The 144179-nt window shown below is 35.9% G+C and overlaps 3 protein-coding genes across 9 annotated transcripts in view; 2 read left to right on the forward strand and 1 right to left on the reverse strand.

Annotated features, from left to right (window-relative positions):
- The first annotated feature begins 40626 nt into the window (after nucleotides 1-40626).
- Nucleotides 40627-106454, forward strand: LOC106065768 (uncharacterized). 7 transcript variants are annotated; one of them, XR_008776030.1, is made up of 11 exons: nucleotides 40627-40739; nucleotides 52348-52642; nucleotides 52888-52950; nucleotides 55104-55166; nucleotides 62864-62926; nucleotides 63320-63361; nucleotides 73384-73427; nucleotides 85478-85504; nucleotides 85903-85929; nucleotides 98848-99582; nucleotides 104134-104264. XR_008776030.1 is itself a non-coding variant. In XM_056017931.1 (11 exons), the coding sequence occupies exons 2-11, from the start codon at nucleotides 52363-52365 to the stop codon at nucleotides 86804-86806; spliced, it is 693 nt and encodes a 230-aa protein (XP_055873906.1). In that variant the 5' UTR covers nucleotides 40627-40739; nucleotides 52348-52362; the 3' UTR covers nucleotides 86807-86884. The 7 variants fall into 7 exon arrangements, 6 of the variants coding, with proteins under 6 accessions (XP_055873906.1, XP_055873901.1, XP_055873904.1 ...); XM_056017931.1 differs by lacking the exons at nucleotides 98848-99582; nucleotides 104134-104264 and adding exons at nucleotides 86329-86355; nucleotides 86750-86884; XM_056017926.1 differs by lacking the exon at nucleotides 98848-99582 and having other exon boundaries at nucleotides 104134-106454.
- Nucleotides 106455-117184: 10730 nt separating this feature from the next.
- The window catches only part of LOC106062552 (uncharacterized), a gene marked incomplete at its 3' end in the record, with an annotated part of 113096 nt that continues 86101 nt past the window's right edge, over nucleotides 117185-144179 (forward strand). The window contains exons 1-6 of the mRNA XM_056017935.1: nucleotides 117185-117203; nucleotides 131735-131818; nucleotides 133425-133768; nucleotides 139723-139888; nucleotides 140528-140562; nucleotides 143535-143556. Of these exons, the coding sequence (XP_055873910.1) occupies nucleotides 131803-131818; nucleotides 133425-133768; nucleotides 139723-139888; nucleotides 140528-140562; nucleotides 143535-143556 (583 nt within the window). The remainder of the gene's footprint in view (nucleotides 117204-131734; nucleotides 131819-133424; nucleotides 133769-139722; nucleotides 139889-140527; nucleotides 140563-143534; nucleotides 143557-144179) is intronic.
- On the reverse strand, nucleotides 125704-128982 carry LOC129924117 (uncharacterized). The gene has a single exon (XM_056017934.1). It carries the CDS (start codon nucleotides 128980-128982, stop codon nucleotides 125704-125706), a length of 3279 nt encoding a protein of 1092 aa, XP_055873909.1.

Raw genomic sequence — 144179 nt, forward strand, 5'->3', positions numbered from 1 at the left:
TCACTTTGTCCTCTGACTTAGCTGGTTGTCCTGTTGATGTCGCAGCTGGCTGTGTCCTGGCTTGAGGTTCTGCAGCTGTAGGTGGCGCTCTAGCGGATAGAGGGACGCCGGCGATATAGTTCTTGCGGAGTCTCAGTCCCAAGTTCTAGTATCTGTAGTGGGCACAGTAGGGCGGGTGGCCGGATACCGTGGGCACAAGGTTACTGCGGGCAGAGCTGATCTGCCGTGGGCAGTGTAGGTAACAGGATATGTCCAGTTAGTTGCAGAGGGTTGGCGTAGCTATGACGTCTCACACAGATCTGAATCTACGGGAAGTCGCGCCTAATAGCTTGACAGGTGGGCTGTCGAATAGGCGGGCAATGCCGATAGCGCCAAGTGGTAGAGTTGAGTAGATCTCAATAGGCAAGTGCAGCGCTGAATAGCACTAAGCACAACTGCAGGTAAATGGATCGTTGATCCAGTAACTAGGCAATAGGTGATTCTTGATAGCAACTAGGCAAGTGCAGCGCTGATTAGCACTAAACACATAGATAGGCCAGTAGGCAAATAGGCAGGTAAGTGATCCGATAAATAGGCAGGTAAATGATCCGATAAATAGGCAGACACCTGAGGGAGGCACCAGGTATTCCTCTAGGAGGGAGAAAGAATAAGTGATATAGTCCAGACTCGATAGCTCAGCTCGAATGAGAAAGAGAGGGTGATTTGAGTTGGTTTACTATATATATATGCCTGAAAAGTGTGGGCGGACACCGGAAATGTCCTAGGCTTAGCATTATCTTACACGTGGGTGAAGTAGACTTGAGCCGCACCTTGGAATATCACGCGGTGTGTTGACCAGGGTAATCCCTTAGATCAAAGAGAGACGTGAGAGAAGGGGGGGGGGAGAAGGATTAGCTTGCATTCAAACCAAGGCGGTGTCAACCGCGACCGTCAGTCAGACATCCGGCGGATAAGACAAAGGAGATAGTGTGATTATCTTTCCCCGATCAAGGGCAGATAAATGACTGGACGCGCCTTAGCTATCTCCAAGGTGGTCAACTAAGTCTAGCCTGGAGGAGAAAAGGTGGCGCGGGTGGAGAATTCAGGGGTAGGATGGGGAAATAATTAAAATAAAATAAATAAATAATGAAAAATAATAATTAATGCTGTGATAATTTAGAGTGACTCTGACAGCGAGTTTTTGACTTGTCACATACGCCGCCGCCAAGATGGATCTATCGCAGAAAGATCCATAAAGTGCGAGCAGACTGATGTCACTCTAACTTTAAGATCAGTTGTTATCACAGCATTAGAAAAAAAATCTGGAAAAATAAGGGGTAGCCATGCCAGGAGGAGAGTCTGTCCAAGTCTGTCCGTGGTCTACTTCCCGTCCCTGATTATGTAGTCACCTGGGTGAAACATTTGGGGTTGCTCGGGAGAGTAGATTGGGCGATTGGGTGAGTAATAATTCCTTCCTGGGGCGGATTGGGGAGGGTGATTGGGGCTTAGGCGGGGTGCCCAAGGCACGTGTGCTCGTTGGGGCTTACCTCCGAAGCCGCTGTGAGGCGCTTCTTTACGAGAGTAAGTAGTCAGCTTACCTCGGTATCGTCTGACACGATCAAGGTCAGGGAAGAGTGGCCTGATAAAGAATGTGGAGTTCTGCCGGAGAACGTCCCCACGAGTGCAATAATGTGGCTTACATCGTGGCTTCCTGACATTGTCAATGCCAGGGGAAGGTCGATATTGAATGGTGGCTGAGGAGCCATGGTGAGAAGTGTTTTCACGAGCGCGAGGGTTCGGCTTATCTCGTGACTTCCTGACACTATCAATGCCAGGGGGAGGTTGATTTGGAATGGTGGCTGAGGAGCCATAGGGAGAAGTGTTTTCACGGGCGCGAGGGTTCGGCTTACCTCGTGACTTCCTGACACTATCAATGCCAGGGAGAGGTTGATTCGGAGTAGTGGCTGATGAGCCATGAAAAGGAGTGAGTCCACGAGAGCAAGGGTTCATATTACCTCGGGGCATCCTGACACTGTCAATGTCAGGGGAGGGACGCAGGATTTTGGCTGAGTAGCCTGGGTCAGGTTGATCCTCACGAGCGCGGGTGTACGACTTAACTCGTGACTTCCTAGCAGTGTCAATGCCAGGGCAAAGTGGTTTGAGCTTCGCTGATGAGTCGGGACTAGGCGTGTTAGTGTGGCGACCAGGGCTTCCAACCTGCTGGTTGCTGCCACCTTTCTGCTTCGTCGATCTACCGACGGGCAGAGAGAAGTGTGGCTTGCTGACTACTCCAAGAGGGACATATTTGGAGCCTAGAATGAAATCATATACTGGCGTGTCCATGACGGCGGCATCAATGGTGCCATGTACGTATCTGCACTCCACGTGTACCCTCGCGACAGGTAGAACCTGCGGAGGAGTGCCACGGTCTATGGACTGGATTGTCACTGTTCCACCAGTGAGATCCGATGGGTCAATCAGCGTTCTATTTATAACCGCGCCGAACGAACAGCCTGAGTCGTAAAGGCCCAAGACTTCAACACCGTTGGCCAGAATGTTCTCTACTCCCGGAGGAGAAGAGGTGGGGTGAGGTAGCACTGGTGGGAGTTCTGGTTGGCCGAGATCAATGGCAGTGGGTTGAGGAACCACGGCCATCGTGGAGACGAAGTATGTGTCCTCCTCCGGTTGGTCAGAAGGATCGATCGCGGAGGGTTGAGAGACTGGCGTCACCGTAGATAGGGTCCGTGGGGCCTGCTGCTGCCGTTGTGGAGTGGGTCTACTGTCACGCGCGCTATGACGTGAGTCACGCTGAGAGTAGTTGGTCTGGTTATAGCGAGACTGGTGGTTGGGGCGGTTATTGTGGCTATGAGGGGCTGATTGCCGACCTGGTGCCAGGTTGTGCTGAGGAGTTTTAGGAGCAAGGTTGGACTGAGCAGGAGAAGTTGGTTGGTCTGTTTGCTGGTCTGTCGCGGTAGCCTTGCCTTTTAAGTCCTTTCGGGCGTTCAAGTACCGGTCAGCGGCGGAAGCTATGTCAGCGGGTGCAGTTGCTTGTTGCTCCTTGACATAAACTCTGACCTCTGGGGACATGCACTCCAACAGTTGCTCAGAGAGGACGAGGCATGCTAGGCCATCAAAAGTCTCTGGCAACCGGCTGAGGGCGTGCCACCTGACAAGGTACTTGTCCAGCCTTTCGCAGAGGTTGCCGTAGGTCTCTCTGCGTTCGAGGCGGGAACTTCTGAACTTTTTGTGGTAGGCCTCGGCGGTCAGCTCGAACTGGACGAGTAGCGCCTGTTTGAGGGCTGTGTAGTCCTCTCTCTGGCCGGAGGGAAGTTTAGAGTAGACTTCGTAGGCTTTGCCTCGGAGGCATTGGGATAGCCGGAAGCACCATTTCTCCTCTGGCAGACCGTAAAAGCGTGCTACTTCCTCAAAACGGACAAGATAAACTTCGATGTTCTCTGTCTTGTCGTCGAAGTGCTCCATTGGCATGTGGGGCAGACCGTTCAAGGAACTTTGAAAGGATGCTGGGCTAGCCGGGCGAGACTCAGAAGAAGCCTGGCGGGCGGCCTCGTTCTCTTTGTCCGCGGCTATCTTCTCTCTCGCTGTTATTTCTTTCTCCTTCTCCCTCAGAGTTATTTCCTTTTCCCGCTCGGTGACTTCTCTTTCTTTAGCAATAGCTATTTCAGCTTCCTTTCTCGCTTCCCTTTCCTTCAATGCTGTTTCAGTTTCCCTTCTCTCCCTTTCCATAGCTATTTCATGCTTCCTTGCTAATCTCCTTTCTTCCTTTTCGTCTTCCTTTCTTTTTTCTTCCTTTTCGTCTTCCTTCTCCTTTCTTTTTTCTTCCTCCCTTTCAAACGCCTCAAATCGTGCTCTCACAAATTCTTTCCGTTCTGCCTCATCGTCAAATAAGGTGGCCGCAAACTCCTTCAATTCAGCCATTTTCTGCTTCATGTCAGAGTCCGCTTTCGAGCGTGTGCCGCTGGCCATAATGATGAGGGGTGGGTAATGAGGGGGATAAAGCAGAAGTAGAGTAAGAGGTGGAGACGAGGAAGGAGCTGCTGAAAGCAATTACTTGGAAGTTATAGGGAAGAGTGCAAAAGGAATGTGGTGTCTGCCTATGTTAATCACAAGGTTCCTGCAAGAAAATATTACACATGAAATGCAATAATAATAATAAATAAAATATGACAGAAGTGACACTCTTGATAATGCGAAGTGATGATACTTTGGGAAAAAAAAAATATTGATAGGAAATTTAGTTATTGCTGCTTGTTCGTGCCTGCTGTACTATGGGTTAAATCCACGGACGGGCTCGCCAAAATGTGACAGGTGGGGAAATGTGACGTGTGTTTGGCACGTTTTATGTCTAGGGGATGATTATTTTTAAATGCTATCACACCCCCACTTATCAGCATATGAATCGGGAGCAGACACGCAACGAGACAAAGCAATGAAAGATAGATACAAAAGTTAAAATAAAAGAATATTTATTTACATAAATATACATATAAGAATAAAAGGGGGAGGGTTTGCATCTATCTCTAATTAGTAAGGTATTTTGATCATCACTGTAGCACCTAATAAGAGAGTATGTCACTTTGTCCTCTGACTTAGCTGGTTGTCCTGTTGATGTCGCAGCTGGCTGTGTCCTGGCTTGAGGTTCTGCAGCTGTAGGTGGCGCTCTAGCGGATAGAGGGACGCCGGCGATATAGTTCTTGCGGAGTCTCAGTCCCAAGTTCTAGTATCTGTAGTGGGCACAGTAGGGCGGGTGGCCGGATACCGTGGGCACAAGGTTACTGCGGGCAGAGCTGATCTGCCGTGGGCAGTGTAGGTAACAGGATATGTCCAGTTAGTTGCAGAGGGTTGGCGTAGCTATGACGTCTCACACAGATCTGAATCTACGGGAAGTCGCGCCTAATAGCTTGACAGGTGGGCTGTCGAATAGGCGGGCAATGCCGATAGCGCCAAGTGGTAGAGTTGAGTAGATCTCAATAGGCAAGTGCAGCGCTGAATAGCACTAAGCACAACTGCAGGTAAATGGATCGTTGATCCAGTAACTAGGCAATAGGTGATTCTTGATAGCAACTAGGCAAGTGCAGCGCTGATTAGCACTAAACACATAGATAGGCCAGTAGGCAAATAGGCAGGTAAGTGATCCGATAAATAGGCAGGTAAATGATCCGATAAATAGGCAGACACCTGAGGGAGGCACCAGGTATTCCTCTAGGAGGGAGAAAGAATAAGTGATATAGTCCAGACTCGATAGCTCAGCTCGAATGAGAAAGAGAGGGTGATTTGAGTTGGTTTACTATATATATATGCCTGAAAAGTGTGGGCGGACACCGGAAATGTCCTAGGCTTAGCATTATCTTACACGTGGGTGAAGTAGACTTGAGCCGCACCTTGGAATATCACGCGGTGTGTTGACCAGGGTAATCCCTTAGATCAAAGAGAGACGTGAGAGAAGGGGGGGGGGAGAAGGATTAGCTTGCATTCAAACCAAGGCGGTGTCAACCGCGACCGTCAGTCAGACATCCGGCGGATAAGACAAAGGAGATAGTGTGATTATCTTTCCCCGATCAAGGGCAGATAAATGACTGGACGCGCCTTAGCTATCTCCAAGGTGGTCAACTAAGTCTAGCCTGGAGGAGAAAAGGTGGCGCGGGTGGAGAATTCAGGGGTAGGATGGGGAAATAATTAAAATAAAATAAATAAATAATGAAAAATAATAATTAATGCTGTGATAATTTAGAGTGACTCTGACAGCGAGTTTTTGACTTGTCACAGGAGCCACAGACGGCATGGAACGTGTTTCCACGAAGTCATCTGCACTGTTTTCTGCGTCTATCACACTCTCTTCCTCCAGTTGGTCAGTCTGTTTTTGAGAGGATGTCGTGATTGTTGCCTTAACAGCCACTTGACACATACAGAGTTTATGGCGGTCATTGTTGCAGTTTCCATGGCCGTTATTCCAAGACGCTGCATCAGCAGACTCCTTCGATGGTTGTCAAGAATTCGTTGTCCAATAGGAAGCCATTGATGCAATTTGCTTTTAGCTCCTCTGCCATACATTTTACACGAATCTGCTCTTCCACGCTGTTTTCAGGTATTTTCTCAGCCACTAATTTGTAGGTATATTCTCTGCCACACATTCACAAGTATCTCCATTTGAGACACGAGTGTGTAATTATCAAGATTTGAGTTTCCATCGAAGGTACTGGTAGATAGACTGAGGTCTTTAATATCTATAGCAACAGGCTTGAACACAGAAACTACATTGTCTTGATCTGTCTGAGTCATTGAGGTATTCGTTGCAAGTATATCAGGAACAAAACTTACATAACAAACGTCTCTTATTTCTACATTTGTCTCTTTTCTTTTAATTCGGTATATCGCCATGAAATCGTTGCAGCAATCGTTGTCTCTTTTCTCGTCTTGAATGTCACAACTGCAAGAATTGCCTACAACATAGTCATAGACAATGCTCCAATTCACAGCGTCTACGTTACCACTGTTTGTGCAGATGAATTCCTGACCATGCAAATGCTACTTCATCAACGATTCTATTTCTCCTTTCGCTTGTCACACCCTTTTATTGATTTAGTTTATTTGTCATTCAACTTGTAATAAAATTTTATCTAACTTTTCTTCATCCTGTTAATTTATTTACGCATTGCAATAAAGTCTGACTCAGCAATCTCCGGCTCAATTTCAAATACATAGGTCTCCTGATTTTCTTCATCAGGGCTAGCTGGAAACGAGCTGTAAGCGCCTCCTTGCTACCATCAAGATTCAGATGTCGGTAACAAGGTTCCTGCTTAAGCTCTTTAATTAAGAGATAGTCTACTTGTTTCAAGGATGCCATTAAGATCGAGTCCTAACTTCTCTTGTTGATTGACCTATAATCCCACCTCCAGAGACCAATTTAATAACTTGAGAGGAGAAGACTCATCGATATAGATGTTTATTTACATAAGAACATTACAAATACATAGAACAACGCCTGCCTTGAGCACAGCATCTTCATCAGCTCTAGACTTATGTTCTTCCAAATGTCAACATCGTTTTTAGTCTAGTCTGTAATAGTATGCACCTTTTGCACTAGCTTGGATGGCTGTGTGCATGGTAAACTTATATGTATATATATATAACATTAAAAAATCATTATTGATAGGTTTACTTCTTTTTTTTTACAGGGTATCGCAATATGTTTTAGAGTTTGATAAAGAGTATTATGAAAATCCACTATGCCTTGATAATTTGATAATTTGACAGTTATGGTAGCTTTTCTAATTCTGACACTAAACATATTATCAGCATTGTTCTAATTAAAGTGTAAAATAAGGAAATTATCATGTCTTTGGCGGATGCTTGTAATGCTAAACCTGTTTAAATAAGTTTATTAAAGCAACAATCACTAAAAATTAGTTAAGTGGATATTAGAAATATTTGGACACAAGATGTTATGTGAACATAGTCACCTAACTATTAGGCATAGCTAACATTTGAAAAATATTTGGCTGTTTTTCAAATGAAAGTTCAGAAACAGTAGAACAAACACATGAATTATTGATTTCAGACATTTATATTTTTTCTTCCTTTCTTATTCATAATTACAATCGTCTAGTGTCTAGTTGAAAAATTTTATGTAGATTTTTATTGAAACTAATGTTTTATTACATTTGCTATTAATTGAATGAATATTATTAAAATCTTCTATTTTCAGTTATCCAATATATGCCACAACTTACTCGTAAGTTTTATTATTCTAGTACAATTACATTTTGTAAATATTTTTTTCTGTATTATTATTATAAAATTCTATAATTCTGGAACACATTGTTAAATGAGATAAAGAATAAACAATGTTATAAATCTGGTGGTGACACAGATGGGGTTAGTGGTGTGTGCCTTATCATCCCTGATCAGCGCTAGTCGAGCGGTCAACCGTGACAAGTTGCAAGGTCAGCCACGACGGTTAGGGAAGGGTCGGTGTTGTGAATAGTACTCAGGCCGGTCATGTTGCATATAGTCATGTGATCAACCGGAATGGTCGGAATCTAGAAGGCCAAATGGGACCCCGTATATAGAGTTGTAACAGTCAGACTGCTCAGTACAGTCCGGTTCACAACTGACGACTTGGTTCAGCGGTTTGGTTCTGCACAATACGCAGATTTGATACGAAGGTACGGCTGTTTACGGTGAGATATTTGTACAGTCTGTGTTATGTGTAACCAATTGTAAATTATTGGCTGTGATTTATCGCAAATTAAATTATCACATTCTTTAAGTTGGTGGTTTCGTGTTGTGCAATTTGCAGAAAGCCTGAATAGTGAGAAACGTTACAATACTTTAAAAAATGGAATATAATAAGTTTAATTGCATCAATTACTTTGGATTGGTCATGTAAAAAAAGTAATAATAGATCTAGATTAACAAGTATGAATCTCTGTGGTTAGAAATATTTTACCAATTTTTTTTCACTCTATTTTATGCTTTAGACTTTCTAAATATCTATGGTCCTATCGCTTATCTGGACCAGTTGGAAAAGAAGAAAAAAATGTTTATCTATTTTGTAATAGCTTTTTAAATGTATACAAAAAAGTTGTAAGACTTGAATTCGAACTCGAATGCTTAAGGCTCCTCAAGCCAATACAATTATCAATGTGCCAGGGAATTTATTAAAATAGTAGGTTGTAAAGTTTTCTGTTGTTAGATTCAAACTAACTACCCATTTCTCTCAACTAGTAAAAAAAAGGGGGGGGCTTATTCAACGTATACCGCCAGTTCATTCAAGTTCAATTTCTTTTCCATGTTTGATACAAAAAAATAAAAATATTGAGAAAAAGATCAAAGGTCAACATAGAAGTTTAAGAAGGAAAAAGAGATGACTAACATTAGTAAACCATATAGAAAGGTCTTTGTACGACAACATAAAAGGGACATACAGCTAGCTAATAAGGAAATGGTAGTACAGATCAATACAATTTAGTAAATAATTCTCTTAGTACAAGTCCATCCATCCCAGTGGCGCTACAGCCCATGGAGGCCCTGGCCTATTTTAGCCTTCTGATTCATCCATTTCTTACATCTCCATGCCCGGACTTTTATCTGTTGTAGATCTGCCTCTACGTCATAATGCCACCGTACTCGTGATCTGCATTTGGGGCGCCTGCCTTTTGGTTTTAGCCGGTGAATAATATGTGCTCCTCTTTTTTTTTTGTCATTCTTTCTGACCTTCCCAACGTAATCAGTTCTTTTTTATATCGGACACTATGAAGGGGTCTTCACATAGTTGGTACATTTTTTGGTTGTTGCATTTCCTCCATCCTATTTCCTCATGTATGGCACCATACTTTTTCTAAGGATTTTCTTTCCAAATTGTTTAGCAGATTTCATGGGGATTTTCTTGTCATAGTCCAGGTTTCGCTTGCATATGTGACTACAGGTCTTATGATGGTTTTGTAAATTGTTTTCTTGTCTTCTTAGATATAAATTTGAATTCGCATTTAAGTTTGTGTGTGTTTATTTTTTAGAAAGCTCTTTTGCTTGCCACTAGTCGTTCCTTTACTTCGGACAAATCGTCGTTGTTGGAATGTGTGATGCCTTCTAAATATTTAAACCTTTCTACGTTTTCAAACGTGCTGTAATTAATTTTAATATATTTTTCTTCTGACGTATTTTCTTTTGTCATTATAACATACTTGGTTTTGTTGTTATTTATTTTAAGACCTACTGCTGGTCAAGATGATTCTTCCTGTTTTGTAAAAGCTCTATCAATGTCGGAGGTTTCTTTAGCCAATAAGGCAATGTCATCTGCATATGCAAGATAATTTAGAGGTTGGCTGTATATTGTAGAGGTTAGCTGTATATTGTTCCTGTTAGTTGGTGACATATGTTTACTGTTCTGAAGTAGTAAAAAATTCTTACCCTTGTGTTTATCTGTATAGTATTTATTACTTTTTCTAGAGTCAGATTGAAAAGCGTGAAAGTGAGTCTCCTTGTCTTAGTCTTCTTTTTATTCTAAATTTCTTTGAATGTTGTCCCTCTATTATGTTGTAGTATTTGATAAAAATATTTCTTTTTCATACTGTCATAGGCTTTTTACAAAATGATTGGTTTGACTATAAATCAGCCATTTTAATACCTGTTATCAGAGCAAAGAAAAATGCCTTCGCTATATGCAAGGCGAAACCTACCCAACACAATCTGTTAAATCTGTAAGAAGCTAGAGCCACTGTACAGAGGACAGCAAGGATCTGTGCCAATGAATACTGGGTAAAGCTCAGTGAGAATATTCAGCTCGCAGCCAAAGTGGGCAACATAAGAGGGATGTATAAAGGAATCAAAAAGGCTCTCGGCCCTTCCAAAACATGTCTGCAACTCTTAAAACAACCACTGGGAAATTATCACATACAAGTGCCAACAAATGCACAGATGGGTTGAAGATTAATCTGAACTCTATGCCACAACAAGCTCAGTCTCTGCCTCAGCCTTTAAGGCCATCATACAATTACCCACAATGAACGATCTAGACGAAATACCCACCCTGTTAGAGCTCAACAAAGCCATAGACAACATGGCTGCCCGCAAAGCACCCGGATGCGATGATATCCCCCCAGATCTTCTAAAACAATTGAAAACTACATTAATTTAATTTCTACACCAACTGCTTTGCAAATGTTGGCAGGACGGTGTTGTGCCAAAGACCTGTGGGATGCTAAAATCGTTAGACTGTTTAAAAATAGAGGTGACAGAAGCGACTGCAATAATTACAGGGAAAACTCCCTCCTAAGTATTTTAGGCAAAGTCTTTTCTCGAGTGATACTTCCCAGGCTACTAAAACTCACTGATAGGGTCTATCCAGAATCACAATGCGGCTTTCGCTCAGGGAGATACACGATTGACATAATTTTCTCATCCCCCAACGTCAGAAAAAAATATAGGACAAATGATGCCTATGTATATTGCGTTCATTGACCTGGCAAAGGCCTTCGATCTAGTCAGCAGTGATGGCTTCTTTTAAATTTTACAGATAATAAGCTTTTCACCCAAGCTACTAAATGTAATTGTCTTCTTTCACCCAAATATGATGGGTACAGTGTAATTCAATGGTGCCAGCTCCGAAAGTTTCAGTATAAAAAGCGGAGTTAAACAAGGCTGTGTCCTGGCCCCAACCCTTTTTGGAATACTATTTTCAATGCTAATAAACAACGCGTTTAACCAATTCCCTGAAAGCATCTATCTCCATTCTAGATTTGATGGCAAATTTCTAAATATTGCTAGACTGAGGGCCAAAACTAAAATCAGAACCACCCTCGTAAGAGATATGCATTTCGCAGATGATGCAGCGGTAGTCACACACTCACAAGAGGAACTTCAGTCACTAATGAATTTCTTCTCTCAGGCCTGTAAAAAAATATGGCTAAACTATTAGCACAGAGAAAACAAATGTTATAGGACCACCTGCTACGGCACCACCCTCATCCTCATAGACGATAACAAGCTGGATGCATTAAACTAATTCTACTATCTGGAATCCACAATTCAAGATGACCTGTCTCTAGAAGAGGAGATTTTAAAAAAAAGCATAAGTAAGGCTGCCTCGACCATCGCTAGACTCTGGTCAAGAGATTGGTAAAACCAGAAGCTCACTACAGTGATCAAAATGGAAGTCTACAAGGCATGCGTTATAAGTACGCTAACGTATGGCAGTGAATCATAGACCACCTACGCAAATAAAATGAGAAAACAGAAGTCATTCCATTTGCGATGTCTTCATAATATCTTGAAAATCAAATAAGAGAAAGAGTGTGCAATACTGAGATCCTTGCGCGAACAAGTATTCCCAGAATCTTTACAGTCCTTAGACATGTTCGCCAGATGGAGAACAAACACATCCCGAAAGTCATTCTCTACGGACAACTCGCGACAGCCTCAAGAAAATCTGGTCACCCTCACCTCCTTTACATAGATATAATAAAACGGGACCTCAAATCAGTGAACATCAATACTGACCATTGGGAAGACATAGCTCTAGACCTACCAGATGAGGAGAGAGTGACCAAGAAAGCTATGGATAATGAAAAAACCTGGGCCTCAGCCCTGGAAGAAAAACGTACAAAGAGAGAAAATTAGCCAGCTCCTCTACCACCGAATCGAAAACCTCCTTAACCTGTGGTATTTGTGGACGGGAGTGTCTCTCCACATCCACAGGAAAAAGTGTACAAAATGAAACATATTCGTTCCACGACTGAAGGAGGCCAACAGTTCATAAGCCTTTTTATAGTCCATGTAGAGTTGGTGTACTGATATACTGTATTCATAGCATTTCTCGAGTATTTATCTTAGGGTGAAAATGTGACTGGTTGTGAATCTATAAGGTCTGAAACCAAGTTGGTAATACAGGATTTCTTCTGCGTACTTAGTCTTTTAGTTACAAGCTTAGTTAGTTTTTGTACGTTACATTCAAGAGAGAAATCCTCGGTAATTACAACACTTTAGTGTGGATTTCTTTTTGTGTATTTAGATTTAAGCGTTGTTACCAATTCGGTTATTCTTTCTTAACTCCAAATATCAGTCGTTTATTTTGGTATTATATATATATATATATATATATATATATATATATATATATATATATATATATATATATATAAATATATAAAAGAAGTTTTGTGAAAATGGGTTTACCCGTTAAGTCGATAAATTCACATTTATTAAAAAATGAAAGAAGCGCGAGATGAATGAGGTATAAACAACAATTAAAACGGGCTTACCCGATTTGTTAAATGAATGGTTTTATAAAGTACGTCAGGACATAGAAATTCGAAGATATAAGGAACAAATTTATGTAAAAATGCTTTAGAAATACAAATTTTAAGAAAGGGCCGTGCTTTTGGCATTTCCAATAGAACCTAGGCAGATGGTCAACTGCACAGTACCTGGAAACGTGCCACCATTAAAAAAAAAGGGAACAGATGCTTCCACTGCTGAGGGCTACAGGCCCATCTCACTCATATCTTATGTGGGAAAGATGGCTGAAAAAATTGTAAATTAGCGTCTGGTTTGTTACCTTGAGAGTGTCCGTCTTATAGCTCCAGAACAGGCTGGTTTCAGGATTGAAATGTCCGCTATCGACCAAGTTTACATCTTTTTGCAGAGCGTAGCAAATGGATTCCAAAGGACCGAAAACACATACGCAGTCTTCATTGACTTTAACAGGCATATGTTAAAATATTGCTGCCTAGTTTGATTCATACGATAAAGGCCGCGGGGACGCGGGGACGGATATATTACTGGGTTAGAGACTTCCTACGAGCGTACAATAAGAACAAGAATGTAAGGAGAAGTCTCAGGGGAAATGACCCTCGAGCACGTCCTCCCCCAGAGCTCCATCCTGTCATGCGTCCTATTCACGGCCTTTATATATAAACTACAGGGTCAGCTAATGTGTGAGCACATCCAGAAGTTGCAAGAAAGGCCTCAGGGAATTTTTGTATTGTGCGGAAGCTGGCATCCACGAAGTGGGGAGTCCACACAGACATGCTCCGATCACTGTATTTAGGAGCAGTCCGATCACAGATAGACTACAGCCTACTTGTGAAAATTTATGGCTCTAAGACAACTCTTGAATAACGTGTTAAAATACAGTCATAAGAACTAAGATTTGTCTGTGGAACCTTTAGTACAAGCCCAGTAAATGCGGCTGAAATAATGGCTAATGTAGGTCCACTAAACCTTAGGAGGGAAAGGTCAGTACTGACCTTCTTAGAGCAATATAAAAGGCCTGATGAAAACCTCTCAGCTAGAAAACTAGTGAATGGTTCGAAATGCAGAAGACGTGTCTAGATGCAGTCTTTTATACATCATGCTACTAGACTATCTGATAAAGCTGGTCTCTCCACCAACTGACAAAACATTCAACATTTTCATCCATTCCCCCTTAGTGTCGTCCAAAGACCCCAGACATACGCTTGAAACTAGTAGACCCTAATGCCACAAAGCTAAGTAGTTCTTCTTTACGACCTTCATATTCTAGCACTGAAGACCAATAATGCCTTCAAACCCAGTGCTATTTTTAAATATACTGATAAGTCGGCATCGATCAATTCTGGAAGAGCAGGTAATGGAGCCTACATAAACTTTCTTGGCTCTTACTCAGTAAAAATCTTTGGACCATGTGGTAGTGTTTGTAGTTTTGATGCAAAGACCATGGCAGTCTGTGAAACCTTAAAGGTCATTGACTATCAACTCGGAGATGGACATTTGAGAGCGACACAGATTGTTGTGGTCACTGACTCAAAATATGTACTACAGGCGTTGCAAAGCCCTTGTCCATGGCCCCCAATATCGACACGGTCATCATGGCTTCATACAACAAGAAGCAACTCTATTGCATTCCTGTAATAATGCAGTGGGTACCGAGTCACTGTGACTTGCAACACTATTGCAGATTCCTTGGCTCAATAGGGAGTGCTATTTCCACCGACTGAAAAGGCTGTAAGTTTTCATCATGCTCAGGCTGAAATTTAAAACAAAAACAGAAATGGAAAAGTGGTTTGAGTGCTGGGACAAGTCAAAAAAAAAAACGTGGAGTCTAGGACCCTGACCGCGCGTCCCCGTGTTGGAGGTTGCTCAGGCCTGAGCAAGCTATTATAGAACAGTGCAGGAAGGGCCATTGCTCTGTTGGCTCATATTACTCACGGCTATGGCCACATTTCGCGGTGCCCCTCGTTTCGGGGAAGAAATGGAAACCGTGCCTCTAATTCTGTTTGACTGCCCCAGACTCCGTCTCGACAGGTTTGTGAAACCAAAAATTCTCGACCTGTTTGGTGACATGTAAGCACTACGCAAAAAGTAGGATTTCTGTCCAGGGATTTTGCCAAAGAGGATTAAAACCTCTCAAGCCCTCACTCAAATGGAGTTTGTTGATGATAATGATGACGAAGGAACGTATTTATGTAAAAATGCGTTTCCATCACAAATTTGAAATTCAATTTTTAGCGTCTCCCGAAAGGGGAAAAAGACGCTACTAGTTTTTGTGCGAAATGTCTGTCCGTTTGTTCGTCCGTCCCGTTTAGATCTCGTAAACTAGAAAAGATATTGAAAATCCGACATCAGAATATTTTAGACCATTCAAAGTTCTGATGCAACGGCTACTTTTTTTTTCTGAAAGCGAAAAATCTAATTTTTAAAATCAGTTATGCAAACAGCTAATTAGTATGCATTATAAGTTAGACCTAATTTAAAACGAATAGTAATCTTGTAAATATCATCTACTTGAACTTTTTATTTTGCGGATAATTTTTTTTTTTTTTTGTTTTTTTGAGTATTTGAATAAGAGATTGAAAATTTTTCAAAACAATTAGATCAGGGGTTCTCAACCAGTGGGTCGCGACCCATTTGGGGGTCGCCTAAGACTGTTGGAAAAATATATTTTTTGTTTAAGAAAGAGTGACGTTGTACACAATTTTCATGCTTAGATACTATTTCATTTTAACTATAATTGTTATTTGATAGATATTGCAAACAACTAAATCAGAATCATTCCAAACTTTTAATTGCCACAGCATTCGTATTTGTAACAGTTTAAATTATTGTATATCAAACAGTATTGGAAATGTGAACTTGGTCAAGTAAGTACAAACTTGACTGCTGGCCAATACAATAAACGAAATATAGCGTTCATCGAATGGTTGAAACTTCTGATTTGGTAGCCCTCAGAATGGCTAGAGCTATAACACCTCATATCAAAACTGAGGACTTGCTGTTGCCAGCGGTCAAATACATTGTTTTAATAATGATTGGAGCCGAAGTTGTTGGATCTACTAAATTTAGCTCAATCTCAGTATCGAATTACTATCGAATGACATAATATCTGACAAGTTTGAGATTTGGGGCATAGGGGCTAGCAACTACCTTCGGGCGTATTCGTTCAGATCTTGAATAATTGCTCTAAACTTTCTGATCCGATGAAACAGAAGTAACATTAACCTTTACAATCACATTGATATTTGTCCCTGGCGCAACAATTTTGTACCGATGTAGTATACAGTTGGCTTAACCGTTTGTTAACTATCACCGTAATGCTTTCAAATTGCCACATGTATAAAAGATGAATATGGTGATCACGTGATATAAAAGTAAATAAATGCAGGTAATAAATGTAACATTTATGTTTGTAGTTTTGTTACAATCTAAAATATGTAGTGTTTTGTGATAAAACATACTGCTTTGGCAAGTTATATCAGCTATTTACATTATGAATAGGATTTTAAAACATAGGCGAAAATATGATTTTACGGTTGGGGGTCTCCGCATAGTGGCCAATGGTAAAAAGGGGTCGCGGAACCAAAAAGGTTGAGGACCGCTGAATTAGATCGATTATAATACATCAGTTAGACCAGGGGAGGCGTGGTGGCTGAGCGGTAAAGCGTTTGGCTTCCGAATCGGGGGTCCCGGGTTCGAATCCAGGTGAAGACTGGGGTTTTCAACTTTGGAATCTTTGGGCGCTTCTGAGTCCACTCAGCTCTAATGGGTACCTGACATTAGTTGGGAAAAAGTAAAGGCGGTTGGTTGTTGTGCTGGCTACATGACTCCCTCGTTAGCCGTAGGCCACAAAAACAGATGAACTTTACATCATCTGCCCTATAGACTACAAGGTAACTTTACATTCACTTTCACCTATCCTTTGATCTGCTGGAAAGTTGGGGCACTACACAAGATCTGTTAACCTTCTTTCAACATTCTTATCTCTCATTTGTCTGATATAATTTCATTCGGATGTTCTTTCTGAAAATATTGAAGCCTGCCTGGGTGGACCACTTTGGGGGCCGATTTTGAGTTTGTGTTTCCACACAAACTGTCTTTTGTAACCTTGTTATTTAATAATTAAATCAATATATATATATATATATATATATATATATATATATATATATATATATATATATATATATATATATATATATATATATATATAATTCTCTTTGGACGAGAAGCAAGCAAGAAGTAAAGGGAAAATCACTCTTATTTTTGCATATAGTCACCTCACGAAAAGACAAGAGGGGGGAGAACAAGTGGTATTCACAGTCGTTACGGATGGCTGCCTGGTCGTGTGGTTTGCGCGCTGGACTTTCAAACCCTGCCTGTTCCGATCGTCATGGAAAGAGAAGAAGTAATCTACTATGTATATTTACAGGTTACTAAATAGCAGGGCCGGACTTAACCATTATGGGACCCTATGCGAAACGGATTTCGCGAGGCAAAGTTTGGGTAGGGAAGCGGGTAATAAGTGAAATTCGGACTGTCGTTTGGATTTTTCAATTTCTGCCCGCTCCCAGCTTCCTTTGTTCTGCGAGAGGTTTGGACTAGGAAGTAAATTATCGTCAACTCAGAAGAAACATCCAAAAACATGTAAAACATTTTACAAGCAAACATTTTACAAACACTAAATAACTGCGCCGGAATTAACCATTGTGACCAAGAAGCCATGGAAAGAGAAGAAGTAATCTACTATGTATATTTACAGGTCACTAAATAGCAGGGCCTGACTTAACCATTGTGGGCCCTATGCGAAACGGATTTAGCGGGGCCATGTTTGTGTAGAGAAGCCGATAATAAGTGAATTTTAAGAATTTGTATTAGAAAATAAATTCATGTATGCATTTTATTTATTCTTAACTACGTACAGAATAACTTTACGAGCCTTGCTTGTAACAAAGTCATACAGTTTATCATAATAATTATGTTTCCTACATAGATCAGGCTCAATAGCAAGAATTACCAAATGTTTCATTCTATCTTTGAGAATTGTTGACCTCAAGTAATTCTTCATTAGTTTGATTTGCGAGAAGCTTCATTGACAAGATTACACTATTTCTGCTAATGCATAATGCCATTTTTATTTATCGCGCGTAGAATTGGTGTTTTCAATTTTAAATGACACCCAAAAATTTTTTTTTCTATATATTACCGTATATTTTAAGGACCTTTTAGTATATTTTGCACTTTCGGAAGATTTCCAGGATTTAGAGAAATCTCTTTTAAGTTATAAAATAGTTTAATGTAATAATTTATACACCTTGAATTAGCGCGGGTCTTTTGAAGTGTGTGACCCACTGCGGTCATATAGGTTGCAGTGGCCTAAGGCCGCCCCTTCAAAATAGCGGTGTATGGTCGACTAGTAAACTTAAATCAGAATACCTCTTCTGTTGCTCTTTTAATAGTGTGTTTTATGTTCCTTCGTTGGTCATTTATGTTGTTTTTTTTTGTGTGTAAATTTTTGACAATAATATTGTTGTGTTCTTTCTCTTATTCTTTGCCTAAATTTTCCTTGTACTAGTAGGTAGTCTGAGTCAGCATCTGATCTTTGAAACTTCTTACGTCTAGTATATTAGATCCATGTCTCTTAAGTATGAGTAAATGATCTATTCGATGTAGGGTTTTTCCATCAGATTACATCCGGTTGCTTAATAAATATTCTCATGTTGGAATTAAATGCTGCTGGTAGACATTACTTTTTTTTAAGGCAAATCCACTAATCTTAGACCATTATTGTTGGTCCCTTTATGTAAGCTTTCTTTACCGATTGTGGGGCTAAATGTTCTTCTTTTGCAATTTCGGCATTGAAATCACCAAGTACTATTTTAATGTAATAAATACATTGGTGCCTCATCATTATATTTTTTTTCAAATCCATCGTAGAAGTTTCTTTAGTATTATCGTTTAAATCTTTAATAGTGGCATGAGCATTTATAAATGTTGTTAACGAATCTTCCTCTAACATAGTAGGCAGAGTCTATCATTTATAGGTTCAAATTCGATTACATTTCCTACCATTTCATTTTAACAGCGAATCAGCTTAAGTTGTCGGTGCTGCCACTACTATAAAATATTTTGTATTCCTTCGTTCTAAGAATTTCAGAGTCTTTTCAACCTGATTAGCTGTAATGCTACAAGAGGTATATTGGGATAGCGTACCTTCTCTAAAAAGGCTTAACGCGTTCCATGAACCCCCCCCCCACACACACACACAAATGTCGTCCATTTCCAGGCATATGTCCTTTTCTGTTGTGATTAGTCCTGTTTTTTTTAATGTGTTTTAGCTTTCGCAAAAATATTTTTATATGATTGGATTGTTAGCCCTGTGCATAACCATTTGGTGGATACTCCTTTCAGCTCTCAGCTTTCAGCCTTTACTTTTGGGTAAGGTGCCCAAGACGTTGTGAATTCCTCTCCTTTATGCAAGGTATTTATTTCCCCGGTACCCACCATATCTGGAAGGCTTTCCTATATCCGCCACCTAGGGAGGCGATCCATGTGAGATCAAAAGCTCCACACCAGTCTTAGTACTACAGATTTTTGTTTTATGTTTGTTTGAAAATTATCAATAGTTGCAATTTTGTTGTTTCAATATTAAAGTTCTTCCTTAAAGTAAAAAAAGAACATAATTTTAGTATACTTACGTTTGACCAGAGGTGGGCAAATTTGACCTGTAGGCCACATAGGACTCGCGATGTATTGTCAGAAATCAGGTATGCCCTCAGATTACACATATAAAAATGCAACTAATAAAGTAAATATCTATATAAATTATTGAAACATCTTATTTCTATCACTTATGATGACGAGGGTAAAGAAACTTTGTCTATACATATCATTCTAAAAAGTTTAAGTTAATGATAATTATTCTTATTGGCATTATTCCGAAAAGTTCAATCAAAGATACAAACTCGGGCTAGAATTTATTCAATCCTATGAAAAACTGTGTTGAAACTATTGTGTTGGCTTGGAACACGCTGCCACATGTAACAATTGATGGAGTCAGTGCTTTAACTGATATTTTTTTAAAATAATTTCTTTTAATGCGACCCTCGATAGAGAAAGGTTGCCCGTCCCTGCCTTAGGTCATAACTGTCATTTAAGATGAATAATAAAGTTCTATGTGAGATAGGGATGGACTTTAACATGTTGACGTATATTATAGATTTTTTTTCTTTTGATTGGTGTCTACAACTTGTTTCACTCTTAGAATGTTTAAAATAAATATGAAAAAATCTTCCTTTAAAAATTTTTAATGCATTTTTTCCCCACAGAAACAAAAGAACAAGAGAGTAAAATCATCTAGAAAAATGTGTTCAGTAAATTTATTAAAGAGATATACACTATTAATTAGAATCTGTTTCCTATAATGAATATATTTTTTCACGCTGTATGAAAATCATCATGATTAAGACAATTATATACTTACAATTTAAAGGATATATAAATGAATTAAAATATATATTTTACATAAAAAGTCCTTCAATTTCTACAAATACTTATATTTAAATGTTCATATGATTAAATTCGTTGAAATAAAAATAAATAAATATATTTTAAACTAACTAATGTTTTTTTTTTAAAGTAGTCTTTCTAATCTTTATGCTCTGTAAACACACCACATCCGAGGCAGGACGTTTTGGTGCAACTATTTTATGGGCATCAGTTTTGGTACGATGGTACGTTTTGGTAATAACATTCAGCTATACGCCTTTTCCCAACTAAAGTCTTTGCAACATTATACATGTTCAGCTTAGAATGCCTTTTATCTTTAAAAATGTATGATACATAACTATGTAATGAATATATGTTTGATAACGAACAACAGTTTGTTTGTTTTTTCAATTAGATTTCAGATTTCAGTTTTAGTATATTTTTTTCATGTCACTTGTATTATAATGTGTGTGTTTGAGTGTTTAAATATTGTCGTAGACAAAATAAAACATGATTGAAAATATTGATGCAACTTTTTTTTCATACAAAATATTTGTTTAAATGCAGTTTATTGTAACATTTTTGTGAAATAGAAATTGTACTCAGAGTAGAACCTGTCCGCGTTAAAACTGTACTCGCCAAACGGTTGCGCCAAAAGGTCGTGTGCCAAAAAAACAAGTTCCAAAGCTCTATCCTTTGTGAATTTAAAGCTTCTATTTGTACATCTTTTTTCTACACAAGATCCAGTTTGTAGTAATGGTATAAAGGTTTGGAACTCGCTCCTTAGTCAAACCAAGTGATTCACTACCTTTATGAAAAGCATTAAAACATATCTGTTACAAACGCATTTATTAAAATCGCCTTCAATTTTAAGTTTTCATTGTACTTGTATTTTCATAGTACTACAATTTAATTAATAACAGTGCTATATAAATTACTTAATTATATTCAATTTTATCGTTGTTCATAATTTTGTATTGTAAATAACATTTTATAAAATTATGTTCTTGTTTTGTCAATGAAAGATAATATTCATTGATGTATCTGTTTTCTCATGAAGACTAGTTATTATTTTTAGAAGATCACCTCAAGGAGATTATTTTAATAAAACAATTTTTTTTATCAATACTTCAGTTACTTAAGCATTTATTCGAAAAACATTTTCTTGTGACAATGAAAAAATATAACCATCTCTGTTTCTCCTTTCGAAAAATTTGTTCTTTCATGACCAGTTTTGTTTTTATTTTCTATTAAATTCAAATTAATGTTTATTTAAATACAATATAGATATTCTCATACATGTCTTCAATAAATAATGATATTTTTTTTCTATTTAAAGAATTTTTTCACCCTTTTCTTCAATAGAATTTTTATTTTATTTCAATTAAGACAATTTTTTTTATATAAATAATAAATAACTAAACATTGAATTGTTTTATTGTTATTATTATTATTATAATTATGTTATAAACAAACGAGTATTCATTCTCTGGCAATGCCAATGTTAAAGAGAAACACAATTTATCGTAGTCCCTTTTTTTGTTTCCATTGGTGATGTGGCAAGTCTGCAGCACTGACGGATCTAGGGGGGAATGTTAAGGGCCTTAAAGATATCTATGAGGTCAGTTGTTATTATCCCCTCGGTATATATAACAGTGGAGTATATTGTTATTTTGGACGACTTCCATAAACACTTAATCTCCAAGCCTAGGGTCCCACATTTTCGTAGTTTTATGCAACTCAGTTGTTCTTAAATAATGAGATTGTGGTACGTCGATGTCAATAATGGTAGCGGATTTTTTTTTTTATCAAGGTGCAGCAGTACATGGTGATAAAATCTATCTTTTTGTTGGTCGAAATAGGCCTATCCCAATACAGCTAATGCTCAGTAGACTCGAGAACATCTTGTGGTGAGCATTTGTAATAAGGAGGCGTATCCGACTATGTGTGAATGCCTTTGAATAACTTTGCACCTTGGTCACGGCGACCTAGTTAGACAGAGTCTGATAGGATTGAACATACTGTGTTCAATTGCCCACCCGCTTTTCAAAATTTTCAGCAACTAAATCTTCTATTTCAGGGTACAGATGATCTGTTTGAGCCACGCTAAAGAAGCAGCCAATGTTGTCCCCATCTAATAAAGCCGGGAATTTTTCGTAATGTTTTTTTTTCTTTTTATTAGTGAATTTTATGCCCTATGTCGTCCAAACCGACATAACACCAGCATTGTTTTGGTTCAGAGTGGTTGTTTCGGAGTCGCATTTGCGTAAATATTATTTCCACTATATTGTAAAATAAACACATTTGAAAACCATGATTCTACCAAATTACGGCTAAACCGAACACAAAGTAACTAACTAAACCTTGAGTTAAATATTCTTAGGTGGTTTCATATTACATCTCCATAATTACATATTATTGTGTATTAATATTATTTATATAAAACCTATACACATCGTTGGTATTAACTCAACATTTACCTATTGTTTAGAGCAAATTTAGACTGTAGACTGAGCTATAATTGTTTTGTTTTTTTTACACAAAGAAAAAAAAAATTAAATAACTTCTATAAAAATAATAAAAATAAGGCTTGTCTTCGACTCCGAACATTAGGGACGAATGCAGTGTTTTCCGTGGCTGCGCAGCCCCAGCTGTGACCAACATATTTTGCAACATACAGAGCCAGCATAACCATTGTCCGCAGGTGGTCGATTTAGATTTTCATTTCGCCGTCTGAGTTTGTCCTCAGCAGCGGATTCTCTTTTGTTCTCAAATGTGTATCCCGCGGCCTTTGTGAGTGACCTCCAGCAGTCTCGTTCTGAGGCCGCATGAAACCAGGTGCTTTCTTCTATTTCAGCTAAGGAAAGTTGAAGCCTAAGCTGGTTTCCGTGTGGCGCCTCCGTTACGTCGACCACCTTTTAGCTCAACAAAAACGACTGCATTTGGCATACGTTCATTCCATATGGGATACGTGCCCTACCCAGCGTAACTGTCGGACCATAAGAAGTCCCTCTATACTGTCCTTACCGGCGTTCGCAATTTTGACAGTGAAAATGAGACATACGCGGTGTCGCTAAAAAATGCGCTAAAGGATCCCAACTTAGACCAACTGATAAATGTTCCGACACACGTCAAATGCCATACTCTTGACTGGATTGTTACAAATGCAAGTGAGCTTATAGCCAAACTCAAATGTCTCAGACCGCCGCTTGTCAGATCATTTTCTTGTACACTTTGAAATGCGCCTATCAAAAGCAAAAAGGCCAAAAAAAACGTGACTTCCCGTAAACTTAAAGCCATAGATATTGCCTCCTTCAAAATGGACGTGACCTTTGCTGTTGCAGCAGAGCAACACAGACGTTCTCAGCAATTACAATTCTTGCTTGAAAAAGTTGCTGGATAGCCATGCACCTCTTGTCACTCGTACAGTCGCAGTTAGGCCATCTGCACCCTGGAGGACGGAAGACATAAAGACTGCAAAACTTATTCGCCGATGTGAGAAATGTACATTTCAAAAGACAGGTCTGACGATACATAGACAAATATACATCATAGAAAAAAAACAGGGTTAACCGTATGACTAGAGATGCAAAATATAATCCTATCCGACAAAATATCGAAACTTCTGATTCTTGAAAGGAGCTATTTAGGATCACCGCTGAAATGTTAGGGGGAGCAAATAACGAACGTTTGCCGTCATCTATCCCAGTATCTAAACTCCCTGATTCCTTCAATAGATTCTTCATTGGGAAGATTGAGCAGATTAGAAATGACATGTCATCCCTCTCATCACAGCTTGACCCTCTCCAATTTTTTTTAAATACTCCTTTTTGCGAGTTTCAGCGTGTATCTCAGGATTATGTCATATGTACTATTTTAAAAATGCCAAATAAGCCATTCCAACCTTATTGCTCCTTGAATGTTTAGATGATCTTGTACCCACAATTACTAACGTTGTGAATTCTTCATTGACTTCAGGCATTGTATCACAGCAATTTAAGCATGCACTTGCCAGTCCCTTATTAAAGAAATCCAGTCTTGACCCGGAATTGTCTAAAAAACTATCGCCTGGTATCAAATCTTGCCTTCCTGTCAGGCTTCTGGAGCACATCGTGTTAGCACTAATTCTTTCTCGTCTTGAACAGTAATGTCTCTTGGGAAATGCCGTAGCACAGAGACTGCAGTGGTCAGGGTACTAAACTACTTACTTCAATATTGCGATATAGGTCACATATCAATTCTTTCCATGCTGGACTTGTCCGCAGCCTTTGATACGCTAGATTATGAAATTATAACAGATTCTCCGCCACTTTTGGTTTAGCAGGAATCGTCTTAAAGTAGCTTGGATCCTAACTGACTGAACGCACTGAATTTGTCGTTGTTAACGGGACAGAATCAAAAAGCTTACTCTTGAAGTACAGAGTACCCCAAGGGAATTTAAGAAATTTAGGCACCGTATATTTAGGCACCTAATATTTACGGATATTTAGGCCCCCAGGAGTTTAGGGACGAGGATATTTAGGCACCCGGAAATTTAGGCATCGGATAATTAGACACTTTTTTTTAAAAATTAGGCACCGGAAAGTTAGGCACTCCTTAATAAGGGAACCTAATTTTGAAAATCATTTTAAAATGTTAACGTATTTTTTATCCTTAGGTTATGGGCTATCGGTGACGTTATAATAAATAGCAAATATAACTATTATAACTAAAGAAAATCTAATAAAATGGAAAAAAATGACAATCATGAGAATGTGTGGAAAAATGACTCCTGAATCATTATATAATATAGACATCACAGGATTCAGAGGAGGGGAGGTAGAGGTTGCTTCCCTCCATCACCAACCCATAAGGTTGAATGGTGAGTTTTTTTTAATTGATGATTCTGCAATTTGTATAAATATTTAGTTACTAATGTCTCGTCTCTCCGGTTGACAAAACATACCTTTCACATTTCTTATTAAAACATCAGCTACCTGCTCAGGAAACGGTACAAAAACAATTTGTCCTTTAAAGGTATGATGTATCAAGCATTGCCTTTGCGGTTTTGTATCTGAATAATTGCCCATCTGCTAAGCACAAGGAGCATTTCTCTGGCAAAATATCATCTTCATTGACAAGTGAATCTCTTACGGTGATAACGCTACAGCCGCTATCTCTCAGACGACTTTCTTCCATTCAGCTTTCCTTCTTCTATGTTTAGTGATCCAATGGACTTGTCGTTCAAAAAGAAGTTAGCCACACTTTCTGGATTGTGATGAATCAGATTGCAAGTCCCTTGTCTTTCAGGCAGTAGCACCACGGCACATTCGGCTTGATTGGAGTAGTTCCTTCTTGTATCACTTCTATACCTTCCTTGGTTGTTCGGGTACACTTCATTACCATAGTTGTTTCTTCTGATTTCGTTACCTCGGTTGCTAAATGTGTAATTTGGCCTATTCCATCTTTCTCTGGCTCTGTTGTATGAATTGTTATAACGTGGTCTGATGAAATGTCTTCTGGGCTCATTGTATTGAATGTTTGGCCTAATGTAATTTGCTCTGCTGGGACTGGTTTGGTAATTTTGACTATTAAAATGTATTCTGTCACTCACAGCGTTGGCCTGATAAATTCTCGATTTCTTGAAAATGCTTTACTCGAGAAGATTATCTTTCTATTCTCCAACAGATCTACTAGCTTTTCCAACGACTCAGGTTCTTTATCTAGGATCTCCTCTCGTACTTCCTCGACTAGGGTACTAAGTACATAGTCTTTCAATATTAGATCCTCCAGCTGATCATCTTCAATTGTGACAGTCTCATGCCATCTTTTCCTGCAGGCTTCCTCCGTCATTCCAACATAGTCTAGGAGCTCTTTTTTTATCTTCTCGTAGTCAGTGCAGTCCACTAATCTTCTCTGTGTCAGGAATTGCCTTAGTTTAGGTGTTATTTTCTCCTGCAACTGTGCCACCCAGTCTTCTTCTAAAACCTTGTCTCTCCTAGATGACATCTCGAACATGTCGAGGTAACAGGGTAGATCTTCAGTTGTTATGGCAGGGAATCCTTTGCTCAGTCTTGGTCTCTGTGTGTGATTCCGGTTGTCGCGCTTGGCGTTTTATTTTTTTCTTTGGCAATTTGTAAATCAATGGTTTCATTTTTTCTTCATGTTCCCTCTGTTTGCCCTTTTTCTGTCTATCTTTCTCTTTTTCCTCCAATTCCAGTTCTTTTAATATTATCTTCTGTTGTAGCTTGGACATTTCTCTTTCTTCCACCCTCTCCAACCTTTCTCTTCTTTGTTTCTCTGCCTCACTTTCTTTTTCCATGTTTTACTTTCTAATCCTTATAATACACAGCACTCAGTACGTTTGCTACACTAAGTTACAGAAAATTTTAAAATAACAGTCCTACTATTTAAATTACTACCTTAAGAATAATTATAGTGTTCTATTGTAAATACAATAAGAAAATAAAATCAATCCTAATTTTTTGAATAGATTTGTAGTAATATATCTAGTAATATCTTATAATAGATCAACAAAAATAAGTAGTCAAATAAAGGATCACAAGTGTCAAATACAAATTGAAATAATACAGATTATTAGCTCAAGCTAGAAAGATAGAATACTTTAGCAACAATTGGAAGAGAAAAACAGGATGAAATGATTGAAGCCTAGACATTGATAGGCTAATATGAATGAAGAAAAGACAGACAATTTATGACGGTCAAATAGAAAAATAATAACAGAGGCAAGAAAGTAGAGGATTCAATTGCAAGAGAGGTAACCAGTCACTTCCTGTACGTGATCCAACCTGTCCTCGTGATACAACTTCGGGTTGTCGCTGTCCTCTCTGTACTGGTACTTCAAACCACCTCGTTCCTCAGGCCAAATCAAGGGGCATAACACATGAGAAAAAATGTTTTATAATAGAATGAGTGTCAAATTAACAACAATATAACATGTAAAACAATATTTGTGAGTTTAAGTACATCAATAACAATTTATACCTGCTCTACTTATAACATTTCTGCGACGAGAGGACCTGGTTTTCTTTCACAAGAGCCCCCAAATGTAAGGAACTCCAAGGTTATTCACAGTCCCCAATACAGGTATAGCTCGTGTAGGGGTATGATTCTCACATGCAGACCTTTACATGTATAGACATTATAAAGTACCACTCAACGAAGGAGTATACATAGCAAGAATTTAATATAACCTCTCCTTACACTAGACATAAAAACTGATAAGCATCACAAGCACCCTGACCAGGTCAGCTCTCCAACTGCTAGACTGACCACTAGAAACCTTATTGTCCCCCCTTCAAAATCCCGTGATAAAAACAATTCACAAACCACCTAATAAAATAAACTATGAAATATAACTAGTGTAGATCTACGTCTGACTGGAAGTAATGCTGAACTCAACTACTTCAGTAACACCGGCGAAAGGCCGAAACAATCAAATATGTAGTCGACGCTGATGTTGTTCTACAAATATATTTAATAATCAAGAAGGGAATCGTCCGATGTCAGCTATATCCGTAAATCCGTATATCTATTGTACTCAAGTCTACTACTCTACAAGAAGCGTCTTCTTTTTAGCGTCACTTAGAGCGTTCTTGTTTTTAAACCCACTTTACGTCATCGTCGCTAAGTAAAACTTTACCCTATTCCCGAAACAAATAACTAATTCCTAATCATGTCATAACAATAGGAACCTCATCTTGACGGGTATTTATGTTCACATAAATATAGGCCCACCAGTTTTGATATCTAAAATGAATATCAATAAACTTAATACATACTTACATATACATGTAGAAATTGAAATATCGATAGAAATAAAGTCCTATAACACAATTTGTAGCTTTAATGTTTGAAAAGAAGTCCGCCTTTGTTAGAAAAAAATAAAACATTGTTTTTGAAGACTAAAAATGACTCGCCCATTTTCAAGAAAGAACAATTGGAAAATAAAAAAAAAAATGAAACATGGTCGTACTTTCACCACAGCTTGGCCTTTGATGATAAGTTATCAGCGGCACGGTCATAATTATTCTAATTACACTTCTATCTCTCAAAAGATTCCCACTACGTGCACCACACCTTGGCCTTTGATCATTACGCTATAGATAAGTACACATCCAGATTTACTATATAATCTTAGATTTCTCATTAAGAATACAGAGTGGAAGAGGAAACACCATAAACGCATTAGTAATATGTCATAAAATGTAAAAAAAAAATCTATATAATCATACTTATATATATATATATATATTTAATTGGGGATGAAATGTTTGGGGGATGAAGTGACCGGGTGTCGAAGTGACCAGGGGATGAAATAACCTGGGGATGAAATGACCGGAGGTGAAGTTACCGGGGATGAAGTGATCGGGGATGAAATGACCGGGGAGTGACCGGGAACCAATTAATAAATAGACGATATTTTGTCCGAATTCGCTTTCTCGCGCTTCTTTATAAGTGTTTTTCTTAGAGGAGGCGCTGGCGGATCTGTTAAAAGAAAAAATACGAAAAGGGGGTGGTAGGTAAAAAAAAAGTTGAAGACCACTAACACTGATGTCAGAAGTGGGATCGGATCTGCTATGGCTACTACGAAAACGCTAGACCAACTCCTTGTGAAGGAACTGAAGGAAGAGCTCCGTGGTCGAGACCTGAAGACAAGCGGCAACAAAGAAACCTTACAAGCACGCCTTCGGGAAGAACTGGTAAAGGAAAAAGAAGATCCGGACACATATCTTTTTGAAGTCGAACCGGACTTGCTGGAACAGATCACCAGTAGCATGCAGCAACAGATCACCAGTACCAGTATCATGCAGGAACAGATGGCAGCTATGCTGGGACAGATCGCCAGTAGCAAACAGGAGCAGATGGCAGCTGTTCTTGAGGAGATCGATTCTATGCGAGAACAGATAAACTCGGGGCTAGAAAATACCAATAACAAGATAGATGCCATGGACACCAAGATAGACACGATGGACTCGGGAATCAAAACGGAGTTATTGGCAATGAACCAACGCATACATGCTGTGGAGGAGAGAATCACCAACATTGACGAGCAGATGAATCAGAGGGTCTACGCAGTGGAGAAGGCCATCGACGAAATGAAGATACAAGTCTAACGCAAGCACAAAAATGCACCAGAAGCAGATATGACGTCATTTGTACCTGAAGTCTCTGGGAAAATGAAGCCCCCCGTATTTGATGGTTCCGTATCCTGGTCAGTATACAAGAAGTAATTTGACGTAGCAGCCAAAGTTAACAAATGGAACAGTGAGGAGGAGAAAGCAACAGCCCTTGTGTTATCCCTAAGAGGAAAAGCCTCTGAATTGCTACAGTCTCTACCGACCAGCTAGACTTTGTCGCCCCAGTCCAGCGCAGGACGAGCGGTCAACTGTAACCAGTGACAGTACATGCCATTTCGGCAACGACCTGTGTGTAAATATTACGCACGCAAGTCACGGCGATTGTGATCATTCTGAGTGGTCAAGAACGTTCCATCCTATTCTAGAAGGCCAGTAGAGACAGTATATAAGAGCGAGTGTGTCAGAAAGACTGGACTTCACGTTACCTCGCAATGTGACCAGTACGAGACGAAGTTAGAAACAGTACGGTGTGTGAAGTAAGGCGGAGCAAGGCTAGGTTTTTGGACAGTTTGTGTAATATTGTTGCCAACTGTACAGTGTTGTATTGTATTTGAAATTAAATTGCTACTGTTACTTTGCAGCCCTGAGTTGTGAGGTTCTTTAAGTTCGTTGTGTCGTATGGTGCAGTTTGAAGAGAGCCTGGATAGCGTGATTCGTAACAATATATATATTTAATTGGGGATGAAATGTTTGGGGGATGAAGTGACCGAGTGTCGAAGTGACCAGGGGATGAAATAACCTGGGGATGAAATGACCGGAGGTGAAGTGACCGGGAACCAATTAATAAATAGATGATATTTTGTCCGAATTCGCTTTCTCGCGCTTCTTTATAAGTGTTTTTCTTAGAGGAGGCGCTGGCGGATCTTTTAAAAGAAAAAATACGAAAAGGGGGTGGTAGGTAAAAAAAAGGTTGAAGACCACTGGCTATTCTATAACACCTTCTGCACTAAGATTAGATGGCGGTGCGCATTGCTGGGTTATAACCATATGATTCAAAAAAGAAAAAAACAACTGAAAAGCAAAAAATACTTAAACAAAAAACAATACCTTATTTATACAACTTATAAAAAGGTTTGTCTTTAAGTCAAAAAAATTTAACGACGAGTGCATCTTATAGGGCGATTTAATACAATATGATTATTATATTTTTAAAACTGAAATTTGTTTACCCAGCCCTATTCTCAATTCACCCGAGAAAACGTTTGGTTAAGTGAATTAGAACATCTTCTACAGTTTAGAATATTCTTATAAATGATTTCTAGGTCTAGACATAGAAGACTGTGCTCAAAATGTTTATGAACATTAATATATTAAACTTTTAATGAAAAATATCTAATGACGTACAGTTTGTTCAAGATAAATATTTTGTAGTTCACAAGTAAAATGTGAAGTTATTCCTTTTTATAATTAAAAAAAATTATAAATATAACTGTTCAATTTTCCTAGTGTGGCAAACAAATTACGAGACAAGTAGCCACCTCTCTCACTTCACCACACCGCCTTTACTATTGATAGAACAAGAAGTTCTGAGCTCCTTTCATCTCTCCTTGTCTCAAGACTATACCCTCCCTCTTTGTTTAGACCTTGAGCGCACGTCACGCTTAACATCTGGAAAGGTATTCTTAATACCTTATTTGCGAAGGCGCTAATCTTGATATCACGTTGCTTTTTTTGATCTCTTACGTGATCTATCACATGCCTTCCTACCCAAACCCTATTCCCATATATATCTTCAGAAGTTTTAGGTATTCCGATACCTCTATTGTTTTGTAACACTCTGTCTGTCTGTCTGTCTGTCTGTCTGTCTGTCTGTCTGTCTGTCTGTCTGTCTGTCTGTCTGTCTGTCTGTCTGTCTGTCTATCTATCTATCTATCTATCTATCTATACTAAATTGAGCATTTTACCTACGTAATATTTACCTTAACGGCTTTTGTGTCAAGTTGATAGTAATGTTTTCAGTGTACTGCCCCTTACATACGCCGCTCTACCTATAACACACATTTTGACCCTTATATATTTTAAATGAAAAGCTGCCCTTTTATTTCAAAAGGGCATAAGATAACGCAATTCTGCTTACTTTGACATGAATCTAAACTCAAGCTTTCCAAAAAATTCCCATTGAATGCCCTCATTCACAACAACGAACAAATGAGGCGACTATTTTTAGTTTTTGCATTCTTTTATTCGAAATTAAGTTTCTAATTTCACATGACTTAAAACTTTATTTGTTCATAGACGTCGACTTTAAATCTAACTGGTATTTTGAGACGCACCTAATATAGAGATAGCATATCACCACAAGTAATATTTTGCATCCCCTAAAATAAATACATACAATTTTATTAGGCTGTTTTAGATCATGGTATGTTCTTGGACTTTTAATTTTAGATTAAATGAGAATGGAGCAGGCATGTCAAACTCATGGGCTGCATAAAAAATCAGTTAGAAAACATTGCCTACTGGTTGTATGTAAATTAGAAACAATACAATAGAATACGCAAAAATTAGTGGAATACCTGTCATTTAGTTAACTAAAGTGTAGTGCTTCTGTATTAATAAAAAAACAACAACTATGGTTCGGCATTATATTCGCTGTCCTGATGCTTGACATCTTTTCTGAGATACAAGTTTATTAATGTTAGGTTGAAGTTTGTCACTGACTCTTTCATCACTGATGACCAATTTCGATCAGATAATCTTGAAAAATGAGGTGTTTTGTAGCTTTCATAGTGGAAAAAAAAAATTAAAATCGTGTCCAATGTCATCCAGAAACATTGAAAATTGGCGATAATTAAAGCCACGGTCACGAATAAAATTGAGAGAGATTGGAACTGGTCTTAGTACATGTTGGAACTGTAATTACTTTGCGCATATGCTTATTGGTGAATGATGCACTGAAAATGATCAAAGTTAAAATTAACATCAGCATCACTTATTTTTGCAAGCTGCATTGCACCAACATTTCTAACCCTACTTCATGGTTGGTGCGCACCTTGCGCTATTTGTTGCTAGACTAGCTATTTTTAGCAAATGAAAATTTTACTGCAGTATCATTTCCTGTAATTTCTCAAAAATATCCTCGCTTGTTGTTATGTATAGAACAGAGCTCAAGTAGGTCCTCGTGTATCTCAAAATTCCTGTCACAGGTCCTTATGAATATAGCCAACTGTGCTAGACCCGTTACTTCAGTTGACTCATCGAGAGCCAATGAAAATAATTCAAAATCAGCTATTTTGTTTTCTAAATGTTTATGCGAGCTGATTGACATGTCATTTATTCTGTCACAGTGTTCCTAGTTAACGCTATTTCTTTGAATGATTTCACCTTTTTCTGGACTTCCGCAGCTTTAACGAATCACTCCTTCATAAAATCATCTTCACTAAATGATTTGCTGTAGCTTTCAATAGTTCGACAAAATGTAGCAGGCTTTCGCTACAGACTCACTCTTGTTTTTCAGTTTAACAACTATTATATGTTGCCTTTTAAAACTATTTTTCTATTCAAGTAGCTTGTCATCTCTCATTTTTCTGGTGTAAGCATCATACGCCTTTTTGTGATGAGCGTAATGTTGTTTGACATTGTACTCTTTGAGCACACTAATGCAGGAATCGCATATTAAGCAGTGAATCTTATTTGATACTGATGTGTAGAAATAATTTAACTCCAACTTTCTTTAAACGATCTATTTTCGTCCTTAATTTTTCATTTAATAGCAGTTGCTGTTGTAGTTACTGATTCTGCATCAGTCTAAAATCCATTATTCTGGGAAATTATAAATTGTCAGTAAACTAATGTAAATTGTCTTCTGACCGCAGACTGTTATGAATAAACTGAATATATAGGGTGCCAAGTAGTCAATGAAACAGTGGCGTAGCTAGAGTAAATGATGCTTGGTGCGGTACCTCATCTTGATGCCCCCCCCCCCAAAAAAAAAAAAAAAAAAAAAAAAAAAAAAAAAAACTAACTAATTTATAACGTTGCAAAACCTTACTTTTTTGTTCAAAATAATATGTATTCATTAATCAAATATTTTTAATTATTTCATGGCCTTAATGATCTTTCATGACCACAACATTATCATAGCCTTGACCCCTGCAGTCCATTATGTCTAAGCCACCCGAACGCAATTTCTCTAGAATCATCTCAGTGATTCCAGCAGCAGGCTTGTCCTTTGTGTCGATGAAGTCAATAAAAGACTCACGAACCTGCACCCGTCATTATCCATGACAACATACAGTAAAATTTGGGAAATTTTATCCAGCTTTGAGATGTCAGGTGTACAGTCAAAAATAATAGAGAAATATTTGGCTTGTTTTACTTGCTGTATGATTTGTTTTTTAGCGTGATTCCCCCAATATTGTAATAAAGTCATTTTGTGATTGTGGAGACAATATATGTATTCGGTCTGGAACAAATGTTAGTTCGAAGCAAATGCTCCCTCAAGAGTGGATCGTACTTTGATAGTAATTTTACTATCAAATCTTGGGCCTTGTTGTCAATATTGTTCCCTACTCTCAGGCGAACTTCAAGTTCCCTACAAGCAAGTGATGACTAAATGTGAGCTCTGCTGGTCTCATGTTTTTCTATTTTCGGGGATAACCTCCACCACTCATTGAATCCATCTTTGGATTTAAATGAAGATTTGGTACTTGCTCTTGTTGAGAAGAGTATGCAGGGGAAGCAAAATAAGGATTCTTTTTTTTTTTTTTGGCGAATAACACATCCACTTTCAAAGAACTTTCTCGCCGTTTGACATTTGCCGAAAAAAAAGCATTTGAAAGCTTTCTAGCCTTTCCTTTTGCTGATTCTTGATTTCTGAATTGACTGTCCATACGCTGAACTGTTTCAGATCCTTGAGTGAAAGGTGTATGCTAATATTATTTGTGACATCAGGCAAATCTCCAATGTCGTTCAGTCTAGAGTTTATTATCCTGCTTTCTGTATTGTTTACACTGTCTGGTGGTTCAGCTTCTTCAGTATGAATTTTTGAGGAGTGTACTAAAGACATGCTAGTGTGCTGTCCTTTAGTCTCTAGAACCTGCGATATTGAAGTATTTTCTTCTTTTCAGGATGTTGGCTTCATCATTTTTTTCTGAATTCAATGATAACCGTCTCATCTTGCTTTGTTGCTTTTAATTGTTCAGTTAATTCATACCCAATAACAGCTCGCCTATAGTCGGTGGACTCTAGCAATGGTGTGACTTCAAATTGTCTCAATGCTTCTTTAGACTTAAGAAATTTAAGAAACGCACCTCACTGCGGTCAAAGAAACTGCTTTATGCGGATGACATTGTCCTCTGGTCAACCGGCAAGAAAGTCTTCCAAATACTGGCGGTATTACAAGCAGACCTCCAAACCATCTCCTCGTATTGCGACAAATGACAGATTCAGATAAACGTTGCCAAAACGATCTGGTCCCTGTTCAGCCTAGGGATCGACATTCTTAAGGCTCCATTCGAGCTTCAACTCGGTGGGCTGCGACTCCAACGTGAAAACACGCCAAAATATCTAGGGGTGACCCTGGATAGAAAACTAACAATGCTCCAGCAAGTCCAGGAAGTTGAAAAAAAAAGCCTCGGAGAAGTTAGCGTTACTAAGAAAGCTGGCCAGCACAAAGTGGGGTGCCAAAGCTTACATGCTACGCACATTGTACTAAGGGGTAGGCAGTTCACAAATTGAGTCCAGCTATACAGTTCAAGTATATATGTTAGTAAAACTGCCCTCGAATCACTTGACCGATTACAATCACAGGCACTAAGGTTCATTTGTGGCACCTTTCGGACAAGCCCAACAAACGCTGCTGAAATCTTAACAAACGTGGCCCCTTTACATTTAAGGAGGGAGAGGGCGGTACTTATAGCCTATGAGCGCTATAAAAGGGGCGACTCTAGTCAACCCACCTCAATATTAGTGCGACAGTGGAGAGAGAGGAACCGCATAAAAATGCGATCGTTCCTCCTCATTGCGGCCAATTTGTCAAAATCAGCTGGACTCTCCACTGACAGAATCCCAATTAGAAGAATTAGTACTTGCCCTCCGTGGAGGAGAATGCCGGCCCGACAAATAAGCATGTCCCTTATAGGGCAAGAGGGAGCCACCTAGAGGCGATTAACACCTGCCATACTCCAAAACTTGGCATCAGCTACACTAAAGTCCTACCCATCAGATGCCATTTTCTGTTATACCGATGGGTCGGTAATGAGGGATTCCGATAGATCTGGGTATGGGGCCCATCTTAAATAAGCAATATGTTAGACTTACAGAAAATTATCAGTGGTTAATATTGTCATTCTATGTTATTTCATCTGACACACCGGGTAAAGCAAAGGTGGAAGAATTTAAAATAAAACTGCTGGATACTAAGCCTATAGCATTAAAGCCATATACTGTACCAATGAATATGAAAGATAAATTACAAGAGGAAATTGACAATATGCTGAAGTTGGGTATCATAGGACCCACAGACTCATCATACGCTGCTCCGGTTGTGATTATTAAGAAACGTGATGGTACCTTACGCCCATGTGTTGATTACCGCAAATTAAACAATATTACACAAATACCAGCTGAATTGATTCCAGATCAGGAAGAGTTATTTAATCAACCTTTAAATAAGGCTAAGTATTTTACTTTAGTTGATTTAACTAAAGGGTATTGGCAAATACCTATAAGTGAAGAATGTAAGGAGTATACAGCTTTTAGAGTCCTAGGGGAACATTATATGTTTCATTACCTTCCATTTGGTTTAAGTGGTGCTCCTAATCATTTCAATAGAGTATTGAAAAGTATTTTAAGAGATATTGAGAATGTCCTATTCTATTTTGACGATATTTGTATATTTAGTGAGAGTTGGGATACTCATGTTAATGATGTACACAATGTTTTCAGTGTATTAAAAAGTCATGGATTTACTTTAACACCATCCACTTACGGATCCAGAACTTTGGAGTGGGGGGGGGGGCGATTTTTTTCCAAACCCTAACCCTAACGCCCAGTAAACCCTAACCCTATGCATAAACGTGCGTACAGTATATATATATATATATATATTCGATGAATGAGAATAAAATAAGACTGTTTCTCAATCTTCGGCGAAAAAAACAGAAAAAAACCAGTCTTTCTCTTGCAAACTTGGGGGTTTGGGAGAGCGCTGTAAACTTTTTCAGTGGGGTTCGGGGCGAAGCCCCGACGCCCAAAAGCGTTTTCTTGCATTTTTCTCTGCAGAAACGCATTCTTCTGACATCTACAGCTCATTATTTATCAGTACGCCAAAAGCGTTTTCTTGAATTTTTCACGACTGAAACGCATTCTCCTGACATCAACAGCTCATTACTTATTAGTGGTGTTCGGGGCGAAGCCCCGACGCCCAAAAGCGTTTTCTTGCATTTTTCACGACTGAAACGCCTTCTCCTGACATCTACAGCTCATTATTAATCAGTGGGGTTCGGGGCGAAGCCCTGACGCCAAAAACGTTTTCTTGAATTTTTCACGGCTGAAACGCATTCTCCTGACATCTACAGCTCATTACTTATTAGTGGTGTTCGGGGCGAAGGCCCGACGCCAAAAGCGTTTTCTGGCATTTTTCACTGCAGAAACGCATTCTTCTGACATCTACAGCTCATTATTTATCAGTGGGGTTCGGGGAGAAGCCCCGACGCCAAAAGCGTTTTCTTGAATTTTTCACGGTTGAAACACATTCTCCTGACATCTACAGCTCATTACTTATTAGTGGTGTTCGGGGCGAAGCCCCGACGCCAAAAGCGTTTTCTTGCATTTCTCAATGCAGAAACGCATTCTCCTGACATCTACAGCTTATTATTCATCAGTGAGGTTCGGGGCGAAGCCTCGACGCTAAAAGCGTTTTCTGGCATTCTTCACTGCAGTAACGCATTCTCGTGCCCTACAGCTCATTATTCATTCTATTATAAAGTGCCTTTTGAATAATGATAAAAAATATTCTAATATGAATTTATAGTCCCTTAATACATTGCAAATAAAACCGATTTGTTCTTTGAAAAGATTAGATACCCCACATATTCAGATTAAGGTTTTTAGGATCGCGGCCGAAAAAAAAATATTCGATTAATAATATTCAATAAAATTCTAGTACACATTACGAATTATAGTCCTAAATTTATTTAACTAGAAAAATATGAGATAGAGTAAAGGTTGGAAAAAGTTGACTAGGAAAAGGTTATCTGGCTTTTGAACTCATCTCAACCGTGACTGTTATATTGAAAAATTTCGTTTGAATTATAACTTTTCCAAAGCAAAGTCTTTCTTAAAATTGTTATGATAAATTCATGTCAAATTACACAAACTCTGTCTGGAAAGGGCAAGGGCGGTAAAATGAAAACTATTAATTCTCGCTCCTTTTTATAATTTCTGCTATTGATAGCATTCTGCATTAAAGAATAGGGGTTGGGCGACTCGATAGAAGAATTTACTTTATAGCATATATAAATTATATTAGTGACAGATTTTTTAAATTTTGTAATTTCTTACTATAATATAATACAAAAAGAAAAAGTATTGATTTGTCCGATATTCGACTAATTTTGTTCACATACTATGATTTCTCCATAAAAGCAGCACCGCCCCCCCCCACTCAAAGGGTTTAGATAGGAAGGGCGGTGGAGGTATTCGCTCTTTCCCTTCCAATCGGCCAACAGGTGAACGAAATTATATAAAGACCGGTTAAAATACCAATAACAAGTTTTAATCATATAGATATTTAATTGATTCTGTTAGCAAGCTGCGATTTCTATAAATAAATAGGACCGCCCCCCCCACTCGAAAGTTTATGGTGGGGGGGGCGGATTGATGCCATCGCCCCTCCCGACCCTACCAAATCGGCCAAAATACTAGAAGGGGGGGCGAAATAATCTAAAAATAGGTTGAAATATAAATAATTAGTATATATTATTAACATAAGTAATAAATTCGCATACAAATTGTCTTAATTCTATAGTAAAATTCGTCCGTTCGGGGGGGGGGGTCGGCCGAGTGGGGGGGGGGGGGGCGATCGCCCCTACCGCCCCCCCCCCCTGGATCCACCAGTGACACCATCTAAATTAGAAGTTGGGTTTTCAAATATTAAATTCCTGTGACATAATGTGGGTCATGGAGAAGTTAAACCAGATAGTAGAAATGTACAGAAGATCTTAGAGTTTAAACCACCCAGTACAAAGAAAGAAGTGAGGTCCTTAATTGGGTTGGTCAATTACTACTCTAAATTTATACCTAGTTATTCAGACTTGGTATTTCCATTCACAGAGTTATTGAAAAAAGGGAAATCTGTAAGAATTGATTGGAGTAACGAGTGTGTTGTGGCACTGAGGAGAATACAAACTTATTTGTGTGATTATCCTATTATAAGATTACCTGATCCTTCTCTTCCATTCTTTTTACAGACAGATGCGTCAGATAAGGGCATTTCAGGTATACTTAGTCAGATGAGAGATGGTGTACTGCATCCAGCAAAATTTGTGAGTCTGAAATTGTTGCCACGTGAACAGAAATACTCTATCGTTGAAAGGGAAGGCTTGGTCATTGTATGGTCAATCAAAAAGCTAGATCGGTATTTGGCAGGAGTGAAGTTTCATCTCCAGACAGATAATAAGGCATTATCATTCATAAGAAATACTACATATTCTAATAAAAGAATAACTAGATGGTGTTTAGCACTTCAAAACTATTGTTTTGATTCTCTATATTTGAAAGGAGAACAAAATGTTTTTGCTGATGTATGTTCAAGACTTGTGTAATTTTAATAGGAGCAACCATGTACTAATGTTATATTAATTTTGATATTGATCAATTTGGATAATGTAACTATGTAACATGATGAAAACAGTTGTAACTTAAACTGTTAAATTTTTTAGACAAACAATTTTTTTTTGTCTATTGAAGTGTATATTGGAGAATTTTTGTTGTTATTGAGATGATCATTGGTGATTAGTTTGTGATGATTTCAGAGTTATACTTTCAGAGTTATACTTTATCAGTGGGAGTTTGAGGCTCCTTACTGTATATATTGGCATCATTTTTTGCAGTTCTCTTAATCTTGGTGAAGTTTGACTTTCAGGAGAATTGTCGTACAGTTTTCGAGATAACTGGAATTTTTGTTCAAAATCGCCAGCTCGTCGAGGAGGGGAAATGTCGCAATTACTAAAGTAACTGCATACGGTAGTCAGGACAATCAAATGTAAATAATGCCGAGTTCAACACGTTTGATGACGTCATTGTGTTTATTTTCCTCCAAGTATTTTGTTTAGCAGGTTGTGTCCCTTGGTTTCTGGTCATCAATTTTTTGACTAATACTCACTCGCTACTAGTGACGTAGCGGACGGTCTGTCGACCTCTTTCCCATCTTGTAATCTAGAGACAAGACGTTTTCTTGAGGGAGCTCTGATGTTCGCCTTGTACTTCACTACTGGATAGCCTTAGTCTTGTGTCTTGGTGGATATTCAGATTATTCTTGAAGTGGATTATCTTGACCCCTGTTTAGGGTGAGTTAATTTTCCCATTGAATAATTATTCTATTTGATTCGATCGTATTTGTTATTCTATTGGTAGACTAGAAAATTAGAAGACTCCGTTCTTTTATCTTTCTACATGGTCTTATTTTAGGTTTTAGTTTCAGGCGTCAGATTGGTTCTAGCCTTGGACTATTGAATTAAGTTTTCATCTTGGAGTTCTCTGTCTGATGTGTGGTGGTAAGGCGGAGGGTACCGTTCCAGACTTCGGGTGACTGTATTCAGACCGGTTGTTGGATTATGACATTCAAAAATAAAAATTCCACGTATCTTATTCAAGGTAAACCAGTAAAACATAATACAAACGCAAAATACCTAGGTGTTATAATAAATAAAATACTGTCATATACTCCTCATATTGATAAAGTTATCAAAAAATCAAACAAAGCAATAGGGTTTATTAAAAGCAATTTATATGAATAAAAAAACAACAACATAAAACTGAATAAAATTTAACCTTAGTTAGGCCAATAATAGAATATTGATACTCTGTTTGGGACCCCTCAACTCAAGAAAATATTAAGAAACTGGAACAGACACAAAATATAACAGTGATATTCATAACTAAAGAATATTTACATTTAACTAGAGTAACATTTTTAGTAAAATCACTAAATTTACACCGCAACTAAAAGGTCATAAAATATTCCCGTTTGTCATATGTATACACACAAAAATTGCTCGTGGAACTGTATAGGATAAGTACATATATAATCGGGAATTTCCTAAATGATTGTTATGTCAGACATTTTGTTTAACTGTATACAATTTACAAGTACGTTTGTTGTTGTTTTTTTTGTTTTTTTTTTTGCATTCAAATGAAAATGTGAGTACAGGCAATTTTATATCCTTTAAAACGTCTATCTCTTTTTCTATATATTTCTTATAGTTATAATGTTTTTTGTTTGGTGTAATGCACAAATTGTAAGACAAATTTCCTTACGGATAATAAAGATTATTATTATTATTATTATTATTATAGGTTATACTGTAAAAAAAATGTAATACAATTAAATTAATGTGATAGACTTATTATCCGTTTTTTTTGCAATGTAAAACTATTGCATGTTTATATAGTAATAAGTATATTAGATAAAAATAATCTTGTCGTCGAGTCAGAAGATAAGTAAGGAATGCAGAAGTAAATAGTAATAACACGATAAAATCAATAACTTATTGGAACGTCACTCTCCATTGACGACACTTCAAATAAGTTAAATACAAATAGACATTTATATTTAGAGCATAGAATATCTCTCAAAAATATATTTGTGGTTTGAAAGTGGAAAAGATTACTAGAACATAAGTTTCTGAAGTATTAAACAGGAACAATTAAACTCCAATGTACATAAATATTGAGTCTAGATTTACAAATACAAAAATAGTAACTCTCACAGTGAATGGAGGGTCTATTAAAAGTGTGTGTGTGAGTGCTTTTAATTACTTAGTTATTTTTATTTAATTAATAGATTATTAAATTCAATAAAGTGTTTTTGTTGTTGTTAATAATAATAATAATAATTCGAGCTAGGCCCAATTAATCAGAGACCAAAACAACATGTGCCAGCATGGAAAAGGCGCCTTGAAGACAATATTAATCAACTGAGGAGCCAAACGGATACAATTAGACAATATCTGGGAAACAACCATTCCGCGAAAATACTTAACAAAATGAAGACAATACTAAGAACAACTGGAATCAAATTGACGGACTGTGATAGCCACGCACGACTCTTATGTTTGAAAGATACTCTGAGACAGAAAGCTAAACTAAAGGGAGCTAGGTTAAAGCGCTACAACGAAACCACCAAAAGAAAGGAGCATAACGCTTTATTTCAGCACATGAGAAAACAGTTCTTCCGTAAACTAGCTGATAATGGTGCTGACAAAATTCAAACCATTGATAGCACTAAACACGGCTCCTTTACCGACTACTGGGCGGCGCTTTGGTCCGACCCGCTACATTACAATGTGCAGGCTGACTGGATTGAGGAAATCCAAACTAAAAACAACCTAATACCAGAAATGCCTGATGAGGATTTCACAGCTGAGGAAGTCTCAGCAGCTATATCACAAACCCACAACTGGACTGCTCCTCGACCGGACAATATACACAACTTTTGGCTGAAAAAACTTACAGCCGTACATGCACCACTAACATCAAGTTTTAACGAGCTAATATCAGAACCGTCTTCAATGCTGTTAGAACTCACTGAAGGGAGAACATCTCTCCTCCCCAAAAAAGGGGATCCGAACCAACCATCAAACTATCGCCCTATCACTTGTCTGTCAGTGGTGTATAAACTATTAACTTCACTTTTAAAAAGTAAAATGTATAAATTTTGTTCTGCCCATAAGCTACTAGCAGAGGAACAACAAGGTTGCATTGAAGAGTCGATGGGCTGTAAAGTACAGCTAACTATAGATGGTATTATATTGCATCAAGCTAATAGAAGAAAGAGAAATTTACACATGTGTTACATCTACTACAAAAAAGCTTTCGATTCAGTTCCGCATGATTGGCTATTAAAAACCCTGGATATTCATAGAATCAACCCAAGAATAAAACAACTATTGAAAGTCTGTATGAATAATTGGAAGATAAACCTACACCTTAATCGTGATAAACTAGGTTCTGTGCACATAAGAAGAGGTATATACCAGGGTGACTCACTATCTCCACTCTGGTTCTGCCTAGCAATTAATCCTCTATCTACATTACTCCAAGACTCTACAAACGGTTTTAGGGTTGACACTAAATGTACAAAATGTGTGTCCCACTTATTCACTGGCGGATCCAGAACTTTTGAGTGGGGGGGCGATTTTTTTCCAAACCCTAACCCTAATGCCCAGTAAACCCTAACCCTATGCATAAACGTGCATATATATATATATATGAAAATTTTTAAAAGCAGCATTTCTCAACCTTTGGTGAAAAACAAAACAACTGGGGCATCGCTATAAGCTTTTCAAGTGGGGTTCGGGGCAAAAGCGTTTTCTTGCTTTTTTTCACTGCAGAAAAGTATTCTCCTGACATTTACAGCTCAATATTCATCAATGGAGTTCGGGGCGAAGCCCCGCCGCCAAAAGCGTTTTCTTGCATTCTTCACTGTAGAAACGCATTATCCTGACATCTACAACTCATTATTTATCAATGGAGTTCGGGGCGAAGCCCCGACGACAAAAGTGTTTTCTTGCTTTTTTCGCTGCAGAAAAGTATTCTCCTGACATTTACAGCTCATTATCCATCAGTGGAGTTCGGGGCGAAGCCCCGCCGGCAAAAGCGTTTTCTTGCATTCTTCACTGTAGAAACGCATTCTCCTGACATCTACAACTCATTATTTATCAATGGAGTTTGAGGCGAAGCCCCTCCGCCAAAGAGTTTTCTTTCTTGCATACTTCACAGAAGAAAGGTATTCTCCTGACCTAAAACTCATTATTCATACTATTAAAAAAGGACCTTTTGAATAATGTTGTACTTATAATATTCTAATATGAATTTATAGGCCCTTAATACATTGCAAAAAATCCGATTTGTTCCTTGAAAAGATAATATACCCCACATAGCCTATTTAGATTTTGGCTTTGAGGATCTCCGCCGAAAAAAAATTATTCGATAAATAATATTCAATAAAATCAAAGTATAAATTGTGAGTTATAGTCCCAAATTTATTTAACTAGAAAAATATCAGATTGAGTAAAGGTTAGAAAAAGGCGACAATGAAAAAATGATTTGGGTTTAGAACTTATCTCAATCGTGACTCTTATACTGAAAAATTTCGTTTGAATTCTAATTTTTTGAATGCAAAGTCTTTCTTAAAATAGTTATGATAAATTCATGTGAAATTACATAAACTCTGTCTGGAAATGGGAGGGGCGGTAGAGTGAAAACGATTAATCCTCGCTCCTTTAATAATTTCTGCTAAAGATTGCATTTGGCATTAAAGAATAGGGGTTTGGCGACTCGATGTAAGAATTTAATTTATAGTATATATAAATTATATTAGTGACAGATGTTTTTGTTTTGTAATTTCCTAACTGTAATACAAAAAGAAAAAGTATTGGTTTGTCCGATGGGGGAAAGGCGATTGCATGAATCGCCCCTCCCACCTGGTACAACCCTTTGTCATTTAAATTTTACAAATGATAAAATTTGAGATTAGAGTGTGGTACGACATAATATACAATGAGTTGAAATATCAATATGTAGTTTATATTATATAGATATTCAACTAATTTTGTTCACAAACTATGATTCTCCACAAAAATAGGACCGCCCCCCCCCCACTCAGAGGCCTAGAGTGAGGAAGGCAGTACATGCTATTTCCCCCTCCCCCAACCTCACCGAAACGGCCAAGATACAAGAAGGCGAGCGACATAATATAAATCTATATATTAATTCAACTAGTTTTGTTCACAAACTAGGATTTCTCCATTAAAGTAGGACCGCCCCCCCCTCAAAAGGTTTAGGTGGGAAGGGCAGTAGAGATAAATTGGCAAACAGGGAACGACATAATACAAAGATCGGTTAAAATATCAATAACAAGTTTTAATCACATAGATATGTAATTGATTCTGTTAGCAAGCTGTGATTTCTACATAGAAATTGGACCGCCCCCCCCACTCGAAAGTTTATAGGGGGGGGGGCGGGATTGGTACCATCGCCCCCTCCCGACCCCACCAAATCGGCCAACATACTAGAGGGGGGGGGCGAAATAATCTAAAAATAGGTTGAAATATAAATAATTAGTATATATTATTAACATAAGTAATGAATTCGTATACAAATTGTGTGAATTCTATACTAAAATTCGATCGCCCCTACCGCCCCCCCCCCTGGATCCGCCAGTGCACTTATTATACATGGATGATCTAAAGCTATATGCAGAAACCGAGCAAAAATTACACACCTTAATCAAAACGGTAAAATGCTTTAGTGACGATATCTGTATGTCTTTTGGCCTGGATAAGTGTGGCATCATAAGCATCAAAAAGGGCAAGGCAACGAACACCAACATTGAATTTGAAGGCATCGAGGAATTGAACTCCGCCTCTATTTATAAATATCTTGGAATAAACCAGAATGCCAAGATAAACCATAAGAAATTAAAAGAGGACTTTCTTGGCAAATATAGGCAAAGAGTTAATAAAATCCTCAACACCCAATTGTCTGGCAGTAATTTCATCACTGCAATAAACAGCTGGGCCGTCCCAGTGCTCCTTTACACGTTCGGTGTGATCAAATGGACTGACACCGACCTACATGACATTGACAGACTCACTAGAAAATTACTAACCAAGTTTCGATGCCTACACCCCAAGTCCTCCACCATAAGGTTATACCTGCCCAGGAAGGATGGGGGTCGTGGATTGCAGAATATCAAAACTGCTCGCCTTCAACAACAAATTAGTTTCCTTCCTACGGAAATACGACACCGATGCAACCCCTCTGAACCTACACAATGCTGATGTCAATGTCGGTTTGGACGACGTAGGGCATGAGATCCGCCAATGGGAGGAAAAAACACTCCACGGAAAATTTCCGGCTTCATTACATGGGGACAACATCGACAAGGCTGCTTCCTTAACATGGCTCAAAGCAGGTCATCTCTACCCTGAAACAGAAGGCTTTGTTACAGCAATACAGGACAGAGTAATCAGGACAAAAAATTACGAGAAGCATATCCTGAAACTCAATGTTGTCGACAAATGCCGAAAATGTGGAAATGTGGGCGAGTCGATTGAACACATTATGGCAAGATGTCCAGCCCTATCAGAATCAGCCTACCTAGGTCGCCATAACCAAGTTGCAAGGTTAATACACCAACACCTAGCTTTGACGTACAAATTGATCGGTAAGGACACTCCCCCTTATTATAAATACTCTCCGCAAGAGGTTCTCGAGTCTACTGAACATCTGCTGTACTGGGATAGGCCTATTCTGACCGACAAAACGGTAGATTTCAATCGCCCGGATCTGCTGTTCATCGATAAAAAAGAAAAAACCGCTACCATTATCGATATCGCCGTACCACTGTCTCATAATTTAAGAAAAACTGAGATAGAAAAATAAAGAAAATATGGGAACCTAGGCTTGGAGATTAAGCGTCTATGGAAATTGTCCAAAATAACAATATACCCCATTGTTATATCAACCGAGGGGATAATAACAACTGACCTCACAGACACCTTCAAGGCCCTTAACATTCCTAGGAACATCTTCGTTGCCTGTCAGAGGGCGGTACTGCTGCAGACCTGCCACATCACCAGAAAATTCCTCAGTGGAAACTGTTAAAGGGACTACGATGAATCTTGTTTCTCTTTAGCGAAACTCGACCCTGGCAGCGCCAGAGAATGACTTTGCGTTCATTTCTAACATAATAATAATAATAATAATAATAATCTTTATTTTCCGTAAGGAAATTGTTTTACCGGTCTACTTGTAGCTACTTGTAGTCAATTAAATCATTGTATGTGTATTATATCTTAAATTATTAAGCTTGAAAAATATTGTTTTGAACAAATCTAAATATAATTTTGATTACAATATAAGCAAACTCAACTTGAGATGAAATGCAATACATGTAGCAGACTTTAGTAATACTATTTAAAAAACGCGTCTGTCCAGTCTGGCGTTCTGTGGTTGTCTGTCCTAGACAAGATAGTTTAGAAAATTCTGGCATCATTCACACTGCATAACTAACTTTTTCTTACCAACACCATAAACACACACATACACACACTCATACAATTTGTTTTCTCTACGAGCTATAAATAATAAGAACAAACAAGTTTAAATGTGTGAGGATGTTATCTCTAGATAAAGACTCGATTTACATTTTTGGTCTGTAATTAAATGATTTTGAGAAATAAATAGTTGTACCCCTTTTGAAGTGAAAGGAAATTGCCTAAATGAGAATGCAACGGTGAGAGGTCTATGTGCAGATATTTTAAAAGAGTCATGTTGTGTATGAAGTTTTAAAATATTTTAAAATTTAGGGAAGGTTAACCCGATTTTTCTTTGGTTAAGTTAAAATTAGCTGCAATTAAGATCGATAATAAGAGAACTAGCATCCTTTTTATTTCTTACCTTTATATAGTAGAGACACTAGAAGCATCGGAAGAAGAATCGGAAAAAGTTAATTAATTAAGATCTTGCGATCCTGTTTAATTATCAGGATAACGTTTGCAGTCAGCAAAATCAGTTGAATTATTCTCTATTTTTTCATTACAGTTAAGATTTAAAATACATGTTGGAAGCATGGTCGAGAGTACGCTTGAACTTGGCTTCATAGGTAGCTTGGATTGGCTACCTATGAAATCGAGGATCGACACCCGACAACAGCAGTGGTGTGCTTACTGAGTGCATTATTCTTTTAAAAAATATAGATGAGAATTAGATTTACTTCCTAACTGCCCCCGAAAGGGGAATAGACGTTAATAGATATGTGTGGTCTGTCTTTCCGTCCGTTCGTTCCGTTTAGATCTCAGAAAATAGAAGAGAAAATGGAAATTAAATATCATGATATTTTAGATCATTCAAAGTTCTGATGAATGCATCACGTATGAACTCGTCACGATATTGCTTAGCTGTCACGGCTTTAAAGTTGCAGTTATTGGTTACGATGCGGAGTTTTTGGAGAAAGGCGTCAATAACTTGACCCTGTTCCTGTCTACACATGGCTAATTTGTGCCTTGCCGAATACTTTATTCTTAGGCTGAATGTAGATGTTATTTTTGACTGAAAGGCCTCTTCATACGTTTCTTTCTGGTACACCGATGACGAAATGTAGTTTATTAATAGTTTCTTGTTATTAATGTTTTCTATGGTAAAAACAGACAAAAGTTATTAAAGGTTTCATACCAGTGTAGCCACTATTGTAATGCTTGTGGTGCGGTAGATTTAACATCAAACCTTTTCATTCAAAACATGTTTAGAGTCAATACCAAACCTCATAAATTCAGTGTAACAAATTGTCGTGCTTTAACATAACAAAAACCATGTTACATCTAAAGAGTTATTACACTGAATGACAAAAAACTACACACACATAGTAGAGATCACAACACAAAATATGGTCAGTACTCAGTCTAACAAACACTAGGGGCGACAATCGAATTAACAAATTCACGACACTGATTAAGAAATTTATAGACCAGTATTACTCACCAGCAGGACATAAAAATTTCTAGATCACACAAGATAGTATGTTGATATCCAATCAATTAAATTGCTATGACTTATTAATGCAAGTGTTGATTCTTCACTAATGTTATTTCAGAATTGAAAAGATTGCTTTAAAATGCATGACTAGATTGACACATTTAAAAGCGGTTATTTACCTCTTGTTTTTCTTGAGCCTAAGTAACTGAGGCTCGAAGATCAGCCAACTTGGCAGCGACAGGATTAGCAGAGTGTTTTCTTTCTTACTAATATTCTTTTGTAAAATATTTAATTTCTCTAATATACAAGATAATATAAGCTTATTTAAATATGCTGAAATGGCGAATAGCTATCAACAATGGGAAGACTGTAATTAGAGTTTAGACTAAAAGAGGCGACAAGATAAATCTAGATAATTGCACTACTGGGGAATATTGTCACTTACGAAAACTTTTTTTTTTAAGTGTCTTTTATAGTTTGTGAATTATACGAAGGCACTTTGGACGTCTTTTAGTCTGTTAATGTAGGGGGCAAGTAGTCATCATCTAAATATGCTTCCGTTGCAGAACACTTTGTGGGAGGACATAGCCCGAAATAGGAAGTAGCATCTGTAAGCTCTCCCTGGGATTTTGAAATCACTAAATTTGCTTAGTAACAATTGGAGTTTGTGCCAACTATTTGCAGTTGTCCCCAGCTTGAACGGCTGGGCGGTTATAATGATCATTTTAGGGACCCAAGGAAATAACATTTTTAGAAGTTGACACTATTACTTGTGTAATACTATGTAGAACTGACAAATTTAAAAAAAACATAGTCACTTTCTGTATTGAAGTAAAGACATTTTTTCTATTATATTTCTTCTAGTCATGTTGTAACTTATATACAGTAGGCTTAAATTTTAAGTGTTAAAAACTTTATATATTTATTTATTTGATTGAAAAAATTAATTCAAAAGAAATTAGTTTATATAAATCAATCGTAAAATTAACGATAAAAGACTAAGATTGCTTTATTGAACCTTATTTACATTTGTTCTGATAATAAAGGAATTATAATTGATTTCTAATTATTATTTTAATATTTTCTAAGTCTGAAAAAATATATTAAATCATTGTTCTCAACTGCTAACCAAGAAATGTAAATATAAAATGAAGTGGGTAAAAACTTCTTAGGCAAAAATTGAATAATAATGAATGATGTAATAAATAAAATAAAACAAAAACATGATAAAAATTATATTTGACATAAATATTTATTACTTGAACAAATCTCCGAGCAACATAGAAAACGCAGAAAATGTATGTAAGGCATTGTAAGCTATTTCCTTCATTTCTTTTGTATTTGAATGCGTAAATGCACAACATGCAGTATTGTGTGATTCAGTGGCGTAGCTAGAGTATATGTTGCCTGAGTCGGTACCTCATCTTGATGCCCCCCCCAAAAAAAAAAAAAAAAAAATTAATAATATTGCAAAACCTGTTCAAAATAATTTGTATTCATAAATCAAATGTTGTAAATTCAAAAAAAAAAATTTTTACTTAAACATACTGCAAATGAATTTTACGCGCTTTCTTGCTGGCAAAAGTATCAATAATTTTATCGAAATCAATTTTTTTCCACCAGCTCTTGTTCAATGGACAAAATGGCCAAATTAGTGAGTCGTAAATTTGTCATCGTTGATCGCAAGTAATTCTTGAACATTTTAAGTTTGGAAAAACTTCTCTCGCATGTAGCGACGTTTACCGCAAGAGTCAAAACTATGCGAATCCTGATGACGAAATTCGGGACTGAATCATCTAGCTAATATTTTTTATAAATTTCAAGAGCTCAACAGGTTTTGGAAGTTCGGAGGCTTCTGATGAAACTGTGACAAACCGTTGAAGCCTCTTTCGCTCCAGCAGAAATTCGTTTTTATCAATGTCGCTAGGAGGATTTAATAGCTGGGAAGGCGAGAAAAATTCATATCTATCTGCTACATCATGAAGTTGCTCAAATCGGGTGATTATTTCTTGAACAATCCTGTCCAAGATGGAATAAATTTCCATTCGTAGCTCTTCTTTGTGCGTAAGTACAGAGTCGTCACTTTTCTCACCAGGCATCTTTTTCTTATGGCCAATACGTTTTTGAGGTTCTGTACTGATTCTCAGATCTGAACACACGCTTTCGGCAAAGGTAATGCTGGCTTCAGCGATGTCCTCTCGATTACTACTTAAAAATGTCTCTAATGTTTTTAGTTTAAGTGAGCAGTCTCGAATAGACAATCCTTTTGCTTTGAAGGTAGAATTGCACTTCATTAATTTCAGTTAATACAGGAGCCCAAAATCCAAGATAGGTGAGAAAACTAAAAGACTGAACAGCAACCAATAATCCACCTGCTTCAGATTTAGTCTATGAATTTTCATCTCTGTTAGTTAATGTCTCCAGAGTTTGAGCAGGCAATGAATAGTGACTTCTAGAGTACGTTTTTGGACACCGTAGTTTTGACCTTTCATGACCGCAGCATTATCATAGCCTTGACCCCTGCAGTCCATTATGTCTAAGCCCTCCAAACGCAGTTTCTCTAGAATCATCTCAGCGATTCCAGCAGCATGCTTGTCCTTTGTGTCGATGAAGTCAATAAAAGAATCACGAACCTGAACCCCGTCATTATCCATGACAACGTACCGTAAAGTTTGATCCAGCTTTAAGATGTCAGGTGTACTGTCAAAAATAATAGAGAAATATTTGGCTTGTTTTACTTGCTGTATGATTTGTTTTTTAGCGTGATCCCCCAATATTGTAATAAATTCATTTTGTATTTGTGGAGACATGTATGTATTCGGTCTGGAACAAATGTTAGTTCGAAGCACATGCTACCTCAAGAGTGGATCGTATTTTGATAGCAAATTTACTAACTCTCCAGGTTTTCGTCTCTTGTATAATCAAATCTTGGACCTTTTTTGTCCATATTTATCCTACGCTCAGGCAAACTTCAAGTTCCGTCCAAGCAAGCGATGACTGAATGTGAGCTCTGCTGGTCTCATGTTTTTCTATTTTCGGGGATAACCTCCACCACTCACTGAATCCATCTTTGGATTTAAATGAAGATGATGAAATCTTAACCAACGTGGCCCCTTTACATTTAAGGAGGGAGAGAGCGGTACTTACGGCCTACGAGCGCTACAAAAGGGGCGACTCTAGGCTACCCACCACAATCTTAGTGCAACAGTGGAGAGAGAGGAACCGCATAAAAATGCGATTGTTCTTCCACATAGCGGCCAATTTGTCAAAATCATCTGGGCTCTCCACTGATAGAATTCCTATTAGAAGAATTAATACTTGCCCTCCGTGAAGGACATTGCCAGCCCCACAAATAAGCATGTCCCTTATAGGGCAAGAGGGAGCCACCAAGAGGCGATTAACACCTGCCATACTCCAAAACTTGGCATCAGCTACACTAAAGTCCTACCCATCAGATGCCATTTTCTGCTACACCGATGGGTCGGTAATGAGGGAGCCCTATAGATCTGGGTATGGGGCCGTTATAGACTACACAGACTGGACAGAACCAGAGATGCCGATTTCTCCGTCTGAGCTTTAAAAAGTTTTGAGTCGCCAGCCAGACTAGTCAGTCTTGAGCACTGTTCATCATTTTGTTTACGTTACAGTATTACAATTAACTAGTTAGTTAAAAAAAATCGTAGAAAACAAAGGTTAGCTTATTTTAAAAAATGGACATTACAATAGAATTATTTCCAAAATTAAACTATTAAGAATCATAAAGAAATTAATAAACTAAGACAATTGTTTAGAGCTAGAGTTTAGTAATATATTTGTAAACTCAATATCTAGATTAAACCAATGGACTAAACAATGAAGTAAAAAAAGTTTGACCTATCTTCTTCTTTATATAACAGAGCATCATCGATCAGTGTAGTAACAACATGTACCGTGTGTCCAAAATAAATCTAGTAAATTAGATTCAAACTGTTCTATAGCTTACATTGTATGGAAGAAATAGTCAAGGAGATGAAACAAAATAACGACATGACTAGTTTATAAATCGTTAGTTCATGTTTAAAATACAGTAGTTTATGTTTGTTCGTGTCCATACAATTAGTCGTTTTTACTAAAACGCTCAGGGAAATAGGAAATTAATACACACTGGGGGAATTTTGGTGCCCCTCTCCACTTGGTGCCCTGTGCGGCCCGCACCACCCGCACATTGGTAGCTACGCCACTGGTGTGATTGTAGTAATATTTATATTTTGATTTTTTTTCAATATAATAGCTAACTGACGTCATCATGTCACGAGGGAGATTAAAACCTAATGATTATAAATGCATTCAAGACAATTTTATTTTTTTGAAGAAAGAGTTGGAAGCTAGACACCTTATTGATTTTTTATTTCAACATGGAGTAATTTCATTAGAAGAGAAAGAACACATTGGGATAAAAGAAAACAAAGATGCCAGAAATGATTTATTATTAACATTGATACTCAATGCTGGACCAGGTGATGCATTCAACTATTTTCTGCTGTCGTTAGAAGATCGATACAGACATGTCTTGACAAAATTAAAAGGTTAATATGTTATATATCTTTTCCTATTATTACTATTAGTATTGTTGTTATTAATATTATTATAATTAAAAGTTAGTCAGCTTTTTTTTTGTAATAAAAATTGCCAATTGCCAATAACGAATTCAAATAACAAAAAATAAAAATAATAGAATATACACAGTATCTCGAAATGCTTTTTTAAAACTTATAATGTCTGTTATGGAGTTATTTATGTTAAGCTCATAATTAAACGTATCTAAATATAGGTCATTCATATTCTGTACAACAACAGTTTCATCAGGAGAAGAACGTGCTGCTAGAAAAATTAGGTAACTACTGTATAATCTTATTTATTTAGATATTATAGCCATACAAATATACTATATATGCTTATGCTTATTACACGATAATGTTGTTTTTTATTCAAGATCGGGCTTGATAGAAATATAATGAATTCTCAGAAGCTAAGTTTTTTTTAATTATGTCCAGTTAGTTCGTGTGTCTCGATTACCTAAGTTATACTACTTTAATTATTAAGTACCGTCAATTTAGAGATTGTCTTACATTTATATCAATTGAATTCAGAAGTGGGATTTGGGAAGCTTAACGGAAGGAATATAACGTGTACGAAAATACTAACTTTCAATAAAAGAACTGAAACAGGAGCTTCATCTGGTCCATGGAGAAGTAAAGAACATGCCTTCACCAGGGCCTAATTGTCTTATTTGTCTAAGGTGGGTTTAGAATTTGGCAAGCCACTGGAGCTGGTGCTAGAAGTGAAATAAAGAACACTATGCAAGATCTGATTTGCAAAGGAATGAACACCGCGCAGGACGTAATAATGAAAAAAAAAACAACAACTAGTTGCTTCTAGGATTCAATGAATGCTTTGATAGATAAACTGATGGATACATTGCATGGCCAGATTGAGCCTTTATAAAAGAAAAAGAGAAAGAGAGAGAAATACAGCATCATTTAACCACAAATTGCTACTAAATCAAGATTGAGGCAGTACAAATTGTTACAATAAAGACACTGGAGTTTGTCTGTGACTGTGTGGTTGAGAGGACGTACAATTGTCGCTTTAAAAACAAGATACGAGACAATACTTGCTACAACGATCTCAAGGTGACCTGAAAAAAAAGACATGAAGAAACAAGAGAAGGAATCTGTAACTGTAACTTAAGCTTTTGTTATTGATGTATGTACTAGAAGTACGTCAATTAACAAGACAGATTAAGACGAGCTGGGTTTGCGTTCAAGCCAGGTGCTGAGGACGTCAAAAGTTTCTATATATAAGCCAATGCCTACAATAACTGCATCCAGACGCTCTAATTGAGTAGAAAGTAACTTCACCGATAACAGTGCAGATTCATGATAAATATGCTTTTTGTTGCCAATCAATACCACCGATTGACCTCACCTGAACTGTCATACATCTACTTCACTGTTATGAAACTGTTTCTTATTGTAACTAGAAACACTAAGAATAGGTCAATGTTATATATATATATTTATCAATTAATAACAGTATATGAGAATACTTGTGATACAGGTGATTGATATAGTTCTTTGATATGTCAGTATGGAGAATTTTGATATTTTTAATTTATTTAAAAATGCTATATATCTTTTATTAAAAGATGTTTTCTTCACAAGCAATTTTAAATATTCTATGAAGTTATGTTATGAAAATAATAACGATTATTATAAGACCTATTAGTATGTGTACATCACGGTTGCAAGATTGTCAAGAAATAGTAAAACGATAGGAATAGTTGAACGGTAATACCAAACTTGAGTTTTTCAAACAAGTCTCAGTATAAAGTTAGTGAGCTACACATAACTACCCAATCCACATCTCCATTAGAGCTTAAACAACATTTTCCATGGTTTTAAACGTAATGGTTAATAAATTGTATAGAAATTTTTAAAATCATTGCATACAAAGCAGTCTATACTTTTGGATGAAAAATCTTGAATGCTACAAATTCCAATTTTAAAAAAATCGTACTTGTGACGCATCTAACAATTAATAGTGTTAATTTAAAAATAGAATATTCCAATTGATATTTTTGGTTAACATCAGAGTGGGTTTTAGGTTGCGCCTTGCTTTAAAGTGTTTGTTAACTCCAAGATAAATACAAGAGCATCTTATTTTCCTTCTCTTAATATATTCATTATGTTCTTTAATTGGTTTATCAAAATTTTATCTCATCATTTTTATTAAATTGATGATGTCATTAAGAGATTTTTCTAATGAATCACTGCACATTATTGGAAAATATTTCGATGTAAATTCATGTACACTGTCAGAAAGAAAGACTTTGGTACCCAATGCCCCTCCCCCCTTTAAAATAATGCCAATTTATTAATAACCAAGTCAAATAATAAATTAAATAAATAGTAGAATATAAACAACGTATTTTGTCTGATATGCAGTTATTTATGATTTTCTCATAATTAAACTATCTCAATATAGGTCACTCACATTCTTTACTACAACAGTTTCAGCAGGAAAAGAACGTGCTTTTAAATAAATTAGGTAATTATTGTATAATTTGATTTATTTTTGATATTATAGCTATAAAATAATAATTTTGCTTATGCTCATTACACGACAGTATGTTGTTTTTTTAAATTTAGGATTCAGTTTGACAGAAATATAATGAATTCTCAGTAACTAAGTTTTTAAATTTTGTTCAGTTATCGGTGTGTCTCGATTACACTATTGTGTTAGTTTATTATTTAACTACTTTAATTATTTAGTACCGTCAATTTAGAGATTGTCTTACATTTATAACAATTGAATTCAGAATTGGGATTTGGGAAGCTTAACGGAAGGAATATAATGTGTACGAAAATATTAACTTTCAATAAAAGAACTGAAACAAGGAATTTCAAGCCAAAGAGCTAATGTTCAGCTGGTCCATAGATAGGTTAACAGTATTGCTTCACCCATGGCCTAATTGATGAAGAGGAATATTCAAAGACTTTTTTGTTTAAGGTGGGTTCAAAATTTTTGCAAGCCACTGAAAACCATGCAGGAGCTTGTGCTAGAAGTGAGCTAATGAAGACCAAGCAAGATCTGATTAGCAAAGGAATAAACACTTTGAATGAAGTAATAAAAATATAAGTTCCTTGTAGGATTCAATGAATGATTTGATATATAAACTAATGGATTGAATCTTTATAAGAGAAAAAAGAGATCATTTAACCACAAATCGCTACAAAATCAAGTTATAATAACGGTAATGGAGTTTGTCTCTGTGACTGTGTTGTTTTAGAAACAAGAAAAGAGACAATATTTGCTGCAACGATCTCAAGGTAACGACCAGGCATTTAAAGAAACAAGAAAAGGAATCTATACTGTAACTTAGGCTTTTTATTTGATGTGTGTGCTAAAAGTATGTCAGTTAAAGTGACAGATAAAGACAAGCTGGGACAAGCTAATACTGTACAATTGGCAACACGTAACACGTAACACTATTGTGTTGCTGTGGCTAACTTATAATGTACTGAATAGTAGATCTGGATGTCGTTTTTGGCTCAACTCTGATTCCTCAGTTCTTTATACAGGGTCTTTAATGTCCTTATAGACACGAACGGATCATCGCTCTATCCTTGTGTGTGGTCTACAGACCGTTTCTAACGTGATATATCAGAGAAAACGTTCACGTTAGATGTTTCTTCAAACTTCGCCAGTTATCGAGGTTAACCGTTACCACCCGTCACAGTTGACCGCTCGTCTAGCGCTGGCTTAAGGTGATTGGTGTCAGCTACACATTACTACCCAATCCGAATCACCACCAGAACTGGATTTAAACTTGCGCCTTGCTTTAGAATGTTTGTAAACTCTAGGAGAACTACAAGGGCATCTTTCTTTCTTTATCTTGATTTCTTCATTATGTTCTTTAATTGGTTTATCGAAATTTTAACTCAAGATTTTCAATAAATTGATGATGTCATAGAAATATTTTTCTAATGAATCACTGTCCATTATTGAAAATATTTCGATGTAAATTGATGTACACTGTCAGAGGTACCCAATATCTTCCCCTCCCCTCAATCCCAGAAATTTTTTTTTTAAATTGCATTTGTTGTTTTCGACTTCCCTGTTTTCTAACTATGGAATTTATATAATAGTTTTCTATAGCGAAAAATTGTTAGGCACACATTTGGAATAAATATTTTCAAATCCCTATGATTAAAATTATTTCTAATTGTATAAATTATTGTCTATCTTTCGCTTTTTTTTCTGTTATATACAGCGTGATTTTAAACATTTTCTTTAACATTGCTGAGGTCAGAAAACCGTTTTTCCTTCCCTTCATTGTTCCAGCTAGTCTGCATGAAGTTTTTTTCTTTTTCTTAATTGCTATGTGAAATAGGTATGTGTGACGGACCTCTTGTATGACGTGTGTGATTGGATTGTTTGGTTTGGCTTGCCTTGTTTGGTGTCTAGGGGATGATTATTTTTGAATTGCCACACACTGGTCTATCAGAGATAATTTGGAACCAGACACGCAATGAGACAATCAATGGAGAAAGATACAAATAGTCACTTTCGTCCTCTTGTTGTCCTGCTTATGTAACAGCTGGCTGTGATCCTGGCTGAAGGTCTTGCAGCTGGACGTGGTCACCGGTGATACAGTTCTTGTGGAGTTTCAATCCAAAGTTCCGAAATCTGTAGTGGGGACAGTAGGGCGGGTGGCCGACTACCCTGGGCACGAGGGTACTGCGGGCATAGCTGATTTGCCGTGGGCAGCGTCGTTAGCAGGATAAGTCCAGTGAGTTGCAGAAGGTATGACGTCTCGCACAGACACGTGATCTCTAGGGCTGTCGAATAGGCAGGCGAGTAGATCCGATAGCGCCAAGTAGTAGATAGCAGTGCTGGCTAGCACCAAATAAAGTAGTTGATTTGATGTGGAATAAGTAGGCAGGAGATGATACTCAATAACAAAAAGGCAGACACCCGAGGGAGGCACCAGGTATTCCCCTAAGAGCAAGAATGAATTGTCAGTAAAGACTCGACTGGTCAGCGAGAATGAGAACTGAAAGAGTGTATCTGTACCGCCTTATTGTACCTTATAAAGGTCCGTAGCGATGAGTGGAAACAGGAAATGCGATAGGCTAAAGATTATCTCTCACGTGGGTAACGCCCACCGAAAGTTGCACCTTGGAAGGGTCAAGAGACATGGTGACACGAATAATCTCTATGATCGAAAGAGAGACGTGGGTGGGGTGGAAGAAGGAGCGAAGTATATTCCAGCCTAGATTGTGTCCTCGGTGAAAGTCCGACAAAGACTAAGACATTGCCTAAGTGACTATTTATCTTTACCCTGGTCAAGGGTAGATAAGCGAGAAGTAGTGGCTTTGTTGTCGACAAGGTGTTGGACTCATTCTAGCGAGAAGAAGAAAAGGTGGGGTTCGGGGATGAAATAGGGACTAAAAATGAGAAATAATTAAAATAAAATAAATAAACAATAAATAATAACAATTAATGCTGTGATAAAATTGAGTAACTCTGACAGCAAGCTTTTGACTTGTCACAGTATGGTTATTTGATATACTATAAAAAGGACTGTCTTCTTAAACATATCTGTTTGTAAAAAAATATGATTTTTACCCAGTAATGTATTTGTTATGGACGTTTGTATATTTATATATCTTAATTTTGATTTGTCCATAATCTATGGCAATAAACATCAGGGATATCAATATTTTCCTCATTTAAATGTATGTATATATATATATATCAGGGGGGTTTGGGATGATTTTTTCTATCCCCAATACGGAAATATGTGTGTGTGTGTGTTTAAGTTTGAGTGTGTGTGTGTACATAATTAATCTTTATAACATTCTAACCCTTTATTCTTTCGGAAGACTTTTATTGTACCCTACATAGGTTTTACCTGGAGTTATTGAAAAAATTGTGGACAGCAAGGGGGTCTGGGGGAGCGCTGTGAGCTCCCCTAGCGCGCGACGGAGCCCCGCCACCAAACACTATTTTCTGTATTAGAAGCAAACAAAATGCATATTCTGTGGTATCTACAGTGCATTATCCTGCTATTAAATGTTTTATTTTAAAAACCTTATGTGTTATGCTGACTGCCTTAGATCCTACCGCGTCGTTTGGCATATTGGGTGGTAAGCTTCCACAAAAATCTGTCACTGACAATGTCTGAAGCCTCTTCCCACCTGTTCTAAGGACCTACGTGAAAGTCTGGCTCAAATTTGCACCAGGATGTCCCTGTTTTTGCTTTTCTCGTAATAAACACGATGTCATCGCAACTCTTATTATGCGTAATTCATTTTGTTGCAGAACATGTTCCGCAAACCTCATGCGACACTCTGTCACAACCTTACTAAGGGATCGACTCCCAGTTCGGCATAGGATTTCATCAATTGAGACCCGATCTCTACAACTGACTTCTAAAATTTGTCTTAGCCATCTTTGTTGAAGACTATTCACTGCACTTTCTGGAGCACTTGTGAGCACTCTCCTTTATGGCAGTGAAAGCTGGTCAACATACATGTACCAAGAGCACAGATTGAATATTTTCCACTTGCGCTGCCTGAGACGCATAATGGGCATCTCTTGGAGGGACCATGTCTCCAATCAGGAAGTTTTAAGATTGGCTATATGAACAGCATGTATGCTCTCCTGACACAAAGAACATGTCACCCGCATGCCAGATGGTAGAATCCCGAAAGATATCTTATATGCTGAGCTTGTGGAAGGAGTCAGACCCAAGGGCCGCCCAAGACTAACATATAGAGATGTCTGCAAGCGAGACATGAGAGCCTCAGGCATCAGCGAAAGTATGTGGGAAAACATAGCCAAAGACCGGAGTGCATGGAGACAGACTGTGCGTGCTGGGACAACCCTTGCTGAGAACAAAAGAATTGAAGCGGCTTTAATCAAGAGGGATAAAAAGAAAGCTGCCCTGTCTGCTAGCCCTAAATCAGAGGCATACACATGTACGAATTGTGGCAAAGTCTGCCGTTCTAGAATTGGCTTGATTAGCCACACCAGATTCTGCCCCGTCTCAAGATTAAGCCAAAACCAGTGACTCATTTGGGCGCTTCCATTGCCTTTCGAGACAAAAGAAGCCATATAATTCACTGCACTTTATTAATTGAGCCCAGTAAAATTTGATATTCGGCCGGGGCCGGAGCCGGAGCCGGATACCTAAGTGTCTTGTTAATACCTTGTGTTGCTCAACATTTTACGAAACTATTAAATAACATACATATATTGGTTGGTTTTATTTTTTTTTTCCTTTTATATACCTTATTGTTTTAAACTCTGTTACTGATTGATTTATTTAAGCTTAACATTATTTCTGAAAATTTGTATAGCATGAGTGTGACTGTGTGTATGTACGATGCCACCAACTGTAAGGGATGTGTGTAGGAAGGTCAATGTAAATAATGTTAGTATATATTTAACTAGTTACTAATGTAAATCTCTCAAAGGTAAAGTGCAATCTGCCTTGTATAGTGGTCGGATGTATGTGTTCACGAATTTCAGACCAACAAACTGGTCAGATATACCATAAGAAAGCCTTCAGGACAGAAGACTCAAAAGTAAAGTAGCAATTATACATAAAACACTGAACCATAATCTTCAAATACAAAATTTAATAAAATACTATGAAAGACACAAAGATAAAGGCACATTCCTCGTCCCATATGCTAGGAAAAATTAGTACAAATATTCCTTCTTCCCTAGTGCTGTTAGTTGAGTATCAATATTAATCCGTCTTCCTTATTTTGTTCTTTAATTCTCTATTAATATTAACGACATAATTGAAACATCTTTCCGGTCTTTCTAAAAATATTATTTTTTCTCTTATGAACTATTGTCTATCAATTAAATCTACCGAATACGTTTATCCTCGTTATCAACATAGATGACGCGCTTTCTAGCCCAACCCAGCGATTTCATCATAAACCTTCTAGAATGCACAACAAAACAATCCGCTCATAATCATAATTTTAATTTTGTTTTATTTAATTATATAACTTTTTGATATATATATATATATATAGTTCATCTGACTAAAGCTTTTGACATAGTCAGCAGACAGCAAAAATGTCCTGTCTAGACTCCTAATTAAAATAGGTTGTTCTCCCAAACTACTGAAGTTATTTGAGTGCTTTCATGAGGAAACAAAATGTACCGTCAAATTCAATGGAGTCCAATCAACACCTTTTGAGGTTAGCAGTTATGTCAAGCAGGGATGTATGCTCGCACCTACTCTGTTTGGCATAATTTCTTAAGCCTACTGCATTATGCGTACAACGACATCAACAAAGTTTTATTTCTCCGACAAGATCATCTGGAAAACTTTTTAATGTATCAAGGCTGCGGTCAAAAACCAAGGGTAGGAAAATATTTATCGAGGAACTTCTGTACGCTGATGATGCAACTATGTTGGCTGATTCTAATATTCAGATTCAGTCCTTGGTTGACAAACTATATGGTGCTTGTCAGAAGTTCGTCTTAAATATTAGACTTAGATAATAGTTTAGAACACAAATACTGCAACTCACGTAACCATTAGTGACCAAACACTAGAAATCGACCATTTTTTCTATCTTGGCTCCAACGATGTTCTACTGTATAAAGACATTAACGACAGGATATCCAAAGCAATTGGCTCCTTGTCATCGTTGCAGAAAAGAGTGTGGGACCTCTTTCAGACTAACAATACTAAAGCCTTAGTCTACTGGACCTGTGTAAAGAGCACTTTCCTATACCGATTTGAAATATGGTAAACCTACATATAACAGGAAAAAAATCGGATTGTTTTTCACCTCCGCTGCCTATGGCAGATCTTTAAAATAAGGTGGCAAGATAAAATATCCAATGAGGAAGTGCTAAGAAGAGCAGGGTGCTATGATATCCACTGTGTCATCAAAACTAGACGCCTTGGCTGGCTTGGCCACGCAAATAGAATTCTAGTAGGTCGACTTAGACATGACATTCTGTATGGCAAACTAACAGACGGCAGGAGTGCCGCTAATCTTCCAATTTTATGGTATATGGTATGCAAACGCGACATAAAGCTTTTCAAATTCGACACTAGCAGCTGGGAAAAAGTAGCACTATATAGATCAACATGGAAAGCGAGCATAAAAGAAGTGTCCCAGATTACAGATTCCATACACAGCAGTAGTAGAAAAAAGGGTGAAAATGCAACGGCGCCTGATGATTACATGTGGCCAACTTTTGACCGCAGCTGTGTATCAAGGAATGGCCTATTTAATTACACAAGACGAGTGACACAGGCTGCTTTATTGACCTGAAGAGTACTCCGTTATTTCTCAAATGAGTTTATCAGTTTTTCGTGCAGGTTAATGAAATCTAGACCTAATATTACACCAACAACTAGTTCATACAATAGTGAGAGCCTCACACATTATTATTGTTATCTTTATACTTTTGTAAAATTAAATATGTATTAAATTATATATTCATATTTATAGCTTTTATATAGCGCTACTTTCATGCTTATAGCATGCTCAGAGCGCTTTGGTACAATCTCATTTGTGGACCTGTGGTGGGGGGTATCTAGGAGTTGGTTTATCCATGCTGCCTTAAGGCACTCAGTAAACACAACTCTGCCTGAGTCGAACCTCGAACCCCCTTCTAGGTAGCTAAGGCAAGCCAAGTTCAAGCGCACTTGGCCTCTCGACCACGCAAAGTATGGAAAAGAAGTCTAGAGGCCATAGAGATTTTGTTTCTAACCATTTCTCATTTCCATTTTAACCTTTTAGGTCCACCCCTCTTTGCGAATTTTGCTCTTGAATGTGAACCATTGCGATTAGTTCTTGAAACTATCCGATTTCCTACTTGAAATTCATTCAAACTTAAATAAGAGACATGTCAAAGTTATTGATCCCTCCGCGCCCCATGGCGAGTCCTGTTAATTGTGACAATTAATAAAAGGCTCAAGAAGTTTTGCTTTTGAAATATAGTTTAAAATTTAGGAAAATGAAATGCACAAAGTTTGCAAGCTTGTTAACAGTTAAGGTTCATCTCAGAGAAATGAGTTGAAAGTCATTGCTTTAGATTTGGTTGATGTACAAAAATTGAAACATAAAAATATAAGAATTATTTAATTTTATTTAACTTTTTGATATATTTCTGTAACTACCATTTATAGTTTATTTAAAATTTCTCTTATACAAACAGTCATTTATAAATTTATTCATTATACAATTATACAGACAACTTAACATCACAATTGCAAATTAGTCAGGGAGAAGTAGAAAAGCTGGAACATGAAAAAGGTATTGTAACATTTATTTGATTATACTGTTTAATATGATATATTTTTAAAAAGGTAATTAAGGTTACAATACCGTTTAACAAATTTTTTAAATGTCTATAAAAAATACACGTAATTGCTGTATATCTGTTTATGCAGAGGAAACATTATTTATTATTTCTTCAAAACAAATTTTAAATTAATTTGTAACTTTTGGAAGTTTAAAGAAAATATATTATGTTATTGAATTGCTGAAGGGGGAAAGTGTATATGATTGGGTTGGCTATCTTATGAATAGTATATTGTTTTTAAAAAATGCGTACACACTTTACATACAGACACATATTTAGATAGATGCATTTTCTATGTTGAGATTTATTTGTGTGTCTCATTTTTCTACAAAAACTCTTTTTAGCACAAATCGAGATGCAAAACACAAAATTTCAAGATGAATTAGGTAACTAAGAATTGTTTCATGTAAAATGTGTTACGTAGTATTGCTAGCATTATAATAATGCTGCATAATTTTTGTTTGTTTGAAATAAACACAATGTGACAAGTCAAAAACTCGCTGTCAGTCACTCAAATTTATCACAGCATTAATTATTATTTTTCATTATTTATTTATTTTATTTTAATTATTTGTCCATCCTACCCCTAAATCATTCACCCGCCACACCTTTTCCGCTCCAGGCTAGACTTAGTTGACCACCTTGGAGATAACTAAGGCGCGTCCTTTCATTTATCTGCCCTTGATCGGGGAAAGGTAAACACACAATCTCTTTTGTCTTACCCGCCGGATGTCTGAAGGACGGTCGCGGTTTACACCACCTTGGTTTGAATGCAAGCTAATCCCCCCCCCTTCTCTCACGTCTCTCTTTGATCTAAGAGATTACCCTGGGCAACACACCGCGTGATATTCCAAGATGCGACTCCCACCTCGAGTCAAATCCACCCACGTGTAAGATAAATCTTAGCCTAGGACATTTCCTGTGTCCGCCCACATTTTCCAGGCCTTTGTATATAAGGTAAATTAAATCGAGTCAGACTCTCTTTCATTCTCATTCGAGCTGAGCTATCGAGTCTGGACTGTATCATTTATTCTTTCTCCTAGAGGAATACCTAGTGGTAAGCCGAACTTAATCACAATTCCATCTTAATTACTCTGTGTATATTTCCATTGGATTTTATCATGTGTAGTTTATTATTTCATTTATATTTAATTAGTGCATTGTGTATTTCTCATTGTCGTAAGTAGAAAACATGAACATGGCTAATGTTAATTTTATGTATTGCATTAATCTATTAATGCTACGTTGCTCAATTGATCATTAATGCAACCATGTATATATTTGTACACCTTATTTTATTTCCTTTATCTCGGTTGATCGCCTTGATGATTTTACTATCGCACTAATACTGCGCTTAGAAAGGAGATATGAGTTATCTCCCCTGTATTGAATTATCTCCCCTTTACTCATTTTACTCTAATGAGAGTTGCGCCGCTTGAACGAACATACCATTCAAGCGCGCTCCATTGTTCATATGTAATCATACCGTCAGGGTCGCTGACCACCGCCCAATGCAACCCCAACCCCTTTTCTTTCTCTATCCACCTGTGTTGCTTATTTGAGATTATTATTTCCCCTTTTATGTGCATTTTATATTATTACTTTCCCTTTTATGTACATTCCTATATTGCTACTATCTGCTATCTATTTTCCAAATCCCATTTGTCATTATCTCCTCATTGTGCTCTAAAGCAATTTTACCAATCTGACGAATGCACCTCAGGCGAGGGCATCGATAAGATGCATGAGAGACATGTCCTAACTTAACTTTATTTATCCGCAGCCTCCCTCAGGTGTCTGCCTGTTTATTGGATCAACTATTTGTTTGATATCAAGAATCACCTACTATCTTTGTGCTTAGTGCTATTCAGCACTGCACTAGCTCACTGACCTGCCTATTTACTTGCTATCGAGAATCACCTATTTATTTGATCAACGATCTATTTACCTGCCTATTTGTTTGATATCAAGAATCACCTACTATCTTTGTGCTTAGTGCTATTCAGCACTGCACTAGCTCACTGACCTGCCTATTTACTTGCTATCGAGAATCACCTATTTATTTGATCAACGATCTATTTACCTGCCTATTTGTTTGATATCAAGAATCACCTACTATCTTTGTGCTTAGTGCTATAAAGCACTGCACTAGCTCACTGACCTGCCTATTTACTTGCTATCGAGAATCACCTATTTATTTGATCAACGATCTATTTACCTGCCTATTTGTTTGATATCAAGAATCACCTACTATCTTTGTGCTTAGTGCTATAAAGCACTGCACTAGCTCACTGACCTGCCTATTTATTTAGTGCTATTCAGCACTGCACTTGCCTACTGAGATCTACTCAACTCTACCACTTGGCGCAATCGGCATTGCCCACCTATTCGACAACCCACCTGTCAAGCTATTAGGTGCGACGTCCCTATAGATTCAGATCTGTGTGAGACGTCATAGCTACGCCAACCCTCTGCAACTCACTGGACATATCCTGTCAACTACGCTGCCCACGGCAGATCCGCTCTGCCCGCAGTAACCTTGTGTCCACGGTAGCCGGCCACCCGCCCTACTGTGCCCACTACAGATATTAGATTTTGGGGATTGAGACTCCACAAGAACTATATCACCGGCGTCCCTCTATCCGCTGGTGCGCCACATCCAGCTGCAGAACCTCAAGCCAGGACACAGCCAGCTGCGACATCAACAGGAATACCAGCTAAGTCAGAGGACAAAGTGACATACTCTCTTATTAGGTGCAAGAGTGATGATTAAACATATTATTCACTAGAGATAGATGCAAACCCTCCCCCTTTTTATTATATGTATATTTATGTAAATAAATATTCTTCATTTTTAACTTTTGTATCTATCTTTCATTGCTTGTCTAGTTGCGTGTCTGCTCCCGATACATATGCTGATAGGTTGGGGTGTGGTAGCTTTAAAAACAATCATCCCCTAGACATTAAATCGCCAAACATACGTCACACTTCCCCACCTGCCACACACAAATTAAATAATTTTTTATCCTACAAGTAAGTTTATTACTAGAATGTGACTACATTATGATTAGTTTGGCTGCACCGAATACTAGTTACGTCTTCTGCCGAATATTCGGCCTTTTTTTTTTACACTTTTCGGCCATTTTCGTCTCCGGCCAAATACCATTGCAGGTTAGTTGGCCGAATAGTAAAAAGTACACATTGTACCTATTTAATATGCATAAAAAGGACAAATGTCTTTTATAAAATGTATTAACTTTAAATTAAAACAAAATAATATGTTAAAAAAGGCCCTATAGGATGCACTAAACTTTTTATATTATAAAGTCATGGCGTCTTGATACAAATAGAAATGAATTTTTACATTATAAATGCTCTTTTATTACAGAGCAGCACAGGCTGTCACATTTTTTTATCATTTCGGCTTAACCTTTGTGTGGGTCAGTTAACATGTAAAGATGTGATATTCCTTGATTAGATAAACAACTTCAACCTCCTTTTATTTGTTTAGTTCATCACACATAGTTCATTGTTAGACTGTTGACCACAACTCAAAAACAAATGAACAGTTTACCACAAGTCAAGTCAAATGAACGTAGGTTTAATGTTTGCATTTTCTAGATGTCGCATCTTACGAGAGAACTGAGTTTGTTTACTTGCTATTAAATCTTAATTAGGGTGTAGTTCAAGACAAATCTCTACACAGGTAAAAGAACATGAGTTTGCTTTTTGGAAGAAAAATAAATCTCAAATAGGTGGCTGGACTACAGTCCACACCTCTAAATAAGTGCCGAGTTTGCTTATTTGGATTTAAGATAGCAATGGATGCGGGAAAAATGGTAACCTGTTGTTGTTTATAAAAGGGTTATGACAATATTTTTTATCTCATAAATGGTAAATCAAAGATAAATATAGTTAAATAAAGTTATATATCAAATTAAAGCAAAGATTTTCCTCAACATAACTATTTTATTCTTTTTGTAGTTAATTTAATTTGTATAGATGATTTTACAGGTTGAATAGAATGGAATAAAAAACAAAAGAGTAAAACAAAAAGATTTTTTGTCTAGGTTTGTTATACATAATAGTATTTGAAAAGGGTATATTTTGTACTCATGTTAAAGTAAATTCATTTCTATAAACATAAATGCATTTTTGTTCCTAATTTCTTGCTTATTTAATTTAATTTTAATTAAACTACTTTTTTTTCCATATCTAATATAAAAATATTTTTTTAACTTCTTTATTATTACAGTCAGTATAAATTATATATCAAACTACATAGATATTCATAAGAATTCCTTTTAACCCTTTCTTTATTCTCTTACATGTAAATCATTTGTAATTTCATGTCTTAGATCATAGTCAATTTGTTTTCGCAGATTTTTTTTTCTTTGCAATAACATTAATATATACTCTTTATTTTTTTTTATTTATCATTTTGACGAAATACTTTTTATTAATTAGAAAGAGGATTCATGTCTGAATAATTTGATATGCAATACTTAAACATGCAGTGAAGATTATAAAACAGATATTACCTTAGACGCGTGGAGTTGTAAATCATATTGAAAATTATTTTTATATAGGAATAATATTTACATTTTACACACACACATATATATATATATATATATATATATATATACATTTATTTACATTACATTGATGCTACTGCCACTACTCGAAAGCTATTGTTTTGCCAGATCCTCATGGTGTAGACGAAAACAATGTTTCACACAGAGCCAAGGTTGCGACGTGCAACCCGAGCAAAAGAATCTAGTGCGCTTCCGTTGTGATTGACTCTTGCAATAGACACAAGGGCGATCATTCTCTTCATAATGAACAAGATGAGGCCCAGGTACTATTTTGATGTCAGCTTTAACAGTCTTCACTTTCACCTGTCTGGGAACATAACCCAGTGCAGTGGCAGCATCAACTAAACCAGTAATTAAAGTTTCTTTATATTTTTTTAAAGAAAGCTTTTTTTTTGAAGGCTGGTCACATGTAACCTGTGAGGCATTATAAATGATAAGGGCATTAACCTGTGCAATTTCTAATATCCAGAAAAAAACTTTCTTCCACCATTTCATGCTTTTTCTAGAATGCACAGAATAATAAGAGAGTATTTGGTCTGCCCTGTCGCAACCATTCATCATCCTATTGTAGTCGTGAACCATTTCTGGCTTCTCGACAACACTGCGCTTCTGTTGCACATTAATGATGCGATTGGTTGATTTTGTGGACACCATAATGCAAGGCTTTTTAGCTTTCTTATCCTGCCATGCCACACAAAGAGCATCTAGACTGCCTACAGACTTGTAAAATTCAGTTTCTCTGTGACGTAGATTTTGCTTCTTGAGCTCGGGCAGGAAATATTCCCTAGCCACGTAGACTGTCCCAGTATAATAAAATCTTTTCTGAGTTAGATATTCCAAGAGATCTGTTGATGTATAATATCTATCAGCAAAAATATGATGCCCACTTTGAAGTGGTTGTAGAAGGGAATCAAATATTTTGACTGCATGGCTGGTAATACTGTTTGATGAGTCTGAGTAAGTGGTGTCACTTCCATAATAAGTGATAAGATTTATTACATAACCTGTACTACTATCACACATACACATTTTTTATGTGGTGCTTTTCAGGCTTACTAGGGTTGTACTGTAATGGCCCAAACCTGCCTTTAAATCCTATCACAATCTCATCAATAGCAACCTCCTCAAAAGGATAAAATGCCTTTTGAAAATTTGAACACATCATCTTTTACGAAGGGTTCAACTTTATCTTTACCGACCGAGACCACTTCACCTACATGCATCTTGTTAAAGAACAAGAGCTCAAATCTAGCTCTTGTAAACATGGTATTAAACCATGGCTGATAATATATGTCTTTATTAGATCAAAAGCCCTTGACAGACTTTTTGTTTTGTAGACCTATAGATATAAAAAATTCGAAAAACGTGTACATTTCTGCAACGGTTGTCTGTCCAATTATTAAAAGTGGACCTGACAGTATGAGGAATGTGTTTTTGAATAACAATTTTAGCATAAGCATTTATGCTATCAACTAAAAACGTCATTATACAACCATCTACTAGCCTTGTAAAAATATCAAGTGGTGTAGAATCTCTTGTCAAATCTAACTCAGAATTGAATCCTCTTTTAGAAGGCTGGGACATTTTAAATGTATTGGCAGGACTGACAGGACAATTGTTAGCAACCCTCTTCTATTGCCACCCATCATTATTACCACTAGTTCTAGGTCTAACATTTTGTTCTGGAATTGTAGCAATAATACCAGTCCCATCATTGTTAGTTTCACTACCACTATCACTGTCAGAATCTAAGTCAACCACAGTATCATCATATCTAGCTATTTTCTTCTTCACACTGTTATCATCTACACCATGATTTTCTGTCAAATATGTCAAATCATCTTCACTATCACTATCACTAGAACTAGAACTTTCTAAAGCTAAAAACAATTGAGTAGCTTGTGCTAATGTCAATCTTTTAGGCCTACCACTAACACCACTGCATATTTGCTAAGCAACACACAAATTAAAATATTATTAAAACAAAAAAATAATCTAGGTTATTGCATAAAGACGCTAAAAAAGGAAGGTTTCGTTTCTTTTTACTATGTTTGTATAGAAATTAGAAATGACTTTAAAAATTCTAACTACAAGAAACAAACCGAGAGATTTCATAGCCCAGTAAGCCAGTAACTAATCATTTTGTAGAGATATATGAATAGATCAGATTAAATAAATGTTACCGTAAAGACACAACCTGGGCTATCTCTAAATGCAGAGCTTAACACCCCTTACTCCTTATTTTTTTATTTATTTTATGATATTCAATTTATTGATTTAATATTTTTTTAAACCACAATGGATAACGCAACATACTAAGACAGCATACTGACACTGTAAATAAATATTACGATTGATTTACTTTTCCTATCGTATTAACTTGAATATTGTGTCCTGATTTGATAACAATATTCTTAACACTTTAAGAGTGTCAAATAACTCCTTGTTATTACAGTTCTTTTACTTACTATTCGTACTTACCCTATGTGAGTCAGCCTAGGACGCACTACACCTGTCACCCATAAGCCTTTTATCATGCCTATTTGTTACAGATGCATAAACCACTATAAAATAAGCAATAATATAGCAAAATGTTTCTTATATACGTTCTTGCACTATAAAATAAAACAGAGATGTGTGTGTGTGTGTGTGTGTATTTTTGTTTTGTATTAAAACCTTTAGAAAAAAAGCTACTTTCACTTATAAACGCATGGGTGAGCGTTAAATCACAGAAAAATAATCAATAAAATTTCGTTTACTAAAAATAGATTTTAAAAAAGCTATTTTCTTTTAAAAAACAACAACATCATAATCAAAATATTATAAAACTAAAACGCTGCACATTAATAGTGCTTTTTTTAAATTCTAATATGACATCATAGACATATATACTACTAGACTGGAGACCGGAAATAAGTTCTTATCCTAGATTGATTAATCGTCAGGGGCGTAGCTAGGGATATGGGGGCCCGGGGTGATTGAGCCCTTTGGGGGCCCCTTGCAATTTGACATTGGACATCATGACATGAGATTAATAATGTACTTAATGAATATATAAGCCTACATTCAAATCGGTACAGTATTTTAGTAAAAATAACAATAAATATTCATTAAGAATCTTTTAATGAATAATACCGTTGTTTATTTTCATAAATGACAAATCTCAATTCATATCGCTGCACCTCGTGCTTTCTGTGCAGCAAGGGCATCTATAATATCATCTACATCGATATTGTTTTAGTATTTGTTGAATCCACTGACATTAAAGCCATGCTAAGCATTTTTTATTTTGATTACATGAATTGCATAGCATTCACAACCTTTATTTGCTTTCTCGATGGATTGGGTGATCAGTTTCGTTCGTTTCGTCTACATGAAAGGGTTTTAATTTCTTCAGCAGCTTCAGTATGGGCAGTTTGAACGTTTTGTAGTTTTTTCTGAGAGATTTGAGATTTAACCAGAATTCCAGATAAGTAAAAAATTGACAATTTTCCACTCTATGAAGAAAATTATGTGCATTGCTTCTGGTGTTCATTCTTTTAGTATCTGATTCAGAAAGTTTCTCCGACAGCTTGATGATTTAGTCGAGATGCAATGAAACTGCCGACGTAGCTTCTTCTCTAGCGGACCACTCTCCTTTTTTAAACTCCAGGCTCCTGCTTCTTTTAGTTTGACCCATCTCTGAGAGGGAATTGGATAAAACGTTTTACAATTCATGTACAATTTTAAAAAAGGTTACGATTTCTGGATCTATCTCAGCAGAATGAAGAGCTGCCAGGTTCAGTGAGTGATTATCACAGTTCAGAAATGTTGTCGTTGGATTTATGTCTATGAAACGTTTCTGCAAGCCAGACATACGGCCACTTAATGTGGATACGTTATCATAGATTTGACATCTGCATAGATCAATGTTAAGTCCAATGTCTTTAAGAGTTTTTATCAAAATCTCTTCATAATGTTGTCTGTCAGGTTTACAAATTTCAAAGTAACCGACGAATGACTCTTTTATTTATAAATTATCAACACCCAAGTAACGAACTATTAGGATACTGTTCTTGATGAGAAAGATCTTCGTTGGAATTAAGCATCAGAGAAATGCAACAAACTTGCTTGACTTTCACAACAATTGATTCCCTAACTTTATTGCCCATCAAGTTTATCAACTCATTTTGAAATTTAGGGGACAAATAATGTGTCTTCCTATATTCGATTCTATGTAAGTGTTGTTTCGTAATTTCATCTAATTCTGAAATAAATTTTAAAGATGCAAGGAAGTTCTTAGGATTGGTTGAATTCATTTTTTCGCTGTGACCACGTAGCTTGAGCTTGTCTTTTTTTTGTACTTAATAGATAGCTGCTGCTACACGCTTCAGAATATCTCTCTAATTTTTTTTTTAATTTGTGCATGAAACATGTTCGACAGTTCATCTCTTTTGTGTTAAGCTTTTCCTTCTTCTAACTTCCTCTTCCAAAGAGCTTGTCTTGAGGTGGACTCTTTCTTCATGTTCTTTCAGTCTCTCAGGTTTCTTCCATTTGGTGAAACCAACTCCAGGTTTGCTCAATGCACTAGATGTCTTTTATGATGCCTCAACAAAAGTACACATAAAATTATAAATAGACATCCCAAGTTTAGAGATAGGAAGAGCCAAGATCAGTTGCAAATTTCTCCTTTTGGAAGCTTTCTAGTGGACCATGATGTCAAACTTCTAGATTTATTTGGGGTAAACTCTACTGGAAACAATAACCTTTCATCTTTGTTTTTGAAAAATAGGCTACCGTTTAAGACAATCTTTGCTCGCAGTTCCGTAGATAAAAATCCAGGCTGGATATATCCTAAGTCTTTGTACTTAGTTAAAGCTTCTTCCACGTCTGGAGAAAGAGATTTCGGAAGACCATCACATGACTCATTATCTGTATCATTTACTTCAGATGTTTTCTCTGACTGTAGTAAAAGGTATTTCCCTGGAGTCTATTCCTCACTACTTCTCTAAACAAGAGACATTGTCACTTTTTCAACTGCTGTATCTTTCTATGAATCATCTAAAACCTGAAACGTGATACTTTTCTTCGACACGTTCATGGTCTCCTTTGTTTTCAGTGCTCTTAATAGGTTTCTTTTTAAATGATAAGGATGATGAAATACAGTACCCTATATACCAAGTTACTTTCTGAGAGTAACACGGCACTAGTCAGAGCTATGGATGTTACTGCTTAAAATTGGGAGTAACCCCGCATGGAAAGAGTTAAAAATCTGTGTGGAAAACATATAACAGGGTCACTGACTTATCAACGTAAAAAGCAGGATTACATGACAGTTACGTAATATTTAATTTATTTGAAAACTAATTTCGGACACTCGTTTGGGGGACCTCTCAAGTGGGGGCCCGGGGGGATCTTCAAATTATCCCCCCTCATCCCCCCAACCTAGCTACGCCACTGTCGATCGTGAACATTTTTAGTAAGTTGGATCAACGAGTTGATCACAATACAAATCACAATTGAGTGTTGCATTCAGTCTATTGATAAAGAAGATTATGTATCTAAAAAAAAAAAAATAATAATTATGAGACGAGAGTACTCTTTTTTTTTTTGATAATTAATTACTAGATCTAGATCCAAAATAAAATTATATGTTACATAGGTTAATATTTAAAAAAAAAATCTTTTTTTTAACTACTTTACAAAACAACGCCTTGATCCAACTTTATAAGAAAAATCACATTTTTTTGTAGTGTTAAAAATGTCCAGTCTAGATATAGTATATAAAAGTATTTGTATGGCATATATTTTTTTCTATTTTTATTTCTAAGATCAAGTTTGTGACTCCTGCAAACAAAAAATAGAAAAAAAAAAGGTAAGAAAATATTAAATATTAGTCGACCGGTGGCGTACGCATACGCCGCTATATTGCAGGGCCGGCCTTAGTTCAAATCAACATATGCGACCGCAGTGGGCCCCGCACTTTCATAGAACCCGTGCTAATTTTAGATATATAAATTATTAAATTAAACAATTTTATACAGATTTCCAGCGCCCTCCTGTCAATTTACCAGGATCCCCTGGAAATTTCCCGAAATTGCAAAATATACGAAAATTTATAGACAAAATTGTCAATTTGGGGTGTCAATCAATATGGAAAACGCCAATCCTACGCGCAAAAAAATAAAAACGGCCGTAATTGTGTAATCTGGTAAAAGAAGCTTCATGAGCCTCAAACTAATCCTTGAGGTCAACAATTCTCAAAGATAGATTGAAACATTTGGTAATTATTGCTATTAAGCGTGATCTATGTAGGAAACATAATTATTCTGATATACTGTATGACTTTGCTACACGCAACGCTCGTAAAGTATTTCTGTACGTAGTAAAGAAAGAATAAAATGCATAGACGAATTTATTTTCTAATACAAGCTCTTAAATTTCACTTATTGTCCGCTTCCCTACCCAAACATGGTCCCGCGAGATCCATTTCGCATAGGGCCCCACAATGGTTAAATCCGGACCTGCTATATATATATATATATATATTTATATATTGTCACGAATGAATGTGTGTGTGTATGTATAATCTATTTTTACAATCTGCGCGAATGACCGGAAGTGTGTTTTGTTGTCAGAGGTTGATCAGACAGCGTGTGTGATATACAGTAAAGCTGATTAAAGTTTATGTGTTTGATCTAGTGGTTTAATTGTTTTATTTCGCGTTAACTAGAACTGAACCAGGGACACCTAGACGTATCGAGACCTAAGGTTGATTCTATCGAGTTATAATTATAAATATAATAGGAAGGCTGTGACATATTTGTGGGCTTGTTTATCTATTTACTTGACTTAGTCTTGGAAGACATTAGGCAGAACTGCGGTTCGCCATTGTGAAAAGGTCAAGGACCAAGAAGACCGTGAAGTCGTGAAGTGTGTGCGCTCACGTGCAAAGCGGGGAAAAAAACTAAGTCAATCAGCCGAGGCGAAACCAGGCCAAACATAGTGATAAAACTATTAGTGTTGTTTAAATTGTATGCTAGAGAGATAAACAAAATGGCAGAGAGATTAACACAGTTAATAGACGCTGGAAAAGAAATGGGATTGTCGGGGACAGCTCTACAGGAGTGGGTGAAAGAAAGAGAAGACAGAGAGCGTGAGGAACGTGTTAAAGAGAGAGAAGTAAGAGCTATAGAAAGAGAGGCGGTTGAAAGAGCTAAAGAGAGAGAAAGAGAGGCGGTGGAGAGAGCTTAAGAGGCAGAACCAAGAACTAAAGAGGCAGAAGCAAGAACTAAAGAGAAAGAAGCTGATGTAGAAATACACAAATTGAGAGTCAGAGAGTTGGAGCTTAGAGAGACAAAAGGAGAACTCAAAGAGCATATAAAACTTGTATGGAAGCCAAAGTTGCCACCTTTTAATGAGAACGTGGATCAAATGGATGCATATTTGGCGAGATTTGAAGTGCATGCTCAAGCTACAGAAAGACCTAAAACTCAGTGGGGAAGTCATCTATACACATTGTCACAGGGAAAGGCACTGCAAGCTTGTATCAACTTTTCTAAGAAATATTTAGAGGAATATGACAAGGTGAAAGAAGTATTAATGAAAAGATACAACTTAATAGATTATGGGTATAGAGAGAAGTTTCATAAAGCTAAACCAGAGAGAAACAAGCCATTCCATGAATTTGTTGAGGACATTACAAGATACTTAATGCGTTGGGTAGAATTGTCTAATACTGAAAAGACATTCGAAGGTCTCATTGATCTGTTCATCAGAGACAAGATCCTCACATCTTGCAATCCTCAGTTAGTGGCTTTTCTACATGAAAGGAAACCGAAAGATGTCAAGTTGTGTCAACGATATATTACTGCACATCTGGAGCAGACAATTCAGAGAGAGGAAGACTTGATAACTAGCAAGTTTGCATTTGCTGCAAAGACTAATGATAACAGAAGTCGCTTTAAACTAGACTGGAGACAGGACCGTCTGCAGAAAAGAAGTGTTGGTGAAAAAAGAAAATATTTTAAGTGTTTGAAAACGGGACATTTAGCAGCCCAATGTAGAAACAAAAGCCCATTAAGACGAAATGGGTTCAAGCATAATTCAGGAGTTTAAAACCAGCAACAAGGGAAGACCGACTGGACATCCATACAATGCGTCATTTTGCATAGACTATCAACATGGTGAACAGCTCCCTCATGAAGCTGATCAGATCCAGATGGCTGGAGCTGTAACTTGTGACGCTGAAAAATTAAAAATGTATCCTGGATTTGTTTGAAAAAAATCAGGCGCAGTAAGAATATGTGTTGACTAGAGGAAGCTTAACAAAGTTGCTGTGCTTGATTCGGAACCATTACCCAATCCTGAAGACTTGTTACCTCAAATGAGGAGAAATGGTTTAACCGTAAGACCATCTAAAGTGGAGATTGGTGCAAGAACATTTCATTTCTAGGATATGTAATTGGAGGACACTCACTGAAACCACAACCTGAACTGCGACAACGGATTATGAATCTTCGTCAGCCAACAACCAAGAGACAGGTCCATAGTTTATTGGGACTCTGCAATTTCTATAAAACAAAACAAACAAAAAATAATGCAAATGACAATTCCCAAACTCCAAGAGCATAGCTAAGGAAGGTTTTGATTTTAAAACCCCCTCCGAAATTTACTATAAAACCCTCCTCTTCATTAAAAAAAAAGCAAATTACACACTGAGAATGCTATGAGCGTAGCCAAAGGGGGTTTCAGTTTAAACCCACCTTTAGCGGGGTTTAAATCTAAAAAATACCTCTTCAAAAAAAAAAGCAAATTACACACTCCAAATTCTATGAGTGTAGCCAAAAAGGGCTTTTGAACTTTGAGTTTAACCCCCCCCCCCCTTTCAGAGGGGTTTATAGCTAAAAAAAATACTTATTCAATATAAAAAAAGCAAATTACACACTAAAAAATCTTTGAGCATAACTGACATGGTTTTAAATTTAAACTCCCTTCCAGTAGGTTTTGAAGCTAAAAAATATTTCATTATAAGCAAAATTACACACTCAAAAATCTTTTAGAGTAACCAAATGTGTTATAAGTTTATATCTCTCTTAAGAGAGATTTGAAGCGAAAAATACATCTTCATTAAAAAAAGCAAATAACACACTCAAAATGCTATGAGCGTAGTCAAAGAGGGTTTTGAGTTTAAACACGCCCCCCCCCCTTTTATTGGGATTTGATGCAATAAAATACCTCTTCAATATAAAAAGAATGTAAATTACACACTAAAATTATTTGAGCTTAGCAAGCCAAAGGGAAGTATTGAGTTTAAATCTTCTCTTCCAGATGACATTTTTTTTTAGTTTTAAACCACATCAGATGTTTTCGAGTTTAAATTCTCCCTATAGAGAATTTTGAGATTGAAAGCCCTCTCTTCAATATTATTCTAAAGCAAACTACACTCACCGAATTCTATGAGCGTAGCTAAATAGGGTTAAAAAAAACTCAAGAGATTATTTGTTTAAAACCCCCACAACAGATGACTTTGACGATAAAACTTCCATTTGAGATATAAAATCTAAAGCAAACTACAGTTACCTAATTCCAAGAGCGTAGCCAAGAGAGGTTACACAATTTCTACTAGTGGCTAGACTCCATTAATAAAGTGAAGTGGATAGTCATCAGCCGAAATTGAAAAAGACTAAATATGGCTAAACAAAGATGGCTAATGTCAGGGTTATGTTAAGGCCTTAGCTCGTTTGCCCGGGCCCCTGACATTTAACCAGGCACCTTCGTGCTTACAATAAATAACTGACTCACTGGTAACAATGTAAATATTTAATGATATAAATATAAGTATGATGACAAACTAATGGAGTAATGACATTGAACATTTTAATACTGTGAATTTATTAATTAAATAATAATTCTACCCCTTGCTGTCCCACAACGTACACATTAATGTTCGAAAACACAACACACTCTGACACTGCTGTCTTTAGTCACCAGCGTAGACTTCCAATCCCAAGCTAACTCCCTGTAAAGACAAAGTAAAGACAAACTAGAAAGGTCTAGTAGACTATCACTATGGCATCGAAACAACTGCGAAACGCAGTTATGCCTTAGATACTCACCCTAAACAGGGGAACACAGAAAAATCTCAACAAACGTTACACCAGCAGAACAAAAACACTCCATTAACTTACAAGCAAGGCAACAAAAAGAAAGTGCGTTCAAAAATAGTGCACTTAATACACATTGGTGCTAGAATGCCATAATCTACGCACCGACATTCCCCCTCTCCCCCCAAACTGGTTCTTACAAAGTATGGACCAGTTTCCGTACCTCAAACTGAAAGAAAAGTAAGAAGATATCATTGCAGCTACAAGGTAAGCACATCCATCTAGGAAAATTCATCCGCATTAACATCACTCTTCCAAACATAACAACTTAGAAGAAAAATTACCAATAACACTTTTTACCAAAGTATCCACATTACACTATGAACCATTCACAAAATCACAATCTACCAAACAATCAAATTTAAAATGCATAATCAGCAAATTAATGTCAATAATACTAAATGCAACATAATATCATCTAACATAAAGTGCAAACATTTTCAAACAACAATGTATACATTGGAACCATAAAATGCATAAGACATGTATAAAAACAATACATAAGTATGTAGCTCATGTAGCTGCGTATTTGAAAGTCTATAGCAATCTTGAACACAGATCAGCAAGCAGATTGTCCTCCCCTTTGACATGAACAACATCAAAGGAATAATCCTGCAACATCAGCGCCCATCTTGTAATACGTGCATTGGTAAAGTTAGTGCTCCTAAGGTAAGATAAAGCCTTGTGGTCAGTCTGGAGATGAATTTTTTTCCCGGCCAGATACCTGTCCAATTTTTTTATTGCATATACAATGGCCAATCCTTCCCGTTCAATGATAGAATACTTCTGCTCCCGAGGCAACAACTTACGGCTCACAAATTTTATAGGATGCAACATACCATTCACACACTGGCTAAGAATGCCAGAGATCCCTTTGTCTGAGGCATCAGTCTGGAGATAAAACGGTAGAGAAAAATCAGGCAATCGAAGAATAGGATACTTACACAGACAGGCCTGTACTCTCTTCAATGCCTCCGCACACTCACAGCTCCAGTCGACTCTCATGGATTTTCCACGACGTAATAATTCCGTAAAAGGAAAAACTAAATCCGCGTGTTTTGGTATAAACCTACTGTAGTAGTTAATTAACCCAATCAAACCACGAAGTTCCTTTTTTGTACTTGGAGTCTTAAATTCCAAAATCTTTTTCACATTACTATGATCAGGTTTGACAACTCCCTGTCCGACACTATGACCTAGAAATTTTACATTAGTAAAGCCCACCTCCAATTTGGCGGGTTTTAATGTAAATCCATTCTTTCTTAAAGCACTAAATACATTACGAACACTTTCAATGTGTCTGTCCCAATCCTCACTGAAAATACAAATGTCATCGAAATAAAACAATACATTTTCTAAACCTCTTAACATGCGCTTAACAATCTTGTTAAAGTGATTAGGAGCACCGCTTAATCCAAAGGGTAAATAATGGAACATATAATGTTCTCCCAAAACTCTAAATGCTGTAAATGGTTTGCTTGTTTCGCAAATTGGAATTTGCCAGTAACCCTTAGTCAGATCCAGTAACGTAAAGTACCTAGCTTTATATAGTATGTTGAACAAATCTTCTTGTTCGGGAATTACCTCAGCGGGTATTTCAGTAACATTATTTAATTTTCTAAAATCAATACAAGGTCGCAAAGTTCCGTCTTTCTTTTTTATTATAACAACGGGCGCTGCATAGGGAGAGTCTGTTGGCCCTATAATTCCCAAATCCAACATGCTGTCAATCTCTTGCTTAACTTTATCTCTTAAGTGGATAGGTACCGCATATGGTTTTAAAGTCACAGGTTTCGTATCAACCAATTTAATTTTAAACTCTTCGACCTTGGCTCTACCAGGAATATCAGATATTATGTCTTTAAATTCACTCAAAATGTCATCAACTTGCTTCTTTTGTATAGCATTCAAATCGGGATTAATTTTGACCTGCGTCAACACATTCCCGCCACTCATCTCTTCCGACCTAATCTCTAGCGTTGGGATGTTAGCCATTACATCTTCATTCTCCCCATCCTGCTCATCAACGTCTTCTTCCCCCACAACTGATACCATGTTAGCTGATAAAAGTTCATTTGTATCCTCAGTTTCAACGTTTGAATTGCTTACTTCCTTTACCCTACAGTGATATTTCATGAGTCGGTTTATGTGATACACCTTTATCTTATTTTCTTTCTCAACAACGTAATTGAACTTTGATATTTTATTCACAACCTTATACGGGCCTTGCCAAAACACGGACAGCTTATTGTCTCTGTGTGGCTTGAGGACTAAAACACAGTCACCCTCATTAATGTCTCGTCTAGACGAATATTTGTCATATTGCATCTTGTACTTCTTTTTGTTTGCATCGCTGTTAGATTTAGCAATAGTAGTCACCTCTGATAATCTTTGTTTTAAGTCCACTAAATAAGTGAACACATTCTTATATTCAGTTTCTTCTTCAGCATTTACAAATACTTGCTTCAAAATAGCCAGTGGGCCTCTCATTTGTCTCCCATAGACAAGCTCAAATGGCGACAACCCCGTTGTCTCATTAGGTACCTCTCGGTAGGCGAACAATGCTGCACTAACTTTCCGGTCCCAATCATGAGGGCTATCCTGACATACTTTCCTTAAAAAGGATTTTAAAGTAGAATTGAGCCTTTCTATCATACCATTAGAGCTGGGGTGGTATATAGTGGAGTGCACGGGTTTAACTGAGAAAAATTCGCACACCTGTTTGTACAATTCGGAAGTAAACTGGGGGCCTTGATCACTTAATATTTCTATAGGTAGCCCTATTCTACAAAAAATATTAGTTAGTGCCTCAATAACTGTTTCTGTATTTATATTCCTCAAAGGTATCGCTTCTGGCCATCTGGTAGCGACATCTACCACTGTCAAAATATACCTATTCTTATTGTCAGTTATCTCCAATGGCCCAATAATATCTGTAGCAACTTTGTAAAACGGATTGGTAACAACATTCATTTGGCCTAGCTCCACTCTGTCACAACGACGCGGCACTCTAGCTTTCTGACAAATATCACACGACCTTACAAACTCTTTTATGTCTCTATCTAAACCTTGCCAGAAAAAATATTTGTAGTTTTTACTTTTAGTCTTTCTTAATGACAAATGCCCTGCTAACATACTCTCATGAGCAGTTTTCAACACAATTTCTCTCTTAGCTGAGGGTACAACTAACTGTCTTTCTTCCTCACCAAACTCTCCCCTAAACACTCTGTACAATAGTCTATCAAACACTTTATATTCCACACTTCCATTCTTTTTATTATCTACACAATTGTCCACATGTCGCTCCCATAGATCTTTCAAAGACGGATCACTCAGCTGTTCACGTAAAAAATCATCACTCGTACCTAAAACATCACGACAATCTTGCAATATTCCACACTCATTTACTGCGTCACTATCATTCTCTCTATCTTTCGCTGACCTAGTTACTGCTGCGCAATCAAACTCCTGACTCACATTAATATCAACATTCCCAAGAATCAAATCTGCAACAGGATCTTTAAAACAAGCAACCACATATTTCCCAACAATGTAATCCGACTCAATACTTACACACGCCAATGGGTAATCCCTGACTGTCCCATCGACAAGCTTTAATTTGTAAGTACCAGGAGTCATGTCTTTCTCACCAACTAATGAACTTCTAATTCCTATAACACTCGAACCAGAATCTTTCAAAACAGACACACTTATCCCATTTACTCTTCCCTTTTCAAACTTCAGCTTACCCACAGACTTATCACGTAATGACTTATCAACATATGAAAAAGTTTCTCTCTTACATGGGGAAAAATACTCATCTCCTTTCCCTAAAGTACAATTTCCACAATTTTGAACATTACGAGGACTACTCAGTCACCTATACCTTACTGGTGGACCTTGATCTCTATTTGTGAAACTGGTTCTATTTTGGTACACCCCATTGCCCCCAGTTCTACTGCTCCTGTAATTAGGTGTAACATAACTTTGTCTCACAAAACTGTTACCTCGGATTCTACGACCACTACCATCAAACTGTCTCTGATAACGCCCTATTGAAACATTTCTACTGGGTCCTTGCTGATTAGAAAACGTCGCAGATGATGTCCTAGGTCTATCATCAACATCAGGAACAGAATTAATCATGGACGAACGCTGAGGACATTCTGCCGATTTGTGACAACTCCTATTACAATTAAAGCAAATAACCACGTTTCTTTCAGCAACTGGATTTGTATTCATCCCAGGCTCATCACACGCTGCCGCAACATACACACTGTCTTCCTTCGCAAGCGACACACCCCCACTAGCGACCTTAAACCCTTCAATAACATCAATCATATCATCAACTGTGCCTTTCTTACTTATTATCAGTTGCTTGTACACATCTCCTGACACATTCTCAAGTATCCTATCTTTTACCAGCAACTCTTTCACTTCTTCCACAGTCTTGCCTACTTCAGCCATTTTCAACCAATTGTCCAACGCGTTTCGCAGCTCGGTGACAAAACCCCTAAAATCGTTCTGTCGTGGTTTCACCCGGTGGAACCTCTTGCGGCAGGTTTCCGCGTTTATATCCGCATGTCGCAGTAATACAGCCCTCACTTCCTCATAATTTTCATTCAAAAACAGACTGTCCCGCAGCATACAGTTTCTTAGAAAGGTAGTTAGTTTATAGGACAAGAGCAATGACCATTCCTTTCTATCGATCTTGCATCTTGTTGCGACGGCCTCAAAGTGTGTTAAATATGCCATCAGGTCATCGTCTTCCTTCATTCCCTGGAAGCTCTTGTCAAGTTTATCTAAAACATTTCTAGGCCGCACCTCTGCCTGTGTTGCCGTCACAGCCGCTGTTGCTGACTTTTCCTTCATTCTTTCTAGTTCCATCTCCTCTTTCCTCTTGAGTTCCTCCCTGGCATCTCTTTCTTTCCACCTCTCGTGTTCCTCACGCTTGGCCTTCTCCTCACGTTCAAATCTGGCCTTCTCCTCTGCCTTCAATCTTTCCTCTCTCTCAAATCTAGCCTTTTCTCGTTCAAAGTCCTCTTTCTTGGCTTTTTCATAGTCCTCTTTCTGCTCAGCCACATACCTCTCTAACCTTTCACCTTCGTACCCCAGAGAACGACCATCACTTATAAACTGGGCAGTAATTGTCAACCTAGTTTCCATGGTAAATACAATGTACACTACTTGGCTGTATTATATTTAAATTATATACAATATGGGAACCAAAAAAATTCTACTAATTGTACAAGAGATCAACTAAAGCCTAGAGCCTGCGGTTAAATGGCAAAGAAAGAAACCTATCTGTGCAGTATCCCACGTCGGAGGAAAGTGCCTCACTCAGGCCACAGCGTCGAAATATAGTTGCCACAGGACAATCCAACACAATACTAGTAGCCTCAGACTTCAGTAGTTACCAACATCCACTTTACACTCACGTTCGCTTGTTGCCGGGAGCGAGAAGACACTCGTTCGAAGGTGAAGCACAATATAGAAAACAAGAAAATACAAATGCGTTTCAATCTTGCAATACAATAGTTATATAGTATATAGTACAGTATAGTTATAGTGTTATATCACTTATATCACAAAGGATGTATTTATTGTATTTATCTGCTACTTTCGATATACATCGTTGCCAATGGTACACAATTCAATATTAGTACAGTAGATTGTGATGCAATACTATGTAAACAATTATTAGATTGTAGACACTGCTGCTACATAATCAAGTAACTAAAACTTATATAATGATTGAAATTATAGTTCTGTGACTGGTAGTCACAGCCGGACTCGAGCCCCCAACTGTCAGGGTTATGTTAAGGCCTTAGCTCGTTTGCCCGGGCCCCTGACATTTAACCAGGCACCTTCGTGCTTACAATAAATAACTGACTCACTGGTAACAATGTAAATATTTAATGATATAAATATAAGTATGATGACAAACTAATGGAGTAATGACATTGAACATTTTAATACTGTGAATTTATTAATTAAATAATAATTCTACCCCTTGCTGTCCCACAACGTACACATTAATGTTCGAAAACACAACACACTCTGACACTGCTGTCTTTAGTCACCAGCGTAGACTTCCAATCCCAAGCTAACTCCCTGTAAAGACAAAGTAAAGACAAACTAGAAAGGTCTAGTAGACTATCACTATGGCATCGAAACAACTGCGAAACGCAGTTATGCCTTAGATACTCACCCTAAACAGGGGAACACAGAAAAATCTCAACAAACGTTACACCAGCAGAACAAAAACACTCCATTAACTTACAAGCAAGGCAACAAAAAGAAAGTGCGTTCAAAAATAGTGCACTTAATACACATTGGTGCTAGAATGCCATAATCTACGCACCGACAGCTAAGACGTATTTTAGGAGTCAGTTATAGAGATCAGGTCTCAATTACGGAAATGCTATGCCAAACTTGGAGTCGACCCTTTGGTAAGGTTGTGACAGAGCGTCGCATGAAGTTTGCGGGACATGTATTCCAACAAAATGAATTACGCATAATAAGAGTTGCAATGACATAGAATCTATTACGAGGAAATCGCAATCAGAGACATCTTAGTACAACTTCACGCCACACATTCTTAGAAGTCCTAAGAGCAGGTGAGAAGAGGCTTCAGACATTGCTAGTGATAGATTTTTGAGGAAACAGCTTGCCGCCCAATGAGCCGAACGGTGCGGGAGGATCTAAGAAGGTAACAATAGCACAGGTTTTGAAATAAAACTTTTTAATAGCAGAATAATGCACTGTAAATACCTCAGAGTATGTGTTTTTGAGTCTTTCAATACCGGAAATAGTGCTTGGCCGCGGGGCTCCGACCCACGCTGGGGGAACTCAAAGCGCTCCCCAAGACGCATTGCTTTCAAAGGACGGGGAGAAAAAGAAATAAGCACACACACATATTTATATATATATATATATATATATATATATATATATATATATATATATATATATATATATATATATATATATACAAATGCATATCAATAGCAATTATAAATTTACATTATTGTTGACATTGATTTAGATCACAGTATCTCCTGACATTTTTTCAGCCACAATATTTATTTCTACATTAAATGTCTCTAAACTTCTCCCATATGTGGTAAATGAATTTACTGATTTTTATATAGTTACTATATAGTCAAATTTTGAAGTGTAAAAATATAAGTCTAGCTTATTACCCTTATTGTTAACTATTTATTATAATAAAGATTACAAATAGATTGTATTTACATTATTTAAATTCATACATTTCATTTTAAACAAACACAATATTATTTTAAAATTTTTCTCATCGTTGATATTGAATATTAAATTTTTCTCCTTTTTTTTGGGTGTTCAACAACGCGGGGCACATTATAAATGTATTTTCCAATACTTGTATATTTACTATTTTTACAACGTTTCAAGTGTTTTGTCTATGCATAAAACAGTATTGATTACTTTTAAAAATATATAAGATTAAGTTTTCTTTAAAGTTTATCAACTTATATAAACCAGAAAATAAGATAAGATATTATATCTTTAAATTTTTTATTTTTTTTTTGCCAATTATTTTGGATAATATTTTTTTTTTAAATTATACTACCCTTTTTTAAAACTAATTGTTATAATAAACATTACAAAAACATTGTATTCACATTATTTATATTCATACATTTCATATTAAACAAACACAATATTTTTAAAAAAATTGTATCGTTGATATTGAATAATGATTTTTACTTTCTTTTAGGCTAAACTATGCGTGATGGCTACAAGGGTAAATTTATTTTTCAATATTTGTATAGTTACTATTTTTACAACTTTTCAAGTGTTTTGTCATATGCATAAAACAGTATTGATTATTTAACAAAATATAAGATTATTTTTTTCAAAGTTTATCAACTTAAATATAACCAGAAAATAAGATAAGATATTATATCTTTAAAAAAAAAAATTATTATTTTCTTTTTCCAAATATTACGAATAATAATTTATTATTTGTATAAAAATATAAGTCAAGCTTACTACCCTTTTTTAAACTATTTATTATAATAAACATTACAAAAAAGCGTATTCACATTAATTAAATTTATACATTTCTATTTAAAAAAACACAATATTTTTAAAAACATTTCTTATCGTCGATATTGAATATTGAATTTTACTCTTCTTCAGACTGCAACGGAGAAGGCGCTTGCACTGGTAAATGTATTTTCCAATATTTGTATAGTTACTATTTTTACAAATTTTAAAGTTTTTTGTTATATGCATATAACTTTATTGATTATTTTAAAAAATATATAAGATTAAGTTTTTTTTAAAGTTTTTAACTTAAACAAAACTCGAAAATAAGATAAGGTATTATATCTTTAAAAAACATTTCTTTTTTTGGCAAAAATTACGAATTATATTTTATTAGATGTACAAACAATATAAGTCTAGTTTACTGCACATTTTTTAAAATATTAATTATAATAAACATTACAAAAATATTGTTTTTACATTATTTAAATGCATACTTTTTCTTTTAAAGAAACACACAATTTTAAAAAACCTTTCTTTTAGTCGATACTGAATTTTGAATTTTACTTATTTTTTTAGTTGAAGTGGGTAACTTGTGGAGCGTTGGTAAATGTATTTTTCAATATTTGTATAGTTACTATTTTTACAACATTTCAAGTGTTGGTCATTTGCATAAAACAGCATTGATTATTTTTAAAATATATAAGATTATGTTATTTTATGTTTATCAAATTAAATAAAACCAGGAAAAAAGATAACTTAGTATATCTTTAAAAAAGTTATTATTATGCCAATATTACGAATAGTAATATATTATGTGTAAAAAAATTTAAATCTATCTTACTACCCTTTTTTAAAACTATTTATTATAATAATCGTTACAAAAACATTGTATTCTCATTATTTAAATTCATACATTTCACTTTAAACAAACAAAATATTTTTTTAAAAACGTTTTTATTGATGATACTGAAAGTGTAAATTTACTTCTTTTTTTTAGATGACGGAAGCGAACACTACTTACTTGCTAAATGTATTTTCCAATATTTGTATATAATAAACAGCTACTTTAAAGTCGGCAGTTTTATTTTTCAAATATGAAAATAGTGAGAGAATAAAACAAAAATTATTTTAAGGATGTTTTGATTGTAATAATTTCTAGATAGCATTTTTATTCATTTGCAAACACAATTATTTATTTGTTTTAGTATGTTCATCCATTTCACATTTAAAACATTTAAATTAAAGAATAATCAATAATTATACACCTTAGATATAATGATTTTCCACTTTTTCTACCAAACCGTTACCTTTGATCATTACTTCATGCGGTATGTGCAGGTTACTATTTTCCTCCCCTACATTAAATAGAAGTAATATAAGTAAGTACACACACTATATTTACAATATATCTACTTATTGAAATAAGTTATTATATTTCTTAACAAGAATGAATAGGGTAGAGAAACACTATAGTAAAAATAAACTAACAAAGCATTCTAAATAAAGAATGAGTCCTTAAAGTCAAAGCCTTAACAGCACTTATACAAAATGTCTGAGAAATACTTATCTAAATGGGGATAAAATGATTGGAAATGAGATGACCTAGGATGAAGTGGACAAAGATAAAAAAATGGGGATTAAATCGCTCTCTTTATCAAGAGGCCGCTACAAGACACTAGCCACAAAACACCCCAATAGAAAGAAAACTATATGGAGAGCTCCCTGATTTGGAAACCACTGCGCAGTTCATCTCATGTATTGGTCTAGTCATCTGAACACTCCAACATAGATAATGAGAACGAAGAAAAAGAAAAAGTTAGAAACCGCTGTGTAAATACACCTGTTTGAATTGGCATTAATATTTCCATTTGATTGGACCTATCAACATGTTTATAATATATATATATATATGCCCGGCTTTGCTCGGGTTTTGTTCTTTCTTCAAATAGCAAGTATTTATTCCGTTTGAATTTGTGTACAAATCTGATTTAGATAAGAAGTAAATCTAGACATAGTATCATCTAGAGTCTAGAGCGTGAGAAACGTGGCCGAATGGCTATGTACGCTTGAACATGACTTGGTTTGGCTACCTATGAAGGGGCTCGAGGTTCCACATTCCACTCGGGCAGAGTTGTATTGTGCTTAGACGTCAATCCCCCACCCCACTGTTCACAAATAAGATTGGACCATAGCGCTCTAAGCATTCTATAAGCATCAGAGTAGGGCTATAAAAATGCTATAATTTATTTATTTAGAAGATTTAACCAAGCGGAGAATGATTGTGTACAGATCTATACTCAAGACCTAGCTGTAAACAAAATATAAAGAAGAGGAGAAATATTAGAGTTACAGCCCCCAAATGAAACGAAAACAGTTTGTTAGATCTAGAGTCTAGATCTAGCTATCAATGAAATGAAAATAGGTTTTAGATATATTTTTAAAATGTTTATTGTTAATTAAAAGTATAGTCAATCAATTATATATTTAAGAAAGTAAAATATTGACCTCTCAATGATGAAAAGTAACGCAAAATGGAGTTTATTTGTTCAATTTAATAATCAAAAGCCAACATCTGTTTCTAATTTTGTGTAGAGCTGAAAGTTCATGACCTCATGACGCGTTGCCTTGGTGAATACCGTAGGTGACAAAAAAAGCGATAAAATATATTTTATAATTAAAACGAACGTCTGAATGTAATCTTCTTATCTTATATAATACAGACGTTATTTCAAAAAAAGAATATGATTACGTCCTACGCGTCATGCATTTAGTCATCCATAAAAAATGTAAGTGTTTATATAGCATTGTTAGTTAAATTTTATATAGATCAAGAATCTAAATAATTTAAGTGCCATAGTAGTCTAGTCAGTAACTAAAAACTTTTAGCCTAATATAGAAAAAGACTATACATTTGTGCTTGTGTTGACCTAGATACAGTAGGCTACGCGCTATGACGAAGGAAAATGTTTGTCAACACGGCAAATGTATATGTGTAGCTATGATGTTAAGAGGTCTAAATGCGCATAACTAAATCTTAAAGAAAAAAAGTAAATTGAAAATAAAGACACCAATTAAATCGGTAACTGTAGGCTTGAATGCTTTAAAAAACACAATGGAAAGTAAATTGTATTATGTAAGTCGTTTATAAGTTTAATAATATGCCATTATAATTCGAGATATTATGGCTTCTCAAGTGAATTTTATTGCTATCCCTACGCGGCGTATGTAATGGTGCGCGCGAGATATGGAAAAAATATTTCAACATGGCTAAAGCTATTCACATCTGGAGCGAACGATTTTTCTCTCTGTCTTGAAAGTAATGGATGCAATGAACACGAAAATATAAAATTAGCGCAAAAGTGTGTGTGTTTGCTTAGCTGTGTGTGCGAATATTAAACAGAAACAAGATTACAAAGAGAGTTTGTGTTACACAAACTCAGAGGCGGCCCCCGTCGAAGTCGGATCCCTGTCGGATCTGCATATTCGCAAATAATATTCAAGAGGTGATTTAATTTTGATGTAAAATGTTTTACACGTTTCGGATGTTCCTTCAAAGTTGAAGATAATTACTTCCTAGTCCAAACCTCCCGCAGGACGACGGGGGATGGGAGCGGGCAGGGTTTGAACCCTGGGCCATCCATAAATCTGAACGACAGTCCAGTGCGCAAACGGCACGACCAGGCAGCCATCAGATGGTCAAAAGTAATAATGTTTCAAAGATTCTTTTGCCGTAAATTTAAATTTAAATTTAATAAAAAAATAGTAGATTAGTTTTAGTATATTAAAACATTACAATATTGATCAAAACGTTTGGAAATGAAAATCTACACTTTTTTTTTACACTTTAAGTTTAGAAATTGAAATTCTACATCTAAATCTAGTCTATTTTAGTCTAAACTAGATCTAGAAATTCTAGATCTAGACTCTAAAATAATTTTAATTAGAATATAAATCCAGATCTATATATACTGTAATAAAAATCTAGATCTAGTTTAAAAAATCTAGATTAGATCTAAATCAAGATATCATTCCTTTTTTAAACTCGAGTCACATAACGAGGCTTTATAAACATTTCTATACCGAGTTCTTTTTTCATTTCATTTGAAGAATTAATTCCATATAACGTCAGAGGGAAAAAAAAACACTACGTCACACGGCCTAGCTAGACTAAAAATCGGCTTCATCTATAAGAGCCATTTATCGAGTGTTCATAGACTTTGGTGCACCGAGTGCGTTCTTTAAGCATTTCATTTAAAGAATTCATTCCATATGACGTCAAAGGAAAAAAAACACTACGTCACACGGCCTAGCTAGAATAAAAATCGCCTTCAACATTACGAGCCTTTTATCGAGTGTTCATAGACATTGGTGCACCGAGTGCGTTCTTTTAGCATTTCATTTAAAGAATTCATTCCATATGACGTCAAAGGAAAAAAAAACACTACGTCACAAGGCCTAGCTAGACTAAAAATCACCTTTATCAACACGAGCCATTTCTCGAGTGTTCATAGACATTGGTGCACCGAGTGCGTTCTTTTAGCATTTCATTTAAAGAATTCATTCCATGTGACGTCAAAGGAAAAAAAAACACTACGTCACACGGCTTAGTTAGACTAAAATATGTTTTCATTAATACAAGCAATTTTTCGAGGGTTAATAGACATTGGTGCACCGAGTGCGTTCTTTTAACATTACATTTAAAGAGTCCATTCAAAGAAAAAAAATTCCATTACCTCACAATAGGCTAGTACCGGTACCATAAAAAAAAATGTCTTTATTTACACGAGATATTTAACGAGGGTTCATAGACATTGGTGCACTGAGTTCTAATAGATATTATTTAAAAAGGATCAAAGCCACATTGTTTTTGCGTTTTGTCTGTCAGTCGGTCTGTCCGTCATCTTGATATAAAAAAAACAACTAAAAGTTATTAAAAATTGATTAACCTTTATTTTACGTTTCAAAACATCGCAATAATTTTTAGGTATGAACACAATTAAAAAGTTTATATAATAGATTGTTCCGGATGTTTGTATAAATAGTAAAAGAAAAAGAGAATTTCAGATAAATGTAATACCGTTAATTAAATTTTTTGGATGGTTTCGTATAAAAATTAGATGTACTACAGCCACGTGGAGAGATTTTCATACCTTACTTTGGTGTTTGGATTCTGTTTTCCTTAAAAATCGGAACATAATATTAACGATAATTAGATTTTTTAATGTTTTAGGTAGAAAGTTAAATGTACTGTAAGAGAGTAGTGAGTTAAAATATTTTTCATAAAAATCCGTAAAAACATTATTTCGTAAATGAGAAGATTATTTGTTTATTAATTAGAAGAGGGAGTTCAAACAATTATTTGGCGTTAGTAGATTTTTAAATAAATTCGGAAATTTCTGGCGACGATTTGTAAGAAACAAAATCCGGAACTTTCTTTATCGATTACAAAACTTCTATGTTATGTTTTACAAGAAAATTAAATGTCTAAAAAGTAATTTTCAGTAATCAATTCTAGTAAATTACTTTTTTTAAAAGCCTTATGCGATTTCAAACAATCATTAGGCATAATTCATGTTTTATAAAACAATATACGGAACACTTTTACACTTAATGAAATATAAGTCAGTATAGAGATTATGATTTAGCATTAATATGCTATTTACATAAAAAACGGAACAACATATTATTGATAATGTGTTTTAGCAACGTTTAAGCATGGAAATTGAATGTAATATAAGTTAGAAGAGCTAACAAACATTTGTTGGCGTTGATTAGTTTTGCACAAAAAAATCCGGAACAATCAATTTTAGATACTTAAAACTATTGAGATGTTATAGGAGGAACATTAAAGGGTAAATCAGATTTTCAATAGCTTTTAGAGTTCTAGTTTTTTAAATCTAATCGTGACGGACAGACCGACCAACAGACAAAACGCACAAAAATAAGCTTCTTTTATTCGGATGGGGGCACTAAACAAAAAATAAATAAAATCTGATTTTTAAAAAAAGTTTAAGGAATTGGTTTAGCACCTGATCATGTTGCGACGTTACGCTACTGCACGAAAATCGCTGCATAAATAGTCCATTTAAAAAAATGTGCGTGATATTTACATACAAAGTGCATTATTAGCCTTTATAAACAAACAGAAATGTTTTCTTTTAATTTTAGCAGCTAGTTGACCAGAAAAAACGTCTTTAACTATTATTTGTATTTGTTGTAAACATTTCCTGTACATTTTAAAAATATATTTGACTTAGTGATACTGAAAATACACAAAAATTGTCCATCTTTGTTAGCATATTGTAACATTGCCTCCCTTACATTTACGTAATTGTTTTAGAATTGGTGTATTTTTATGAAAAAATCGCTTGCATAATTAATTTTATAAATTAAACGGTTTGCTTTTAGAAAACCAAAAGTAGCCGTTGCACCTAAACTTTTCAAGCCGGATTTAAGGATGAAATAATATTTTTCATATCTCTTCTAGTTTTCGAGATCTGAGTGTGACAGACGGACAGACGGACAGACGGACAGACGGACATTTTGCACAAACCTAATAGCGGCTTTTTCCCCTTACGGGGGCCGCTAAAAATTACCTATCCTAAAACCTTTTTGGAAAAAAAAAAATATATATCTAATAGACAATGACAATAGATACTTTACTTAAACTAAAAAAAAAGTTTAAATAAAATTGATAATACCTTAAATGTTTCGCGATCAAATAGATTAAAGAATTCAAACGCTGTGAATTAGTTGTGAAAAAAAACACACGTGTTATCGAGATATCTATGTCCATTTTTAAGCCTCTTATCTATGGAAAATCCCGAAATGATTTCGCTAATCAGACATTTTCAATTGTTGCCACCCATTGATGTAAGTATTGTTTTTTTTATTAAATTTAAATTATGCAACCTTAAACAAGAGACATATAATTAGACTGTACATGTAAATCTCTAACAGTAAACTAACATGTCGAAAAACTTGTTAAAAGCTGACATAGTTTTAAGAAGTAAATTTAATCTTTTTTTCAACCCTATCCTATGCTGCATATAATTTAATGTTTAAATCTAGTAATTTAACATAAAAAAAAGAGAGCGCGATTGTCTCATAATTATTATTTTGCTAATTTTATATACATTATCTAAAATGATCAACATACATTATTTATTTCGATCTAGGATTTTCGAAACATTATGTCAATGAAAATTAACAGAAAATGGTTTTATTTCAAATATTTGCCTGAATGTATAATTCTGTGATTAAAAGCCTATTCTAAGTTAAATCCTCAAAATGTTATTTTATTATTCTTAAACTTTGAAAATTATGATAATTTCTTTTCTAAGACAGAAAAGATCGATTTTCCTACAATTGGAAAACATTGATAAAGAGTTACTTAGATTACATTCTCTTTCTCTCTCTCGCTCTCCACACACACACACACACACACACACACACACATAATCTATAATGCTTTACATTCGTATTTTCCAGAACGCAATAGTCCTTTCAAAAACAATTGTTTGTTCTAGGTCTAAGACTTGTTAAAAGTATAATTACGATCATCTTATATATATATATATATATATATATATATATATATAATATATATATATATATATATATATATGTATATATATATATATATATATATATATATATATATATATGTATATATATATATATATATATATATATATGTATATATATATATATATATATATATATATATATATGTATATATATATATATATATATATATATATATATATATATATATATATATATATATATATATATATATATATATATATATATATATATATATATATATATATATATATATATTGTTACGAATCTCACTATCCAGGCTCTCTGCAAACTGCATCTTACACCACCAACTTAAAGAACTTAACAACTCAGGGCTCCAAAGTAACGTAACACTTTAATAGTTGGATAAATAACAGCCAATACTGTACGATTGGAAACACGTACTATGTTCAAATATCTCTCCGATAACACCGTACCGTCGTATCAACTCTTGCACTGGCCTCTCCGTCTCGTTCCTGGCTTGCACTGGATTCAACAGTTCAGGACTGACTTCACACACTAGGCTCGTTGTGTCGGACTCGATCGCAGACCAAGATCAAGACGCCAGTCGTCTCAACTATACTTGACAGTACTCCGCACTGAACCGTAGTAATGCTCCGTACAGAACCACACCGCTGAACTGTGCTGTAGTCGACCGTGTTCTGAACTCTTGTCGTGAACCTCCTTTCTGAACCTTGCTGTATTGAGCCCCTTTTCTCGACCGTCTTGACTGCGACATCTCCGCTCTTATATAGGGTCCCTACTGGCCTTCTCGAATCGGACAGAACGCCGCTCGACGTTTCTAGGTGGTCAGATGACTACAACTCTCGTGACGCTCATGAGCTCTGTTCACGACGGCGATCCTTCCCGATCCTTCCCAAACCGTCCTGTTGATACTCGACTCGGTTGACCGTCGTAGCTCGTCACGGTTGACCGCTCGTCTAGCGCTGGCCTGGGGCGAATTGCGTCGGCTGACTACACTTACACCACTACCCCCATCTGTGCCACCACCAAGATTATAACAATATATATATATAAATATCCTACCTTATAAAGGTCTGGAAGAGGTGGGCGGAAACAGGAAATGTCCTAGGCTAAAGATTATATCTCACGTGGGTGAATTAGACTTGAGATGGGAGTCGCACCTTGGAGTGTGGAAAGGCGTGTTGATTTAAGTGATCTCCTAGATCAAAGAGAGACGTGGGAGAGGGGGGGGGGAAGAAATAGTGATTTTTATTCCACCCAAGGTGGAGTCAACTGCGACCGTCAGACATCCGGCGGGTAAGACCAAAGAGACTGTATGTATATCTTTCCCCGATGAAGGGGAGATAAGTGAAAGCCATGGCCTAGTGCTCGCCAAGGTGGTGGACTCAGTCTAGTGAGAAGAGGAAAAGGCGGGGCGGGTGATGAAATCGGGGATAGAACGGGGAAATAACTAAAATAATGTAAATAAATATTAATAAATGATAATTAATGCTGTGATAAGATTGAGTGACTCTGACAGCGAGCTTTCGACTTGTCACACATACGTCAATATCTGGTGTCATTAAAATAGTTGCATGCTTTTTCTGTAGCTTGTTTTGATTTTGCCCCTTCGTATTCCAATTTGTTTCCTTACGATCGACACCACTTCACTTTTATTTCGTGGTGTCAACAGGTCTTTCAATATAGTCGAAATTCCTCCACCAGGTAAATGTTTATTTCTATTAGTCGAATATTTCTGGAAAAATGTCATCGACGAAACTGTTGCTCCCGAACTTCGCGAGATGGCTGTAAGCTTTCTTTGCATACATTGGGATAACTATGGCGACGCTGTGTCCGTTGTTCCTACTCACAGAAGCACAGTCGTACACCTTGCTCAACAGTAAGCTACCTACATGAATACTTCCGGCAAATAGCTGCGTATGCTACGCCGCGGGTCGACAAGAACTAAAGATTTCCTCATGTTGCCAAAAGAGTTAGTTTTTTTTTTCAGCAATATACATCAAATGATAAATATATAGGAAAACGTTAAAGCAGTATTTAAGAATCGCGTCCACACAGGTTCCATGAAGAATGTCTTGAATAAAGAAGGTAGGCCTGGGGTGGATACAAGGGCGGATTTAAGATACCTGCACCCCCTGGGCTTTCAAGATAACGTCGCCTTCTCTTCCTTCGTGAACATTGCTGTAGGGCTTAATATTTGTGCTCCCTTTCACGCAATAAATCATTCTTTAACAAATACAGTAAAACTTTGTTAATCTGAAGTCAAGTTCGCTTTTAACTCGATTCTAATGATAAACAAACAGTAGGCCAGACCAGTTATATAGTCAACAATAATTTCTTGAAATTAACATCAATAAATTAAGTATACTGTAAAGTAGTTTGTAGACACTAGACATTTGACTAGATAGTGCTATAATAATAAAACGAATATTATTACCGTTCTAAATGCCATGTAGTATAAACAAGCAAAAAAATATATAGTACTACTATAAAATATAAATTACATTGAATCATTTTCTAATACAATAAAGCAATAAAGAACTACTGTTCCATTAAAATAAATATTAATAATTTCCTTAAATTTTTATATCCCATCCAGTAATAGTTTTCACATAATTACGAATAGCTCTTGAAGTCTTTCAATCAGGGATTGTCCACCGTTTTTTTTTAGACATCTGCAGGAATAGTTTCAACTCGGGATGCTTTTTACTTGAATGCTATTGAATGGCAAGATCAGTTTCCTTAAGTGTATGGGTTCATCCATTTTCTCATTTTTGGTACTTGACGTAGCCTATCTCTGACCGCATCATATGTGATGGAGGGTGTATTGAGTGTCACAAACCGCTGTGAGCCCACAACCGTTTGTGTGTGTGTAGCAGAACAACCGCAGTCCACTACCATGGACTTAGTTATTGTGTAAAGTTTTAAGTTGATTTCTGTTATTTATATTTTAGATCTTATGTCATTATTTATGTTTTAATATATTTTAATTAGATTTGTTTTATTATTGGAAGGGGAAATAAGTATATTTTTTTTGTGCTTTAATGTTTATTTTGTTGTCACGGGACCAGAGTACCTAGGCCACAACGAGGGCGGGGTGATCTGGGGAAAGGGACAGTGGTCCTCACTGGTCAGATACTGATGATGCATGTAGACGTAACCACTGAGGTTATGCGTCACTGATGATGCAAGGGGACGTAACCACTGTGTTGCGGTGTAGTCCACGCGGGAGGAATTTTTGCTCTGAGAAAGGCACAGGTAGTTGGCGTGGGTCTTGTAGAGCGGACGGTCGTATTTCCCGCTTCTGCTCGTTTCCTAATCTGGTACGAGAAAACTATAGCAGAATGACTCCATGATTAGAGACATAGTCATTAAAGATCTGAGTTTAGTTTTAGTAGTTGATGTACCTGTATATAACGTTTCATATGGAAGTTGATATGTTGTGTGTAAATAAAGTTACAGTTTAAAGTTATAGTTTCTAACTATATTCCGGTGTTTAGTTTCATATCTTAATTATATAGACTAACACCAAAATCGCGACCAGGGCTAAAACCACCAAAGTTCCAGCGTCAACAGTCGGGCCTCCAGAATCACCCTAGACTACGACCAGTTCAAGCAGGCGCCAGCACACTGCTAGCGTTTTGTGACAACTAAAGTGGACGGCTCGTCCTGGATTGATCAACTGCTGTACGTTTGGAACTAAAGTGGACGGCTCGTCCTTGATTGATCAACTAAATTGGACGGCTCGTCCTTGATTGATCAACTGCTGTATGTTTGGAACTGTTGCTGATTTTTTTTTTCGGATACTTTACCACAATCGTCGTTGGGGGCAGAGCCATTATACTAGAATCCAGTGGAACCAGTCAAATGTAACTATCTTGATAGCCTACTATTCAACTACAGTCTAGTCTACAGTCTACATCGCCAGAGTCTAAGTCTAAGTCTACACCCGTAAGGTCTAGGACTTTACTAGAGACCTCGAGCCGAGAAACCACTACAGTCTAGTCTACATCGCCAGAGTCTAAGTTTAAGTCTACACCCGTAAGGTCTAGGACTTTACTTTGACTTTACTGTACTAGAATCGAGTCCAGATTGTGCTGCCGATACTGCTGATGTGCTGTTGTGAATCGTATGGATATAATTTACTTACAGTGGTGGTGACGTTGACTTTAAATTAATTTTTATGCCACTGTATTTCATTTTATTTAAATACCAAATCAAATTAATCAAAAATTTCAAAAACAAGTTTCGTCGACGGATCAGCGCAAGAGACTGGATCTTCAGCTGCTGTGTTTTTTTTTACTAAAATTCCATGCTGTAAGGTAGGCTGATTTTTGCACTATATATTTTTTTTATTCAGTGGTTACCTTATTGTCGCCATACTGTCCTTGCTAGTGGGAGTCCAGTGTAATCTATAGTTTACATTATTTATTTTAAGGCATCCACTATATGATTGTGTAGTTGGAAACATACCTGGCGCTGCCGATCCGTTTCAACCTAATCCTAATTGGAGGGATGCAGCTAAGGTAACTTTTGAGGAGAGTGAGGCCTGTAGTGCCAAGATCTCGTCCTCTGCAGAGGTAAATGGGGTTATTCCCCCATGCTCACCTAATTTATGTGAAGCACAATCTGAAGAGAGTGCGGCAAAGAGTGCCAACGTCTCTTCTTCTGCTGAGGTGGCTAGGGTGATGTGCCCAAGCTCACCTAATGTAGTTGATACATTGGAAAGGAGTGAGGCCAAGGGGGCCAATAGCTCACACTTTACAGAGGGAGCTGGGGTGGATTCCCCAAGCTCGCCCGTTGAAATTGGTCCAAAACTACTCCATGGGAACTTGCTTAAGTTCTATACTGATAGAGAGAAAGTAGGAGGAAACCAGGGCAGCCCAAGCCCTGGACCTCAACATTCAGGGGAACATGATGTTTCTGTTGGGGCCGTTGTTCTATAGAATAGGCTTGCAGGACAGTATGATTGATAATGCCACTGTATGAACCTAATGTGCACAAGTCAGTCAACCTACATTTGCATTATTGTATTCACTTAACTTCATTTTTATTATGTTATTATCATTTATTTTATTTCAGCTTAAGTAGATCTGATTCAAATTCTCATTGTTATTTCTGTATGCAGCCTTTCGTGCTTATTGTCATATCTTTTCAGAGTTGTATTAGATAAAGTATCTTAATTTTGATTTTCGTATATCTACATATCTAGTTTATTTCTATACACTATACTTATGTATGTTAAAACTGCTTGTATTTATACCTATTATTTACTCGGTACAAGGAGACTACATACTCTGATACTCCGGGTATCGAAATGAATACCAAATGTCTTACTACTATGTATCTATTTGTTTCTTCGGTACATAGCTGAGTACGTATATACTATTCATTGCATTGTATCCATTGGGTTCGTTTAACTGAATTACTACGGTACTTCTTTGTGTGTGTGTGTGTGTGTGACCTCAATGGGTGATTAGAATACATTGTATTACTTTGTAGCAATTTTTTTTTTATTTTTAGGCGCTCAGTAAACACAACTCTGCCCGAGTCGGGTGTCGAACCTCGAGCCCCCTTCTAGGTAGCCAAGCCAAGCCAAGTTCAAGCACACTTGGCCTCTCGACCACGCTTCCCACAGATATGATCTTCTCCCTGCGGCAGCTACAAGAGAAAATCAGTGAACAAGGCAGCCCTTCTTATAGCTTTTATTGACTTGGCCAAGTCGTTTCACCTTGTCAGCAGAACCGGCTTGTTTGCAGTATTAGAGAGAATCGGCTGTCCAAACATGCTACGGAAACTAGGGTCAGCTTTTTATGAAAATATGCATGTCACCGTAACGATGGACAGTTCCACCTCTAGGCCATTTTCCATTAAGAGCGGAGTAAAACAAGAATGTGTTCTGGCTCCAACACTATTCGACATCTTCTTTTCAGTTGAACTCACCAGCGCTTTTAAATGTCTGAAAGATATATCCACAGTAGATCCGATGGAAAGTTATTTAACCTGGCAAGCCTTAAGGTAAAAAAAAAAGACAGCGTATCTTGATTAGAGAACTGCTGTTCGCCGATGATGACGTACTCATATCTCATTCATATTAAGGATTGCAGAGTCTTTGAATGCTTTGGCAGCTGCTTGTCAAGAGTTTAGCCTTACAATAAGTCTCTCCAAGACTGACATCCTGGCACAAGATGTCGCAGGAATACCAGTGACACATATTGGAAATCACACACTTACAATTAATTGTACTGTAAGAGAGAAGTGAGTTAAAATATTTTTCAAAAAAATCCGGAATAACATTATTTCGTAAATAAGAAGATTTTTTGTTTATTAATTAGAAGAGGGAGTTCAAACAGTTATTTGGTGTTAGATTTTTAAATAAATTCGGAAATTTCTGGCGACGATTTGTAAGAAAATATAAGTAAGTCGATTTCTTTTCAAAACAAAATCCGGAACATTCTTTATCGATTACAAAACTTTTATGTTATGTTTCAGCAAGAAAATTTAATGTCTAAAAAGTGATTTTCAGTATTCAATTCTAGTAAATACTTTTTTTTTTCTAAAGCCCTGAACAACCTTTTGTCGATATTTTTAAAATTTGTTTAAAGATGAAAATACGGAACAATTTGATATCGATAATCAAATTATAGTGACGCATTGTCAAATAATATAAGTGTACTATTAGTCAATTATGCGATTTCAAACAATCATTAGGCATAATTCATTTTTTATAAAACAATATCCGGAACATTTTTACACTTAATGAATTATAAGTCAGTATAGAGATTTTGATTTAGCATTAATATGCTATTTACATAAAAAAACGGAACAACATATTATTGATCATGTGTTTTTGCAACGTTTAAACATGGAAATTAAATGTAATATTAATTTAGAAGAGCAAAAAAACATTTGTTGGCGTTCATTAGTATTGCACACAAAAAATCCGGAACAATCAATTTTAGATACTTAAAACTATTGAGATGTTACGGGAGGAACATTAAAGGGTAAATCAGATTTTCAATAGCTTTTAGATTTTTTTATTTTTTATTTTTATCTAATCGTGACGGACAAAACGCACAAAAATAAACCTTTTTTATGCTGATGAGGGCACTAAACAAAAAATAAATAAAATCTGATTTTTTAAAAAAGTTTAGGAAATTGGATTAGCATAATGTCAAGGCCGGGCTTTACGCTACAACACGAAAGTTGCTGCATAAAAAGTCCATTTTAAAAAATGTGCGTGATATTTACATACAAAGTGCATTCTTAGCCTTTGTAAACGAACATAAATGTTCTCTTTTAATTTTAGCAGCTAGTTGACCAGAAAAAACACCTTTAATTAATATTTATATTTCTTCTAAACATTTCTAGTACATTTTATAAAAATATTTGACTTAGTGGTACTGAAAATACGAAAAAAATAATTGTCCTTCTTTGTTAGCCTATTGTAACATTGCCTCCCTTACATTTACGTTATTGTTTTAGAATTTGTGTATTTTTTATGAAAAAATCGCTTGCATAATTAATTTTATAAATTAAACGCTATACTTCCTTTATCTACACTTAGCACCTAACAAACATAAATAGTGCAGATAGACTTCAGTCCAACTTTAGCAGACAAATAACGTTTATTCAAGAATAACAATAAACTGCAACTTCATAGTAGTTACACAAAGATAATCCAATGTATTGAAATATAATTACATCTGCATCTCAGCTACACTAAATATGCTAAAACTTTAATACTCGATTTCGTCCGCATCACAGAGGGTAACAAAATATGTGTACAGCTCCAAGTAAAAAATTATACTACTAAAATATCCGTACTCTCTCAAGTCCCAGAGGCGACTCTACTTGAAACATATGTACTGTCCCTAATTCCATAAACGACTACTGACTAAAAGTGAATTTAGTCATTCTTACTTCCTCTTTCTATATCAGATATTTCTCGTGCTTTTCATCTTCTTGACTCAAGGTGAACGAATAAAAGACTGTGACAATAGGACCTTGTCAAATGTAGACGAACTTTTGCGAGAGGCGTATGCAACAATATGGGACAAAGCATTTTGAAAAAAGCATTTCAAAACGTCTCCGCTAGCGTGATTTTTTGTCTCAGAATAGTCGAATTTCTTCCGACTATTGCACTTCATTATAGTGACGACTTTTGTGTGAAAAAGATCCGTGACAGAAACCTCTTACTTAACACTCAATAATATTTTTAAAAAGATAACGCCCTTTACAGACGTCAGTATGCAATATGTAGGCCTACCTAGAATGTCCCTTGCATAATACATTGGCCAAGGTTGTCTCTTTATTTTTAGACTTAATATTGTTGATTGATTGATTGTTTGATTTGAGGCACATCGGCACAATTTAGGCCATGTCGTGCCTGCAGTCCCTTAAGGACTACTCTCTCTCTAAACAACAGGGCCAGATTCTATACAGTCATATCATTAAAATCAAGGTCTATTCACAGTTAAAATAGTCAAGGTAGTAAAAATTTAAATATTTGGTAAAAATCTAATGTAAATAGTGCATGTTCACAAATTCATAAATCAGATCTTCGTAGATAGCCCCACTTCCTGGATAAAGCCCAGTACCTTCCCAGGGTCGACATTATCAAATAGTGTATTTACATTAGTGACTCTAAAATATTTCGCCCTGACATCCTGGTATCTGGGGCAATCAACGAGGATATGTTCCACGGTGAGGCGAGAGTCACAGTACTCACAAAGTGGGGGCTCCTCTTTATTCAATACAAAAGAGTGCGTGATGTAGGTGTGGCCAATCCTAAGTCTGGACATGGTCGTGCTACCACGCCTTGTCAGACCCTTAGATGTGGGCCGCCACCTGACATCCGCCACAATCTGCCTGAGTCTACTGTGAGTCTCAGCCTCCCATCGGTTCTGCCACTCTCGATAGGTGGCAGAGGCAATACTTTGTCTCAGGTCCGAGTAGGGAATTTGGGTTCCTGACACCGCATGATTTAGAGCTCTCTTTGCTTCTCTGTCTGCGGCTTTGTTTCCCTCAATGCCAACATTGGAGGGGACCCAGATGAAGGTGACATCCCTTCGGTCGGCTGTTATTTGGTCCAACAGCTTCAGGCTCTTATGTACCAATGTGAGAATTTAAAGTTAAGGAGACAGTGTGATGATCAATGAAGGCAGACTTAGGAAAAGAGGAGGCAGACACAAGGATAGAAAAGAAGTAGGGCACTTTAGAGCTCCAAAAGTGCTAAGGAAAGAGGAGCGCAGTTTAACGTCATGTCTCGAGACGAACTTAATATGGTCCGAGACTTCTTTTTATTAAGATGAATAGTGCGTTCTAAAAAAAATGTAGGCCTTTTTTATACTCTCTCTTCTTCCTGCGAGAAAAGGGCAATGTAGTCACCATGAAAAAGGAATTTTAGAAGTTTAAAACGCCAGATCACGCTTAGCGCCGCGGCCATGCCCGGAATAAAACCCTTTGCCGACTTAAGCAGAAACCTGCCGCATCATCAATTCTATTTTCAGTAAGAGCCTTTTGGAAAGTTTCAAAATTATGTAGGCAACACTATTTCGAAAAAAAATTGGCTCATGATACTGAAATTAATTTTAATACTTAAATTTGGATTCTATTCATAAAGTTAATGTAAGTGAAAAATAAAACCTAAAAATTATTTTAAAAAAATAAAAATTCTTCGATAGTGGATTTAAATCAAAAAGCGCTTTTGGTACAGTGTCCAGGTCAGTCTTAATGATTTTTTTTTCAAAAAAAAAAAAAAGGACTTCGGCCGCAACCCTTGCGGCGGCCCTGACCTTGCCAACTGTTCTAGCTGCAGTATTATATGTTAAAGTAAGATCCTGTACCTTGTCTGCATTTTCTCCAACGATGACTATATCCTCTGCAAATATGAGATTGGAAATAGGCCGCCCATTTACGGTAAAAGAATGAGTAAATCCTTATAGAGTTTCCATCATAATATACTCCAGACTTAAGTTTAAAAGAGCTGGAGAGGGAATGCATCATTCTATGGATGTCCAAAAACTTTCTCCGAATTGGTTGTTCAAAAGTACCTAGGTATTCGCGATTTGATATACGGCTTTCATCAGATCAATACTGTGTTATCTACGTTAAACTTCCTCATCAGTTGTCCCATGCCATTATGACAAATCCTGTAAAAGCTTTTTGGTGTTGAATGCACTTTTCAATTTAAAATATTTAAAAATATTTCTACCTGTTCTGAAGCCTGACTGTTTTTCGGCAAGGACCTTCTCAGTTTTTCTCTTGAGTCTGTTGAGAATCTTTTTTAGCATTGTCTTGCTCGGGTAACTGATATGACTTATCTTTTGTATAGTTTTGGCGTTGTTATTTATTAATATTGAAAACAGATGCAATATCGAAAAAAATAGTATGTTTAAAACATGATAGAAACTTTAAAATATTACGTATGTTTTTTTTTCTTCATTGTTACATAAAATCATTAAATCCATATCTGTTTGTAAATAATGTTTGTTAAATAGAATTACTTACAAATTGCAAACCGTAATAAGAAATTTAATCAAATAATTAAATATGGGTGGTAAGAATGGGTGCTCTGATAGCTTGTCCATGCTTGGATAGTTACCCACCATTGAAAGTCAGGGCGCATCATGTGCCTCCTTGATCTTCGTAGTTTTTTAAATGTGCACCAGAACCAGAACAGCTTTTCTCTTTTAGCTCTTGGATGATCGCTTGGGGGCTAAATTAAGTAACCATTGAATTTTACGACCATTTTTCTCTGAGACCCAAGTACATAACTCTAATTATTAGGTTTGTTTTATATTTCAGCATTCTTATGCAGACTATCAGGTCACAAAACTAATTGTCATCGGTGGATTCTGGGAAAAAGATGCAGGCGGTATTACACAGATGTTTGACTACGTGTACCAACATGGCTATGCAGGAGCCTGGAGTTGGGATCTGATGAGCAATGGTGATAGCCAGAGGGCGGCCATTGCACACATCAAAGATTATACTCACAAAGGACAAATATCTATAGTTCTTCAATAAATTGGGGCCTAATTGTGTCTAAATGTGTTTCAGTCACCTAAGCAATAAAAATACCTTATCATTTTGAATTAATTGGCTTAAACACAAACCTTTTAATGCATTTTAAATGAACTAACTTTGGTTTGTATGTCTCATATTCATTTTCTTACAATAAATGCGAAGGTTTCATTTTATGGTAAAACAATTTATTTTTAGCACCCTCCGAAAGGGGAAAAGATGGTATTAGTTTTGTGTGGAATGTGTGTCCGTCCATCAGTCCTTCTGTCCGTCCGTTCCTTAAGCTAGAAAAGATAGTGAAAATCAGATATTATAATATTTTAGACCATTCAAGTTCTGATGCAACGTCTACTTTTTTCTTGTTTGAAAGCGAAAAATCTAATTTTTTAACTCACTTATACAAGCAATTGTTTCATTAAAACACACCACAATTACAACTATTCACTATTGATTGTAACAAACAATGGAGGCTCTTTAGTATTGGAAATGAAAATGCACCACATTTTAAACATTTAAAAAAACTGTTTTAGATTTTTTGTCAATTTTTTTTTTACATTTGTATAGCTAAGTTATGTAAGTTCTGTTATTACATTTACAAAACAAAAATGTTTTTTTTTCTTAAAACAGAAAAACAAATCTATTTAAGATACATATAAGTCCATCCGTCCGTCCAGTTCTAACATCAGAAACTAGAAAAGAAAATTAAATAGGAAAAAATTATATTTTAGACCATTCAAAGTTCTGATGCAACGGCTACAATTTTCTTTCCGAAAAGGGAACAAATCAATTTTTTAAATTAATTTTTCAAGAAGATTTTTTTATAAAAGTATACCTCTTTTAAATGAAAAACTTTACAGTAAGTAAGTTTTTTTTTTAAATTACATTTTTCTTCATCAGTAACTCAAGTTTAATTTATATATTTTTTTTTAATTAGGGGGAAGTAACGTTAGCTTCTATCCAGTGTCTTGGTACTCTGCCCTGGTTAAGAGATTCATTTAAAATTATATTTAACACTGGTGCTAGCTCATTGCTTAAGTCTTTGAGTAACCTAGCTGGAATACTATTAAGTCCAGATGCTTTATTCGGTTTAATTTTTGCAAATAGTATTTGTATCTGATTTTCTTGTACATATGTCTCATATGTTGTCTACTTGGTTTAAAATTAAGTAATATGTCTTTGTCTCCTGGGGCTGAGAAAACTGATGCAAAGTATTTATTTAGAATGTTAGCTTTAATTTCATTTACATTATGTATCTTTTCCTTTTAATGGTGATAGTAACGAGCGATCAACAATAACTTGTGGGGACACTACATCTGCTACTGGTGCTGAGATGACAGGATGTACTTTAGTACGGCACTGTATTTTCAACCACACAGATGTTAGGGACGTCTTTTTTCACCCACACAGATGTATCAGGGTTGGCTCTGCAGATGATTTCGCTCAGTACTGGATCAATAAAGATAGTGAAGCATTGGCCTGATTTTACGACCAGTAGATGTTGTCCAAATTTGAAGATAAGAGACTAGGTTCAAAACGGTCACATTCGTACACGGTGTGTACATATGTACACAATACTTTAATTATTATTTTGTTTTGCCATTTATCCATTCTTCCGACTGATCCAAGAAGCATTACAATCCATGAGGTGTTGTTTTCATGATTTCTTGGCTTTTGTAATCAAGCCTGTGTTTTAATTTCCAGTAGGTCGGTATAATTATTGATATTATTCGTTTAAAATAATAACTATTTGTATTTTGCCAGAATACTGAATTCCCCCTCCCCTTTATTCTCAAATTTCAGTATTATTGTTTATGATACAATACAAAAGGTCTTCAGAAATTTGGTATATCTGCAGATTAGTGCTTGTCTTCCATCCAGATTTGTCATGCATAGGTCCATATTATGTTAAAGAATTGTTCCATTTCAAGTATTTAGCAGATTGTAGTTTGTTTAGTTTTTTGGTTGTATTTTTGTTATTGTCCATGTTTAACCAACGAGCATGATTTATTCTCTTATGACGAATTTGTACACAATGCTCTTTGTTTGCCACGATATTTTTGTATTATTTGTTAATATAAAATGTCATTTTACAATTTTGTCAATTGTTGATTTATAGATTTTATTACAAGTTTCAGATATTTAAATGTCTTTAGATTTTAAACATATCGTAAGCTTTAAGTAAACTTTTATTATGTTTAATCATATTTTATCCTAAGGACACAATTAATTATTCCTTCATTGAAATCAAGTCGGAAGATACTTCCATTTGTATAAAAGCTCTTAGCGCGTCAATTCACAATAAATAGGAAAAATCGTTACGACTTTAAGTATAAACTAGGGCGTGGGTGGTTTAACTTTACATATAGAAGGCAAAATGGTTGTACGGTGTTGAAGCAGATGTCTCTTTGAGTTAAACTTTCGGCCCATGTGACATAAGTCATGAGTGTTTTAATTCTATAACATACTGCCACGAAATAGGTTGTGTTTTGCCTTTTTAAACATATCTATACTTATGTTATGTTATGTTATTAGATCGACATTGAGAAAGATGTTGATTAATTGAAAAAAAAAAAACGATTACATAAGCTTTTTTTATTAAAGATCAAGAGCTTATTTATTAATTTCGCGCTTCCAGTAGTTCTCATGAAGTACTTACAGATAATCTTCATAAGTGCGTTACTTACAATTTCTTTCTTTCTTATTGACTAAACTGCGCTTCATCATTTTCTGTTGTCTTCATGTGAAAAGTTTTATTTGTTCTTTGTTAGTTGGAGCTACTTGAACTGTTATCTGGCTAGATTGCCCCCTTCTGGTTTATACACGAAGATCCTTTACTTAGGTGCGTTACATTTCTAAAGGAAAAGGTCTCAGAAGATTTAGGTAAAACTTAAAAATATTTCAAATAATTTTCTAGAAGAGAAAAATTTGCTGCCCAAGGAAATAAGCTCTTCTGAGTGATGAAAAATGAATGTTTAATTACTCAAATTTAGTTGATAATATTAGACATCTCAGTGACATAAATCTAAAATTGCATGGCAAGAAGCAAGGACACATTGATTTCTAGCTTTTATAAATGATATTAGTGATTTAAAACGAAGTTTAAACTGTTTATCTCTCATTTAAAAGAACAAGATTTGAGTCGATTCCCAAATTTAAAAGAACAAAGTGTTGAAGATTAAGTTATTTCTACAAAATACATTGAAGTAATTTTTTAATGAGGAAGACTGCATTTTTAAATCAAATTTTCGGTTACTGAGCGAAATATTCAGAAGATTTCTTACAAATGGAACTGACATTGGAATTTGATGAACTTTACACTATTAAAATATACATATGAATGATTAATTTTGGCAATCATTAACGTGTTAAAATTTTGCAAAACTAAGACACTTCATCCATAGTTATGCCTGTCAGTTACTGATGCCAGAAAGCATTTATCCACACCAAGGATTTAAAACAAAGTGAGAGCACGAAAGAAACTCTTCATATTACAAAGTTGGTGAAAGAAATGCAAAAGTGAAAACTCGCTGAAGTTGTTTTGTATCCTTGTTGTTAAGTTAATATATATTTTTTATACTTACTATTAATGCAATTATGATTTATTATTTTATTTTTTTATATTTTTTTATTACTGAGCATTTACATTATTCATATTAATATCATTGTGTAAACATCAAAGTATTAAATTCAGATTATTATAAATAATTATCAACGCAGTTTATTACTTTATGTGCGACAGTTTGCGCATGATAAGTCTGTTATGCTAAACCTACTAAATATAATAATAACAAAATTCTTCTACAAGTATAATAACATTAATTATATTTAAAACTATAATTAAATACATAGGCATTTAAAATATGTAATAGTACATAACAAAAGTACTGACATATGGGTATTTTACGGAAAGCACATTCTGGTAAAACTCTGAAGGAACTGAAACAAGACATCGAACGTCTTGCTCATCTGGCGTACAGAGTACAGCAGCCCTATTATACATTATTTCTTATGAAGCCGCTAAGGATATGTCAAAAAAAAAAACTATTTAGGAGTAAGATCTTACACACCTTCTTAGAATGGTGTCAGAAGCTCTGGAGGAGCCTATAACAAGTGTATAATGTTTGAACTGTTGCTAACCTGGACATCTACGAAGAAACTGTACAAGAAGACCCACTAAATGCAGGCCGAAAAAAATTCACGTCAAGGTCCACATAACTACCAGGGACACCAGCGTTCAACTGATAACGTCTTACTAATATATACTATAGGTTTGAAGTATGATTGTTTTTGTTGTAATAGACATGCACTAATACTATTGTTGGATGCATCTGTATATAATGAAAGAGCTGAAGTAGGATCAATACTAGATAATTCTAGTTTCTTATTGAACTTGTCTTTTAAATTATTTAATGTTTCCCTACTTTTTTCATCCATACTGATTACATTTGCATGTTTCTTTTTAGTAAACTTAACAAAGGGTTGAATCATTTGAGCATAATTTGGAATAAATTTTCTGTAAAAGTTACATAGTCCCAGTAGTGATCTAACATCTTTCTTTGTTCTAGGTTCTTTAATGTTCTTGATTTTGGTTAAGTTTCAAATAGTAAAAATGTAAATATCATCTACATAGGAAATTGCATAGTTAAGAGTTTTTAACAATTTGAACATACATTTTTGAAAAGTGGCTGAGCTGTTGTTTAGCCAAATGGCATAACATTCCACACATATATTCCCTTTAAGCCTGGCAAGGTACATTTCAAGTCCATTGTGGTAAATATAGAAGCTTTCCTATCAGTATCAGGTAGTAGCTCAGGGTCAATAATAGTGCATTTATTTAATTTTATGTAGTCACAACAAATTCTGACTCCTCTATCTTTTTTCTTTACTATCACCATGGGTGATACATAGCTCGATAGGAGAAGTAAGAAGAAATGAAAACTCCAGTTGGAGAGAACAGATGCATGAATTGTGCAGATAACTGTATTACATAACGCTATATGACTGTATTATGTACATAAAGATGTAAATAGAGATTGTCTCACGTATTTTATTCCTTATCATTTGTTTTGTCTGGGAATATGCTGCCTCGAGTTACATTGGGATAGGGAAATTTTAAATTATAAATAACCTTTCTAGTTACTTTTGTAATATGTTTTGGACTGTAGTTGGTTGCGCCCAGTTGTTTTTTGTTTTTTTTTTTACATGTTTCGGATGTTCCTTCAGAGTTGAAGATAATTACTTCCTAGTCCAAACCTCCCGCAGGACGACGGGGAATGGGAGCGGGCAGGGTTTGAACCCGGGACCATCGATAAATCTGAACGACAGTCCAGCGTGCAAACCGCACGACCAGGCAGCCGTCCAGTTTGGTGGTGTGTCTATTGTTTTGTTTGTAGAAAAGGCATACATAAGGTGTGGCGGTATTCCTTAGTATTTGAACCACGCCAATTAATCTTAGTAAGAAATAATTCGTTGTATATTTTGTATGTGATCATGATCATACATCAGGGGAGAGTTAGGTGGAGAGTAAGGGTAGAGAGAAAATGAACTACTTTTATTGATGCCTGAAAACGTTAGTTGTATACAAGGAGACAGAATAGTAATCAATGTTTAATTGTTGTGCTAGACCAAATGTCTGCCCTGACGAGTGATAGAAAATGGTGTGAGCTATGAAACATATGGATGAGGTAATATTGGGTTAAAAACTATCTCTATTGGCACCTTCGGGACATCACAATGAACAATGCAGCCTGATGACTATTGAGTGAAAACATAATAGGATGAATGAGTGCTGATGAACCTGACCTTAGACACACGAACAAGGACTGGAAGGAGAAGTTGAAGCGTGGAGCCAGAAGACTCAAGTTGTTTCCCCATATATTTAGGCCCGTGCATAATGTAAGACTAAGACAATAGGTAAAAAATTGACAGGCCTTTTTTTAGTTGAGGGGGAGGAGTACTTATGGCTTGTGTAGGAATTAATTACATTAATTACATTATTTCGCAAAAAAGACTAACGATTTCCTTTAAAATTTCATTCAAGGCCTATATAAATTAAAAAAAAATATCGACTCATTGGCCACATGGGAAAAACTTGAAGTCAACCATATATTGGTTCGAAAATGGTATCGAAACATTAATTTTGGCTAGAATACTTTATGATCGAAAAAGTCAAAGTGAAAATAATTTACACCGCTTTTGTCACTAGGCCCACATCAAGAAAGAAAAAAAAAACTTGACACCACTTCAATCTCTAGACTTACAGCATTACACTAAAACATTTTTTTTTTTAAAACATAAACATTTTTTTATTAAACATTTTCGCACCGTCTTATTTTATGCTCTTTTAGCCTTATCAACAAAGTAAAGGCCATCTATAGAGTTCTGCGAAATGAAAGTGTAAACAATTTGTATAACCATGGAACTATACTAATGGAGCACCAGTTTTTTACAAAGCCTAAGAGAGTCGGAGTGTCGTCGCGCATCTTTTTTCGCACATAGTGCAATGTGGAGACATCCATGATGATGCCAAAGAAGAAATTTACTTCGCCAGTCATTGGATCGACCTGCATTGAGTGTAAAACTTTCGTACACTCTATTTGATTAGAAGTGTAAAAACTTCATACATTTTCTGACTATCTGATATAATAGATACAATTTTCCTGAATAAGAGATCGTCACAAAATTTTGTTTTCGATCAACCTATAAAAGGCCACCTTTTTCCGAAAATAGAATCTTTCAGTGCTTCTGTGTTTGGGTTATTTACACTAAATCTGGTTGAAGACCTGTCTACCGTCCCGCTAAATATGTATTTCTTACGATATACAAAATTGCATGATGTAAAAATAAAAATAGGAGGCCTAATACAGCTTTGACACTCCAAGCTACGCATTTCTACTCGTATATTATTATCGAAAGGACATACACAACAAAGAACAAGTTCATCTCGGTAATATTGTAAATAAAATGACAAAAAAAACCACTATAGCCTAATCAAAATCAAATAGATCTAGAGCTAGATTTTCTTCCACAATTGAAATTAAATAAGTATAAATCATATGATACAGATCTAAATAAACTAATACTATTGGAGTCATTGTTTAATCAATTATTAAAATTACTTGACTACCAACTGGGTATTTTTATTGCCAAAATACAATGTATTTTATGTGCATTTATTAAAAACAACAACCAAAAATTAAGCGTTTGCCGCAACTATTCTAGATATAGATCTAGATATATATAGATTCTAGTTCTAAATCCAGAAAGTTACTTCTCTAATCTAGTTTTCTAGTTTAATTCTAGTTAGGACTAGACGTCTAGACAGAGTTCAGGAGTTCCCTACTAAACTATTTTATTAACCACCCCACCCCTATTGCTCCTCACACAACAGAGGTCAGATGTCCCCATTAAAAACCTATAATTCGTGATATTACTCCTCCGGTGTCTTCAAAATGTGCTACGCCTCTGGTGACTACTTCCTCCAGTCTGCTTAAAATAATGCACCTCAACGCCCAGTCATGCAGTAACAAAGCTCTTGAGCTTGCAGACACCATCACTGATGATAGCTACGACATCGTTTTCCTTAGTGAGACATGGTTTAAAGAAGTTGGTGATGAGCCAAGAACCACTGAGCTAACGCCACCAGGCTTTATTTTAAAGAGTATACCTCGAAAACAGGCAGCGGAGGTGGTCTAGCAATACTGTACAGAGATAGTCTAGCCAAGTCAGTAACAATAAGACCTGACAGCTCAACGTACACCACCTTTGAGATGTGCGAGCTTCGCCTTTCCCACCACACTAGAACACTGACTTTTATTTGCCTGTACCGCCCACCACAGTAGAACACTGACTTTTATTTTCCTGTACCGCCCACCACAGTAGAACACTGACTTTTATTTTCCTGTACCGCCCACCACAGTAGAACACTGACTTTTATTTTCCTGTACCGCCCACCACAGTAGAACACTGACTTTTATTTTCCTGTACCGCCCACCACAGTAGAACACTGACTTTTATTTTCCTGTACCGCCCACCACAGTAGAACACTGACTTTTATTTTCCTGTACCGCCCACCACAGTAGAACACTGACTTTTATTTTCCTGTACCGCCCACCACAGTAGAACACTGACTTTTATTTTCCTGTACCGCCCACCACCAAGCAAGAGAAATAAATTGACAACAAAAGTTTTCATCGAAGAATTTCAAGACCTCCTTGACAGTCACATAGCAACAAAAGATCTATTTGTCATAGGCGATGTGAACTTGCATTTTGACAGTGAAAATGAGACCTACGCGATGTCGCTGAAAAATGCGCTAAAGGATCGCAACTTAGACCAACTGATAAATGTTCCGACACACGTCAAAGGCCATACTCTTGACTGGATTGTTACAAATGCAAGTGAGCTTATAGCCAAACTCAATGTCTCAGACCGCGGCTTGTCATATCATTTTCTTTGAAATGCGCCTATGAAAAGCAAAAAAGCCAAAGAAAAACGTGACTTCCCGTAAACTTAAAGCCATAGATATTGCCTCCTTCAAAATGGACGTGACCTCTTTGCTGTTGCAACAGAGCAACACAGACGTTCTCAGCAATTACAATTCTTGCTTGAAAAAGTTGCTGGACAGCCATGCACCTCTTGTCACTCGTACAGTCTCAGTTAGGCCATCTGCACCCTAGTTGACGGAAGACATAAAGACTGCCAAACTTATTCGCCGACGTGCCGAACGTACATTTCAAAAGACAGGTCTGACGATACATCGACAAATATACATACTAGAAAAAAACAAGGTTAACCGTATGATTAGAGACGCAAAAGCTAGTCATATTCGACAAAAAATCGAAACTTCTGATTCTTCAAAGGAGCTGTTTAGGATCACCGCTGAAATGTTTGGGGGAGCAAATAACGAACGTTTGCCGTCATCTATCCCAGTATCTGAACTTCCTGATTCCTTCAATAGATTCTTCATTGGGAAGATTGAGCAGATTAGAAATGACATGCCATCCCTCTCATCACAGCTTGACCACTCTCTAATTTTTCAAAATACTCCTTTTTGCGAGTTTCAGCGTGTATCTGAAGATTATGTCAAAAGTACTATTTTAAAGATGCCAAATAAGTCATGTGACCTTGATCCTATTCCAACGTCCTTGCTCCTTGAATGTTTAGATGAGCTTGTACCTACATTTACTAACATTGTGAACTCTTCACTGACTTCAAGCATTGTATAACAGCAATTTAAGAATGCACTTGTCAGGCCCTTATTAAAGAAATCCAGTCTTGACCCGGAATGTCTAAAAAACTATCGCCCGGTATCAAATCTTCCCTTCCTGTCAATGCTTCTGAAGCACATCGTTTTTAGCGCAAATTTTTTTTCATTTTGAACAGTACTTGTCCGCAGCCTTTGATACGCTAGACCATGAAATTATGATGGCCAGATTCTCTGCAACTTTTAGTTTAGCAGGAGTCGTCCTAAAGTGGCTTGGATCCTACCTGACGGAACGCACCCAAAGTGTCGTTGTTAGCGGGACGGAATCAACAAGCTTACTTCTGAAGTACGGAGTACCCCAAGGATCAATTCTAGGCCCAGTACTGTTCACTATGTACACATATCCACTCAGCGGTGTCATACGGCCAACCGGCATCTTATACCATTTCTTTGCCGATGACTCACAGTTATACGATTCATCAGTACCATCAGGTGTCGCATCTAATAAATTTTATGATTATCCAAACATTTCAATATACATATAACTGAAAAATCATTCTCAAGGTTTGGATAAAACCATTTGAAATAATGATTACATTTTTTTTTATTTGCTTAAGTCAAATCTAATATAAACAAGTTTCCTTTGTCAACAAACTTGTGAAAGAACAACATGCATGTTCTTCTCAGTAAGTTTTGAAAGAAAGCAATTACAATATTTAATTAATGTTGTTTTTTTCGGGCATCATTTTCAACATTCCGACTTGGGTTTTAGTTTTAAGGAGAATACTCCATATTTTATATGTTTACTTTTGTTAAATTCTTATTTTAATTTTTAAAAAGTAAAGTTCCCCTTACATATCTAGCAATCTATGGGGCAGATGATGTAAAGGTCATCCGTTTCTGTGGCCCATTGTTAGCGAGTCTGTCATGTGGCCAGCACAACAACCAAGCACCTTTGGAAAATAGTTCCCCTTTCAGACCTTGCGATCTATGGGGCAGATGATGTTAAGGTCATTTGATTTTATAACAATGGTGTCATGTTGCCAGCACAACAACCAACCGTCTTTACTTTCCCCAACGAAAAATTCCAGAAATTCAAAATCCAAGTCTCCACAGACATTCAAACCCAGGACGTTACTATTCAGCCACTGATTCCCAAACCACCTTTACATATTCCCAACTAATGACATGTATCGATTAGAGCTTGGTAGACTCAAAGGTGGGAGCCTTAAGAATTCCGAAATTGAAAACCCCAGTCTTCAACAGGATGTGAACCCAGGAAGTGCTTTACCACTCATCCACTGCGCTCCTTCTTGTTTTAATGAGGCTCATAATAAAAGTTTTCTAGTAGAAAAACAAACAGTTTAAAAGAAATACCGATTCCAAACCTGTTAGCTAAATGACAAGATATACAGAAATTAGTAAAGAGTAAACAGTATAAAATAACTCATTAAAATTGGTCGAAGATTTATTTTGCAACATGATGGGGTTTTTCTTGTGGTTTTAAGAGGTTCAAGAATCCCATCCTTTCTTGTAACAGAAAGATATTTAGTTAAAAAAAATTAAGGGATGCAAAAAATAAAAAAATAAATAAATAAATCGTGATTTATGTGTTGACCATGCTAATTGTATATATATATATATATATATATATATATATATATATATATATATATATATATATATATATATATATATATATTGTTATAAACCTGGTGGTGGCACAAACGGGGGGTAGTGGTGTGTGTGTAGTCAGCCGACGCAAATCGCCCCAGGCCAGCGCTAGACGAGCGGTCAACCGTGACGAGCTACGTCGGTCAGACGAAACGAGTATCAACAGGACGGTTCGGGAAGGATCGCCGGCGTGAACAGAGTTCAGGAGCGTCACGAGAGTTGTAGTCATCTGACCACCTAGAAACGTCGAGCGGCGTTCTGTCCAGGGACCCTATATAAGAGAGGAGGTGTCGCAGTCAAGACAGTCGAGAAAAGGGGCTCAACACAGCAAGGTTCAGAAAATGGGTTCACGACAGAAGGTTCAGAAAGGAGGTTCACGGCAGGGGTTCAGAGCCCGGTTCACTACAGTCCGGTCGACTACAGCACAGTTCAGCGGTGTGGTTCTGTACGGAGCATTACGACGGTTCAGTGCGGAGTACTGTCAAGTACAGTTGAGACGGCTGGCGTCTTGATCTTGGTCTGCGATCGAGTCCGACACAACGAGCCTAGTGTGTGAAGTCAGTCCTAAACTGTTGAATCCAGTGCAAGCCCAGAACGAGACGGAGAGGCCAGTGCAAGAGTCGATATTGCGGAACGGTGTTATTGGAGAGATATTTGTTATCGCAGAGCTATTTGTACTGTTCTACGTGCTGCCAATTGTACAGTATTGGCTGTTATTTATGGACATTAAACCTTTACGTTTTTTGGAGCCCTGACTTGTCAAGTTCTTTAAATTGGTGGTGTATGGTGCAGTTTGCAGAGAGCCCGGATAGCGAGATTCGTAGCAATATATATATATATATATATATATATATATATATATATATATATATATATATATATATATATATATATATATATATATATATATATTATTATTATTATTATTATTAAGTATAATTATATAATTTTACCATTCTAAAATAGTTTGTACCTAAAATGAATTAATGAGTTAATGTGTAGACACTGGCATGACCCTAACCATAGTTATAAATCATTACTATAGGTGAAGGCAGATATTCAGTTAATTGGATCTACATTGCACTCATCTAGAAGCAGCTATAACATATTTTATGAATTACAATTTAATAAAAAATTAGTTTTCAAATACAAGTACTTCAACTTGAGAAATGTGCTTATGGAAAATTAGACTTCCAGTACCTTACCTAGAAGAGGTGCAACCAATCATTGACTTTTCAGGAATTTATGCCTTTTCTTACGTTTCCGACTCCAAAGAGGAATTCATAGCGCCACACCATACTTCCTGATTGCAAGTGAATGGTTGCACTATAAATCCAGTAACAACAGAAAAAAATATATCCTAGAGTGCAAAAAAACATCAAAAAAAAAATAATTGAATGTAATGAAAATAAATGTATAAAATTAGAGCTTATGTGTGCGTATGCTTGGGTACGTGTGCAAATATTAAAAAGGAAAAATGAAATCCTACCCCGAAACCTTCCTGAAAAAAAGGACTTTGCATTAGATACTTTTTCTTAGGAAAATTGTTGAAGAAGAACACTTTGGTAATATTTTAAAATGTTTCATAACCAAGTAGCTTTAAGGAGCGCGAACGCTGTGACTTTCTTTTGTGAAGCGTGGTCGAGAGGACAAGTGCACTTCAACTTGGCATGGCTTGGCTACCTAGAAGGGGCTCTTGGTTCGAGTTGTGTTTACTGAGCGCCTAAAGGCAGTACGGAAAACCAAATCATAATACTCCCCCCCCCTCACTGGTACACAAATGAGATTATGACCATGTTATAAGCATGAAAGTAGTGATATATAAAAGCTATAATAGTAATAGTCTTTAAGAATATTGGGATTTCCATGGTCCTTTTCTTCTCTTATCTACGGGTAATCCCAAACTGATTTTGCTAATCAGACATTTTCTTTTTTTATAACACATTTGTGTAAGTATTGTTGTTAGATAAATGTAAGTTATGTAACCTTATCTATTTAAATCCTACACTTTTAACTGAGCATTTTCTATTGAAAGTGATAAGACAGGACAACTTTGTGTCTAATCTGGCCTATTTGTCCCACGAAGGCATCTACGCCAGGTTTCGTTCAGAAGGCAAAGTGTTCCAACTTCGACGTCTATTATCCCATACAAAAACAAAGAAAATAAAAACTATCGGACCATAATGTCCCACTATTCTGTTAAAAACGTCGTTGTATATAGTGTGGTATTGCCACCGTTAAGGTATCTTAGTATAAGCAGTGTAATATTTTATTTGCTGTTAATTTAATATATATATATATATATATATATATATATATATATATATATATATTAGGGGTGAACCGCATAGTACTTATTTATATGCGGCCGTAGCCGAATATTGCTGGATAGTAAAAATGACATTCAGCCGGAGCCAGAGCCAATACCTAAGTGTCTTATAAAAAGCTTGTGTTGCTGATCATTTTACGAAACTATTAAATAACATGCCTATATTGCTTGTTTGTTTTTTTTTTTTCCTTTTATATATCTTATTTTAAACTTTGTTACTGATTGATTTATTCAAGCTTAACAGTATTTATAAACAGATAGGCCTATCACAAATTAATCTGTGTAGCATAAGCGTGTCTGTTGTATGTAAGAGGCCACCAAATATAAGGGCTTTGTGTGGGAGGGTAAATGTAAAATATGTTAGTATATATTTAACTAGTTACTAATGTCAATCTCTCATAAGTAAAGTGCAATCTGCCTTGTATAGTGGTTAGATGTATGCGTTCACGAATTTCAGACCAACAACTGGTCATTGAACTTATAGTCTAGAGTCCAAAGACTGCTCCTGGTTCTGCCTTTAAGCGCTTAATACTGATAGTAGCTGTTAGGAATCGGAAGCTTAGTAGGTCAATTATTTATTGTTTTAGATAAATCCGTTTGCGGCAACGATATTTTATTAACAGCGGGAACATCAATTATACCTATTTATAGCTTGAACCTAAGATGTTGCGAAGCATAGATTTAATTGTAGTCTGTAGGCCTATTATTGAGATCTATGTTTAGATCAACTGTTAGATAGATCTAAGAGCATAAGGAAAACTAGCTAGAGAAGAAAAAATCTCATCCTCACCCTCGCTACCAAACAAAAATAGCATAAATAGACTTTGTGTTCGACTGATTGCAACAACCTGGTCAGATAGACGTAGTGAGCCTACATATGTAATGTTTATAGTTGATAGTGTTGATCATTTATGCATTTTTTCCCAAGGGCATACGCGATAGTGTTAAGTGGTCAGACACAAAATATAACACATTGACATGGTCAGTCAAGCATATAGATAAATTATACCCGTACACTAGTTACAGTGGTCAAGTGTTTCTTTACATTCCAGCATATTGCTACCAAGAAAACAAACTTAGTTTCCTTGAAAGGTGTGGCCTCTAGAGAGTGTACATACGCTGACATTAAACCTACGCCCATCGTATTTAACATGTAGTAACCTGTCTATCAATAAACTCAATGTGATGAATAAACAAATAAAAAGGGGGTGGGAGTCGCTCATCTCTACCTCTGGAGATATAAAGGCACAGCTAGGACAGACGTCTGGTCAGTATGACGTAGTCAAGGAATATAACGTTTTAACATATTAACTTTTCCTTATATATCATTGCATTTTTCAGTTCTCTTTTTAAATAAAACTGATATTATTATGCTATATTTCAACGTTAATTGTTAATTTATTAGTTTGAAAGTTAGGCAATCTATCACTGAGTACCAGCATCTATTTTTTTTTTACAAAAAAAGCACTTTATATATGTATACTTTGTATACAGCTTACTTTCAGCCGACATGCCGTATTACTAACAACACCTATATGTGAAAGTCTCACTTATTTAGAGTCTTAAACAGTCATTATTTTAGACTAGATTTAAGTAGAGTCTAGACCTAGATCTAGTAGGCCTATTATTATAAACAAAAATTTAAAAAATCAGTCATTAGACATCATTAGCAATTTTATTATTAAGTCTAGGCATTGAAAAGTAAATCTATTAATAAACTATAATAGATCTAAGTCTAAGTACTAGCTTATTAAATAAGTAGAAGTATTATAATGAATATTGTATAGATCTAGATTATAGATATATCTATAGATATGCCTAGATCTCTAATCTAGTAGATTATGTATAGAGTATAGTAAATGTATTACAGTATTATTAGATCTATGTCCTATGTCTATATCTAATAATTAATAAACTTAAGTCTTTAGTAATATCTAGACTATTATAATAAAAACTAACTATATGCATAGGATAGGCTAGACTCGGCAATCTAGTCTCAAGATAGAATCTATACTATTACTAGATCTATTCGATTTTTATATATAGATCTAGACTAGAATTTATTTATATATCTAAATATACTAATGGAGAGATGATATTTGGTGTTAGCTAAAAGCGTTGCACAAGAAACGAACCTGGGTTTTTTCTAAACTCTAATACTTGGTATGTAATAGTAAAACAGAACCTACCTAAAATAATTGTAACTAGAAATAAAAAAAAAAAAAATTATTGTACTATATATAGGTCTGTGGTTGTATATTATATAGCCTTCGTAACTTCTTATAGAGAAATGACTTTTGTAATTTCTTTTACTGAAAAATTGGGCTATTCAAGTCTGACACATATATAATTTTTATGTTCATCAATAAAGCCCATTACTAGATCTAGATCTAAACATTTAATTATATGTTACATAGGTTAGGATTTAAAAAAACAAAATTTATTTCTTATAACTACTTTACAAAAAAACGATTTTTTTCAACTTAAAAAAAAAATTCAAAGTTTTTTGTAGTGTTAAAAGATCTTAATATCAAGTCTCGTTAGGTATATATATATATATATATATATATATTGTAGTAACTCCAGTGGCGGACTGAAAGGGTTAATATGTGTGCGGCCTACTGATACACACGACTGAGGCCAATAACACAGGTCAACGGCTGTCGATAGACAAGGGACAGTACTGCTAGTTCACGCAAATATGACCCATGTTGTGGTCATGTGATCGAGAGCCTGCACGGACTAGCGAGAGTGTGTAACAATAGACAGTTGAGTCCAGGACAGCAAAGCAGTAAGGACTTGTGGTACCTTTGAGTCCTCGAAAATGTAGCTGTACGAGCTAGAGAAACTAGTAATGTTTAGTTAGGCAGTTCTGTTAAGTTCAAGAAAGCATTTGAATTTGATGTAGCCAATTGGGTTTCGATGTATTTGTAATTAAACCGCCACTTTGTTACTTAAAGCTCTTGTTGTCAAGTTCTTGTGTTAGATGTGCTGTTGTGTTGTTAAGTAATGTTTGCAGCATGCCTGATTGAGAAGACCCTAACAATATATATATATATATATATGTATATATATATATATATATATATATATATATATATATATATATATATAAGTATGTATATATATATATATAGGTCTGTGAGTCCCCTATTGATACATAGTCCATGTTCAACCCTATAATCTTCTATCACTTAATGTTTTTTACTAAAGCCCTATGGAATATACTATTGGCAATATTAAATTTAAGTATTTTCACTCTAAAATCTTTATTCGAAGACAAAAGTAGGCCAATAGTTTTACACAAAACATGCTATCTAAACCGACAGGACATGAGCTGTAGTTTTTCTAGACTGTAGGAGGACTTACGTTTCTATTCTAATCGTCATGTACAAGTTATTTAGAAGTAATAGAACATAAAATAATTCTTCAGAATGGTAGTAGTTTCCAGATCGCTCATTACAAACTTGTTTCCAAAATGAACTCGGGAAGATATTTTTCCCATATCTGTCACCTGGTGATGTACTTAAATCACATTTCGTTAGTTTTAATATATACAATATTGAATGGGTAAGGAACATTATAATATAAGTATGATTTATCTTAATTGCATTTGTCATTTAGACATGACAATAATGATACAAAGCAACTAACATTGTTATATTCGTTTGATTATTTTAATTAAATTATACCCATTAATGTCCATTATAGTAATACATTCAATTGTCTAAAAAACATTGCAACATTCAAGCTAAATGTATTTAAACCCAATTAATAAAAATTCATTTTAGAGCTATACGTTTTTTTATATATTTTTTTTTTGTTTCTATCAACGGGTTATAAAATTTAGCCAAAGGAAATTCCCGTAATGACTTTTTTTAGCTGCCCACGAAAGGGGAAAAGGCGCTGTCACAATCATCAATTGTGGATGTCGGATGTCAAGATCTATGAAGATGCTATGACAGATGTCACGTTGGAGATTATCTTGATCTATATCACAGCATCGATGATCGTGATTGCCGAGGATCTTGAAATCGTCTTTGAATAAGATGATCGTATAGAAGTAGCTAGATCTAGTTGATAATACGATCATTCAGAATGTTGCCAGTTGATAAGAGGATCATCTAGAAGTGTCAATCGCTAAGTCGATCTAAGTATGTTATTCAATGAAGAAACTTCTCTTCGTCTAAAACAATTACTATAATTCAGCAGATTTTCTTTTGGTCTCAAATGTGTATCCCGCGGCCTTCGTGAGTGACCTCCAGCTGTCTCGTTTGGAGGCCGCATACAACCAGGTTCTCTTTTCTATGTCAGCCAAGGAAAGTTGACGCCTAAGCTGGTCTTTGAAGCGTTTCCGTGGGGTGCCTCGGTTACGTCGACAACCTTTTAGCTCACCAAAAAAAGACTGCCTTTGGCATACGTTCATCTCCCATACGGGATACGTGCCCTACCCAGTGCAACTGTCGGACCATAAGAAGTCCCTCTATACTGTTCATACCGGCGTTGGCAAGGACATCGCTGTTTGTAGTGCGGTCCTGCTACCGTATGTTCTTGATGGAGCGCAAGCATCTTTGGTGAAAGCACTCAAGAAGTCTTAGTTATTTTCTGTAAAGTTTTCATGTTTCAGAGCCATAATGAATATATTAATTGCAAAATTAAATGTCAAAAAGTAACCATTTTAGAAGCAACACTGCAAAGTCTTTCTTCCAAGCCTATAATAGCCCAATAGTTTTAAGCGAAAGAAGCAATGTAAAACGTTAAGACGTGAGCTGTGGGGACTATCTATTCTAATCGCCATGTACAATTACATTGAGAACTAACAGAACGAAAAAGTAACTCTTCGGATTGATAGTCTTTACCCTAGCGTTCATTTTCGTAATTACAACAATATTCCCAAAATGACTTCGAGTATATACTCTTCCTTAACAGATTATTTATCTGAGCGAGGCTCGGTCACCTGATATATATATATATATATATATATATATATATATATGCATGGGCGTAGCCAGGGGGGGGGGGTTCTTGGGGTTCAACCCCCCCCCCCCGAAATGAAATCCCCCCCTTGGGGGGGGGGAGTCGGAATTGGGTGACTGATTTTTTGCTTTGATTTTGTTTATTTTAGGTAAGATTTTAATACTAAACCATCACTTGCCCTAGCACAACCAAAGGGGTTTTGAGTTTAAAACCCCCTACCAGGGGGGTTCGAGTTTAAAACGCCTACCAGAGCGGTTCGAGTTTAAAACCCCCTACCAGGGGTTTTGAGTTTTAAACCCCCTACCTGGTGTTTTTACAGTTAACTCCCCCTCTTCTATAAAACAAAACAAAAACAAAATGCAAACGAAAATCCCCTAATTCCAAGAGCACAGTTAAGGAAGATTTTGATTTTAAAACCCCGTCTAAAACTTACGATAAACCCCCTCTTTAATATAAAAAAAGCTAATTACGCACTCAAAATGTTATGAGCGTAGCTAAATGGGTTTTGACTCAGTTTTGAGTTTAAACCCCACTTCACTGGGCTTTGAAGGTAAAAAATACCTCTTTTTAATAATAAAAAAAAAGCAAATTATACACTAAAAATGTTATGTGTAGTCTATGGGGTTTTTTTGAGTTTAAACTCCCCTCCAGTGGAGTTTGAAGCTAAAAAGTACCTCTTCAATATAAATAAAAGAAAATTACTCACTCTAAAATCTATGAGTGTAGTCAAAGGGGTTTTGAGTTTAAACCCCCCGCCATCTTCAGTGTAAGAAAAAAAGCAAATGCAATGAGCGTTGCCGAAAGGGGTTTTGAGTTTAAACCCCCAATCAGAGGGGTTTGGTGCTAAAAATACATCTTCAATATAAAAAAAAAGCAAATTACACACTAAAATTATTTGAGCGTAGCCAAGCCAATCGGGGTTTTGAGTTTCTTCTACAGATGGCTTTTTTTAAAGTTTAAAACCCCTTCAGATGGTTTTGAGTCTAAGATCCCCCTACAGAGCATTTTGAGGTGGAAAACCCCCAACAGAAGATTTTGACGATAAAACTTCTCTTTTCGATATAAAATCTAAAGCAAACTACAGTCACTTAATTCCAAGAGCGTATTCAAGAGAGGTTACACATTTTTACCAGTGGCAGGGCTCCATTAATAAACTGCAGTGAATAGTCATCTACCGAAATCGAAAAACACTAAATATAACTCAACAAAGATGGCTAAGACAGATTTCAGGAGTCAGTTATAGAGATCGGATCTAAATCAAAGAAATCCTATGCCGAACTGGGAGTCGACCCCTTAGTAAGATTGTGAGAGAACGACGCATGAGGTTAGCGGGACATGTTCTCCGACAAAATGAATTACGAATAAGAAGAGTTGCAATGATATCCTAGTACAACTTGACGCCACTCATTCATGGAGGTCCTCATGGTAGGTGGGAAAAGGCTTCAGACATTACCAGTGACAGATTTTTATGGAACCTGCTTGACGTCAAATGCTCTGAACGGCGTGGGAGGGTCTAAGTCAGTAAGAATAGCACATTAGGTTTTTGAAATAAAACTTTTTAATAGCATTAAAATGGACTGTAGATACCTCAGAATATGCATTTTGTTGGCTTTCAATACCAGAAATAGTGCTTGGCGGCGGGGCTTTGCCCCGCGCTGGGGAGCTCCTGGCGCTCCCTTAGACCCCCTTGCTGGTAATGGCGGGGAGTCCACAATTTTATGGAAACAGCTTGATGGCAAATGCGCCGAACGACGAGGGAGGGTCTAAGTCAGTAAGAATAGCACATTAGGTTTTTTAAATAGAACTTTTTAATAGCAGAAAAATCCACTGTAGATACCTCAGAATATGCATTTTGTTGGTTTTCAATATCAGAAATAGTGCTTGGCGGCGGGGCTTCGCCCCGCGCTGGGGGAGCGCTAAGACCCTTTGCTAGTGATGTCGGGGAATCTACAATTTTTTCACTAACTCATGGAAGAACCTATTTTAGGGCACAATAAACGTCTTCCGGAAGAATGAAGGGTCAGAATGTAATAACGATTATGTACACACACACACACATAAATGTGATGAACTGTCCGAAAGGATTGTATTAATAAGTTGATGAATTCATATGAAATGACGATCACACTTGCCGGGGATTATATGATTAAACTTGACAATTCAATGAAATGAAGAAAGAAACATCTCTCTGTATTATCTTCAAACTTCTTTAATAACTTCTTCAACTTTCACATCAAATTAACTTCTTAATTCAATAACAACTTGACACTTCATAAATAAAACTTAAAGATACATAAAACTTCACTTAGTATAACTTCAACTTCAACTACTAAAACTTTACTTAATGGACCCGCTAATATCACAAAACTTATTACTAATCAAGAACTGAGCGAGGACCCCGACTAACTGACTTTCCCCTTATTTATACTTTCTTTGATCGTACATTCCAGAATCATGGAACCTTCTCAGATAATTATTTTAGTAACTTTGACCTTCTAGAAGCTGACGTGTGCTATTTTTTCCCTTAACCTCTTTCTTTGATTGGATACCTAAAATTAACTTGTTTACGCTGGAAACTTGCACTGGTTTGAACTCGAGCTTCTAGAAACTGGTCGAAATAGGTCACAGACTTGACTCGTGACATTACCCCCTTGCCTTTTTAGCATTTTGTATGCAATATAAAATGCTTAAAAAAGCAATATAACATATGCCTAAAACATTGATAAAATTGCATATAAAAGCAAGTAGTATAGCATATGCCTAAAACACTGATATAATTGCTCAATCGAATGTACAAAACTCATAACTAAAAAATAAAAAAAAATGTTTCATCATGTTAACATATTAATATAAAACAAAATTCAAAATGTTGTACACATTCAGCATATATAATTAATATTAGATAATATACATCTTAGTTCTATACATTTATTATTAATAATTGATATATTAATATGAACATTTCCCAACTTGTGTAACTAAAAGATGTCAAAGTAACAAAATTTAACAAAACGGAATAATACATTATATCTCCTCTGGTACTTGAGTTGATAGAGTATCTGAATATTAAAATAACTACAAACACATGGAATAAAAAATGATTAAATTTGTTTTTCTAACATAAAACAAAATATAGTTAAACAATAAACAATATATTGTATAGTATCTAAATACATCTGGACAAAGTATCAGCAAAAACATTCAATTTTCCTGGAACAGTCTTTACATCAAACTGATAGTCCATTAACTGCAAACTCCATCGTGTCAGACGACTATTTGACATTTTTTTAGAGTTGAGAAATGCCAGTGGTGCATGATCTGTCTGTAAAGTAAAAGGTGCTCCCAACAGGTATTTGCTAAATTTTGAAATGGCCCAGACAATCGCCAGGCACTCTCGCTCTATGGTCGAGTATCTGGTCTCTGCTGAAGATAGTTTTCTGTTTATAAAAAATACAGGATGTAGAATGCCTTCATATTCTTGCATTAGACATGCTCCTATTGCCGATGAGGAAGCATCTGTAGCAAGATAAAACCGCTTCTTCTTGTCTGGTAATTTCAAAATGGATTCTTGTGCAAAAGCATACTTAATTTTCTTTATGGTCTCTTCTAATTCTGGTGACCATGGAATCGTGTTAGATTGTCCTTTCTTCGTAAGGTTAGTAAGAAGTGTTGTCAGTGATGCGTAATTTGGAATAAAGCATCTGTAAAAATTACAAAGTCCTAATATACTTCTAACCTGCTTTTTTGTTTGAGGTATTTTAATGTCCAAAATTCGTTTAATAATATCGTCCTGTGTTTTCAGTGAATTGTTTCCAACTTTATAACCTAAAAATGTAACTTCTGATTTTGCTAATTCAACTTTGCTTGGTTTTACAGTAAATTCATTGTCTTTCAATTGTTGGAAGATTTCTTTGAGTCCTTTAATATGATCTTCCCATGTATTATGAAACACACATATGTCGTCAATATAGGACACTGTGTCTTTTCGTTGTCCGAACATCCTATGAATTGCTCGGTTAAAAGTACTGCTAGCATTTACTAAACCGAATGGCATGTAATTATATTGAAAAAGGCCAAAGGCTGTAGTAAAAGCAGTGTATTGTTTTGAATCCTGTGTCATAGGTATTTGATAATATCCTCTTGTCAAATCGAGTTTCGTAAAATACTTAGCTCCAGAAAACTGTGACATTAAATCCTCTGGATTAGGCATTGGATATGAATCAAGGCATGTTATTTTATTTAACTGTCGAAAGTCTACACACATTCTTGGCGATGATGACTGTGAACGTTTTACAAGCACTATTGGAGCAGCATAAGGTGAATTCGAGTGTTCAATTATGCCTTGTTCTAAAAGATCATTGATTTCTTTCTGAAGGAAATCTCTATAATGAATAGGTAGTGGATATGGACGTGACTTGGTAGGTTTGTCACTTGTCAATTTGATTTCATGATTTATAATGGTTGTTTTACCTGGAACATCTGTAAATATATCAGCATACTCTTGGAGTAGATTCATTATATCTTTTTTTCTCTGTGATGATAAATTGTCCAGTTTGACAGCATGCCAGGTTTCAGTCTGTCTAGAAGTTGTAGTTGGCACTACTAATTCATCCATATCCTCCTCTTTTTCTTCTGGAATAATCGCTAAGCATGAAATATGTTTTTCAAGTTCAACGTCTTCTTCTTCTGTATCAGTAGCTTCGTTGTATTTCTGTAGCATGTTGATATGAAACACTTTGTTTCTGTTATTGATATTTATTTCATAATCTACATTTGTGACTTTTCTTAAAATAGTAAATGGACCCTGCCATTTAATAAAGAACTTATTTTTCTTATCAGGTAATAATAATTTAACTTTGTCACCTGGTTCAAAGTACCTAAGTTTTCTATGTTCATTTATTCTTCTATGACTTGCAGCATTAGCTTTGGCTGTTGCTTCCTTAGCTATTTCACATGCATTTATTACTGTATTTCTTGTATTGAGAACATGCTGAAATGCGGTTTTCTTATCTGATGCATCATGGTTTGACTTAAGTAGTGATTCTTTGAAGGTAGTTATAGGACCTCTTGGATTAGCTCCATATAACATTTCAAAAGGAGAAAATCCTGTGGTGTCTTGGATACTTTCTCTATAAGCAAATAATGCAGCTGGCAAAAGAAGATCCCAATTCTGCGGATTATCATTTGCTATTTTTGATATTATTTGTTTCAATGTTTTGTTAAACCGTTCACAAAGCCCGTTGCTTTGAGGATGGTATGGTGTCGTAAACTTCATCTTGATGTTGTACATCTCCATAAATGTCTTAGTTATATCTGCTGTAAACTGACTACCTCGGTCAGAAAGTATAACTTCAGGTAACCCTGTCCTTGAAAAAATTTCAGATAAAGCTCTGGTAACATCAATTGCAGAAATATTGACTAACGGAATAGCTTCTGGCCATCTAGTACATGTGTCTACTAAAGTTAAAATATATTTGTGATTTCTGCTGGATTCAATTGGCATTGGACCAATTAAATCAACTGCTACTTTTTGAAATGGTTTCTCAGTCAATTCCATTGTCTGCAATGGCGCTTGTATTTTGTTACCTTTTGGACTTTTCATTTGACAAATATGACAGGTACTAATGTGCTTCTTTACATCTTTAGTAATACCTGGCCAGTAAAAATCTTGAAGTATTCTTTTCTTGGTCTTGGTAACTCCCATATGTCCAGCGAACGGTACATCGTGGCTTGTATTAATAATGGTCTTTCTGTATACTTTTGGAACTATAATTTGCTCAACAGTTTTATTTTTGTATTGACTGTTCTTCATAAGTAGTCCTTCTTTAAAATAAGGATCATTATTTTCTTGTGGATTGATGTTCGATTGAGCCTTTTTAAACATTTTAAATAATGTTTCATCATTTTTCTGTTCAACTTTAAATTCCTCGCTATGAAATTGTTCAAGTTCATTTGTCTGTAGATGCGAATGGTTTGCCTTCTTATCATTTTTATTTTCTTGAACAACTTTATCAGAATTCTTGTGTTCAATATGTTCAGTTTCAAGTCTTTCCTTTTCTTTTTGCATTGACCTTGTAACTACTACATTGCATTCTTGACTCATTTCTATTGTATTGTTCCATTCAATAAGATCTTGTGTAGTACAGTCACGCACTCCCTGTATATTACCAACTATGAGATCAACAGGTAGATTTTGAGCTACTAAAGCTTCTACATGTCCACTGAAAAATGGAGTCGTAATATGTATCAAAGCTTCTGGTAATTTACTTACAGTGCCGTTGAAAGCAGTGGCTTCGATTTCATTGCCTGTATATTGATTTGATCTCACAAAATTTGCACGTATAACAACTGAAGTGCTACCTGTGTCTCGTAACACCTGTACTCTTTGAGAACCGACTAATCCAGGATAAAACTGAAGTCCTTGTGATTTAGTGATAACAGTCATTGTTGAGTGATGTGCCTTCGAGTTTTTGGTAAAACCCTGTTTCTTATTTCCATATGTTGAATTCTTTACATTTAATGATCTGTTTTGCGAATATGCTTGGTCACTAGATCTGTCACTGATACTAGTATGTTTCTTTCTGCAATCCTTTGCTAAATGTCCTTTCATGTGACAAAAACTGCACTCTATGACCTTCACTCTACATTGTGAGGCGAAATGACCTCTAGTATTGCATTTATAACATATTAAAGTTTTGTCGGTCTGAAAAGATGGCAATGGTCTGTTATCTCTTGAAAAGCAAATAAACATTTCATCGGTTGCTGATCTAATTTGCTTACTTGGATAGGCAGTTTTATATTGACGTATTATTGTTGTTAGAGTCTGTAGATCTTTAGGATTTCTCTCGATTATGAAAGATTGGATATCTTCTGCATATGCGTGAGTAATGGTATCAATCAATATGTGGTCTCTTAATGCTTCATACGTTCTATCAATATTGGCTAAAGATATCCACCTATCAAACCACATTACCATATCAGAGACAAACAACTGTGGATCATCTTCCTGCCTTGGTCTTTCGAAAAAAAATTTCTTGCGATAAGCATTTTGCGTAGCTCCAAACTGTCTTAGTAAAGCTTCTTTTATTTCTGCATAAGTACGATGTTCATGAGATGGTATTTGTGCACATACATCTAATGCTTTACCCTGTAATAAAATCAAGAGATGGTGTGCATATTGGTCTTCTGGTAAGCCTGATGCTTTCGCTAACTCCTCAAACCTCATCAAATACGAATCTATATTATCTTTATTTTCTTGAAAAGGTAATATTTTAGATAAAGGTTTATACTTGTCAAAAGCATTGCTAGTAGGTAAAGTCGGTTGAACCTCTGTTTTTTCTTTTTTAAATTTTAACTCCTGTTCCTGAAGTTGAAGTCTGAGTTTTTCCACTTCTAATCTTTTTTCTTCTGCCTCTCTGTCCTCTTTACGTTTCCTTTCTTCTGCCTCTCTTTCCTCTTGCCTTAATTTTTCTTCTCTTAAAATTCTTTGTTTTTCTTCCTCTTTTTCTTCTTGTCGTCTTTTTTCTTCTCTTTCAAATTTTCTTTCTTCAGCCTCTCTTTCTTCTTTACGTTTTCTTTCTTCTGCCTCTCTTTCTTCTTGTCTTCTTTTTTCTTCTCTTTCAAGTTTTCTTTCTTCTGCCTCTCTTTCTTCTTTACGTCTTCTTTCTTCTGCCTCTTTGTCTTCTTTAATTTGCTTTTGACACCATTCCCACTGATGTTCTTGTGGAATACCAATGTCCTTGGCTAATTTTAAATATAATTTAAATGAGTCTGCTTGAGACGCCATAGTATTAAATTAACGATATCAGAAATGTAGGTGTTTAAATGTTCTGCCAACACTCTCATCAAGCAGAATCTAGCCAGCGAACCAGCGACTACGTAGGACAGGTAAAAAGTGAAAGAGGGCTGACCTATTTAAATATCGATCGGTGTCTCCGCTAAGGAATGCAAGTGGTCAGTATTTGTAAACAAACTAGTGGACAACTAGCTTTAGTAACGTTGCCTTCACAGCTTAGTAGATATAGCTTTCACAGCTTAGTAAATGTAGCTTTCACAGCTTAGTAAATGTAGCTTTCACAGCTTAGTAAATGTAAAATGTAAGGTACTGACCTTAAAATAGAAGATTTTTCCCGCAGGACGTTCTCTCTGCCAACTATTATGTGACCTGTTGACTGGAAGTTTCAATCATAAAATACTTTTCGTAGCAATGAATGTATGTCTTGTTGAAGTTTTCTGAAAGAGGCTTTGTCGTTACGAGAGGCTTTGAATTATTCGTTAGAGGCTTTTTCTTTGAAATTCGTAGAACTTGCTAGAATGTGCCGACTTTATTCTTCGATGTCGCCTTTATTGTTTGATGCATATATTCATCGATGCCTTGCCTTATTTATCGGAGGTGCCATATATGTGATGAACTGTCCGAAAGGATTGTATTAATAAGTTGATGAATTCATATGAAATGACGATCACACTTGCCGGGGATTATATGATTAAACTTGACAATTCAATGAAATGAAGAAAGAAACATCTCTCTGTATTATCTTCAAACTTCTTTAATAACTTCTTCAACTTTCACATCAAATTAACTTCTTAATTCAATAACAACTTGACACTTCATAAATAAAACTTAAAGATACATAAAACTTCACTTAGTATAACTTCAACTTCAACTACTAAAACTTTACTTAATGGACCCGCTAATATCACAAAACTTATTACTAATCAAGAACTGAGCGAGGACCCCGACTAACTGACTTTCCCCTTATTTATACTTTCTTTGATCGTACATTCCAGAATCATGGAACCTTCTCAGATAATTATTTTAGTAACTTTGACCTTCTAGAAGCTGACGTGTGCTATTTTTTCCCTTAACCTCTTTCTTTGATTGGATACCTAAAATTAACTTGTTTACGCTGGAAACTTGCACTGGTTTGAACTCGAGCTTCTAGAAACTGGTCGAAATAGGTCACAGACTTGACTCGTGACAATAAATACATATAATTTTTTTTCCCTGGAGGGGGGGGGGTCGGGGGGGGGAGAAAAAAATTCACCCCCCCTCCAAAACCCCCCCCCCCCGAAAAAAAATCCTGGCTACGCCCATGTATATATGATACATCTACTATACTATATAAATTTGGGTCTATCCGTTACGTTCTTTAAATATTTGAATACGTTTTTTTTTTATATTTTCTTTTTTACAGAATTTACAGATAAATAACTTGATGTATAATTTGGTTATACATTATTGCTTTTGAGATCTAAATCCAAAATGAGTTCCAGAGAAGGTAAATTATATTGTTTAAGTATCATTCTTTTCGTCTACTTTTTATGTTATATATGTAATTTGATGTAAACGAAGTAAACTTTTTGTATGAAAATAGTCAAATTCACATTAATCTGTTTGGCCTGAAAGTTTGAAATTAGAAATGTATGTATAGAAATGTTACGCTATGTTCTATTTCTGAGATCCATACTATAGGTGATTGCTTCTGCTTTAGTTAAAGCTATCGAATTTTGCAATAAATGTGTGGACTATAAATCAACCAAAAGGTGGAAATTCTTTTTTTTAGCTAAATAATGTGAGGTAATATGTAGGCTTATAATTTTTCTATTTCTAATACATATATAATATTCCATAACACAGCGATCTTATGCAAAATTCATTAACATCAAATTAACAATTCTATGTTTCTACACTTAGTTTAATGGAATTACTTAAAAAGATTTTAATTACATATAAATGTTATCCTTTATCTATATATCTATCTGACTCTCTTTCTCTTTGTCCGTCTGTCGCTCTTTTTGGCACAACACCAATTTTCCCCATTTTGAGGAACAAAAAAAAACATAATATTTTACACGTTTTTACTTACCTATAATATACACTTATAACAACTAAACCTTTTTATGAACTATAAAAAAAAATATATATTTTTGCGATTCCATGAGTTTTTTTTCGCTATAAATATTTATTAAAACTTATTTAGTGATATATTAGTGTTTTTTTTTATCTTCTTTATTTATTTCTACACATATCCCTATTTTAGTAGTCCCGAAAGGGAAATGCTGCTATTTTGTTTGGACTACAGTGCCAAAATACAACCAGCTAATGTCCTCTGGTAACAGGAGTAAGCTCACGCACTTGCTATCTATGTGTTCTGAAAAGGCTAACACTGCGATAGCCTTCAACTATTTGTGGTTGAATCTACGCTCTGCTGTTGTAAAGCTCTGCTGGTGGGGGTCTAGTTGACATGGTTCTAACACGCTTCTCTGGTATAGTGACTGCTTTTCTCAATTTCTACAGCAATGTTGTAACTATTTCACCAACGCCCAGTTTACTATTGAGGCTCAAGACTTTAAAACTCTGTAGGCTTTAATATGATGGTTTCAAAAACATTGTCCTGCCTTACACCACTTTTGTTGATTAACCTCTGCTCATACGAGTGAGTAGCTGAATTAATTGGTTTTTGATCGCGTTTTTTTCGATCGTGTTACTGTATGAACAGGGCAGTGTGCTGGCTAGAAAATAATTCAGCTTATTGTTCATTGCAATGCTTAAAAATGCCCATCCACATACGAGATCGCACTGATGCAAGGCCGTGAGTGTTGGAGTTTTCAGGTATAATGCAAAGAGTGTGGCCACCAAGAAAAAACTTAAGAGCAAACAAAAAACTGAGAGAAGAAGCAGTAGATCTAACCTGCTGTGTCTTTGGCTTTTGATACAAATTATGAGGCCTTTACATACACATTTATATAGCTCATCACACGAGGTCTTTATACAAGAAAAGTGTTGAATAAGTTTTTGACTGTAAGATAATCCTTAAAATATTGAACTTTTATGATTGCAACTTTTTCTTACACATTCTATTATATAAATATTTATTGTTTCAGGTTTATGTTTTCCATGTTACAAATGTTGCCTTAAAAATTCAGCAAAAGAAGAAGAAACAGAAAGAGAAGAAGATAGAGAAGGTTTACTAGATAGACCTGAAAACACATCGGTAGAGATACCTGCTGGATCAGCAGAAGGAAATTCTTCACACATTTCTAACCTTACAGTAGATAATTCCGGATCAATTACAGGAAATGAAACTGGTGGTCCAGCTAATATTCATGAGTTGAATGAGATTTTAAAAAAGAAAATAAGATATATTTTCCGAGAATATATAACTTCAACAAATATTCTGTACGTGTTTCATAAATATAATGTGGCTGTTCTTAATGAATCAGATATAGTAAGTTTTATTTTAATGTATATCTATCTATCTATCTATCTATCTATCTATCTATCTATCTATCTATCTATCTATCTATCTATCTATCTATCTATCTATCTATCTATCTATCTATCTATCTATCTATCTCTTTCTGAGAGAGAGATACTGATTTAATGGATTAAAAACCATGCAAGAAAATAATAATGTTATAAGTAAAGCGAATGCACGAATTCAAGAATATATACTTTTATAGAGTTGGTGTGGAGAGGTTTTAATATTGTTTAAATGATTTTGGTTCGTTACTCTAGGGGAAGTAATTTTGAGTTTCCCCGCTCACATAAGTAAATATTGAACAGGCACACTACGAGCAACAATTAGAACAAATGAGCTGACTATAGGTTGCATAAAAAATACAAATTTATTTGACAACAACAATATCACTACTAGCTTGGGTAGTGAGTCAACAATGATTCAGGTGGATTAATTTCATCATTGATTGCATATGAAGGAGTGGATAAGTGTTTCTATTTTGTGTTCTTAACTTTCTTTGCTGGTCGGTTGACTGCCGGGCTTGTCTGGTAGATGCGGGAAGGACTTGGAGCTGATTCTTCTTGTAGATAGACGATGCTTGAGTTGAACAGGAGTATGTCTGTAGCGAAAGGTGGGAAGGGTATTCTCAGGACCGTAGGTAGTGGGCAGTGGATATTGGGCAGTGGACAGCTAGAGCCTGTACTGGGCAGTTTAAGCTGGGCAGTAGGCGCTGAACACTGGCCAAGTTTCTGGGCACTGGACCGTAGGCAATTGATAGTGGGCACTGGGCTTTAGGGCCGTTTGTAGTGGGCACTACTGAGATTCCTTCTCGCTGACAGAAAAGGGGGGGGGGTGAGTTCAGACGTTGTAGGCTCAGGTTTGGTGACGCTGCTGATCCAGTCGAAGCTGACGATCTAACAGGTGTAGACAGTGCATATCTTGTGGTGAAAAGACTGCGAGTCTAGTGTGCATAATATTGCACCACCAATAACAACCAGGCTGAAAAGAAAGAAGCGCTTAGAAACTTCCTCATGGCAATAGGTAGGAACTCTCGTATGCCATGCAATCCATCAGATTGTGCATGTGAGGCATAGAGCTCATTCCGTTCAATGAATACATTTTATAAATAAAACAGGGGAAATAACTACATTAAGCAATACGTGAGGCTATAAGTAAAATAAGCCATGATGTTAGGCTCATACAAGTAAACATCAGGTCTAAACTTCGAACTTCAATATTATATAAAACAAAATAAAATAAGAGAGATAACCCAAGAAAAATGTTTAAAAGTGAACAAGAATATATGGTAAAAAAACAACATAAAAGGGGAGAGTTGCATACATCTCTAGTGGGCAATGTTGTATAAATCATTTATGATTAACGGGAAAAATATGTAGATATACAGGGGGAGGGAATGATATGATCATAGATTAAATCTTATTCACAACATAGCGGGATTGAATAGAAGTAAAATTATAAAGACTGTAAATGCCATAGACAGATGTGGTATATGACATGCCGTCACTAAAATAAGCTGACATGTTACACAGCAAAACATATTCATGGATCTAGTAAGAGAGAGCACGATTCGGACTCTTGTAAAAGACTCGATCGCTCCAGTAGATCTAGATTAGAACATCTCAACGCTAGGTTGAGGAAGATAATAAAAATAGGCGAGAACATAGCCCATCGGTAATAAACAATGTTTTGAAGATAAAATAAAGTTACATACTTACATAGTATTAATAAATGCACAAATTAATACATATATAAAGATTTGTATAAATCAGATCAACCTACCACGGTTGTTTAAATTATAGGCGGCTTTATGAGAGAAACTAAGTTCCAGCCTCTCGCCTATTAAATATAGAAATCTGTCTGGCGGGTGTAAGCTTGGGTTGGAGCCCGAGTCCCCTTTTATATAGACTGGGACTCGAACTCATTTGCATAGCCAGAGGTGCCTGGCCCAATCGATTTGTGGGATTCTGAATTTTAAAATAATATTTGTGCTTGATCCAATGGGATTAAAGTTATTAAATTTCTAAAATTACTGCCGTCCAAAACCGATGTGCTCCCCCACCTGTTTATGATTGTGTGTGTGTGTGGGGGGGGTGTAGCAGGGCGATCGCAGTCCACGTGGGACAGGTAAAGGAATGCTGACCTGCTGACCATTAGCCCGCCCTCCTGGTATGAGTCATAGTGGAAAGTTTGTCCCTTCCCTATCACGCGATCCGGAGACTCAGCTCATACCAAGGGCGGGGTGACTTGGGGGGCGGGGGGAATTTCGGACTGGCTTTGCGTCTCCTACTGTTCACCATACTATTCTAATTTAATAAAGCGAGACGCTATAAGTTGTAACTATTGTTAGGGTGTTGAGTTTTAATATGTCATTTGGATCTAACTTCTCTCTCAAGCAGTTGAGCACAAATGAAACTTTTATATGCAAGCGTTTTCGTATCGTCACAGTTGGGCAACTTTTTTTTAGTGTCTTAAGTTTGTTTTAGGGCTACAATACATACACTACGGTCTAAGTTATTAGCCAATGAACATTTCTGCCAGGTGAAATCAAGATAGGTCAAAAGTTTTGATTTCTATTCGAGACATACATACATACATACATATATATATATATATATACAGAGAGAGAGAAAGAGAGATACAAACATACAAACATACATTCATACTTTCCCCCCAAAAATACATGTAAACATACTTACATGCATACAAAATTTTAAGAATAAGCTTGCAAATTTACCATCAGTATAAACAAAACTCAAAAAACATTCGTGGGTCGACAAGGATCTCGAAAACGGCTCTAACCATTTTTTTTTCAAATTTAACAGGTTACCTATTTCTTTGTGTAAGAAAAAGTACTAGCTGGTAACACGGGGAAGAGTCAGTGCTGACCATTAAAAATGTTTAATCTAACAATTTAATTTGATCTGTATTTTTAGACAATCTTTCACTGAATATTTTCACTTGTATTGATTATAGAGTTAAATAAATATATATTTTTGAATATTTTAACCAATGTATCGTCTAAACCACATTTCTAGATTCAATATCTTAGTCTAGACTACTGTCTTTTAATGCTTCCATGTCTGGATTTAACATCAAAGTATAATTTAAAATACTCTCTGTAGATTTCTATTGGCACGTTACCTTTATTTTTTGGGTGATTAACAGAAATCTTGTCGGGTAAAAATGTTCATTTGAAAGGCTCCCTTTTGGAGAAAAGCCGCTATAGGTTTGTACAAAATCTCCGTCTGTCACACTTAGATCTAAAAATCTAAAAGAGAAATTAAAAAATATTACTTCACCATGCGTTGTGGATTGCAAATTTGAGGCGCAACAGCTACTTTTTGTTTTCTAAAAGAAAACTGTTTAGTTTATAAAATTAATTATGCAAGCAATTTTTTTAAATTAACCAATTCTAAAACAATATATAAATGAAAGGGAGGTTAAATATTTCTGTGTATTTTTCACGTAAATATAATTTAAATTACATGTAAATTATTCTGAATTTGGATTCTAGATCTGTAGATATAGATTTTAAGATTGCTAAATCAGAAGTTAAATTCAGGTAGATTTACATCTACATTATATTTCTATTTAATGAAATTGCCAATTGCTCTGTTGGTAACTGTGCTTGGACATCGAGCAGACATTGCCGAAGTATGTGTTTGATACTTTTTTTTTCTTTTCTTTTTTATTACAAACCAATGCAAAAAGATTTTCAAAAATTTATCTTCTGCTAATTATACTTAACGGTAGATATCATGCAAAAAATTCTAAAAAAAAATATTTTTATCAAAAACACGCTATCCTCCACATCGTTAAGTATTATTCTTTGTTAATTGTGGTGTACATCGAGTACATTTCTAATATACACTGACGTAGACATTAAAAATACTCTTGTTATACTCGATACTCGATGTCATGTTTTTTTTCCATAAATCATTAAAATTTTGATATGATTTATATAATATTGTTGGTTTAAGTAAAAATAAGATGTCAAAAAAAAAAAAAACAAACAAATAACATCATTATATGTAGGCCTAAGCGTGTTCATTGAGCATCTCAACTTTTAGGCCTAATTATATAGATAAATCTTACCTTTCATTTATTTTGTTGTAATAGTAATGGATCTGAAACGGGTAAAAAAATGCCAAATTTTTATTATTACTCTTTTTTTATGACAATTGAAAGATAAGTGAATAATTTATAAAATTTCAGATATATCATTTAAAGAGTTTATATTGTAATAACTAAAGGAGGCAACTCAACGAGGCAACGGTGCTTATTTCCATAGGGACATTTCAGATGTATAAATGACTAATAACAAAAGAAGCATCTATGACTCAATTAAACGCATTAAAATCGCTGATGATAATGCCATAGTCGGTCTTATTTCAGAAGACGAAACTCAGTATCACGCTCGATAGAAGAGTTAAAAAACTGGTGTTCTGACAAATAAACATCTGCATCTATAGAACAAGTGAAGGCATATAAATATCTAGGCGTCATCATTGATGACCAGTATTCCTGGGAAGACCACCTTGGAACTCTGATTCTAAACTATGACGTTGTCTAGAAAACATCATTAAAAAAACATCAAAAATTACACTCAATACATTACCATATTTTAAAAAACTTGTTAAACAAAAGTGTCTAGGAAAATTGGAAAAAATCTTGAAAGAAAACGTTACCCGCTCCATCAGAACTACATTATGTCGTCGCGAAGTGGGCGACTACTGTCGATCAAGACAAGAACAGAGCGGTACAAAAACTCGTTCGTACCTTACTCGGCAGGACTATATCAACGCCACTCGTTGATCAGGAAAGATGAAAATGACCAAGAAGCTTTTGTGTAGCCGCTGAACCCTTAATGTTGTGTCTGTTCTATTTATGTGTATTTTTCTGTTGTTTTGTCTTTATATGAGAAAAGAGTACTTCTAATCACAACAAATCCATAAGGATCAATGAAGCAGTCTTAATTTTAGTCTTAAAACGTCTGCTTTGAACACAGACTCTTCATGATCTCTAGACTTTGGCGGAAATCGTTATCTTCTCTTTTAATGTCAACATCTTGCTCAGTCTAATCTCTAACAGTGCGCACCTTCTGCACTATCTTGGATGGCGGTGTGCATGACAAGGTTATAACAATATGTACATAAATTATTATTTCGTGGAAACTGTTTGGGCTAGAAAACCTTGGTGGGAAAAACCTAGACTTGGTACTGGAAACCGGCCCTAACGATATTATTAAAATTTTAAAGGTGTATTTCGTTGGGAAAGAATTACTAGCTCGTTGGCTACACAAGTAAAATTTTTGTTTGAGAGTTGTATTTTTTAATGTATAAAAAAAATATTTAAATTTCACTAGATAAGTAAAAAATAATTATCTTGAACGAGAACTATACATCTTAGGATTTTTCGCATTTATTTCAGATCTTAATAAATTAATTTTCTAAAAAAAAAATTGTGCTCATCGTCTTCTAAGTCTATATCTAAAGGCCAATCATTAGAATATTATAATGATTTTACAAATTATATTATCCATTTATCGATTTTCTTTAACCAAGGTTTTTTCTCGGGGTGAAAAAGGGGCAATTTGGGCGTAGTAAATAATTCGTTACATTGTTGTTGTTTTTTTTATCTAACATTCATTATTCATTTAGAGAATAGCAATCGCTCTATAAGTTGTGTAAAGGAGATATTGTCTTGTTTTTTTTTTGTTTGTAATATTTCTTTTTTAAATGGTTTATTCACAATACGATTTTTTTAAAAAAATAATTAAAAAAATATTTAGTATAAAATATGGGACATTTTTGTAGCTTCTGTAAATGTTAAATAAGATTGTACCTATTTTTAGTATTAAGAATTTTATTTAATATACAATGAGTTAGTATCTTACATTAAACATATACTTTATAATTCAGATTGATGTAAAATATAAAATGAAAAGACACGGACCTATTGAGGGAGCTAATTTACTACTAGACAGACTTGTTGTATACAAAGGATGGTTTCATTGTTTGATACAAGTTTTGAAAGATCCAAAAGTTAGATTATTACCTGCAGCAGAACAGTTGGAGAAAATACAAGGTAAAATGCAAAGTTTAAGTATTAATGTATATACTTGTGACACTATGATTAAAGAATTTCTTCTTTGTGCTTAAAGTTTCGCCAGTTTTTATTTTTAAAAACTAAATCTTGAAAACTTAAATCCAGACTTAAAGAAAAGAATCTGACAGATCGTATGTTCATAATGCAAGACTTTGAAAATGATCTGGAGTAAAACAAAAAAGAACAACGAAACAAACATTTTAGTCTGCAATACCCTTATTTAGCTGTCTGGTCGTTCGGTTTGTATGTTGGACAGTCGTTTGGATTTATCGATGGTCCCAGATTCAAACCGTGACCACTTCCCCCCGTCGTCCTTTGGACGTTTTGACAAGAGAGTAAATTATTATTTTCAACTAAATCTTGGAAAACATTTTACAAACATTTATACCATTGTAGATCTCGTCATTGAACACAGACTAGAAAGAAAAAGATGACATGAATATTTTAATAAACCAACCGATACAAAGTTTGTTTTTCTAGAAAAGGTCTGGTAATACGCAAGCATTTTTTTTAAACTAAAATTAAGAATCGTAAATTTACCAGAACATATTTTTTATCACATTAAAAAAAATATTTAAAAAAATACAAAATATATTCTAAAACTTTGGTTTGTTTTAGATGAACTATGCATCAAATATCCTCAATGCATCAAGGTAAGATTTACATGTTTAGCAGATAAAGCTTATGCTTATTAAAGTTTAAAATATAAACGGAGCTTATCAATTTTTCCATTATTAACTAAAGAAATAAAAACAGTTTAAACAATTATGTTAGTTACAAAGCTAGGGTATCTTCTTTTACGGACAATATGTTAAGTATTACATGACACATAAGTAACACTTGATCCATAATAATAATAGTGATAATTCTGTGCATAGAAACATAAAAAGAAAAGGGGCATTTTTTTAAAGCAATTCACTTAAATATTTATTTGGGTGCATTCATTATTTGAAAAAATAAATAATTATTTTTGTATTTTTATATACTATTAATTTACATGCTATAATTTTTATATAACATGTAATCTATTTTATATTAATATTCTGACTTATTTGTTATTAACATAAAATGCTTATTTAAATATATTTTCCTTTTACCAATTAGGTAATCTAGTCCTATCTATTTAAATTTGGAATTTTTAATACTCCATTAAGTGTTGTGTTTGAATTGTGCTCGAAAATAAAAACAACAAAACATGAAGAATTACTTTTTAATTGTTATCATGTATTTGTAAGAACTTTCGCCGAGTCACCATCAGTCAATGTTGACTGCTTGCCTATCACTTGTTTGTATTATCTGTGTTAGCTGCTTAACCAGACACAATTATATCTAATCCTAATCGAAGTGTCGTAAAGATTTAAGATAAATCACTTTTATTAATCTTTTTTTCCGGGAAATGATTTTTTCCCTGTTGCCAGAATGATATATTTGTCTTGACCGACCTCTTTGTGTGGAGATCTCCATGAAAAAGTTGATCTGACATCCACTTATAAAGAAACCATAAAAAAATATTTTTAAAAAGATGGGCGCAAGCTACTACACGGAACATCGACTCTTTCAAACGAAGCTGTAACTAATCATCAAGATGATTAGGATAAAGCTATTCTAAAGCGAAGAAGCTAAATAATGATTTTCTGGCAAAATAACAAGAGTGATTTGGAGGAATACTTCAGGTGGATATAAAAACTCTCCAGAACGATGATACCTTGAATAACTGGAACCTGCTGAAAACGCCTTTACAAGACAGCCAATGTTGTATGATAGTGCAGTAAACTCAGTAGAGACTGGTTTGATGAGAACTATTGCTAAACTCAATAGCTGCTAATGCATTTGCTTTGTTCTTACAAACAGTAATGACTCTGCAACCGAATCCCTGTATAGGGCTTCTAGTCACACTTTGCAGACAAAGGTTCAAAAACAAAACATAATAAATGGTGAATTAAAATGTTTGAAAACATTAAGGAAGATGCTGGTGGCACATGCCCCTTTTACGTGTCACGTTGATGGGCCAACTTACTAGACTATTGCGACTCTAAGATATCCTAATGGTTCCACCCTATGAACTTGCAGAGTAGATATACTAAATTGCAGGACAGAATACTGCTATTTGGGGACAAAAGTTTTGTATCGGAGATATCGTTGGCAAATAAAATGACACAATTATACATCATAATGACCTTTTTGATTACTTCCCAATAGAAAATGACATGAAGCAGGGATGTGTACTAGCTATTTCTCTGTTTGCAATCTTCTCTGAGTGTAACGATAGGCTAAATGAGGAATCTACTGCACAAAGAGATCTACGTTAGGTTTTGCTTATATTGCTATATGTTCTTCTTTTGATTTCTACTGTCAAATAACTGTTCAAAAGACAAGGTCGAGATAGAGCTTACCTATATCTATTCACACTGAGCATGCAATCAGCGACTTTGCGTTTTGGTTTAACTATAAACCTAGAAGTCACGCAATAAAATGCTTTCAATCCGAATGATCATTGTCAATGATAACCATTTAGCAGGACTTTGTTTATCTGGGAATAAAAGTATCAAATGATGCATCACTTTTAAGGAAAGTTGATAACCTCTCGATAGGGCCATAGAGCCTTATGGCGCCTTCAAGCGAGAGTGTGTCGAAATTAATCACTCCGCTTGCTAAAAAAGCACTGTGTATCAAGCAGTTATAATCTGGACCTTTCTTTACTAAAACTTAGTAAGACTATTTGAACGCCTTTAACAAATATGTTCATTATGGACATGTGGTGGTATAACCGCATTTCAGACAGCAATGTTTAAGCAAATAACTGTATAACAGTATAGAGTTGTTTCTTTTAAAACAGAATTTAATCAACCAACGGTGGACATAAGTTATGTCTATGCTGAATAAGGCAGTATATGTTTTGTCGCAGTCCCAATTTAATTTCGAACTAAAAATATAACCAAAAAAGGTCATTGAGTAATGAACTATGCTTATCTCTAACACAACCTATGTAGCGTGCGGAATAGGAACGGAGGCGAGCATTTTCCAAAGGCTGCAGCCTATTTGGACAAGTTATTGGACTCGAGACAAAAATACACCTTCTTAACACAATCGTCATCCCAACGCAACATAGGCATGTGAGACACGGCAGTCAACTGCCAACATTCAGAAAAGACTCAATGTGGCCCACAAGAGATGGCTGAGATGGATTTTGGGAGTCCTTTACACATATCGGATCTCAAACAAGGAAATTATATGCCGCATAAGGTTTGTCTGACATGTTCTCCGACAAAATAAACTACGCATACCAAGAGTTGTGATGACATGGATGCCAAAACGAAGGAAGAGCAAACAAGGACTTCTTCTTATAACTTTGCGCCACACCTTCATGGAGGACCTCAGAACATTGAACACCAAGTGGGAGGAGGCTACAAACATTGCTAGTGAGAGATCTTTGTGGAGATAGCTTGCCGCCCAATGCGCCGAACGGGGCTGGAGTAAATAAGTCGAAGTAAGGAAGTAAGTAAGACAATCTATGTCGCTACCATATTTAGAACTTTAATATAATTAGAATTAAACAATTATAAACTATCTACAGATAAAGCTGAGATATAAGTTTCTATAAAATCCTTTTTTTTTCAAATTTTAGCTAACGGAGGATGTTAGTGCAGGTTTGTAATTTTATTTATTTAGAAAATAATTATGTATGTTTAATGTATGTATCATCATTAGATTTAAGATTCAAATGGTCCGAGGCTTTTCTAACTAAATAACGAAGTAAGTAAATTCATAAATATATACACACAACTAAGTAAAGTGGTTCTTAAGCACTTTACTAAGTTACATACCACCAATCCAAAGTAGAAGAAAAGGGAATAATAAAGTGTAAAGCTCAGAGATGGAAAAAGGATCCGCTCCCCGGCAGGTCTCGAGAAGAAACGATTAAGTTAAACTGCCGGAGAGGGGATGGGGCAAGGGTGAAGGGGCGGTGAGCCAACAATGTGATGTAGACAATCTGGCGTCATCGAGAGAAACGTCCCATTTGATCAAGTCGAACGTTTCCTGGGGAGATAAATTGCTTAAAGGTGCAAAATAGGAGATCAGGAACTCAAGATGTTGGTCGCTGATGATTCTGAGGAGTTGGGCAGAGTTATGTCTAAGCTAATTCTCCCAGATGGAAATATTAATCTATTTAACTGCTACTTCCCACCAGACAAGGAAATAGAGATTGACCACATACAAATACCTGACCAAGAAGACTGTGTAATCTAAGGAGATATGAATAGTCACTCTC

The sequence above is a fragment of the Biomphalaria glabrata genome, unplaced genomic scaffold (genome assembly GCF_947242115.1).
Source record: "Biomphalaria glabrata unplaced genomic scaffold, xgBioGlab47.1 scaffold_22, whole genome shotgun sequence".
Taxonomy (NCBI): domain Eukaryota; kingdom Metazoa; phylum Mollusca; class Gastropoda; family Planorbidae; genus Biomphalaria; species Biomphalaria glabrata.

What these genes read in the sequence shown, in the direction of transcription:
- LOC129924117 (XM_056017934.1), bottom strand. Translation starts at nt 128,982, where the DNA reads ATGACTGTTATCACTAAATCACAAGGACTTCAGTTTTATCCTGGATTA.
- LOC106065768 (XM_056017926.1), top strand. Translation starts at nt 52,363, where the DNA reads ATGTCACGAGGGAGATTAAAACCTAATGATTATAAATGCATTCAAGAC. An exon ending in AAAGCTGGAACATGAAAAAG is followed by an intron (nt 62,927 to 63,319) that starts GTATTGTAACAT and finishes AACTCTTTTTAG; the next exon opens with CACAAATCGAGATGCAAAAC. An exon ending in AAAAAATAGAAAAAAAAAAG is followed by an intron (nt 73,428 to 85,477) that starts GTAAGAAAATAT and finishes ACTTTCTTTTAG; the next exon opens with GCTAAACTATGCGTGATGGC.